We start from the raw sequence: 122,069 nt of genomic DNA on the forward strand, positions 1-122,069 counted from the left end.
GGACACGCTCACAAAAGACTCCAGAAAGCCGTAAGCTCTCACCTCTGGCAGCTCTGTAGCAGACTCTGTGCAAGCAAGAATTAAGGGCTGAAGCAGAGCTGTGGTCTGCCCAGCTGAATGCTGAAGGCATGTTGTGAGACACGCAGCCCATCTGCAGACTGGGTTCTTTTCCCTCTCTCCTTCCCTCCCTTTCACCCTTCCTCTTTTTTTTTTTTTCCCCCTTTTCTTTTCTCTTTTGTTTTCAGGCTTAAGGAAGCCTGGGATGACCCCATTCAGTTGACTGAACAGAGATTGTCAGTTACCATACACAACAAAGAATACAGGCTTTACAAAAATTAGTTCAGGAAAGCCACCAGACAGCTACAAGCAGCAATAAACCCTGGGGAAGGAAGAGAGTCTGGTTTCCAGACTTCCCACATTATAATATTCAAAATGCCCAGATTTCAACAACAACAACAATTCTGAGGCATGTAAACAAACAGGGCTGGGCCCACACATAGGAAAAAAAATTGATAGAAACCCTCTTTGAGGAAGGGCAGATATTAGATTTACTGATGACTTTAAATCAATGATTTTTAAATATGCCCAAAGAGCCTTTAAAGGAAACCAGGAGAAAGATGGCTCACCAAATAGAGAATATCAATAAAAAATAATAAAAACGAACCAAACAGGATTTGGGGAAGACCATAGAGTGGGACACAGCAGGAGTCTGTCTCCTAGACAATTTCTGGGATAAGATTTGATGGTTTTGGAACTCCGATGTCTATCAAAGGTTTGCAACCTCCACAGGGAGTCTTGAACAATAAATGGTTAATTTTAGCTAAACTGAGCTCTTAGTACAGCTGCAGATACCTGCCCCTCCCCACACTCCCAGACTCGGGGCAGGCAGCTGTACCCATATTCCTGGAGCCACCCGCCCAGCTTGTGGGTGCTAGGCTGGGCAAAAAGGTCCCTGTCCTCCAAACAGTGGAGGTCTGTGCTCTGATAGCTGATGGCTGCTTCCAATCACAGAGATACAAGGGGCCTGGCAGCCACTAGGGTTGAACTTCCTTCCCTTGTCCCAAGCCCTCCCCCTCCAACCGCTGAGAATTCTGGGAGATTTAAAGGCTGGTCTCCTTACTCCCTCCCCACACCCCCAATTTTCTCATTTTCCCCCTTTTGGAAGCCAGACTTTAGGACATTCAGAAGCAACTGTATATACAGGGAAAATTAGAAACTTACCCAGATGTGCAGGCCCAGAACTTATCCCTTAGGTTCAGCCTTGGCACAGAGACAGTCTACAACTACTACTACAACTGCTACTGCTACTATTACTACTACTACTACCACTACTACAATGACTATAATAAATACTGGGAAAGGGAGAGCAACTGATTTCCAGGATTCCAGGATTACCACAATTCAAAGGGGAAAAATCAATAGAAATGGTTTCTGAAAAAGACCTGATGGTAGATCTACTAGACAGACCTTTTTTTTTTTTTTTAAGATTTTATTTATTTGGGGCGCCTGGGTGGCTCAGTGGGTTAAAGCCTCTGCCTTCGGCTCAGGTCATGGTCCCAGGGTCCTGGGATCGAGGCCCGCATCGGGCTCTCCGCTCAGCGGGGAGCCTGCTTCCTCCTCTCTCCCTGCCTGCCTCTCTGACTACTTGTGGTCTCTGTCAAATAAATAAAATCTTGAAAATATATATATTTAACTAACTTATTTATGTATTTATTTATTTGAGAGAAAGAGAGGGAGAGCACAAGCAGGCAGAGCAGCAGGAAAAGAGAGGAGAAAAGGCTCCCCAACAGGCAGGGAGCCCAGCATGGGGCTCGATCCCAGGACCCCGAGATCACGACCTGAGCCGAAGGCAGAGGCTTTAACCCACTGAGGCACCCAGGCACCCCAAGATTATCAGATTTCTTCTGGAAACTTTGGAGTTCAGAAAGCGGTGGGCTGAAGAATTCAAAGTGCTAAAACAAAAAATGTCAACCAAGAATCTTACATCTGACAAAACTGTCCCTCAAAAGTGAGGGAGAGGGGCGCCTGGGTGGCTCAGTGGGTTAAAGCCTCTGCCTTCGGCTTGGGTCATGGTCCCTGCGTCCTGGGATCGAGCCCCGCATCGGGCTCTCTGCTCTGCGGAAAGCCTGCTTCCTCCTCTCTCTGCCTGCCTGCCTCCCTGCCTGCTTGTGATCTCTCTGTCGATTAAATGAATAAATGAATAAAATCTAAAAAAAAAAAAAGTGAGGGAGAAACGGAAACAATTCTGGGTAAACAAACACGGACACAGTTCATTATCACTAGACCTGCTCTGCAAGAAATAATCAGAGGCTCCTCCATGGTGAAACAAAGGAACACCAGATAGCAACTCGGAGCTGCATGAAAAACTAAAGATCTCAATAAAGGCAAATACACAAGTAATATAAAAGTTACTTTTATTGAAGCAATGGCTTCTAACTCCTTTCTACATAATATAAGAAATATATTTAAAAATTATTAGTCTAAAAGCTAGTATTATTATAACATTGGTGTATAACCTTGTTTTATGTTTTTCAACATAAGAGGCTAATACATTTAAACGTTTATGTTTTGTAGAACAAAATAAAGATTTAGTTTTCTGATAACAACTGAAAAGGGGCATAAACAAATTTGTCAAGCAGAATTTTTGCATGTTATTGAAGTTAAGCTGGTATAAATTGAAATTAGTTTGTCATAACCTTAGGATATTAAATATAATCCCAATGGTAACCATGAAGAAAATAGTCATTGAATATGTATCAAATGAAATTGGAAATGAATTTTACTGTTTTACTACAAAAAATAAGCACAAAAGAAGGAAATGAGGCAACAGAAAAGCTAAAAGGCAAATGGAAAATCAGTACCAAAATGACAGAAGTCCTTCCTTAACATTTACTATTTTAAATGTAAATGAATTAAATAATCAAGTAAAAGGGATTGGCAGACAAAACAAAAAGAGGGATTGGCAGAATAGATAAAAAGAACACAATACAACTATATGCTGTCTGCAAAAGACTCACTTTAGATCCAAAGACACGAATAGATTGGAAGTGAAAGGACAGAAAAATATATTCCATGCAAATAGCAACCAAAAAAGAAAACGTGTAGCGTAAGTAATATAGGACAAAATGGACTAAGACAAAAATTACTACAAAAGACAATGAAGGACAGTATATATTAGTACAAGGTTCAGTACAGCAAGAAGACATAATAATGATAAATACTTACATGCCTAATAACAGACTATCAAAATAAATGAAGCAAAAATGTACACAATTAAAAGAAGTAGTTTTACAATAATAATTAGATACTTCCATTCTCCACTTGTGGATATTAACCAACACACTCTTAAACAGCCAATTAATCAAAGAAGAAATCACAAGGGGAGTTAGAAAATACTTAAAGATGAATAGAAATGAAAACATAACATACCAAATGTTAGGGATACAGTAAAATCAGTGTTAATGGGGAAATTTATAGCTATCAACTCTTACATGGAAAGGGAGGGGAGGAGGGAGGAAGGGGGAAAGATCTCAAATCAATAATCTCACTTTACAACTTCAGGTACCAGAAAAAGGACAAACTAAACCCAAAGCTAGCAGAAGGATAGACATAATAAAGATTAGAGGAGAGATCAGCAAAACAGAAAATAGAAAATTATAGGGAAAAATCAATAAAACAAAAGCTGGTTATTTGAAAAGATAAAAATTGACAAACCTTTAATAGACTAAGAAAAAAGAGAGAAGCCTCAAATTATTAAAAGCAGAAAAGAAAGTGGGGACATTATTACTGATTTGAAGTAAATAGAAAGGATTATGAGTGTACTATGAGGAATTGTACACAATCAAATTGGATGATTTAGATGAAATTGACAAATTCCTAGAAACACAAAACCTACTAAGACTAAATCACAAAGAAATACAAAATCGGAATAGATTTATAACTAATAGAATTATATCAGTTATTTAAAAAAAAACAAACTCCCAACAGAGAAGAGTCCAGGATCTGATGGTTTCACTGGTGAATTCTCCCCAACATTCAAAGAAGTAAGCCCGTTTGAGGCACCTGGCTGGCTCAGTCAGCGGAGCACGCAACTCTTAATCTTGGAGTTGTAAGTTCGAGCCCCATGTTGGGTGCAGAGATTACTCAAAAAATAATAAAAAATGGTAACACCACTATTTTTCCAACTTTCCAAAAAAAACGTAAGAGGAAAGAATAATTTCTAACTCATTCTATGAGGTGGACTTACGCTGATAACAAAGCCAAAGACACTATAAGAAAACTATAAATCAGGGCGCCTGGGTGGCTCAGTTGGTTAAGCCTCTGCCTTCGGCTCAGATCATGATCTCAGGGTCCTGGGATGGAGCCCTGCATCAGGCCCTCTGCTCAACGGAGAGCCTGCTTCCCCCTCTCTCTGACTGCCTCTCTGCCTACTTGTAATCTCTCTCTGTCAAGTAAAGTCTTTTAAAAAAACTATAAATCAATATCCCTTATGAATATTGATACTAAAACATCAACAAAATACTAGAAAACTATTGGGGCGCCTGGGTGGCTCAGTGGGTTAAGCCGCTGCCTTCGGCTCAGGTCATGATCTCAGGGTCCTGGGATCGAGCCCCGCATCGGGCTCTCTGCTCGGCGGGGAGCCTGCTTCCCTCTCTCTCTCTCTCTCTGCCTGCCTCTCTGTCTACTTGTGTTCTCTCTCTGTCAAATAAATAAAATCTTAAAAAAAAAAAAAAAAGAAAACTATTTTCAGGAACATATTAAAAAGATTATAGGCTTTAACCAAGTAAGATTTATTTCTGGAATGCAAGACGATTAGACATATGAAAACTGGTCAGTGTAATACACCATGTTAACAGAATGAAGAGGAATAACTACATGACCGTCTCATCGCAGAAAATGTGTTTCAAGAAATGGTAACTTTTTATGATAAAAACACTCAGAAAATTAGGAATACTAGAAAGAAAGTACCATAACATAATTGAAAGCCATGGATGAAGAATCCACAGTGACCATCATACTCAACAGTGAAAGAGAGAAAGCTTTTTTCCTGAGATTAATGACAAGGCAAGGATGCTTCCGTTCTTGACTTCTATTCAATGTAGTGCTGCAAGGTCTAACCAGAGCAAGAAAATGAATGAATGAATGAAGAATGAATGAATGAATGACTTCCAAACTGGAAAGGAAGAAATAAAATTATCTGTTTGCAGTTGATGTGATCTTATATTTAGAAAAACCCCGAAGGTTACACACACACACACACACACACACACACACACACCATCTGTTAGAACTAAGAAATGAATTTAGGAAAACAGCAGGATACAAAGTCAACATGGAATCATCAGTTGCATTTCGAAGCACTAACAATGGACAACCTGAAGGGGAAATGGAAAACATGATCCCATTTACAATAGCATCAAAAAGAATAAAATACTTAGGAATTAACTTAACCAAGGAGATGAAAGACTTTATCACTGATCCAAGTCCACTTTCAAATAAAAGTGCACTGTCACAAATAGTGTTGATTACCTTTTAATAAAATAATCACACTTCTTTCCTGTCCTCCTATCATTGCTTAATTATTCATTTCATTTATACACAAGCATACACATACCAAATACGTTGTTGCTATTATTATTTTGAACACATTGTTACCAGATCAGTTAAAAACTAAGTTTTTGTTTTACTTTCATTTATTTCTTTTTTGATCCTCTGGCTGTTCATCTGTATCCTTTACAACAATCTGTATCACATACTGATACTGATCAGTTTCCCTGAGCTCTGGGAGCCATCTGGCAAATTATGAAATCTGAGAAGGGGATCATGGCAACTTCCAGCACCTGTAGATGGTCAGTCCAAAGTACAAGGAGGCCTAAGATTGCACCGCTCTGTAAAGGGGGGCAGTTTGGTCAGACTAAGTGTTTAAACTGTGGGATCTGTGCTAACTCAGGTCGTTAGTGACAGAATTGAGTCAGATGGGAGGACACCCAGTTGGCCTCTAGAGAGATGGAGAGTTCATTGGTGTGGGGGGGAGAAACCCCACACATTTGGCATCAGCAGTGGTGTTGGGAAACACGACATGGGGGGCTCCCTCTTGGGATAGATGCAGCTTGTGGGGTGTGGTTTGGCTGGCTTCCTGGCTGGGCAGGTCCTGTCATTCCTGTCCTGGGTGAGCTGGGCCATCAGAGTTTGATCCGAGTGTGGTCCTGTTGGATAGCAGAGGGTGGGAATATGGAAAGTGATTGGGCTTAAGTGTGGATTTCTCACACCCTTCACTGCCACCCTCTCCCTGTCCCACCTGCCCACTCCTCGTGACTTCTTTTCCCCAGAATTTGTATCAGAAGTCGGGGTGGGGGCGTTTATCCCTAATGGTTTGTTTTCTTCTGAGATGTGAGGGGACCAAATACTGTTTTTCAACCACTTTATCCCTAGGAGACTGGATTAATAAATTCAGATCGTCTCCAGCTGGGTCCTTCCGACTTGTATTAAATGATTTTTTAAAGATTTATTATTTATTAGATGGAGAGAGACCACAAGTAGGCAAAGAGGCAGGCAGAGGGAGAGGGGAGAAGCAGGCTCTCTGCTGAGCAGGGAGCCCGACGCGGGGCTCGATCCCAGGATCCTGGATCTTGACCTGAGCCGAAGGCAGCTGCTCAACCGACAGAGCCACCCAGGCGCCCCTCAAATGATCTTTTGTTTCACGACATGCTTCTAGCAATGGCTTGGAAAGTGAGCACCTTCAGAGAGGCTAGTTGGCCGGAGATGAGTGTAGTCTGGGAGGGGGCGGTCTGAGCCTGCCTGAATTGACTAGAAACTGACTTAATTGTTCTTCTCTGTCTCGTTTTGCATGTAATCTTTAAACAGCCTACCTCGGGTTACCGGGTAACAGGCACAGTTGGCTTTTGCGGGTCAGTGTGTTCCCAGTGGTGGCTGCTCATTCATTAACACCTTCTGGAAAAGCGGCGTGACCCGGTTAAACTCCAAACGCTGTGCAAAGCCACAGGCCACGTCGGAGACCTCCACCAGGCTGTGCAGAATGGTTTCCTTAGTGAGGAAGCATCTAAGACCCTCTGGCTTCCAGTGGAACCAGGGCCATCACTGTCACCAATGGGGAGCATCCGGGGTCAGAACTGGCTCTGAATTCCAGTTCTGCCCCTCCCATGGCCAGACAACAGACGGCTCAGCCTCCCGGCCTCCATTCCTTGGCTGTGATACGCTACCACCCACCCTGAGGGAGCCCCAAATGGGACAGCGGGCAGAAAGCCTAAGCATCGTCCTCGGCTCCTGGCAGGCACCTGCTAGACTTGTCCCTCTGCGGACGTCCTGAGGAGACCACGGGGACCTGAACAGAGGGTCAAATGAGGGGGTTGGGGTAGTTTCAGCTGGGCTAGAAAAAGGAAGCAGAGGGGCGCCTGGGTGGCTCAGTGGGTTAAAGCCTCTGCCTTTGGCTCGGGTCATGATCCCAGGATCCTGGGATTGAGCCCCGCATCGGGCTCTCTGCTGGGCAGGGAGGCTGCTTCCTCCTCTCTCTCTGCCTGCCTCTCTGCCTTCTTGTGATCTCTCTCTGTCAAATAAATAAATAAAATCTTAAAAAAAAAAAAAAAAAAAGAAAAGAAAAAGGAAGCAGAACATTTGGCAACATGCCTTTATGGTCCGACACTGGGATGTTCTGGGGCTGGACTGTCATGGTGGGAAGTAAGCCACATGATTCAAGAGTCACCATTCCAAGTCCCCCTCGGTCCTCTCATGGCCCAGTGGCCACAGGATATGGTTGCCCGCCACCATGGTGTCCCCAGAGGTGAGGCATCTGTCCCCAACACTTCGTGTTTTTTATACAAGTGAAATATGGGGCAAGCCACACATCAGGTAACAGTGCTTTCTGGGACTGATCTGGTTGCCTGTGGATGCACTGATCTCCCTTTATTTATGATTATTTATTTATTTATTTATTTAAGCAGACTCTGCCCCCAAGGTGGGGATCAAGCTCGCGACCCTGAGATCAGGAGTTGCATGCTTCAGCGACTGAACCCAGCCAGGCACCCCCTAAACTCCCTTTACTTTTCCCAAACCTCCTCTGAGTTCGGGGAGGCTGTCCTCCTCCAAGCCCCTTCCAGCTCTGCCCCTGCACTCATGGTCGGGGTTGGCTTCCCACTTGCAGGGGGCGGGGGTCACCCACACTGCACTTGGAAAGCCGTTTCCTGGCACGTGGTCATCTTGTGGGCTGGAGACGCCACCATCGCGCTTGGTTTAATGATCAATTAATTGCCTGCCAGGAAGCCCTTTCTGACCTGGCTCGGCCCTCAGTTCCTCCTGCTCAGAGCCGGTGCTTGCTGCAGGATGGTGGCGGACAACTCCACCGGCGACCCCCACGCTCCCGGGCCGCAGCTGAGCGTGACTGACATCATCATCATCACCCTGTATTTCGCCCTGAACGTGGCCGTGGGCATATGGGTGAGAGGCCCGGGGTGGGTGGCCAGCTAGGATGGCACTGGGGTGTGGGAGCTGGGCTGAGTTGAGGCACACCTGGAGTCCGCTGGGGTCCTCCTCCCAGCCCTGCGGTGGATTTGTCCAAGACCTTGACCAAGCCACTTTGCCTTTGAGCAGCGGCTGCTCAAGCTACAAGGGGAGGAAGAGGAAGGCCTCTCTAATGCGCAGGCCTAGGGAAAAGCTCCCTGGGCTTTCGTGCGGCCGACAAACTGGGGGCCCAGCGCAGCATGTCCTCTTCCTGGCCTCCATCCCTCCTCCGTGTCAGACGGGCTCGAGGGGCGAACGTCTGTCCAGCTGTTCCCCGCACCTGCTGGGTCAGGCTCCGGAGAAGGGGAGGGGCACACAGAGCCTGAGGATCTTTATTTTGAAAATCTCATGTCCGCCCTCCTCGCCTAGTTCCTAAGCCAGTTTCTCTCACTTTCAATGAGAAAGAGACATGATTTAGGCCCTCACAGACATGATTTAGGCCCTCACAGACTGCAGCGGCAGTGAGGCCCCTCCTAGGCGGCTCCTCTGCTCATCACCCGGCCCCCACAGCCGCAGGGTGAAGGCCAGCCCCATTTATGAATGAACCCCCCTGCTTTGGGATCTGGGACTTACCCAGTGACCCCCATGTCCCTGCACATAGGGGAGGCATTCCTCCCGTCTACTCACAATGCAGACCTTGGAGGCCTTCCTGGTGGGGGAGGTGAGCACCAAAGCCAGCTTTGGCTTTGCAGAGGTCAGACTTCGCAGAGGTCAGACCTCCTCCTTGTCCCCAGAGGTCCCGGCCAGCATCCCTGAGCCGTGATACACAGTGGCCTCCATCTGCTGGGGGAGAACGAGAATCCCTTCTTATCTTCCTTGGCCCTGGTTTAAGCCCAGGGCCAGAGGCAGAAGACTGGTCACATTCCCAGCTCTGGCCTCCTAGGAAGTCGCTCAGCATTCTGGGCCTTGGGGGTCTCGATCTAAAAGACAGACACACCACCTACTTCATCCCAAGCCCCGAGTACCTGAGTCAGAGGCGTTCTCCCACCTGAGGTGCCCACAGGGGCATGGAGCCTGCCGCCGCTCTTGGTTGGATAGTAGGAAGGGTGTGAGTGGTCCTGGTGTTGCAGGGGTGCTGGGGGTGCTGGGGTTGCTGATGCTGGTCGGGGGGTGCTAGGGGTGCTGGGTGGGGCAGCAGGCAGTAATTGCAATTGATTCTTCGGTGGTGGAATTGTAGACCACAAGCCGCTCAGGGCTGGCCCCCCCTGCGTCCTCGGAGTCAGTCCCTTGCCCGCTCTGGGCACGCCTCCTCAAACACACCATGCGGTGCAGGCCGCCCACTGCTCCTGGCAGTTCCAAGGAGCACAGGAGGCCCGTGGGTGTAGAACTGTGCTGTCAGCCATCCTGTTTCTGGGAGAGTTGCTGGCTGGGAGTTCAGGGGAGGGGGCGCCCGCAATGGAGGCTTTCGGGATGAGCCAGGGGCTGGAGGTCAGCAGGATCTGAAGAGGGAAGAGGAGTGGGGTGGGGAATTTAGCTGGAAGCTGCATCTAAGGGACCATTTGGGGCCCCTGATGCCCTTTGCCATCTGGTGACTGGGGCCCATCTGCCTCACTGTCTGGAAACTCACCTCCTCCCAGCTTCGCCTTCGCTTTCAGGCCGGTGCCGCGGGCCGTGGGGCTGTGGGAGTTCTGGCCTGGCCCTCAAGCAGGCCATGCGGGCCCAGCCCGGTGCTGCTGGCCGGACAGCCATGAGCGTCGGCAGCAAAGAACAGAGCCAGACAAGGAGTGAGTGTGCTGGAGCTGGATCGCACAGCAATCAGATGCACACGCTCATCACCCAAATGCAGACAGGACAAGCTGGGCTGGACAGGTGCAACTGCAGAGGTGCTCTGACGGTGGGGTTAGGGGAGCCCGGGGAGGGCCTTTAAAGAAATGTTCCTGGACAAAGGACCTTGTGCTGAGCCTTTGCACCTATTAGGGTATCTGTTAACCAGTGACAGAAAACCTAGATCAGAAGAGCTTGAACAATGAAGGAAATGTAAGGATATCCATCCTGGAAAATCCAACAATAGATAAGGCTTCAGGCATGGTTGAATCCAGGGGTTCACAGTATCAACAAGGCTATGGTGCATTTCAGGTTGACTTTCTCAGCTTCCACCCATGTGTGGCATTGTCCTGAGCCCAGTGTCCCACATGGAGGAGAGGTGCCAGCCTCTCTGCTTAGCCTGGGTTCAAATCACTTACTAGCCACTTTTAGCTGTGGAAGTCTTGGTTTCCTCATTGGTAATATGGGGATGATCATAGTTCCTACTTCATGGGACTAAACACTTCATACAGGTTAAGCACTGGGAACCAACTCGACGGCCGTGGGGCCCTTGGTGAATATTAACTAGTACACATCTGCCAGTGTCCCCAGAGCTCCGGCTCCCTCCTCCACCTCCTGGGAGGCCAGGAGCAATCCCAGCTTAAGTCCACAGCTGCCCTGAATCAGGTGTGACAGCTAAAGAATGTGACAGGGTCTGTGGCTTAGGTGAGTCAGGAGTAGGAGTCTCCTGGAGTAGGAGACTGGGTTGGGACCACTCAAGCCAATTGCTTAGAAAAATGAGACCCCTTAAGGAACGAGAAGGCCAAGAAGGAGGCAACTGACAATGCCCACCATGTCCTTGAAAGATGAGAAAACATGTTAGGAAAAATCACAGGGCAAGAACAGAGCTGCTCTGGAAGTTGCAACAGTGCACAGCCTACACAGCTGGATGTGGCCATCCTGGCCAAAGCCATGAGAAACCTTTAGATAGTACTGCATTCAATGGGGCTGGGTCACAGCTCACAGAAAGTAATGGGAGCTCAGGCAGGAGAGGCAAGCAGGACCCATATCAAAAACTTTGGGTGACAGATCCAGACAATTCAGACAAATCATCTTGAATATGACGGTGTGTATGTTTGTGTGTGTGTGTATGAGGGTAAAGTCAGGTAGAAGGAGGCCTATGTATTGATTGAGATCATGTGATCCAGCCTTCCTCTAGGATATGTATGTTGTGAAAAAGGAATGCAAAGTAACAGATCTAAATACACCGTCTGGGTCCTTCTTTTCACACTTCTCCTTTTCTCGAGTTCACATCTTTTCATTTTCTCCTGTCCAGACAGCACTAAGTGAGGCCTTGAAAAATCCATAAAACCACTGACCCTCATCAGATACTTACTAGGTACCAGGTACCATTGTCAGAATGTTACTGCTATTAACTCATTAAACCCCACAGAAGCCCGTGAGGGAAGAACTTTTATTAGGGCCCACAATGTGGTGAGGGAAAACAAGGCCCATTGGTGAAGTAACTAGCCCAAGGTCACACGGCCAGGAAGCAGAGGAGCCAGGATTCGCTCCCAAGCATTCTGATTTCAGATTTTTTTTTTTTTTTTAAGATTTTATTTATTTATCTGACAGAGAGACACAGCGAGAGAGGGAACACAAGCAGGGGGAGTGGGAGAGGGAGAAGCAGGCTTCCTGCCTAGCAGGGAGCCTGATGCAGGGCTTGATCCAGGACCCTGCAATCATGGCCTGAGCGAAGGCAGACGTTAATGACTGAGCCACCAGCTGCCCTGATTTCAGATATTTAAAATTATATTACAGAGCACAAAATTCCATGCTCCCCCCAAACAAAAGGTATGCAGCAATCCTTGACTGATAATTCTTGGAAATGTATCAGAGATGAAAATACTAGAAGTAAGAGGGGCGCTTGGGTGGCTCAGTTGGTTGAGCGCCTGACTCTTGATTTTGGCTCGGGTCATGATCTCGGATCGTGGGATCGAACCCGAGTTCAGGCTGCATGCTCAGCAGGGAGTCTGCTTAGGATTCTCTCTCTCCCTCTGCCTCTGCCCCTCTCCCCACACCATCCTCTCAAATAAAAAATAAAATCTTGGGGCGCCTGGGTGGCTCAGGGGGTAAGCCTCTGCCTTCGGCTCAGGTCATGATCTCAGGGTCCTGGGATTGAGCCCCGCATCGGGCTCTCTGCTCAGAGGGGAGCCTGCTTCCCCCCCTCTCTCTGCCTGCCTCTCTGCTACTGGTGATCCCTCTTTGTCAAATAAATAAATAAAATCTTAAAACAATCTTTAAAATATTAGAAGAAATCAAGGGCCAAAGGGTTCTCAGAATCCTCGGCTCAAAGTCTTCACCAAGATGCAAAAATCTCCACTTAGGGGCGCCCGGCTGGCTCAGTCAGTAGAACATGCTACTCTCGATCTCAGGGTCGTGAGTTTCAAGCCCCATGTTGAATATGGAGGCGACGTAAACCATGTTAAAATATAATTCGCTGGCATTTTGTACAATCACAGTGCTGTGTAACCATTACCTTTATGTGGTTCCAAGACTTTTTCATCACCCCAAAAGAAACCCCATACCTATTAGTATCATTCCCCAGCCCTGGAAACCCCTGCTGTGCCCTCTGCCTTTAAGGATTCACCTGTTTCTGGACATTTCCTACCCGTGGAATCCTACCAAGTGTGGCCTTTTGTGTCTGACTCCTTTCACTTAGCAGAAGTTCCCGAGGGCCTTCCATGTCATAGCAGGTGTCAGAAGCTCATTCCACCTGTGGCTAGGGAATATTTCATCGTGCGGCTAGACCCCATTTTGTGGGGGCATCTGGGCTCTATCCCCCTTTGGGCTGTTGGTTGCTCTGAACATCCAGAGACCAGTTTTTTGTGAACCCAGTTTCCAGTTCTCTCGGATGTCCGAGTGCAATGCCGGGTCATCGCGTTAAGGAGGTGAATGTTGAACGTGAATGTGGAAGTCTTTGGGAGGGCCCACAGGCTGTTTCTGCCACGAGGGCCCCATTTTACATTCCCTCCAGTGTGTGCCAGGTTCCAATGTCCGCCCTCTGTTCGTACAGTCCTCATGCCGGGCCAGCAGGAACACGGTGAGAGGCTACTTCCTGGCGGGCGGGACATGACCTGGTGGCCGGTGAGTGCACCTCCGACGTCCCCAGCCCCTCCTTCCAGGGTGTGGGGGATGAGGGATGCCCCAGGCAGGCAGTGAGGGGACAGGTTGAGGCTGGCAGGAAGCCCCCAAGCTGGGAGTGTCGGGATGCGGTGCTGGGAATTGTGCAAAGTGTGGGGGCTTTGGAGGCTGGTAGGAAGCTGATTCCTTTTCCTCTCTGTCCTCCAGATTGGAGCCTCTCTCTTCGCCAGCAGCGAGGGCTCAGGCCTCTTTATCGGACTGGCGGGCGCCGGGGCGGCCGGGGGCCTGGCTGTGGCGGGCTTCGAGTGGAATGTGAGCTGCTGATGGGCAGGGGTGGGGGGGTGGGGAGAGGGATTGGCACCCTAAAACGTGGTGGATAGGCCTCCACTGGAGTTTGCCCTTGGCCCAAGGGGCAACTCCCAGCAACTCCGGGCGGCCAAGGTCTGGACGGGTGGAGTTCCAGGGAAAGGTTGGTCTTCAGAATGCCAACTGGATAGGCCCGCAGGAGGGGAGCTGTTAGTCTTGGCCTGGGGCCATCAGTGTACAGGCACACAGAGGGGAATGAGGCTATATCAGGTTCTCCTGGCAAGCCAGGCCTCCAGACCGCTAGTCCTGGCTATGTCTCTAGAGCGGGAATTGGGGTTAGAGTTGCACCTGCTGTCCTCACCCGCCTCTGACCCCTCAGGCCACATATGTGCTGCTGGCTCTGGCGTGGGTGTTCGTGCCCATCTACATCCCTCGGAGGTGAGTCCACTCGCCACTCTCAGGGCTGGGCTGTAGTCCAAGTGATGTGCCTACATGCAGGACATGTCCCTGAGGACCTCAGCCTGGGGGCTTTGTCTGCCGGTTTCTACTCCCCAGCTTGCTGTATCTGGGCAAGGAAGCTCTGTCTACTTGAGTGCATGGGTGACACTGCTGGGCAGCACAGCTGGGCGACACTGCTGGGCGACACCGTCGACTGCCCACTCCCGCAGCCCCAGCTGGGCGGGGTCACTGCCTCCATGGCTCCCAGCTGGCTGACTCTCTCTCCGTCCGTCACGGCCCCTACCTTCCCCACCCGGCTGTGCCAAAGTTCATTCAGAGCATCGCCACAACCCCTCCAAGCTTGTCTCTCTGGTCCCTAGTCCCAGTACCAGGTGCTGGGGCGGTAATGAGTGGGCCTGGCTTATCCGTGAGCAGCTCTGGGTGGAATCTTGGAGGAGTGCCTAGCCACTGCCCCGTGTCTCCGCCAGATTGTCACCATGCCGGAATACATTCAGAAGCGCTATGGAGGCCAGCGGATTCGTATGTACCTGTCTGTCCTGTCCCTGACTGCTCTCCGTCTTACCAAGATATCGGTGAGCTGCGTCCCCTGCTCCCAGCGTCCAGCCAGCACAGCCTGGAATCATCCCTGCTCCGGGGGCCCCTCAAACAGACCTGACATCCTCTCATCTGTCTCTTGTTCAACAGCTGGGGAAACTGAGGCCCAGGAGGACAAGGACTTGCCCACAGAGTAAGCCTGGAATAGCTGGACTAGGGCTTCAGAATGTTGGTTTGGGGGAGCTGGCACTGTTGGGGGCAAAGAGGCCTCCTGATTCCTGCTTTGCTCCGGGCAGAGATATGAGGGGCGGTCACTGGTCGGGGCGGGCGTCCAGCAAGGAGATGAGCCAGGACTGACCACTAGGGGCGCAGAGAGCCCGTGCGGTCTCTGGTTCAGAGCTGCAGGGACCCTCCTGCGGCCGGTCAGCTACCCAGGTTGTGGAGTTGCCCTTGTGGGCACTCCTGGCCGCTTTCCCTTGGGGGCCTGGACTTGGTCCCCCTGGTAGGGTAAGAGCAGAACGCACCCTCGAATGTCCGTCCAGGCTCACTAGGGTCCCCTTCTCTGAGCCCCTGATTTCACAGAAAGGGAACTGAGGCCTAAGGCGAGGAACTAACTTGTCCCAAGCTTCTGGTGACTTCATGGTAATGCCATGTCTTCTGGCTCTCACTCCTGAGTCCAGGGGCACTCTGCCCTTGACCCCCGAGGCCATCCAGCCTCCCTTCAGCCCGTTTCTGGAAGAACTGGGGAAGTGGGGACCAGGGCCCAAGTCCTACATTGGTCTGCTTCTGCTGAAGTCACCCAGACAAGACACGAGCCTCCGTTGCTTGTTCGTAAAGAGGGCTGGCTGTGCCCTGCCTCTCATGGCGTCTGTGAGGGGGGTGAGGCTGGCCGGTGGGGTAGCGGGGAAGTGGTCAGGGAGGCCCCCCAACTCTTGCTTCCGTCCCAGCCGCCACCCTGGAAGCCAGAGACCACAGAAATCCGGCAGACCTGGCTGGGCCTCCAGGCTCTGGGTACGGCGGGAGGCAGGTGAATACACAGGGAATCACACACACACCCAAGCAGGGGCCGTTAGGTTGGGTTCTAATGGGGAAAGGGACATGATGGGGGTAGGGAACAGAGGCAAGGAGAGAGATGGGTGGGCGGTGGAGGATGTGTCCGGGAGACAGTCAGGGTCCGGAGGCCTGCGTTCTAGGTGTCTCTCAGTCAGATGCTTTGGGACCAGAGAGAGACAGTGTGAAGACCTGGGGAGCGGTGGGGACTGGCCAAACCAGAGACGTGGCATGCTCCTGGATTCACACAGAGCAGAGCTGGTGCCGCGTTTGGCTCTTGGGCTGCTAGCTTCCCAGTCCCGACCTCAAGGGCTGCAGTTGGAGATTGCCAGGGGCCGAAGGACCCAAGGACCCTGGGGCTCAAAGCAGGGGACCGACAGAGGTCAGCTTTGCACTGCTGGCTCTGACGCCTACCAGTGGGTGGACTGGAGGGGGAGGAGCAAGAAGGGGAGTGCCTAGTGGGGCCCCGTGTGGGCCAACCTGTGCACACAGGGTGGTCTCTTACCGCACCCCCCACCCCCACCCATCCAGCTTCTTGCTGTTACAGATTGGCAGTGAGGTCACATATTGCTCAGGGCAAGCTTCAAGGGGGTGGCCCGGGTGGGACTCCAGAAGGGCTGAGTGTTAGGACGGGGACGTCCTAACAGAGATCTCACCCTGCAAGCCCAGTTTACAGATGAGACGATTGAGACCTAGAGAGTGACCTTGACTTGCTCAAGGTCGTGGTGAATCAGGCGGAGAGCGGGGTTAGAACCCAGCCTCTCCCTCCCAAACCCGGAGCCCCCAGCATCTGCTTTACAGTGCTGAAGTGGCCAGGACTGGACGCGTGATGGGGGTCAACTGACCCTCCTATAAAATGGAAGCAGCCCACCAACGTCAAGGCCAGGGCCCTAGCGCCAAGACCAGGTGGCCCAGATGAAGCCGAGAGGGGAAGCAGGAGGAATGCTAACTGCCTTGGCTTGGTTTGGGCAGGACGGGCCACCCTGGCTGATGACTTTGGGCTGAAACTGTTTGATGTGCATGTGCCCAGGTGGCTTCTGGAGGCCCTTACTGCCACCGGGCCGAGCTCTGGAATGCCCCAGTTGTCTGCACGTTTCAGCACCTACCCCGGCTGCAGTCTGTCTGGACAGAGACCACAGGGCTCACTGGCTCCCCATCCCTCAGACCACCACCCTGACTCTCAGATGGGTCAGGGGCCACAGAAACCCCATCACTGTGTGGCTCTGGACTAGTCATTCAACCTCTGGCCAATAGAGAAACATGGCACAATACCCTGCGCCAACTAGAGTGAAGGCCGAAAGTGGCCTCCAAGATCCCCCCAAGATAGGGCCCCCTGCTGCCTCACCCACCTGTCCTGTCCCTCTCTCCTGTCACACTACATCATACCAACACCCTGGCCTCCTTGCACATCCATGAACACACCAGGTGCGATCCTGCCCCAGGGCCTTTGCACTTGCTGTGTTCTCTGCCTGGAAACTTCTTCCCCTGGATATCTACATGGCTCGCGTCTTCATCTCTGTCGACCCTTTACATTTCACCTTCTCAGTGAGTCCTGCCTGCCCCTACCTGCTTTCCCTCTTTTTCATACTTGGACTGTCTTCTGGTATGCTGAATAATTTACTTAGAATGTCTACTCTCTGTCTCCCCTGTTTCTTCTCTCTGCTCATTCCTGATTCTCTGGCGCTTCTAGGTGCCTGGCCTACCTCATGGGACTGAAGGAAGGGAGTGCCAGGGGCCAGCTAATTCTTTCCATGAAGGTCCAGAAAGTGAATCCTTTGGGCTTTGCAGGACACATACCTGTCCCTCAACTTTGCTGCTGGAGTGAGAAACACAGTGAGAAACACAGACTGGATGTGGTCTGGGGACTCTGCTGTGCCCCCCGCCGGTGCGCATATGTAAACGTAGCTATTTGAGCCCCATACTGTGTGCCAGGCCCTGCACGAGCCCTGGGCGATGAACACATTCCTTACCACAGGGGGCTTCATGTTCTCCACAGATCAGTACACAGGCCAATATACTCTTAACAGTGAAGTGTGGTAAAAGACGCAAAGGCGGGGCCGAATTCTAGAACGATGAGAGCAGGAGCAGAGGTCAGGCTCCCTTTGGAGAGAGTGGTCTGCATTGAAAATGCCAGGTCTGCAGCAGCAGAAGGAAGGGGTGAGGCTGGAGTGCAGGGAGCTGCTGAGCCTGGGGAGGGGTGAGTGAGGAAGGGGACTGGACGGGGCTGCCTGACGGGTGGCACAGGGCCTCTGGGGCTGGCTGGCTGGACTTTTGGTACTATGTGCTGTGGAAATGCAGAGAACTTGATTTGTCTCTGGGCAAGCCGAGTGCGGGAGGGGCCCGTGAGGGGCTTCCAGAGGGAGGGGGCAGAGGGTGGGGACAGCGCACGCAGGAGTAATTTGGAGAGAGAACTGGCCAGTGGGTCCGGTGCAGGGAATGTGGCAAAGGTGAGAACTTTCTGGAGCCCTGAAGGGACAATGATAGCCTAGAGGGAGATGGGCAAGGTTTGGGGGCAGGGCAAGCTCCCTTGGAGGTCCTGCCCACCCTTCCCCTAATCTCCCTGAGGGCTCCGCTCTGCGGAGGGATGGAGGAAGCTGGGCCTGCAGCCGTGCCCTGTCTCCTGCTTCCCCATTTTCCAGATACGGGCCACCGAGGCTCTGGAGGCTACATGACCTGCTCAAAGCCACGTGGCCAGGACCGAGACAAAAAGGGACACGGACCCAGTCCATGAGGCTCTGGGTTTAGGGCTCTTAGCTTGTACCCGGGTGTGGCTCTCTTGGGCCCACAGAAGACGGAGCTCGGGCTGCAGGTCAGACTGGGTTGGGTGCCACGGAAAGTTCCTCGCTGCGACTCCCCGAGAGCCTACAGACAATCTGATAGGCACGACAGCAGCAAATCTTGACTTCTCGCTCTGCGGGGTCCTGGAGGGAGGACAGCAGCCCAAGTCCCAGGTCCACACCTCTGCCTGTTGCCGCTTCTGACACCGGTCCAAGTCCTCATTCCTCCTTGGGGCCTACTGCCATGGAAGCAAGTCCCTGAGGAGAGGTTAGGGGAGCAGTACCCGGGAAGACAGTTCTGGACCTGGGCACGCAGGATGGGGCGGCCCAGGGCAAAGGGACCTGGCCAGCCAAGGCCCGGGGGTAGCAAAGTGTGCGGTATGACAGCCAGGCCGGGGTGACCAGAGTCACCTGGGCTGAGACAGATGGATGCTTGGGGCCTGAAGGCCAGCCACGCAGATCGGGGCTCTGCTCTGAGGACAGCCTGGGTCCAGAGAGGGGTCCTGAGTGCTGGCTGGAGGACTGAGCAGGCACGAGGAGGGGCTGCTGCTTTCTAGCGATTTCCTGTCCCTCTTCTCCTGACGACTCCAATCTCGGATACCTGTCAGGGCCTGGCCTCAGGGAAGTCCCTCCCTCCCCCAGGCCTCAGTTTCTCCTCTGGTCTGATGGGGCAAGGGGCTTGAAGAGTCCTTCCTGCTCTGACGTTCACAACCCTGGGCTTCTCTGCTTGGGCTGGAGGTAGACACGCTCTGCCCAACACACAACGCACGCACACACGCACACACTCATATACTTTCACACCAATGCCAGCAGCCAGAGTGGGGTCCACTGTTCTCCTGAAAGCACCGTGTCAGAGTCTGCACTAGCTGATCTCTCCAAGAGAGAGTAGAAGTGCAGGGAACCCAGGCTTTGAAGTAAGACCCAGCTTCTGTGGGCTCTGTGTCCTTAGGGCTCGGGGCCTGAGGGAATAAGAGGGTCCACAAGCCAACTGACTGGGCAGTGCTGGTTGCCCCTATGGTGGGCCAGGCACTGCGGTAGTTCAAAGGGGCCTATGCCCCCTGGGCCTCATGCTGAGTGGTCCCCCACACATGCAGGCTCTGCTGACCCACTGCCTTGCCCAGCCTTAGTCAGGAGCCCGTTGGCCCCAAAGACTGTATTTCAGGTCATGTGCTCTCTACTGATTAGGCCCAGAATGGCAGTCAGGAAATTCAGCAGGGTGGAGCCCCTTGTCTGGCCCCTAGGTCCCACAGGACAGGTGGGGCTGGGGGTGGAATGAGGGTTGTAAGGCTCACCCCGGGAAGAGGACTCTGGCCCCCCATGCCACCTGGGGTCCTGGACGACAGCAGATGGGTCCAGTCCAGCCCCTGGGGACCAGCCTCGGCCTGACACATGGCCCTGGCTTCGGGTCCAACCCCACTGCCTGCCTGTTCCCCAGCCTGCCCCCCAGAATACACCCGGTCCTTTTCCAGGGCCCCCTGGCTAATGGGGAGCAGAGACTAGGGGCCACACACAGATGGATACTGAAGACCCATTTCCTGAGGCCCATTCGTCTTCTTGCGCCTCCCTCAGGAAGCCCTCCTGGACTCCTCCTCTGCATCCCATGGCAGGGGGCCAGACTCAATGACAACACTGCTCCTCAGTGGACAGGGGCCACTTAGGACTTTATTAACATTAGCAACATTCCCTGCAGACCGCTGGTCCACACCCAGGACCTCCCCCCACCTCACGAGGGTGCAGGAGTGGGGGTGGGGTGTCTCTCCCACCTTGTTCATGGGGCACCGAGGCCACACGTCGTGCAAGCAGTGCCCAGGCTCCCGCAGTCCCCTCGAGCGTCTGCACAGTTCCTTTCCTGTTCCCCAGATTGACCTGTACGCAGGGGCGCTCTTTGTGCACATCTGCCTGGGCTGGAACTTCTACCTCTCCACCATCCTCATGCTTGCCATCACGGCCCTGTACACCATCGCAGGTACGGCGCCCCAGCTGGGAGTGGGGGCGTGGGGAGGGCCTGGAGACAGGGGACTCAACCACCAGCCAGACCACCAGCCAGCCGGGGCATGAGCAGGAGGCAGGGCCCCCCTTCCTGCCAAGAGCTGGCTTTGCGGCCCGGCTGATCAGCCCCACAGCTCTCCTACCTGTGAAGGGTGGGGGACACGTATCGTGGAGCAGCCATCCCTCCTCCCTTGAGCTCCCCGTTTCTACCCACAGGAGGTCTGGCTGCTGTGATCTACACAGACGCCCTGCAAACACTCATCATGGTGGTGGGGGCTATCATCCTGACCGTCAAAGGTGAGAGGCTGTGGGCTGGGGGCTGAGTGGGGCAGGCTGTGGCAGCAGCCGGTGCTCTGGGGTCCAGGGGCTGGCGTGCTGGGACCCAGGTGCCAGCGCTGGGTGGGGGGGGCGGGCTCATCAGCTCAAGGCCCCCGGGGCAGTTGGCACCCTTCCCCCAACCTCCGCCCCTGCAACGGCCTCCCCTGGGTGACCCTGGCTGCCCGCTCCCTTCTCACCTCCACTGCCTACCTCAGAGTGTCACCCACCCCGGGCTGGCTTGGGGCTTGATGGTGAGCTGGGGGCCGAGGGCAGCGGTGCACACCATCAGGAAACCGCAGAGCTGCCTGGGCCTCTGCTCCAAATGTCCATAATCACGTGCGTAATTCCGAGAAGCGCAGCTACCGCCGCTGGCCGGGTCAGGGGAGGAGGGAAGAGGGTGCAGACAGGTCAGGGATACTGTCTGAGAACGTGGACGAAACTTGCAGGTCTGCCCTGTTAGGTAGTGACCTCCCTGTACCTCTGCAATCCAAGCCAGAAGGATTACCCACAGGGGCAAACAGAGGTCTTTCAAGCCTCGTCCAGACTCGGACTGGAGGATCCCGTGGCCCGGCAATTTCCGACCTTAGGATAGCGCTTGTGCGTCTGCTCTGAGGACCTGCCCGTGCCCGGGCTCCAGGTGGCAGTGAGCCGGGGGCCAAGGTCCAGGCAGCAGGCTTCCAGCTTGGGAAAGGCAGGGGGAGAGGGGCATAGAGCAGGTGGATGAGACAGTCTTGTGTTCAGACTTCTGTGTGTCTGCCTCCTTCCAGACCAGGGGCCCACGTCCCTGGAACCCCTGCGGGAGGGAGAGGGAGCCTGGCAGCCAGGCCCAGGCTGGAAGTGGGGGGAGTGACTGCGGACACAGCAGAAGCCACAGATGGGCCGGGGAGTGGCCACACAGGGCCCTTGACCCTGAGGTAGACGGGAACAGTGGGGGAGTGCAAGTGGTCTGGTCTCCAGGAAATGACTTGTGGCCCGAGCCCCAGCTGGCTGGCCACAAGGCCCTGGTCAGTCCCCTGTCCCCTCTGGGACTCGTTCTGTTCTCAGTGCTACATGACTGCCGGGCCTCCTCAGCTCTGCAAAATCACATCCTTCAGAAGCCCCAGGTCAGGACTTTAACACTTCAGACTCCTTGGGAAGGTCCTCGAATGCCAAGAAAAAATACAAGTCTGAGCTTGGCAGAGAACCCCTCGCCCGAGGCCAACGGCATCCAGGGGCCAAGAGGACACTGGGGGTGTCCACGTGCAAAATGCTTATTTAATATCTTATATTAAATACAAATAAAACAGTCATTTGAATTCCCCTGTTTTTTGTTTTTGGTTTTTTAAACCCTCTACCCTCCTCCATACCTTTCCAAACACCGGGAAAGGTGAATGGGAAAAAGTCAAGTTTGATGCCTTGGGAAGTGGGGGCCTGGAGTCAGGGCCACCAGCCACCAACCTGTCCCTGTCCTGCCCTGATCCCTCTAGCTTTTGACCAGATTGGCGGGTATGAGCAAGCTGGAGGCAGCCTACGCCCAGGCCATCCCATCCCGGACCATCGCCAACACCACCTGCCACCTGCCGCGGGCAGACGCCATGCACATGTTCCGAGACCCCTACACGGGGGACCTCCCGTGGACGGGGATGACCTTTGGTTTGACCATCATGGCCACCTGGTACTGGTGCACAGATCAGGTGCGTGTCAATCCAGCCCACCCCTCCTGCCTTCTGGCTGGGCTCTGGAGGGTCCGCCCGGCCCTGGCAAAGCCCCATGGATACCTGCTTGGTGAGTCTGGGCTGGGGCAGAGGCCGCGGACCGCATGGCTCCAGGCCCAGGGACCGGGTGCTAGGGGTCCTTGCGGTCCCGTGGGGCCTGAGCCCTCCGTTTGGAATCAGAGGAGCCCCACTGGCCACTGCCCGTCCTGGCCTTCAGGTGCTTGGACTGGGAGAGTTTGGAGTACGAGATTCCAAAAGGGCTTGGCTGCTCCTCAGGGACCCTGCCATCGGTGTGGGAGCTGGCATTTCGGGCCGGCCTCGGGGTCCCGGGATCGGCCAGGGTGCGGGGCATGGGGCCCCCCTTGATCTGCCAGGAGTATGGGCTTGTTGTGGCTGGGCCCGCTTTCCTGGTAGAGCTCTGGGGGCCATCAGCAGCAGGGCGGTACCGCAGGGGTCCCGAGGTCCTCATCGGCCGCAGGAAGCCATCTTTCTCCCTGGTCCCTGAGGCAGGGACCCTATAGTGGGGGATGGGCTGGCCCTAGGAAAGAAAGAGCAGAGACAGTGAGGAGGTCCCTAGGGCTGGGGGCACGACGCAGATGGCACACCTGGGTTTGCCTCCTGGCCTTGCCACTCACCCGCTGTGGCCCGAGACAAGTCTGTTTCACTACTTTGGGCCTCAGTTTCCCCATATCCTATGGGAATATTCCCACCTTTTGCAGTTATGATAAGGCAAGTTCCTGCTGTGCCCGCCCCAGCTTCCTCCATCCACAAAGGGGGCTGGATGGGTTTGTTGAAGGGAGCACCTCGATCCAGGCCGGGAAAGTTCTGGTGGGCGCAGGGGGGCTGGGTCTTCTTGAGTCTGACTCTTGCTTTCTCTGGGCTGTGAACACATCAGGGGCCCATGGGCAGTTCCAGGCAGCCCCTGGTGGCGAAATTCTTGTGGAGCAAGAGACAACCATCTCACCTCTAGACTTGGAGTCCCAAGGGCCCCACCATGGGACGGAGGCCAGCCGGCTACTACAGATGAGTGAAGGGAGGCTTCCCTGAAGGGAGGCCTGGCCAACCCCATCCCCAGGCCGCAACCCCAAGGCCGAGATGGCAGACCTGGATCTGGACTCACAGTAGAGTGACCTCCCCCGTGGCCATGGCTCCCATGGCCATGGCTCCCGCCCAGCATGGGGAGTATTCAAGCCGGCTCAGCCCTGGCTCTCCCTCTCCGAGGAGAGGTCGCTAAAGGACCGTCTCTGGGCTGTGTCGTGGGAAGTAATCCAGGACAGGAAGCGTCAGGAACCTTGGGAGGCTGGGCCTCAGTTTCCCCAGCTGTAACATATTCCTGTCTCACATGTGGGTCACCAGCACACACACTGACCCGACAGCAGGTGTCTGCCCAGCATCTCAGGAGAGCGGAGGGCCCGCCTGTGCCCCTTTCCCCAGGACACCTGTCATCTCCCCACTCAGCATGGGCCTGGCAGGACACTGCCATTTCTGGGCAGGACATCAGTCAGATTTTGCCTTCCCCTGCCTGGCCTCAAGGTCAGAGCTGGGTGAGCCTTACTGCCTGGATAACAAGGTCACAAGGGGGGTTGAGGCAGTACACTGCTGACCCCAAGGCTGGTCCCGAGTACCACTGACACTGGGCCTCACGGCCTGGCCTTACTTCCCTGTCATCCTCCCACTCAGGCTGGATCTGCTTGGGGGACGGCCAGACCTTGGTCCAGAACCCTCACAATGTAGGTACCTTTGCCCTGGAGCCCCTGTGCCTGGTCCTACTCTGCCATGACCCTCAGCAGCAAGCAAGGGCTTTGCAGGACGCCAACCCACCACTGGGCCAGGACAGCCCTGCAGTCTGGTCGGCACCAGGAGGTGGCTCTGTGTGCTGGGACCCCAGGGCTTTTCACTGGCTTTAGACTTTTTGCTACCTCCTTGTTCGTCCACAGTGCGTAGCTGACGCTCTCAAACTCAGGAACAAGCAAACCCAGGCCCGGGAGGCAAAAAGCCCCATAGGCAGCGAGCTCGGCCGCACTCCTCCCTGACCTCGGTAGCCCTGTCTGAGCACCCTTTGTCAACAACCAGGCTGGCTTAAGACCTTCCCAGAGAGCGGTGCCAGGGTCCCAATGCTCCTGGGCCAGCCCTGTGCTGCGGCTGACCTTGAAGTTGCCCCCCAAGGAGTCTGAACTCAAGGAACCTGTGGGCAGCCAGGCACAGGCTCATCCATCACTCAGTCCTGGCAGCAGCCCTGTGGGTCAGCGGTGGTGTCCCATCCTACAAACAAAGTCCCAGGGGCTCGGGGACTTTAGTGGCTGAGCGGGGGAAGTGAGAGCCAGCTTTGGGCCAAGCCTGTGCTGAAATGTACTCGGGAGGCAGCAGCCGGCTGACCCCCCAGGAAGGGTCCTGGCCTGCTGCTCAATGCTCGCTCTGCCCGGGCAGTGAGCCTCAGCTTTTCCAGCTGCAGAATGGGGTTATGGCAACTGCCCTCCCTGCCTCCCAGGGCTGGCCACCATGAGCACAGAATGAAATGATGGGATTTGATGTGCGGGGGTTTTAGGGAAATGCCTTCTCCCACGAGGAGTGCAGCCATAAGACATCAAAGAGGAAGGGTCTACAGAGAGCTGCGTCTAACCCCCTCCTTGTCCAGACAGGGAAACTGAGGCCCAAAGTGAGACAAGAACTTGACCCAAGTCAGAGGCAACTGTTGGAGAAGCAGGATTGAAGTCAGCCTGACACACTCAGGGTCACCACTCCAGCGCCCCATAATGACTGTCCTACCAAGAACCGTGTCTTAGAAGGAAATGCGGGCAGCTCTGCATTCAGCCAGCATGTTTGGAAAATAAGTTCAAAATCACAGACCCTTACTTCTGAACTGCGGGTGGTGACTTCAGCTGCAAAACACACACACTTACAAGCTGCAGACTGTCCAACCCTGTGAACGTACTAAAAACCACTGAATTATACCGTTTATGTGGCTGAACTATATGTAAATTCTAGTTCTGTGAAGCGGTTTAAAGTTACACTTAAAAAAAAAAATACAAAAGAAAATTACGTCAGAGCTAGGAGGGATCTCAGCTGCCAGGGGTTCCGATGACCTGTCCCTCCTCCCATTTGCAGATCTGGAAACTGAGGCCCAGTTAGGCTATGTCTAGGGCTCCCCAAGGAGCCGCACTGAGGCGGCGTCTAGCATCCCTCCGCTGCCTGACCACAGGCTTCCCCAAAGCCCAGGGTTCGAAGCTCCAGCTCCTGGGCCAGTGGCGTCAAACTGTCATTGTCAGCATCTGCTCCCAGCACGTGCAAGACTGCGGCCGCTCTCGTGAGGGCGTGGGAGATGGGGTTGTGGGGAGGCGTCCCCCAGATACCATCCCACCCAGGGTGTCCTCCAGACCTGACAGCTGCCAGTGTGGCTGGCCAGGTGGGATTCAACCCTTCCCTACTTGATAGACGAGTGAGGAGACCAAGCAGGAGTCCCGGGAATAGGACGGACTTGCTTCCGGTGGGAATGCCATCGGGGGTCAGGCTCAGCTGTCTCAGGAAGCTCTAGGGCTAGAGGGACAGCATCCTATCTCCTGCCGCTCCCTCAGGCACAGCAAGAGGAAAGCCCCCCCCCGCCAGGCTCCCCCGAGGGGAGCTGGACTCACCCCCTCCTCGTGCCCCCAGGTCATCGTGCAGCGGTCGCTGTCCGCCCGGGATCTGAACCATGCCAAGGCCGGCTCCATCCTGGCCAGCTACCTCAAGTTGCTGCCCATGGGCCTGATCATCATGCCGGGCATGATCAGCCGCGCTCTGTTCCCAGGTAGGACAGGCACGGGGGGCTGGGCCGGGGCTGCACGGGGCCCGGGCTTCTGGGTCCTGGACCTGCAGTGGTCACCAGGAGGGGAGGCAATGGACGAATGTGAGCTGTTTCCTGGCCTAGGGGAGAGCGGAGGGGAGCAGTCCCTGGGGACATCACCAAAGGGACTGACATGGAGGTGGCTTGACATGAGCTTTAGACAGGAACCGCTTACTGCTGTGTGACCTTGGGGATGTAAAGGATGTCTCTGTGCTGTCACCAAGGAAAGGAGTGGACCACCCACACGGCTGGGCAGAGTCAACTCCCTATAATTCGTGTCTGAAATCTCTGGGTATTTTAAGTGCGTTTCCTTCTGGCTCCCAGTAGCTGGCTTCGGTTGTCTTGATGGAGCACGGGGGCTGTGGGTCCCCAATGTCGGAAAGACCAGCCACATGTGTAGTCCTGGGTTGTTGCTACCTACCCCCACCCCTTCACCAGTTTCCCCACTGTAGCAGGCAAAGCCATCTGATCTGGGGATCTGGTATCCCGGCAGACGACCACTCTGGCTGCTCAGACCTGGGGGAGGGATCCCTCCTGGGCAGGAACCCTGACTCACCTGTATCTCCTTGTCCATGGAATGCGGGCCTGTGTCCTCCTTGGAGTACCCGCCTCTTCTCTCTCCTGACCTGGGACCCACGGCGAGCCACCCAGGGGTCCACCAAAGGTCCCGTGGGTCACATGGGGGGCACTCAGCTGCCGGCGGGGGTGCTGGGCCGGCCCATTGGCTACCTGCTCTGAGTGGCGCCTCTGGAGAGGGGCCGAGCGCCCCCTCACCTCAAAATACTCGTCTGACACAGAAGAGGAGGCCACGGAGGACCGGCGGGGGCCAGGGCCGTGGCCAGAGCTGCCTGAGAGGCTATCCTGGTCACTGAGGGTCACGTAGTCATCGTCATCTTCCTCGTCCTCCCCATCTAGCCCATTGGGGATCACCGCTCCCTGCCCGTCAGGGTCGTCCTGGGTCACAGATAGCTGCCGCTGCAGTGGGGCATGGCCAGGGCCCAGGGTCCTGGGTGGTGTGCCGTCTGTCCCATTCTGCGGAGTCTCCTCTTCTGGGGTCCCCAGGGTCCAGTCAACACCGCCGCTGTCCTGGGCAATCACCTCTGCCACAGGGACTGTCCGGGGCTTGGGCACGGGGGGCTGTGGCTCGGGGTCCCCCTGGGGAAGGCCGTTCTCCACTGGGCCCCCGTCCTGGGGGTCACTGGGCCCGGGGGCAGGGCTGCAGTCCTGGCTTTGCCTCCATAGCTGGGTGCCGGCTTGGGAGGTGTCTCGGATCTTGATGCGGTTCATCTGGCTGGGTTGGGGGTTCCAGATGTTGGGGTCGATGATGTTGATGTAGCCCAGGATGTCGCTGCCGGGTTCGGGGTCCGGCTCCACCCACGTGGGCAGGTACTCGAACATGTTGGCCCGCTCCAGGTTGAGCAGGCCAGGGTGGACGGGCGGGGGCGCCTCCAGGACGTCTCCGGGCCGCTCTGCCAGGGTGGCGCCCCGCAGCCCAGGGGGCTTCTTGACCTCCTGCTTCTCTGAGGAGGTCTTGGCGATCTCGTCAGCGCTCTTGGCCTTGACCAGTGCATACTTGGGGTTGACGAGCTTCTTGGCTACAGTGCCCGAGGGCACCAGTGGCACCACGGAGGGCAGCACGATGGGCTCAGGCTCGGGCTCCTTCTCCATGGTGATGCCCTTGAGGCTAACACCGTGGGACATGAGGTACAGCTCCTGGAACTGCCGGTCAAACATCTCCACCACCTGTCCCGACAGCACGGAGATCACATTCCGGTCCGTCCTTGCGGCCGACCACGTGAAGCTGCAGTACAGGGAGATAAAGCGGCCGGGTCAGGCACTGGGGGCCGGCCTCCTCCCTCCAGCCACGGGTCCCCAGTCTAGGGAGTTCTCCCCAGCCCCTGCAGTGGGCGTCTGAGCAAGCCCTCATGCACCCAGAGGCCGACGCTCCTCAGACTGGCCACGGGGGCCTGGATGGAACCGAGAAGTGAGCACAAGCCTCAGGGTCAGACCTGAGTCTGGGACAGGTCATGTGCACCAGGCTGTTCCCACCTGTGTAAAACAGCACAGTGGGGCGCTCCTTGGAGTATTAGAGCGCCCCCGTGAGACTGCTCATGGGATGCACAGTACAGCCCTGGCGTGGTCCAGCACACGGGGGTACGTGCTATCCTCGGGGGCTTGGCTGCGTGGATGACGTGGCTGGGGACCCACCCCCCGCTGTCCCCTGCACGGCAGGGTTTGCAGAGCTGCGCCATGGCCATCCTCGCCCTGGCCCATCCTAAGGCGGCTCTCCAAGGGACCTCCCTGTGTGCTTGGCCCACACCCACCTCTAGGCGGGTGACAGCTCTGGCCGGCACAACAGTCTTGAGGACAGGAGTCCTCCCTTGCCTGTTTCCAGAGACTGGTGGGCGGCGTGCGGGCGTGCCCCAGCCCCGCTCACACCTCAGCAGTTTTGGGACCCATGAACCGGAATAACCAGGGTGTCATAAGGCAGGATTAAGGGCAGAAACCAGCTGGGAACAGGAGCCACCTCTGTCCCCAGCCCCCAGAAAGCTGGAGAGTCACCTGTAGGAGCCACAGATGGCCCGGTCTCCATCCACGAACATGAACTTCTGGGCCAGGGCACCCTTGAACTTGGTGGCTGACCGTGTGAAGAACTCTGTTCCCCCGCTGCTCCGCACCCTGAGATTCTGCGTTGGGGGACAGGAGGCAGAATTACATGACCACGGCACTGACCACGCTGGTGGGGGCGGGGACGGGCGACAACCTCTGCCCAGTGCTCAGGACGGTGGTAGGGGGTAGACTTTGTGCAGGGGGTGGGTGGTGTATGTGAGGACCACAGGGTCGGGAGTCCAAGGCAGGAAGTGATGGGAAGACAGAAAGGAGGGTGGGGCTAATGAAAAGGGGCGTGGCACAGGATGGTCTGGGTGTGGCCAGAAGGGTGTCCACAGTGCAGACGTGGGCAGGATGAGACCTGCGGGGCCAGGCCAGCATGGGACAAGCCGCTGCAGGGGTGGGAGGCTGTTGCAGGGTCTTGAGCAGGAGGGGCGTGCAGACGCAGTTTAGAAAAGTAACATGGGGGCTGTGCAGCTGGGGAGGAGGGAGGACTGCCTTCAGGGATGGGCGTATTGCTGTCGGGCAAACCTGTGGCCTTTCCCAGGCGAGTGACTGGCCAGGTCCCTCTCCCCGTCTTCCCCACTCGGCTGTCTCAGTGTCCCTGCTGAGCCCCGCTCACTGAGGATGGGGCTCGAAGCAGACTCTCCTACCTCCTCATGGGCCAGCTCACGGCCTGCCACCCAGCAGCCGATCAGTAAATGGCTGAACCCACAGGGCAAGCTGGAAAGCCCCTGGGAGCTAAGACCCAGAGGGAGGACACGGGGTTTCCTTGGTGTCACGAGCAGACACTATTGCCTGTGTCTGAGCCAGGTCGCTCCTGCCTTTCTCTGGACTCTGGCCAAGGAAGGGCCCTTCCTCCCTCCCTGATGTGCCGTCTATGGGGCGCTGTGGGGCTCAGACTGCTGGCTGCCCTTCCCCCAGCAGGAGGTTCTTCCTCTGAGACAGGGACGGGTTCGAAAAGCTGGGGGGAGGGGACGGACACGGGAAGCGCCAGGAAGGGCAGAGAGCCTTGGCTGAGACCCAGGAGTGGAGGGGACCCCAAAGTAAAGCCTCAGGATAGGAAAGACCCTTGGGCTTACTGGTGTGAGTGTGGCCCCGGCAGGGTGTTGGAAACCCAGGCTCCCGGAGTGGGGGGGCCTGGAGAGGTGCCCCTGGACGGGTCAGGCTGGGAGTTTCAGGTTTAACGTAAGCCCCGCGGAATCTGACCCCTGCCCAGGGCAAGAACTCCTTGGCAGCATTCTGACACGTCTGTCTGCTGGTCCCCAGACGGGAGTCACTCCCTCTAGAGGGATCTGTGCCGACTTCCCTCACTCCCCAACCCCTGCCCGGGCCCCCAGCTGCAGACCAAGGGGAAGGTGACGAGGCTCCCACACGGGAGGTGGGGGTGGAGGCAGAGGAGTCAGAACCCCAGCTCTGGTTTGGGGGGGGCTGATGCTGGGGCGGGCTCCCCGGAGGTTGACATCCGGAAGTCGGGGATGAGTGGATCAGGTGGGAAGAGGGTGCAGCATTCCAAACGTGGGAACACAAAGACCAGGCAACGGGAGCAGGACTTTGCGGGAGGAGGGTGGGCGATGGAGCCTGCATGGCGGGCTCAGCCACATGCCGATGGAAGACCCTACCCCGGCTCCAGGGCCGGCTCTGCCCTGGGGGCAGTAGGGAGCCGCGAAGGATTCAGAGCAGGGAGTGACAGGGTTGGAACTGCCCCTCCAAACAGTCCCGGCATCCAGTGGGAGGGTGCACGCAGTGAACGGGGCCGGGGGCAGGGGAGAGGGGGGAGGAGAGGGCTTCTGCTGGGCAGGGGGTACACGTCCTGTTAAGGCGGGGGTGATGGGGAGAAAGGAACGGGTCTAAGAGAGCCGGAATCTGTCCTTCCTTAGGACCCCCAGCCCAAGGGTGCTCCTGCGTCTGTTCCTTCTGTGATGGGAACCAGACCCCTCTCTGCTGGGCAGTCCTAGGACAGTCCCAGGGCAGTCCCCAGACGGCAACCATATGGCATGGATGCCCATCTTTGTTGTTGGGCCCAGCCCCGTAGGCAGATAAGCCTCTCCTCCCAGGGCCAGCTCCCCTGGCCCCCAGGCTGCGTGTCTGTACACAGCCAGCTCAGCAGGAAGCTGGCCATAACCCAGGACAATTAGAGCTCGTGACTTTGTACCCAACACAGAGCATGCTTGGGGACCAGAAGCTGGAACAAAGATCCTAGAGGCGGTGTGAGGCCTTTCCCTGCCACCTGTGCCCAACCACAGCCCAGTGCTGTGGCTTCTGTGGGCTCCCGGGCCAGAGCTCTGCCTGCTGGGGCCACAGGCCGCTCCTTGGCCTGGAAGAACAGACACCAGCCTCAGTCCCCCTCTCAGCAGTATCTGCCCCCGCCCACCCCAAAGCCTGTCCCCATGAAGGGCTCAGAAGGTCACCACCTACATCTCAGAGTGACTCAACTCCAAGTGAGAGGCAGCCTTGGCTCCGCCGGATGTGCTGTGTGACTCTAAGCAGGGTCCTGGCCCTCTCTGGGCCTCACTTTCCCTGTCCGCACGCTGCACAGATGGCCTCAGGCTCTAAGGCCCATCCAACCCTGTGGCCAACAGCAGCGGGTGGGGGATTGCGGCAGCCCCCTGGCAGCACCCCCTTCCCATCATGGCAGCTCCCCTGTTTGTTCCTGGGGCGGGGGGGGGCCCACCCCATGGGGCCTGGCCCGGATGAGGTAACGTCTCAGGGCTTAGGTGCACAAGGTAGAGGATTCCACAAAGCCGCATTGTCTCTAAGCCCCAGGGCACCCCCAGCAGAGCACGTCGCAGGCAGGGTGGAAGACACCCAGACGGGCTCCTCAGGATTCTCAGCTTCCTTGGACACAGAAGGGGGCAGCGATCGGTCCCTGAGACAACCTCAGGGGAGGACTGGGCAGCGCTCCGTCCGCTCCAAGAGCAGCTGTGGCCCCAAGCATGTGTGGGGCATGGTGGGGTGGGCACTAGGCCGGGGCAGACCTGCAGGTGCCCTGCCCGCACCCCCCTACTAGGCCTCCTATGCTCACAAAGATGCAACCTGACCCCGTACCAAGCTGCTCGGGGCCCCACATGGGCCGGTGGCAGGCCAAGGGGACAAGCCCAGTCCCCCGCCGGAGCAGGTGGGTCACTCGGGCTCTGGCCAAGCATGGCTCCAGTCCCAGCTGGGCCTCCCTAGGCCCCAGTTTGCTCACCTGTGAAGGGGGCTCCCCAGCCTTCTGCTTCGGGGCTACTATGAAAGCCTGAGGAAATGCAGGGGTGGTGGGTGAGGGCCAGTGAGGTGCCTAGCACTCGACGGATGCTCCACATCCGTGAGAGTGTGACAGCACATGCAGTGTGGCAGGGACGTGACCCCTTCTGCTCGTGTGGGGCAAGAGGGGACCAACATGGAGGACCAGAACATACCTAGAATGTCGTGGGTCAGCCCGGGGAGGCCAGGACCAGCAGCCAGTTTGTGATGGTGGGAAGGGAGCTCAGCGAGGGGTGTGACCGGCCCATGGTCTCTGGTTGGTGGGGTCCAGCCCCCAGTTGTCCCGTGGTAGCCTCTGCGGGGGTCTGCTGGCATTGCCCAAGGAGGAGCCCAGAGATGCACCCTGACCAGGCCTGGCTGGTGACAGTGAGATTAGCCTGCTGTGCCAACTGCAGGGGACAGAAAGCCCATGTCCTCATGTACTGGGCAGCCAGCCAGCCTCTACTCTCCTCTAAAGGGTCTGTTTCACTCTGTCACGGGGGTCTGATAGCCATGCTCACCATGGCCTCCCGGGGCCATCACCAAGCTGGGATGAGGGGATGAGGCAGTGCTGAGCCAGCCCAGCTCAAAGACCTTGACTCGGTTGGGCTCCTGGCCCCTCCCACAGGCCGGGTGGATCGGGCCTGACACTGCTGACATTCTGGGCCAGGTGATGTCCAGTTGCAGGGGCTGTGCACTGCACACGGCACATTTAATGGCGGCCCTGGCTTCTACCCATCCAATGCCAATAGTCCCCTCCAAGTCACAACCACTACAAAAGCCCCCAAACATCGACAAATGGGCCAAGCCAGGGCAAACCCTGCGTGGTTGGGAAGTACTGCCCCACCCCCCGAGCCCATTACAGAGACAGGCCAGGATCAGAGACAGCAGGACAGCAGTGGGGGGAAACCCCAGGTGCCAGAATGGGGCCGAGGCTGGCCTGGCTGGCGTGGAACTTGAGCCACAGACTGAATTCCTGCATCCTCATCAGGGTGGCTGCTGGTTTTTCCAGTCTGGCGGCACAAAGCCGACTACCTTTTCCGATCAGCCAGGCATCTCGCTGCTCTGGTCCTGTCTCAGCTGCGAGGCTTGAGGCCCAGCCCAGCCTGACTAGCTCCCCCTGCCTCTGGGGCATCCATCAGCCCTCAGTCTCACCCCAAATGTGACTGGGTTACCTGTTGAGGCGCTGTGCCCTGTGGGGACCAGAGGGCTGGGTCCTCTTTTCCGGCCCTGTTCTCTGTAATATGAGATGCTCATTCCACACTCCCTGCCTAAAGGAGTTAGGGGCCAGCCGAGCCAGCAGGCTGGAGAGCTTGGGGACAGCTGGGACCCTCACACCTGGGAAGGTGCTAGTGCTTGGCCTTCCAACTCCACTAGAAAGCACGAGTGGGCTTAGCCCAAACAATGCCACAGCTGTTTGCAGAATATGCTGTGGGAGCTCAGAGCTCAGGAGGCACGACTCATGACTGAGCGCCCTGCCCCCACATGGCTTCCTTTACTCTTCAGAGAAGCCCTGCCAAATAAATGGGGGAGAGTCCCATTTTTCAGACAAGGAAAGTGAGGCTGAAAAAGATTTCATATCTTTGTCCAGGGTCACGGCGCAGGTGGCAGAGCCAGGGCTCAGTCCTGGCTCCCGGCCCTGCCCAGACCGGTGCCCAATACGCCCACGGTCACAAGGATGACCCCAATAGGCACAACCGATCCCGGGCCCAAAGGAGCTGAGGGCAGGTCACTGCAGAGCTGGGCAGGAGTGGCCGGCGGCTGAGGCGGGCCCAGGGATTACTGGCAAAGGAAGTGCTCCTGAGACAGGTCCGGACCCAGCTGGCCCGCGGGCAGGGAGGTAGGCCAAGCAGGCAGGCCCTCGACAAGGTGACACCTGGCCAGGGCCGGGTGCACAGAAGCCCCTGGCCAACTGCCCAGGCTGTGGAGGGGCGGGCTCAACAGCAAGAACGAGAGGGTCAGGGTCATCCGTTCTTTCCCATGAAGGGCCCGCCCCTCCGTGGCGGCATCCGGCTCCTGGGTACGCACGTCACTGCAGACCGTCCCTGCAGACGGTCTGGACCGTGCTCTGTTCCCCAGAGCAGGGACCCCTGGTTTGAACTGCCCTGCCCATGCTTCTGGCTCTGGCCTCATTTCAAGCTAAAGTGTGGGGGGAGGCCGCACACCGCACCCTCCCCTGCCCCGGGCCTGGGATTTATAACTTCTTGTTATTGCCAGCAGCTGCATAACTCCCCTTAGCACATGGAGTGCTTTTATAACCAGTCTCCTCTAATTTCATCCTCAAACAAGCCTATGAGGCATCATCACGGCCACGAGGCACTGGCGGCTCAGACAGGGGGAGCCACGTGCCCGAGTCTCACAGTGGGTCTGCACGGTGAGCCCCCGTGGGCAGTTCTGGGACTGCCCCAATGGCAGGTGCGGCCTCAGCCGGGGAGGTCAGGCGCCGAGGCTCTCTCCCTCCTGGTCTGTGCCAACTTCTCATTACTGGTGGTCAGATTCAGCCGCTAACTTGGCAGAATGCCTCTGGGCAAGTCACAACTTCCCTGCAGCCTCAGTTTCCCCATCTGCCCCACAGGGAGCCTAGTCTGGGTGGCCCTCGAGGCCCAGCTTGGGCATTTCAGGCCCCTATGAAGCTGTGGGGCTGCAACAGATTCTGAGCTCCCCCCACCCCTGATTACACCGGGGAGCAGAGGCAGGGTGGTGGGCGGGCAGCGAGGGCAGGAGCCAACCTCCCAGGAGCGAGCTGAGCAGCCCCGGGGCCGCGTTCTCAGCCCAGTCCTGCCGGCCTCTCACTTCCCGGGAGCTCCGAGCGCTCTGAGCAGACTTACACTTGAGACTTCCCTACGGAGAAGACACACAGGACAGGGGCGAGGCCAGTCCCGGGTTCAGATCCTGCTCGGCATGGACAAGCCCACTCCTTGCGTCTTCATCCCACACCAGGCACACGTGCGGGGGTGGAGCCACGCGAGTGTGTAAACCGTCCACTGGGCTCGTGGCAAGGGTGCAGGGGATGGGCCCAGAGGTTCTCTGATCTGCTGCCCACAGGGCAGAGGCTTCTGCAAGTCGCCTTTCCAAAGACGCCTTTTCTACACCCTGGACCTCTCCAGCGTGAGCTGTCTGCCCCGGGAGTTGATTCTCGGTGCTAATTACACGGCGGGCAGCATGCTGGGTGAGTGTGGCGCTTGGGGTCAACCCACCAGGGAGACCACATAAAAATGTCCCAACAGCCACAGACTCACCGCCCGGAGAGCTCATACCCACTTGAAAGGGCTCGGCTGGGATGGGTGGGCATACCTGATGAACACCGACAAATTATAGGCACAGGAACCCAGCCTCTTGTTAACTAGTCTGGCGTCCCCCCTTCTCTGGGGATTGTGTTTAGATCACAGGCCGGAAGCCCGAGGAAACGTGACCCATCAAAAACTGGGACTCGGCCAGGGAGCTCTAGTGCTGGCCCCCAATCCCCTTATGCTTAACTTACTGGCCGCGAGTGACACTAGCACAAGTGCCTCAATTTCCTCATCTGTAAAATGGGAACAACTGCCCTATACCACTGGGTCGTCATGCGGAGTCAATAAATCAACTGTGTCAGGTGCCTAGGATGGGACCGACCCATGTGAAATTCTGTGAAAGCATTCGCTGTTGTCATGCACACTCATCCGTACTCTTCTCGGGACAATGCTGCATACAGTAGGTGCCAAGCAATAGCTCAGTGGAGGGAGGGCTCCTCCTGCCCCCAAACATGGGATCAAATGCAGGGTGTCGGAGTGGAAGAGCCCAGCCACAGTGGCCCATCTGGCCCTCTTCAGGACCATTGCGATCCCGGAGCCCAGAAACAGGAGGTGATGAACCCAAGGACACACAGCAAAGCAGTGCTGAACCTGGGTTCATGCTGATCCCTCCACCTCTGCTCCATGCTGTCCTTCCCTAGGAAGCCCTTTCTATGCTGCTCTTCCTCCTCCAATTTATTTGAACTCTGCAGCCATCAAGGAAGCCTTCCCTGACCTCAGCCCAAGGAAACTTCTGCTGGAGCCAGATCCTAAAACCGGGGGGTAGACATCATACAGACACAGATTCTGGCTTAAGCCCAAGAATCAGAGTCAGAGCTCTCCAGATCAGATGTGAACTGTGGAAGCCTGGGTGGTGAGCACCCTGTCACTGGAGGCATGCAAGCAAAGACATGTAATCAATGTAGCCTGGGCTGCTCAGAGATCACACGTGATACAGCACCTTGCATCAGCACCGGCCCTTAACTACCGTTTATCTTATCTCTGTCGGAGGAGGTAGAGAGCGTCCTGTCCCCCTGGGCAGCCAGCCAGAGGTCAGGTGACCACATGGCAGGAGGCTCCAGGATGCCTGCACTCTCTGTGCCCGGCATGGGGCTCCATCCCTAGGAGGCAGGTGCTGCAAGTGTTTGCTGACCCACTAAGTGACCGCTCGGTCATTCTGGACCGGCCAGCTCACCTTGAGGTGCCCCGGGTGCATGCGGGCCCGCTCACACATGTGCAGGAAGTACTTGACGTTACTCTCGTCCACAATGATATACACGGCCACCTTCCTCTTGAAGCCGGCGTCCAGCAGGTCCTTGAAGATGTCCACGTCGGTGAACATGTCCATGACCACAGCTATCACCTGCGAGTGGGAAGAGACCAGGGCTGTTGGGCAGCGCAGGAGCGGGGACAGGTGCCCCGGCAGGACGCACAGCCCTCCCACCCTTACCCCGCTCTCTGGGCACCCCTGCTAGCCCTGCCCCTCCCCCACCCCCCCAGCCTCAGCACTGGGACTGGCAGCGATGGGCTGGGGGTCTCTCTGGTCCCAAAGTTATAGGGTTCAATGCTTAGGGTACGAGATTCTCAATCTGTAGCCCAGACTGGACTTTCTGGAGCCGCAGGACTGGAGAAGCATGTCTTCTATGTCCGGAATACAAAACGACAGAAAACAAAGCCCTGTATCCTAGTCAGTGAGGCCCTTGGAGGGAGGAGAGAATGCCTGGGAGCCAGGCAGAGTCTGCATCCTGAGGTTGGGGACGTGCTGGGGCCAGCCCCCAGGGCAGCCGGCCCTCCTCATCGGGATCAGAGATCAGGGCTCAGCGCGGGGGCACCCCATTCTGGTCCCTTCCTGGCCTGCATTCCTGATCCAGAGCAGCCCACACCATCACCTGCCACCTCCCACCCTGGGATGCTGAGGTAGACCAGATGTGTCAACAGCCAGGAAGGCAGCAGCTGGCACAGGCGTTCTTGAGGTCACCTGCGCGTCCCCGGGCTGGCGTGGGCTTGGGCAGGCTTTCCACTACCGCCTCTCCTGTCTGTCTGAACAGAGCCCAAAACCAGCACGTGCGCTCTATTATGTGACAACATCTGTCCCCGCAACAGCGGACCTCCAGCCTCCAGGCCCTGGCTCAGGGTGGGGCCCCAGAGGTCAGAGTGCATCTGGCCCAGGCCCTAGCCCCACGTGGGCAGTGACAGGCAAAGGGGAAGAACAGGGTTGTTGGGATGAGCTCATCTGGCTTGAGGGGTAGTCAGCAGATGCTTGGGACAGCTGGGGCTTGGTGACCATCTCTGGCCCTCCTTCTCATCCCTCCTTCCCCGTGCTACTGGGCAGGCAAGCAGGGCACAGGGGACCGGGGCCTGAGGCCGACAACCAGCACAGATATCCGACCCCTCCAACCCTTCGAGACCAGCACCACTGCCCTGTCCAGGGCCCGAGAACCTTCTAGAAAAGACTTAAGAGGCCAGGGACTCGGCCTCATAATTAGCTGGGAGTGGTCAGTCTAGAACCTACCTAGGCCCACTAGGGAGCCAAGTTCACCCCCACCGTGAGGGTGGCCTGACAGACTCCCCTACACTGATCTGTAGGTGCAGGGTGAGGGACAGGCAGCCTGGGGCCTGCCAGGGATGAGTCCACACGCTCGGGTGAGCTCACCCAGCTAGCCCTTGCAGGCCCGTGTGGGCTCCTCCCTGCCCTGCCCTGTCCCGGACATGATTTGTGTGACCCAGAGCAGACACCTAGCTTCTCCAGGCCCAGCTTTCTCTGTGATCCAACAGGGGCAGGGAGCTGCAGGAGAAGCTGGGCTCCTCATGGCTGAGGCCCAGGATTCACTCCGTTCTCTGGGGAACATCCGCTCGCCGGCTTTGGGTCTCTGAAGGGCTATTTCCAGTGGGGCAGAGGGTGTGGGTACAGTCCAGGCAGGGGCTAGGACAAGCAGGGGGAAGCCAACAGAGACAGATGTTGGGGTCAGTACAGGAGGCGCCTTCTGACTCAAAGTGAGGCAAGGGTCTTGACAGGGAGTGAGCTCCCCATCCCAGGACGTATTTAAGGAAAGGCCAGAGATTGCTTGGCAAGGAGATGGTTGAGGGGCAGGTGAGACACAAGGGCAGCTGGGTGGGCTCAGGACAGCTTTGGACTTCACCAGTTGAGCTTGAGAGACCTTGAGGTGGATGGGATGGTAGTAGGGACTTCCTCGCCTGGGACTCCACAGCCCCAGAGTCAGCCCTGGGAATCCGCTGGATAAGGTGCTCCTGGAGGCAAAGAGCATCTCGTGCCACCCTGGGAAGGGCGCAGCTGACACGTGTCTCCTTGGAGGCAGACAACACATCAACCCTTGCTCCCTTGTCACTGCCATCCCCGACCAGATTGGTCAGGCCTGCTTCCAGGCCCCACCTGCTATGGCAGATGGGGACTTGCCCTGGGCCTGGGCTGGGGGACATGCCCCAGCAGGACCCACTCCTCTTGTATCCTTCCCCACGTCACCCTCCGGCAGGTAGGGTACTGGATGCAGTGGGCCTGAATCTGTTGGGGCCTGCCCCCTCATGGTGGGTCCCTCCCATGGGGTCCCGGGGCCGAGTGCCGGCTCTTCTGAGACACTGGTTTCTGTGCCAAGACACAGTCAAAGGAGGGCCTGTAACAGGTGCCAGCTGATGCCAGGAGCAGGGAGGGGTGCTTGGCATTCCTGAAGCACTGGGATGATGCTGGGGGAGGGGGCCTGTTGCTCCTCAAGGAGGCCCCCCAGTCCCGCATACTGTTCCCCATTCTAGACCTGGGAGAGCTGGAGCCAGACACTCGAGGCTAGAACCCGGGTCTCACGCTGCGGGATGGTGTAACGTTCAGTCCTCAAACAGGCGGTGAGGCAGTAGTCACTGTTCCCATTTTACAGATGAGGAAACTGAGTCACGGAGTGGTTCACTCCCTTGCCTAATTATCTGTTTTGGTGGCCCAGCTGGCCCACGAAGCTGTGACTTCATCCAGGGGAGAGCCCCCATTCGGAGACAGCATGCGGCCTGGTCTAAGGCAAGCCTTGGGGAGCTGCTGTCCACTAAGAATGTGACCCAGTGGTCTGGGTCACAGGAACGAGGGAAGCCCAGGACAAGCCATGGCCCCTCTCGGGCCCTCGGTTTCAGTATCTGCAAAATGCGGTGTCAGCCTCGCTCACTGCTATGGTCCTCCAATCCACGCATCGTGGCTGGAGCCCAAAGCTGCTGGCCCAGCATTGAGGGCACAGCAGCTGCCCACCGCTGCAGCCCAGCTCACACAGAAGCCAGAAGGGTCCCAGGCAAGGCCAGGGCCAAAGCCACAAAGACACTGGAGAGGCTGGAACCTGGAGACCACCCTTGTGCTGCCGTATGTTAAGTGACTGCACTGGGAAAAGGCAGGTGGGCTGGGTCCCCGCTTTGAACCCTGTGCCTCAGGACCACAGGAACTGGTGTGTCCACGTAAGCAGCGGGACCAAGTGCCCAGATGCCAGGGGGTCCCCCGGCAGGTATGCACGCATCCCGCATCCCAGTCCTGGCGTCGCTGGGGAGCCGACAGGGCAGCGGCAGCCCCACAACACAGAACCTACCCAGAAGACACAGACCAGCTCCCAAGGCAAGGAAGGTCTCCAGGGGTCCCTGTATCTCACGGATCAGAAAGTCCTTTTTTGAAGAAAGGCACAGAACCAGGAGGGACCAGATACCCGTGACCACCATCCCCGTTCTCAGCCCCAAAGGGCAGCACACTGGGGTCTGGATGATACCCAGGGGGAGCAGGAGGACGGCCATGCCCCAGAGGGGGGCCAGCCACGCAGTGGGTGAGGCTGGAGCAGAGGGGAACATGGCAGGGATCGGTATAGGCATGGGGCTTGAGCATGCTTTAGACCCACATAACCCGTATATGCAAGCTCCCAAGATGCGTTCCTCCAGGGGCCCCAGAGCCCGTGTTCAGCACCTCCTCATCGCACGGACTGGAGTCCTAGCCCACCTGACCTATGACATCCTCTGGGGTGCACCAGCCAGGAATCATCGCTCACCATCTCCACTCTTCTGTGCCGGCTAGAAGGCTGGCACCGCCTGGTCACTCACAGAGACAACACAGAGAACGCTGTGGGCTGTTCTAAGGTTTCAAATGATGGCCATCAGCATCCTGGATTCGACTTCCACTTCCAGCCACCACAGAATAACAGAGCCTACACTAACCTTCCAGCCTTAACCAGCAAACAAAACAAAACAAAAAACCCACAAAAACCAGGCCAAATCTATGAAACCCTAGACAACGGGACTGCAGCAAGCACAGTGCTCCTGGAGAGAAGGGGAACAATGAGATCAGCCCCGAGATTGCCTCAGCTACCACCCAAGCTACAGCATGGGGGAGGGGCCCTGATGGAGTCTAGCAGTCACCCTGAATCAAGGAAGCAGAGTGTGCTCAGAGCATGGTCGCCAGAATGTTCCGGATGGAATACTGGAGAAGAGAGAGAGCTGTAGAGAGCAAACACCAGACCCCTATACAGGGTGTCCCCTTACCCTTCAGCTGGTGACTGAGCATCACATGCACAAAGGAGACCACCCAAGCTGGGACCAGACTGCCAGAAAGAGGCAGCTGGAATGGTCACCGGTGTTCACGCAGGATGCAGGAGTCATTTACATTCCCCACGGCTAGAGTGCAGAGTTCTCTAGAACTCAGGGCCTGTGTGAAGAGTCCTCAGGAGGGTTTTAACTGAGTAGTGGGCAAATAAGCCCTAGACCAGAGCCCAACAAACTTGTCTGTAAAGGCCACATGGGAAATACTTCAGGCTTTGCAAGCCAGCATGTGATCCATGGTCCAGCTCTTACCCTGGGCTAAATCAGCTCTGGTCCCACTAATAAAGCCTAAAAACACCAAAGTGAACCTCAAGATGTGAAACTAGTAACAATTTAGGTGAAAAATACACTGGATGGGATGAATACCAAATTAGACACCATAGAAGAAAAAATGAGTGAACCTGAAGACACATCAGTAGAAACGATCCCAAATGACCCATAGAAAGGGAATGACAAACCAGGATCAGCTCAGAGCATCAGTGCATGGGGGCGGGGCCCACTGAGAGGGTCTAGGATACACAAAATTGGGAGTCTTAAAAGGTACAAAGGTGTGGAGAAGACAAAAGAATGTTTGAAAAAAAAATAATGCCCGTAATTTTTCCACATTTGAAGAAAATTATCCATCCATAGTCGGGGAAGCTCAGTGAGTTGCAAGCAGAAGAGACAGGAAGAAAACCTCACTGAGGCACATCAAAATCCCATCATTTACCACCCAAGTGAGAAAGAGAAAATCTGAAAAGCAGCCAGAGGGAGAAAGATCATTCATTACATAATGAGGGCGGAGATAAGCAGACTTCTTCGCAGAATAATCACAAACCGGGGAATAGGGGAGCAACAAACATCTTTAAGGCACTAAAGGCAAAAACAATTGCCCTAGAATTCTCTACCCAGGGAAAATAGCTTCCCAAACCGAAAACGAAATAAGGACTTTTACAGACCTAATGGTTTAAGGAGGATTAAGGAGACTGAAAGGCCTAGAAGGTTCTCCAGGCACTGGGAAGGACTCCTGGGAGCCCCTGGCCCCACCATGGTGGTGAGGGGCGGGGGGCGGGGGGGAGGCATTCCTCCTCACTCTGGCACTCTCCAAACCAGTTTGCCCATCCTCTGGGTCCCAAAGACCTGTCCCCAAGGGAGCAGCCTGGTGGTCCTGCCTCCCAGGGACAGAGTCTGTGTAGGTCATTAACACCTGCTGCCCCAAGCCAAGGGCAGGATAACCAGGCCAGCTTTCTGGCACTCTCTAAGGTGTCCCTTTTCCAAGGACTTAGCAGAGGCAGCAGTGACCACTCCCACTGTCCAGAGAGGGAGTCCCTGTCCCAGAGCCACACGGTCATGGTCAGCTGGTGGCAGAGGCCTCCTGCTTGGAGCTCTTCCCCTGGCGGGGGATCCTGTGTACGTTCTAGCTAACTCCACCCGCCGCCCCACAGAGCCCTCTCTGGCTCCTGAAACAAACTCCTGACCATCAGCTCTGCCCGAAGGTAAATGCCCCAGGACCTTCTGGCTCTGCCACTCCTTCCCGGGGTGGCCCAGGGCACGGCCTCAGCTTCTTTTCTCAGTTGCATGGTGGGGTGCGATGGATAACCCGAGTCTCGCCCCTCTGACAGGCATCAACCTGGCGCCTTCCCCACCCTCTGCACTAACAGAAGCCTCATTAAGGCCAATTAAAGGAGGCTCGCGCCTCCTGAGCGCCAAACGGCTACAGCAGGATGGGGTCAAGAGGCACATACTGGTCACGCCCAGAGCCCTTTGTCCGGGGGCCCAGCCCAGTCCAGCAGCGTGGGCCCTGCCCTGCGTCTCCAGCCTTCCCCAGATGCACATCGGCCTCCTGACCAAGGCTCAGGAATGCTGCAGGGGAAAGAGGCCCGGCAAAGGGTGGGGGAGGGCTGGGTGGTGACCCGGGCTGTGCCTGTGGATGAGCGGGAGAGCACAGGCCCCGTCCCCTTCCCGTCGGCCCCCAAGGGGCCTCCGAGTCCTGCGAACTTCCAGGCCTGCAGGCATAACGTCTGGCCAACCAGACCCCCGCGTGGGCATCCGTGAACGGCACCAGCTGAGGATTTTCAAATGGGAAAATCTCAGACTCATTAATTGGAAAGCCTGTAAAACCTCGGGTTTCCCAGGGTCCGGGAGTGACAGATGCTGTGGTGTCACTGAGCTTGCCAACCCCCCCAGGACTGGCCTAGAAAGGACTTGCCCAAGGTCCCACTGCAAGCCAGAGAAAACCCGAGGCCTTGGGCCACCTGTTGCCCACTGGTCTCTACCGTGTGCCGGCAAGCCCCTGCTTGAACTCCTCCAGGACGGGGAGCTCACTACTTTGCAACCCAGACTATTCCCAGAGTGAGGCTGTCAGGAGAGAGGGGAAGATGAAGGAAGAGAGGAGAGAACTCGCACTGATGAAACACCACACTCTCTCCACCACTCTGACGCGGCTGTTGGCATCACCGTGGCAACGAGGAGGCAGGAAGAGAGGGCCAGAGGGGCAAAGTGACCATCCTGGGGCAGCACAGCTAAGTGGGATAGAGGCTTGGCCATGGGTCTGTGTGGTCTGCAAGTCTCTCCTCCCACCGCCCTGTACTGCATTTAGCCTGGGAGGACACCTGGAGAGCCCTCGGAAGCCACAAAGGAGGCAGGCCGGAGCCTGGCAGGACAGAGGGCAGAGTCCTGGAGCGGAGGTGAGACCCTGCCCTGCACTCCGAGTCCTCGGATCGCTCAGGAGCTCGTGGGTGCTCACCACTGTTACTGTTGCAAGACAAGTGTCCAATCCCTGTTTTGTAGATGAAGAAACTGAGGCCCAAGGCCATGCAGCAAAGGGGGTGGCAGCGCCGCACAGGAGAACCAGGGGACTGTGAGAGGACTGGCCCCTTTCTGCTGGCCTGGGGGAAGGTCCCTTGGCCTCAGGATGAGTTTGGCGAACCCGGGAGACCAGGAGTGCCGTGCAGGCCCGCCAGACCAGAGACCCTCAGGTGAAGGCCAGCAGGCTCTGCCCCCACTCTCAGTGCCCTAACCTCAGTATCCTCATCTGGGACATGAATACGACAACAGGGTCGTGGGAGGGAGGACCGTGACAGCAGCGGGGAGGCTGCCTGTCCCAGCACCAGCTTCAAGAGGAGGGCAGCAGGCACCCGGCCCCGAGCTGCGGGGCCCTCCTTCCTGGCAGAGCTGCTCCTGGCTCTTCTCAAAGTCTCAATTAGGATGCAAACGCCGTTGGGTAGGAAGCCTTGGAGAGGATGGAGCTGACACCTGGGATTATGTTATCAGATGGTTCCCCACCTGGCAGGTGAGGGCCCTGGGCCTGGGCTGGAAACTGCAGGAGCAGGCACGAGCCCCTCCCTGGCTCTGTGGCGTGAGCCTGGCCCGGCTGCTGCTCCCCTGGGTTCCAGCAAGCACCGCATACGCCCTGGAAAAAGCTCAATGGGCCTTCCCACGGCCTCTAGGGGACAGCCTCGGTGCCAGCGAGCTCAGGGGAAATGAGAGCCCTCCCTCCTGCTCCTGGGGAACCCGCAGGGGTCTCAGCTTCAGGTGGCCTGTTCTCCCCAGTCCCGATGTGCTCAGACTTCTACCGGCCCCCTTGGGGGAGCCAGGTGGCTGGGAGCCTGATGGGGACAAGGAGCCTGATGGGGACAAGGAGCCTCATGAAAGGGCTTTTACTGTCCTGAGTCAAGCTGGGGGCAGCAGCAAGGCGCCAATGCTCCCACTGGGGGCAGGGCCCAGAGAGGACACCAAGATGCCACTCCCGTCGGGGGACAAGGGGCTCGGAGCCCTCAGACCAAGGTTCTGGGCCCGGCTCTTCCAAGGCGCCTGCTCTCTCTGGGCTCCACCAAGCCTCGGGTCCCTCATCGGCCCCAAGGAGGCAACACCTCCTCGGTGCAGGTAAAGTGCCCGCTCAGCACCTGGCATACAGCTGGCATTTAACGAGTGCCTCATTAAGCTGCTTTTATTCTCTGGGAGCTGAGCCGTGAGCCAGGACGTCAGCATGTGAAGGCAGGGGCTGACCGAAAACACTGTGGGGTTACCTGCTTCCAGTCTCCTCCTGCCTGAGGCAAGACACTGGACCTCTCTGGCTCTCTCTGTTCCCAAGCCCGGGCCTGGCAGGCCCGAGAATTGGGTTCTAGTCCAGCCGTGCTCACTCACTCGCCCTCGTGCTCCCTCGGTGTCCTCGCCTGTCCATGATTTACCCCCAGCTCTGGGACCTTCCCCGGACTGTCTGGGGTTGGCGCAGGGGTCCCGCTAGGGGCCTTTCCCCAAGGTCGTGGATGGGGGGGTGGGGGGCACTCCCTCCCCAGCCCCCTCCAGGACCCAGCCCAGCCTCACCCCTCTCTCTCCTGGAGGCGGCAGGGGAGTGAGGCTGGGGCTTATCCCTCCTAGGCATGACACTACAGGCCCGGCCTCTGGTATGCAGCTGCAATCCTGAAGGAGGTTTTTCCCCAGGTAGATCATGGGTCTTGGGGAGCGTGGGGGGTTCCATCTCAGAGCCCTGTGGGGCTGGAAGACGGGTCCGAGAGCACAAGCTCCCTACCCAGCACCATACAGCCAGTACGGTTAGACCCAGAACCCACTGGTCTCCCCCAGAAGAGTCCAGAATCGCAGGGCAACAGGGTGTCAGAGCTGAAGGGACCCTTACCAATCGTCAATGCCTGTACCCATTTTACAGATGAGATGACTGGGGCTCTTAAAACAGCTGGGGCTTATCCTAGGTCCCCCAGTGGTGGAGGCAGAGCTGGGACCCTGGGCTCCCAGTGCTGGGGCCCACTAGTTTCGTTCTCATGTTTTGGCAAAGGGGGGGAATTCAGCAGCCTTGATGGGAACATAGCCGCTCCCTGGCAGCCACGCTGGGGCGGGCTGAGTGTGTGCTGCGTCACTTCCCGGCCCCAGGGTCTGCCTGCCATGCTGACAGGCCAGGGGGAGGAGGAGGTGGCGGGCTGGGCTGCCCTGAGTCAGCACCAGCAGCCCCAGCCCAGGTGCCCAGTTGGCAGGGGGTCAGTGTTCGCGTCAGGCAACCGAACAGCGGGCTCCCTGTCCCAGGCCTGGGGAGGGGGGAGTGTTCTCCCCGCACTACTGCTGGTGGGGCACAGAAGAGGATGCAGGGCGAAGAGAAAGATGTGATTCACAGGGAGAGATAAAGCAGGAAGAGCTCCCGGTGCCAGCGGGCGGGCAGGCCAGGAAAGCACCTTGTCAGCATGGGCCGTCAGCATCCGTCAGCAGCACGGCCCGGTGCTGGAGCCTGGGAAGCAGCAGGCGCAGGGCAGATGGGAGACTTGATGGCAGAGTGGCTGGGCTGCCCCTCCCTGCCCTGCCTGTCACTGTGTTCTGTCCAGGCCAGGATGGGCAGGGGACCCATCTTGGAGTCTAAGGATGACAGCAGGTCTGGTCCCCACCCCTCCACCCAACAACTTGCTAGATGACATCAGCAGAGATGAACCAGTCGGGCCTCAGTTTCTACATCTGGAAAATGGGCAGATCTCACTATCTGAAATTACCAAGTGCCTCGCGCTCAAAAACCAGTAGCTGTTGTCATTACTGCCTACCCACGCGCACACACTATGCTGGCCTTGGGTCCCTGGATGGATGTGACAAGCAAGTACAAAGGATGGGAAGCAGGGGCAAGGCTTACCATGGCGCCGTGGGGTTCAAACAAGTCCCTGTTCTCTCTGTGCTCTCAAATGGAAGACCCTAAACCCTCCTGCTGGGTCTGGGAGGCTCCCTGCCATCCAAGGGGGCAGGCTCAGAAGTAAGCTGCCTTTCTCAGAGGGGTCAGGGAGCCGCGCTGACTGGGGTACCACACAGACCAGGGTTCCAACCCGAGATGGACCTCTCCCCAGCCATGTAACCTCGGACAGGCAACGCCAACAACCTGGTGGGGCTTTTGTCGGGAGCAAATGAAGTTACAAGAGGCCCAGGGGACTGCATGGAATGGCTGGGTCTCAGACCGGGCTGCAAACATGTGGGGAGGATGCCTTGTGCCCAGCCTGGCCCCGGGTGCCCCTATCTAGTCCCATCGCTGGGCCAGGCCATCAGTCTTCCTGTCTGGGGCAGATTAGACGTGCTGGACTTTCCCATGCCAAGCAGGGATCTGGTGTCGGTCTCCTTCCTACTCCTGGTGGGGAGGAGAGGGAACCCTGGTACAGCAGGTCAAGCCCCGCACCGGGCCTCAGTTTCCCCATTTTTAAAAAAGGGGTCAAAGGACCCCAACAGACCCTCCCAGAGGACTAGGCTGCACAACCTCATCAGACACGACGTCAGCCACACCTGCCTACCCCCTGGCAGGTGTGGGGTAGGATACCTGCCCAAGAGCCACGAAGGCCCTTCCTCCTCCCACTTTCCCTCCTCTTCCTGAAACTCTTCCTCACTCCGGTCACCCGATTCCATCTCCTCAACAGCCAAAGACGCAGCCCCAGGCTCCCCTCCACTTTATACATCAGAAACCTGAACCCCAAAGCTGCCTGGGAACAGGATGCGGGCCAAGCTCCGAGACACAGGCTCCCCGACTCTGCCAGGGTCAGAGTGCCTATCCGCGGGGGACAGGCACTCCACCTTTCTAGAAACCTAACCCATGGGCACCTTGTCAGCTCCTGACCCACTTCTGGTTTCTCTGCCTATGAGTCTCCCCAGGCTCTGTCAGCCAGGATGCTCGCCAAGGCCAGCGTTCTGGGCTCGTGCGATCTGCTGCCCCACTCGGGGCCTGGCGAAGGGTTAGAGTCTGCTAGAAACACCTGCACCAGCACAGATATTGCTAACCACTCACCACCCTCTACTGAGCTCAGGCCTGGCCTCAGGTCGGCTGAGAATGACTATCCAAACCAGGGATACCGCCCCTCGCGGCTGGGATCAAGAAGAAGCAACGCTGGAGGTGTCCCTTCACCATCTCAGCCTGGGAAGATTCTGCCCTCACAAAGCTCACAAAGAGGCTCAGAGAGGGCGAGCAAGTCACTCTCCGTTGCCCAGCACGGCCGGGAAATAGACTCATTTGAACTGGGACCTCCACGCCAGCCTCAAAGGGACCCAGGCTCGTGTTTGGTCTTCGTGCCTCCTGCACCACTCCAGACTCTGTCCATCACCCAAGAAAAGCCACACCAGTGTCTCATGGTGTGCGTGGGAGCGTCCTGCTTCCCAGGTGTGAATCAGAGCCATCTCGAGGGACAGTAAGTAAGAGAAAACCCCGAGATTCCTCCCCACCCCACCCCATCACAACACTTTCTTCTGGGGAAGCTGCTTGCAGGCTTTGGGGCAAATCAGAACACGCCCCCCCCCCCAGCAATGCACAAAGGCCCCTTGAGATGGGCACCCATGGTCACCTGCCACAGGACCCAGGTACCCTAATCCTGCGCAAAGACACTGAGGAGCCCTAGGAGGCCAGGGGAAGAGGCAGCCTGGGAGCAGCAAAGAGACCACAGGGGATGGTGTCATGGTCTCTGTATTGGTGCTGTGAGTTCACGCACACCGAAATGGCAGAGATGCTGGGGGCTGGCTCTGGCGCACGAGGCCAGCTTCCCCTCAGGGGACCCCCACCCAGTAGCTGGCTCACCTTCTGGGCCTGACTGATCATCTTCCGCACTACCTCTTTGATGTGGGCCTGCCCATCGATGGGGGGCTGCATGTAGACGCTGGCCCGGGTCACACCACGGTAGGCAATGGTGTCGGGCCAGCCCAGGTCCAGCTGCGGGATGGATCGGTCAGACTTCTGGGGCCAGTACTCCAGGGAGGGCAGTGGCTCGGCCTCGGTGGGGTCCCCACCTGCCCTGCTGGCCTCCTCACTGTCACCAACGCCATCGTCCTCAGGTCCCCGGGGCCTGCCGACAACCCTTGGGTCCTCAGAGCCTGGGTCATACACCTCAATGGTCTCCAGGATGCGCTTGAGCTCCAGCTCCGACAGGAAGTCCCGAATGTTCTCCCGCTTTAGCACCTCGTAGAAAGCCTCCCTGCCACGGGCCACCAGGGCCTCCAGGGCCAGCCGCTGCTCCTCGCTGTAGAAGAACTCGGGCTTGGACTCACTGGAGCGCCAGTTGACGTGGCTGTCGTCCAGACACTGCACCTGGGAGAAGGCCATGTTGCCACTGCCCCGACGACGCTTATGCCGGGTGGGCGGGCGACAGAGAACTCCGCAAGATCAGGCTCGTGAATTCCGGTGCGCTCTGGAGCTCCACCAGTGCCTCAGCGACTCTGCCCATAGGGAGCCTGCGGGAGAGCCCAAGTGAACGCAGAGGTCAGGTCAGGGTGCAGGCGGGACCGGGGAGGGGCGACTGCGCGACAGGGCGGGGGTGGGGCGGCAGTGGGTGAGACGGCGGGGCGGGACCCACGCCTGGGTGCGGTGTGCCTCTATCAGTAGGGGCCGGGGGACCCACATCCCGGAGGAACTGTGGAGCTGCCTAAAGTCCTAGGCAACTTCTGGGAGGAACCAGGGCAGGCAGGGAACTTCCCAGAAGTTTCCAAGAGTGGGAGGCAGGGCACAACCCGGGTGGCCTCTGGCCCAGCTCGGCGGCGCCCTGCATTCCGACGGCTTCCGGGAAGGGCACGGGGTCTTAAAATCTGCGGACCCGCAACCCGAGAGGCCTGCCCGGAGGAGGCTCGAGGAAGCGCCGCTGCTGGGCCCAGGATCCGGGGCGGCGGGCCAGGACTCGCTTACCGGGCGGGCGCGGACCAGAGCCGGCAAGGAGAGGCGCGCAGGCGGAGCGGAGCGCACCGGCGGCGTTGGGCTGGTGACTAATGCAGCCCCGCCCACCCCGCCACCGCCACCTGCGGTCACGTGCCGCCCTAGGGGCGGGGCCGGAAGCTGATTCAGACACCCCCCCCTCCCCCCCCCCCCCCCCCCCCCCCCCCCGCCACCAACCCCCAAGGGATACCGGCGTGGGGTGGCTGTGCGCCGCTCCTCCCCCTCGGCTCCCTGCGCCGGGTGGCGGAATTCTGGAAAGCCCAGGGACTAAAGTCCAACAACGACTGGAACATTGGAGCCCAGAGAGGGACAGTATTCTTACTGAGAACACACAGGAACTCAACAGTCTTTGCGCTCCTCCCCCTGACTCCCAGGGTTGGTAACCTTGGTCCAACCCTATCAGTGTCCAGTTTCCCAGGTGGGACGGGAAGTCTGTGCAGATACCCAGCTGTCCAGTTGTGGAAGTAGAGTTAAGGAACTGGACTGGGAGACCCCATGGCAAGGATAGGGCACTGTCTTACCCAAACTCAGGAAGGAGCCTTTACGGAACCTGGTGTGCATAGAGCAGGTAGATACCCAGTTCTTAGTCCGTAGCCCTGCTCCTTACTGGGAGGGGTTGCCCCCCGGGACTGGTCCCACATGATGAGCAGTGCCCACCTGAACCCTGGGATGGGGAGAGCCAGAGAGGGCTGCTGAGGGCTGGAGTCAGACCCAACTCTTGTGCGTATACCTTGTGTTCCCCACCCCACTCAGCCACAGAGGAGAAGCAGCAGTCCCCAGGGGCAAGCACTGGCTTGGGAACCCTGAAGGCTGATTTATATAGCCTCACTGCCACCTGAGACCCAGAACAAGAGTTTCCTTTGGCCCTTAAGACTAACCCTGGGGCTCATGAAGGGAGTCCTGGCTCTCTGGGCTGAAAAGGAAGCCCTCCAACCTTGCAGTTACCTGTCCATATTTACAGATGCACAGGAAGTTGTTAGAAATAAAAGAACAACAACACACCAACAGAGAGGTCACAGGCAGCCTTCTCCCAGTGGCATCGTCTTGTAGAACTCCAGTACAGTAACACAATAGCCAGAAAATTGACATTGGTGCAATCCAGAACCTGTTCGGATTTCACCAGTTTACAAGTGTTCCTGGGTGTGTGTGTGTGCATGCAATCTTACCTCGTGTGTAGATTTGTGTGGTCACCACCACTGCCATTAGGATGCAGAACTGTTCCACCGTCACCAAAACCTCCCTCTCTACCACCATACCCACATCTCCATCCCTGACCCCTGTCAACCCCGAAATCTGTTCTCCATCTCTGTAATGTTGTTATTTCAGGAACGCTATATAAATGGAAAGTGTAGCATAGAACCTTTAGAGATTAGCTTTTTCTCCCACTCAGCATAATTCTCTGGCAAGTTGTTCAGATTGATGTGCATGTCCATAGCTTAACGATCTGTATCGTTTCTGTTGCTGGCTAGTATTCATGGCATGGGTGGACCAGAGTTTGTTCAACCATCTCTCCTGCTGAAGGACAATTGGTTGTTTCCAGTTTGGGGGCTATTATGAACGTAGCTGCTACGAACCTTCATATGGATGTTTACATATTCATTCATACACATGTTGTATCATGTATATTTTACATTTCTACCAATTACATACGAGTGATCCAGTTTCTTCACATCCTTGCCAACATTTTATGTTGTCACAATTTTTTTTATCTTAGCCACGCTGATACGTGTGTAATAATCTCTTCCTATGGTGTTAATTTCTATTTTCCTAATGACTAATGACATAGAACATATTTTCATGCGCTTATTTGCCAGCTGTTGGTCCTCTTCAGTGAAATGCCTGTTCATGTGTTTTGCCCATTTTCTAAGTGGATTGTTTGGTGTTTCCCACTGAGTTTGAGAGATTTTTTCTCCTTTTTTTTTTTTTTTTTTTTTTTAAAGAGAGAATGAGAGTAACAGTGTGAGCAGCGGTGGGGAGGGGCAGAGGGAGAGAGACAGAATCTCAAAGCAGGCTTCATGCCCAGTACAGAGCCTGACATGGGGCTCTATCCCACAACCCCGACCAAGATCCAGACCCAAGCCAAAACCCAGAGTCGAACGCTTAACCAACTGAGCTACCCAGGCCTGGGCTCCCTGCTCTTATATATTCTAAATACAAGGTCTTTGTCAGGTCTGTGGCCTGCACAGTATTTTCTCCTGGTCTGTACCTTTTTAAAAAAATATAAAATACAGGGGCGCCTGGGTGGCTCAGTTGGTTAAGCAACTGCCTTCACCTCAGGTCATGATCCCAGGGTCCTGGGATCAAGCCCCGCATCAGCCTCCCTGCTTGGCATGAAGCCTGCTTCTCCCTCTCCCACTCCCCTGCTTATGTTCCCTCTCTCGCTGTGTCTCTCTCTGTAAAATAAATAAATAAAATCTTAAAATATATAGATATATAAAATACAATATTATTAATTATAATCACTATGCTGTACATTAGATCTCCAGGATTTATTCATCTTATAATTGGAAGTTTGTACCCTTTGACTAAGATCACTTCTTTTCCTCCATCCCACAGCCCCATCATTCTACTCTCTTTTTCTGACTTCAACTTTCTTGGATTCCATTTATAAGTGAGATCATATAGTATTTGTCTTTCTCTCACTGACTTACTTCATCTAGTATAATGCCCATAATGGTCCACCAATGTTGTCACAAATGGTAGGATTTTCTTCTTTCTCAGGGCTGAATAATATTTGTGTGTGTGTGTGTGTGTGTGTGTGTGTGTGTATACATCATATCTTTATCCACTCATCTGTTGATGGACCCTTGAGGTTATTTCCATGTCTCAGCTATTGTGACGAATGCTTCAATGAACATGGAGTACAGACATTTCTTCAAAGTAGTGATTTCATTTCCTTAAGATATATACTCAGATGTGACTTGCTGGATCAAATGGTAGTTCTATTTTTAGTTCTTTGAGAAAACTCTGTACTGTTTTTCATAGTAGCTGCACTGATCTAGGTTCTTACCAGTAGCACACCTACATGCACAAAAGGAATTCCCTTTTCTCTACATCCTGGCCAATACATGTGATCTCTTTCTCTCTCTCTCTCTCTCTCTTTCTTTTTATGATAGCCATTCTAACATGTGTGGGGCGATATTTCATTGTGGTTTTGGTTTGCATAGCCCTGATGACTAGTGATTTTGAGCACATTTTTCATGTACCCATTGGCCATTAGTATGTTTCCTTTGGAAAAAATGTTTATTCAGATCTTCTGCCCACTTTTTAATTGGATTTTGTTTTGAGGTTCTTTTTTTGGGGGGGTTGCTATTGAGTTGTATGAGTTCTTTATATATTTTGACTATTAATCTCTTATCAATTTTTTGGCTTGCAAATATTTCTTCCCAATCTGTAGGTTGCCTTCTCATTTTGTTGATGATTTCCTTTGCGGTGCAGAAGCTTTTTAATCTGTTGTAGCCCTGCCCCTTTTTTTTTCTTTTGGTGTCAAATAAAAAAAAATCATTGCCAAGATCAATGTCAAGGAGCTTACCACCCCTCCCATGTTTTTTTCTAGGAGTTTTACATTCAAATCTCTAGTGCATTTTGTGTTGGTTTTTAAGAATGGTTTGTGATGGTAGCCCAGTTTCATTCTTTTGCATGTAGCTGTCCTGTTTCCCAACACCATTTATTGAAGAGACCATCTTTTACCCATTGTATATTCTTAAATCCTTTGTCCTAAATTAATTGACAATATATAGTTGTGGGTTTATTTCTGTGGTCTCTATTGTGTTCTATTGATCTATGTGTCTGTTTTTGTGCCAATACTGTATGGTTTATGGTTTTGATTACTATAGCTTTATAACATAGTTTAAAATCAGGGGGTGTGATGTCTCCAGTTTTTCTCTTCTTTCTTAAGAGTGCTTTGGCTATTTGGGTTGTTTTGTGGTTCTATACAAATTTTTAGGATATTTTTTCTATTTGTGTGAAAAATGCTATTGGAATTTTGATAGGGACTGCATTGAATCTGCAGATGACTTTCAGTGGTATGGACATTTAACAAGATGAATTTTTCTAATCCATGAACATGGTATATCTTTCTTTTTATTTGTGTCATCTTTAACTTCTTTAATCAGTGTCTTATAATTTTCATTGTACTGGTCTTTCACCTCCTTGGTTAAATTTATTCCTAGGTATTTTATTATTTTTGATGCCATCACGAATGGTATTGTTTTCTTAATTATTCTTCCTGATGGTTCATTCTTAGTCTATAGAAACACAACTGATCTTTGTATAGTGATCGTGTATCCTGCAACTTTACTGATTTTGTCCTGTAGCTTTTCTTTTCATCCTTTTCACGGGTGTCTCGCACTGAACATTTAATGTTGTTGAGGTTTACTTAATCCATTTTTTTTCTCTTATGCATAGTGCTTTTGCTGTCAAGTCTTTGAACTCTTTGCCTAGCCCTAGGTCCTGAAGATTTTCTCTATTTCCCCACCCAAATGTTTGATAGTTTGTACATCTTACATTTAAATCTGTGATCTATTGTGAATTAATTTTGTGTCAGGTGGAACATTTAGGTTGAGGTTGAGTTTTGGTCTCTGGATGTCCCCCAGAAGGATTTTATGGGGGAAGAAACAGCCTCAGAGAACTTAAATAATCACCCAAGATCACACAGTATGGTGTTGGGATAGTGGGACTTAAACCCAGGTCTGTGTGTTTTTCTCCTACTCCTTACTACAACATCTACATCTGGACTTTCTCCCTGAGATGGGCTGGGGCTGGTTAGGGAGTGGGGAGCAACTTGATTAGTCCTCACGATCTTATGTCCAGTGGCCGCCTTGGGAAAGGGTCATTCAGTCTATCAACAGACACTGGCAGAGGCTGTCAAAGGTCACAGAGTTAATGGTGCCCTGAGGATATTGCCTAAAGCCTGCACAAACATCCACAGGTTGAGAGTCTGAATGCCTATGAATTCCCTGAGTGTATGAAGGAGGGAAGGGTATTCCCGAGAGAGGGAACAGCAAACACGGATGCCCAGAGGTGTGGCTAAAACTGGCTAAGTGGGTAGGGGGCCATGAATGGCACATTTAGAGGCTTGTGATCCTTCTCACAGGGGATGGAGAGCCAAGGAAGTGTGTGAGCAGGAAGGAGGGTGAGCAGACGGGTGGTTTTAGAAAGTCCCTCTGCTGTGTGCAAGAAGGGTGGGTTAGAGGGGGCAAGGCGATGCAGTAAGGAGGTGATGCAATTCACCTGGTCCCCAAGCCCAGTGGCTGGACTTGGTATTGGCCACAGGGAGGGAGGACATCGGGGACGAAGAGAGGGCCAGCACCCAGGCTTCTGGTGTGGCCCTGGCTGGACAGAGGTGCCAATGCAAAAGTCGAGCCCAGCTGGGGGGAGCCCCCAGGCCCACAGAAGCTTGATCCTTGCCCAGCTCAGAAGCATACCCGCCCCCTCCAGGCCTTCACTGTCCTGAGGCTGCTCACTGCTGAAGGTGGCACATTCAGGGGACTTTAATGGCGACACCTCTGCTGCTGTCATAAAGGAGAGGTTGTTCTTTCTTGCTGTTCAGCACAAACTCAGGCAAGCGAGCCAGCAGTGCCCAGAGGCAGAGGCCCATGCCCAGAGCCTAGAATGGGCTGAAAAAACTGGGCCAGAATCTCCTGACTCGGGCTTTCTGAGCCATTATGTGGCTGTGACTCCTCACCCGTCTCTCCCAGGAGGGCTGGGTCCGGGCATCAGAGCCGGCCGGTCCAGGCCCAGAACCTGTCAGGAGTGGCCCGTCACCTGCCCTCTGTATACTGGACCCCAGTGCCCACCCTACCCCCCACCCCAAAGTCCCACATGGGGCCTGGGGCTTGACCTGGGTCCCACTGTGTGTCCCAGGCAAGTTATGCCCTTTTGGTCCCAAGGGTTCTAGCCCACTGCTGGGCTGCCGCTGGATCAAGCAGTGCCTGGACCTTTTCATGACTGTTTTCTGGCATCCTTTCTCCTCCTCCTCCTCCTGCTCTCCTCCAGTGCCTGCCTCCTTCTCTACCACCATTCACTTCATTACTCACTCATTCATTCACAAATGTTCCCAGCCCTGAACTGAGTGATACCTGGGACCTGGAGATGATTCAAACCCAGTGTCTGCCCTGGGGAAGCTCCCAGTCTGGTGGGGAGAGGTGAAATCCACAGACAGACTATCATGATTCAATCCTCCACCATAGGAGCCTTTGAGAGGAAGCTGCTTTGCCTGCTTGGGGGGCGGGGAGGTGCAGAGGGAGTTAGAGAAAGCCTCAGAGGACCAGCCCTTTGCAATGGGCCAGGAAGCAGGAGGTAAACAAGGGTAGGACGGAGTCCTGGGAGGAGGGGACCTCGTCTGCAAAGGCCTGGAGGCGGCCAAATGCTGGGTGTGTATGAGAAAACAGCAGCCGGTTGAGGTGGCTGACGCACGCACGCACCTGGGACCAGTTGACAAGGACCTGAAAGACCGCGGAAAGGGGCTCTGGGAATGTGGGGGAGGGGGGCTTCTGAGAAGGAAGTAGTGTGAGCAGAGGTGTAATTTTGCAAGGATGGGGAGCATGGAAGGAGGCGGGGAGGGGCTGGCTCCCAGGAGCAGGGCAGGAGCCAAGTGAAGCAGGCAGGGGTTTGGCAGGAGAAGCCAAGGGGCTGGGGGGCTAGGGGGCTGGGTAATGGGAGGGGAGGAGAAAGGACAGTGAGCCATTACCAGGCAAATGACTGGCAGCAGATGCCGCAGGTGCCTGGATGCAAGAGACCGGGGTGCCAGGTCCTTGAGGATGGGGGGTGCTTCCCCAGCCTTGCTAGCCTGGAGGAAGGGGATCTGAGACTGCCATGGGTTGGACATCCATGGAAGGAATTTTCAGTAGAGTCATTTGGAGGGGACCGTGGTGAACTTGGGAGTGCCTGGTCTGCGGCGGGAATGCCACTGCCCGCTGCCTGATGGAAATATAAGCCCCCACACTGGCCTCCCTTCCCCCTGGAGCGCTGGTCCAGCTGTGTCTCTTTCCGATCTTCCCCTGCTGTCCCCCTCCTCTCTTTTGCTCCGCATCTGTGGGCCCCCTGCTGAAAACCCGAGGGACAGGGGCCACAGGGCGATGAGGAGTATTTGGTGGGAGGAGCACGTGAACGGGGGCTGCCCACCCTTCCAGCACCATGCTGGGGAGGCCAGCTGCTGTGGGCAAGCTCTGGGAGTGGGGCCCCCGCTTCCTGCCCCCCAACAGGGCTCTGCGGGAGGGGGCTTACTAGGGAGGCCTGGATGTAGGGCTTAGTCCAGGCACTCACCCACAGATGAACGGTGTGTGCCCCTCCTGCCTTTGGGGAGATGGCCACGGTGAGACTGTCCCCTTCTTACCAGCTCACCACCCACGCCCACCGAGAATAGGAAGAAACAAATCAGCAGGCCCCAGTGGTCCCGAGCAAAGAGACGAGGAAAAATGCGGAGGGGCGGGGGTTCAGGGGATGGACCCAAGAGTCACTTCTGAGCCAGTCCCCCCTGGAAGGCCTGGGCAGAGGGGCTTGTGCGGAAGACCTCAGGGGATAGGGAGGCCCGTGTGGCTGGAGGAAGGTGCAGGGGGTGGGGGGCAAGGAAGGGGACAAGTCTGGAGGAGCCCAGCCTCTGTCTCGACGACGGGAGGGTCTTGCGGACGGCAGAACTATTGGAGAGTTCTGACTAGGGTGTGATCGGGCTCCCCTGTGTTTTTCGGGTCCTGTAGGAGCTGCTGGAGATGGCTTTGTGGGGGCGGTGTTAGGGGGACAGGCCCCAGCCTAAATCTCTGAGCCCAGGGGTTGGGGAAGGTGCCCCTCTAGACTGCCTTTGCCCCTCCGGGGAGGAGGGCTGGGGGCCGGAGGGGGCGTGAGGGAGACCAGCACCCCAGATGGCTTCTAACAGCAGACTGCTCACATGGGCAATGCCACACCACAGGTGAGCCCCCTGGCCTGGTCTGGGACAGGGAGAAGACGTTATGACGGAGGACACCGGGCAGGAAAAGAGTCAAGGGTTTAGGGGCCTGAACGGCTCTGAGGCCAACCCCCTCCTCATGACCCAAACTGGGAAATGGACCCAGGACCACGTAGCTCCTGGTCAGAGATGGTGACAGCGCAGGGCCCCGCCGGGCTGGCGTCTTGCCGGCCCCAGGTGCTCGCGGCTGTGGGAAGGGCGGGATGGCCCTGCTGGGATATACTGGGCATCCCTCTGATGCAGATGACGTGGGCTGCGTGGTGCCGTCCGAGTGCCTGCGGGCCTGCGGGGCCGAGATCGGCTGCTCCAACATCGCCTACCCCAAGCTGGTCATGGAGCTGATGCCCATAGGTGAGACTCTGGGAGGGGTCAGGGCAGGGTGTGGGGTGGAAGTGGGAGGTGGGGGGGAGACCGGCAAGGCTAAGGGGCCGGGTGGGCTGAAGGGGCGCTGTGGAGGCCATTCTGGATCCAGTGTGACATCCAAGTGGGATGTCACTCATCAGGGAGGAGAGGAATGTAATAATGTGGGAAAATATTCCCTTGGGCCCCCGCCATGGGCCGCATAGGATCCTAAGACTTTTAAGCTTCTATCGCCTCGAGAACCCTAAGGGCTGCTATCATCATCCCCATGTTGGAGATGGGGAACTGAGACCCAGAGAAGTTGCCGGGGCCTGCCCAAGGTCACGCGGCCAGTGAGCCCCAGAGCTGTGTTCTTAGCCCAGATAATCTGCCTCCAGGGCTTGTCCTCTTCCCCTCTGCTATCCTACCCCCTGAGTGAGGTCAACCTGCTTCCCACTGCCGGCTGTGAGGTAGTCAGCTCCATTTTACAGACAGGGAAACTGAGGCACAGAGTGGGGAAAGCGACTCCTCCATGATGACAGAGTGGCTGAGACACGAACCCCAGTCTGTCTGGCCCACTGCCGACTCTGCTAGGATCAGGAGCTCGGGCTCCCATAAGCCCCACACCTCCTGCCTCCACCTATAGGTAGAACTAGGGGGCAGGTTTTGGACTTTCCCACATTCCTTGTCCAGCAGAGTGAAAAGAGGAGATAGCCTTCTGAGACCTGGTTTCCCCTCCAGATTCCCAGACCCTGAGTCTCCTTCCCTCCCCGTGGCTTCCCCTCCAGGAGCTTCGTGGCCCTGCCCTGCTTTCCTTCCCTCCTGGGACGTGGAGGCCCAGGGGATGTGAGTTCACAGAGCTGGGATCGAATCACAGCTCGCTGGCTGAGATATTTGGGGCGTGTCACTTCTGCTTGAAGCTTCATTGTCCTCATTTGTAAATTTGAGATAATGACGCCTACCCACCCCTCAGCGTGTTGTTGCTGGGATTAAACGTAATAAAGCCAGGACACCGCCTGGCACAAGGCTTGGCCTCGCTGTGGGTTCCCACCTCTGGGCCTCACCTTCCTTTTCTGTTCTGGGGGTGGGGGGAGTTTGCTAAGCCCCCAAGTGCTGACACCCAGCCATTGCTGGGCCATAACCTCTCTCTAGGCCTTGAGCTCCCTGTCTGAAATGTGGGTGGAGAATAAACCCCAAGTTAATCCACCTCCCTGAGCAAGAGAAACAGGATGGAGAAACGTTTTGGGGGAAAACCATGATCTAACTCACTTTTCTTTGGCCCCGGCCCAATCAGCACGATAAGTGAACAGAGAGGGCCACGGGAGGCCTGGAAGTCACACAGCCGGTCAGACACAGAACCAAGGCCAGGCAAAAATAGCACCAGGGCAGCTGAGCCCTCAGGGGAGGGGACCCTCAGTCAGGTTTAAACTAGGGCAGGGGGTGGAGGACAGACAGAGAGAATCTGCAGGGATGGAGGGGAGGTGCTTAGACACTTGAAGAAAAAGCACAAGAGGCCTTGGAGATACAATCAGACTGAGGCTCAGAGAGGGGAGCTGACCAGCCTGATGCCACACAGCACTCAGTTGGAAATTGAGCCTCCTTCTGTCTCTCAGGGCTCCCGACCCTCAGCCCCTCTCAAGCCCACGACTCCCAGAAGACTTTGCAAAGCAGACCCTCCTCCACCCCGATGGGGACCCCTCCTTCATTTTCAGCCAATCCCTGCGTGGATTTTTCTCTCTCTCCTGGGTTGTGACCTCTCAGCAGAGGGTCCCGCCCCAGGCCTTCCTGTCCCCACCCCACCGCAGAGTTTTGCCTCTGGCCACTGTGAGTCCCTGGATACCTCTCCTCCCGCTAGGAGCTTCCACTTCCTTGTCTGTCAACAGGTTAATAAAACTTCCATCAAGTAAAGGCCTGGGTGTGAAAGTGCTTTGTCACCTGCAAAGCTCCGCAGAGACGGGGAGCTCCGAGTGCACCCAGAATGGCAGAAGCCATCCCCCTTGTGACAATAGGGCCTGTAAGCCGCGGGCTCCAGCCGCAAATCCAGAAGTACCCCACCTCCGCCGTCCCCCCACCTCTCCACCCCTGCCCCGCACCTCCCCACCCCTGCCCCACAATTGCTCTTGGCCTCGGGCCTCTCGTGTCTGGCCCTTTCTCCCGTGAACACCTCCAGCCTCCTTCCTCCCGGGCCTCTGCTCTTGAGGACCTGAGAATGCTCACTGCTGACCGTGGGGCCTCAGACAGGAGGACACAGGCAGGAGGGGCTCCCGGGCAGGGTCACAGCAGCCCCGTCCCTGCCCCCAGGTCTGCGGGGGCTGATGATCGCAGTGATGATGGCCGCGCTCATGTCGTCGCTGACATCCATCTTCAACAGCAGCAGCACACTCTTCACCATGGACATCTGGAGGCGGCTGAGGCCCCGCGCTAGCGAGCGGGAACTGCTGCTGGTGGGCAGGTATGGTGGCTGGGGTGGGAGTGGGGGAGGGGTGCCAGGCCCCAGGGACAGGCTGGGACATGGGCTTCCCCAGCCACATGAGGGATGGCCCAGGAGGCCCTCCCAGAGGGGGTCTTTGAGGGGTGAGTTGGGGTTTGCAGGTTGGAGAAAAGTCCATCCCCCTCCCACGTGGCTCTGGTCACCCCTTCATGGTCACAGCCCTCATCTTTGATGTATCTCTTTCTTTAAGCTTCATCTGAGGGCATCTCTGCTGGGGAGAGGCCCCCTTCCCCAGCCATCCCAGAGATCTCTCTGTCTTCCCCCAATCTGAGCCCTTAGCCCTCCTGACAGAGGGGGCCCAGAGCCGGTTCTCAGGTTCTCTTAGGCCACAGCTGTCCCTGGCCCCCCTGAGCTTCTGCCGTTTCCTCCTAGTCCTGCTTGTCCCCTCCTTATCACCTCAGTGACTCACCCCACGATCTTTCTAGACCGCCCTCGTAGCCCTCCCTGATAGCCCCCGAACAAGGAATGGGCCCCACTCCCCTCTAAGCCTCCCACAGGGGATCATCATCAGAATCCTCCCACAGCACACATGTCTCCTTGATGCCTCCCTTCCCACCCCCCACTCCCACAAGGATGGGCTGGGGCTGTGTCGGCAGAGTACCGGGGAGCCCTTTGGGGTGAACTCTGCAGTGGGTGACGGGAGGTTGGCATCTCAGTGTGCGCATGTGCGTGTCTGCTTGGGTCCTCTCCTAGGTCCCACTCACCCGTCTCCCTCCAGGCCCATGCAGCCCCCCTCTCCGCAGGTCAAGGGGCCCAGCCTCCCGTGCCTAGCTCGACCAACAGGGCAGCCTCGGGCTCCCGGCCCTAGGCACCCATCCTCAGGGCGGGGTCTCTCCCGGAGCTCCAGGCACTGGTCCCAGGGATGCAAAACAGCCGAGCCTCTTCCAGAAGGGCCCTGTCGGGACATGCCACGGGCCACGCCACTCAGCAAGCGAGTGTGAGCTCATCTGCGGGCTCACTGCCTCCTCCAAAACAAGGAGCCTCTCCCTCTTGCCTGGCGGGAGGCTTCTGTGTCAGCAGGTCCTGGCCCCTTGACCTCTTCTCCCCGCCGTGTGGTTTCCCCCGCCCCTCCTCCGTGGCTGTGTGGCCCTGGAAGCCCGCCCTTGTCGGATAGACTCCTTCACAGTCCTTCCAGGCTCACATCCTGGAACCTGACCCCCGAGAGTCCCCTACCTCCCGGACTCCTTGGAAGCAGGCTTCTCTCCTGCTCCCACCTGAGACCAAAGTCCTAAACTGGACTCCCCTCTACTCCCAGCCACAGGGCCCTTGACCGTCCTTTCCACCTCTCCGACCAAGTCAAGCCCCACCCAACCCAGGCCCTGCCAGCCTGGCTGTGGGCACGCGGCTGTGTGATGTGGGGCAGCTTTCTCACCCTCTCTGGGTCCCGGATCTCTCAGCTGCCAGTTTGGTGCAGATGGAAAGGATCCAAGGCTAGGTGCTGGCCCGGTTCAGCTCTAATGTGTCTCCCTCTCAAAAAACCGGGACACCCCCCCACCCAACACCTCCAGGCTCCTCTTGTCTACAACAACACTATTTAAGCTGTGTTTCCTGGATTGTGTGGGGTCCTGTGTCTCTGGAGTCTTGATCCAAGGGGATATGGGACTTATAGAGAAAGGGGCCACAGAGCGTGTCCAGAGGCTTGGGGAGAAGGTCAGCACGGGGCAGGGACAGGCAGGGGCATGCCAATGACCCTGACAGGCTCATTAGGTTGGGGTGAGGCGAGAGGAGCTGTCGCAGGCCTGGGGGAGGTGACAGTCCCACATCTGGGGCCCTGATCTTTGCCAGGCCCCTCTTCCTGGCCCTTCTGCTCCTTTATGTCCCTCCCTTGCTACCCTCTTCTGTCTACTTTCTGTCTATTATTCGGTCCACAAATAGTGCCTGATGCCTGCTTGGTGTCCTGCATTGAACTGAACAATATAGGGAGCCCAGGAGATCTCAAAGCCCCCACCTGGAGCCCTTGAGTGGCTCGCCTGCAACCACAGCTGTCGCCCAGGGATGGTGGTCTGATGGCAATGTGCGTGCATAGGAAGGGATGTGTTGGAAGGCTTCCTGGAGGAGGAGGGCCTTGAGCTGAGTCTTGGAGGAAGAGGGGGTCAGCCAGGGGAGGAGTTGGAGAAGGGTATTCTAGGCAGAAGGAACAGCCTCTGGGCTTGGGTCCCTCTGGAAGTGGGAAGCCCTAGAGGGCAGCGGGAAGGCAAGGGCCCCAGTCTGGGCCACTCTGGAGAGACCAGGCCCTGCACAGAGATGCTGAGTCCAGTGTTGGACGCAGGAGCCCGCGTGGGGAGGGCGGGGTGGGCCTGGTGTTAATGGAGCCCGCCTAGGCCTTTGAAGAGGGCAGTGCCCGCCTGCCTGCCAGGCTAAGGGTTAATTAAGCCTTAATCAAGGAGACACCTCCTCCCCTCCCGCCCTCGCCCTCAGGCTTGGAAGGGAAGAAAGGGAGGCGGGAGGGTAAGCAGACAGGAAGGACCCACCCCAGCAGCACACTTGGCCTCTCTCGCCCTTGCTTCCTATCCAGGGTCCAGGGGGCCTTGCCCACCTCCCATCTTGGGGTGAGCAGTGTCCAGGTGAGCCAGGACACAGGGGTGAGGGGTACTCAGCTGAGGAGGAACAGATGGGACACCTCACTCCAGCTCTGTCTCCTTAGCTGGAGGAGGTCTGGGGCACCTGAGTGGCTCAGTCATTAGGCATCTGCGTTTGGCTCAGGTCATAGTCCCAGGGTCCTGGGATCGAGCCCCTCATCGGGCTCCCCACTTGGCGGGAAGCCTGATTCTCCCTCTCCCTCTGCTTGTTCTCTGTCTCAAATAAATAAATAAAATCTTTAAAAAAAAAAAAAAGACTGGAGGAGGTCCTTCTCTGTCTAGAAGCCCTCCTGGGTTAATGCTTCCTCTGGGTCCCCCTCAGCCCTGTTCTTACCACAGGGTAATGGGCTCATCTGCTTTCTTTGCTCCACTCTCAGTGCTGGGAAGGGACCAGGGCCCACTCGTCACTGAGTCTGAGCTTCTGGCCCAGTGCTCTGCACTCGGGGCCAGGGCGGGGGGCTCCCAATGGGTGGCTGCTGACTGTGGGCAGCGTGTCCCTGTGGCGGAGGGCTCCCACCTAGAGGGGAGGCCAGCAAGAGCCAGAAGGAGTCCCCACAGGGTCGGGAGGCAAAGGAGCTCCTCTGGTCAGAGGTCTCAGGCTTCAGGGCAGAGGAGTCCACATCCCAACCAAACCCAGACCCAGATGCCTGGCCCCAGCCCTTGCCCTCTTAGGACAGAGGTCACCCTGCAATGGGCACAGGTCAGCAGGCCCGGGCTACTGGCATGATGAGGCGTGTGCCCCCCACAGGCCCCACTCCTGCCAGATCCCACCAGTGTTAGAGAAACTGCCAAGGGGAGGGTTTCGCTGGTATATGGGGGCTGCAGGTCATTCTTGAAACTGACAAATGTTTACTGAGCACCTACTGTGTGCGAGGAGCTGGTGCGTCCAGCCCAGAAGGGGAGACAGATGGTAAGCAAGTGGGACGAGAGCTTGAGGACAAAGGGGAGAGCCTGGTAGGGACCTGGGGGGCCCTCCCTAGGGACAAGAAGGAGCAGAGAGGCTGCATCGGGGGCTGTACCTGCGGGCGGCAGGAAGACACAGAGGGTTTGGGTAAGGGTGGGGCTGGCCACCTCCCCAGAGGAGCCAGGCGGCGGGGGTGTGTGTGGTGGTGGCTGGAGCAGGGGTGGCAGGGGGCAGCTGGAGAGGAAGTCTTAGTGATCCCGGGAGATGGGGGAGAATTGAGGAAGGGGCTTGAGGGTCAAGCGCACACGCTGCTTGCCCACAGGTTGGTTATCGTGGTGCTCATCGGCGTGAGTGTGGCCTGGATCCCCGTCCTGCAGGATTCCAACAGTGGGCAGCTGTTCATCTACATGCAGTCGGTGACCAGCTCCCTGGCCCCCCCGGTGACTGCTGTCTTTGTTCTGGGCATCTTCTGGCCACGCGCCAACGAGCAGGTGGGTGGGGAATGGGGAGAGCTAGGGCTGCAGATGGGACGTTGGGGGGCAGGCTCCATTCTCTTCCCATGGACAAGCTGTGCTTGCTTCCTGTCTCCCCCAACACCCTCCCCCAGCTTGTGTGTGTGCCGGGGGAACCCTGGCCTCCCTGTCACCATGCACCTGCCTGCCTCCTCTTTCCCAGGGGGCCTTCTGGGGCCTCATGGTGGGGCTGGCAGTGGGCGCCACAAGGCTGGTCCTGGAATTCCTGCACCCTGCCCCCCCCTGCGGAGACCCGGACACGCGGCCGGCCATCCTTGGCAGTATCCACTACCTGCACTTTGCCGTCGCACTCTTTTTGCTCAGTGGAGTCGTGGTGGTGGCCGGGAGCCTGCTGACGCCACCCCCCCACAGGGCTCAGGTGAGCCTAACCCCAGCCCCTGACCGTGACCCCTGACCTTTAAAAAACTTTGACTCCGGTTCCCCTTCTGACCCCTGACCCTCTGCGACTCTGGAATTTTCTAGCTCTTGACCCCTGTCCCTTTTAGAACTCAGCTGCTCACTTTCCATCCCTGACCCCTGCCCCTGTCTGGGCCCAGCCCTGTCCTGCCACACCCCCATCCCGATCATTCTCTCCAGATTGAGAACCTTACCTGGTGGACCCTGGCTCAGGATGTACTCATGGGACCCAAAGCAGGTGCGTGTGTGACCCTAGGCTCTGACCCTGACCCCCAACCCAAAGAGTCCGGGAGGTGGGGGACACTAGGTGTGGCCCTGGGGCCTTCATCTGTCTCTCTCCTCCACGCCCCTCCTCCAGGCGATGGCCGGATACCCCAGAAGCACGCCTTCTGGGCCCGAGTATGTGGCTTCAATGCCATCCTGCTCATCTGTGTCAATATCTTCTTCTACGCCTACTTTGCCTGACACTCGCCCTGGGGGCAGGAAGCCCAAACCCTTGGAGTCCTCAGGTCCCCCTCGCTTTCACTAACGAGGACACCGAGGCCCAGAGAGGTGTGGACTCCCTTCACGACTCCATGGCCGGTCAGCATGCAGGGACTGGCTGAGCCAGCAAAGCAGGAGCCCCGGAAAAGTAGGGGTGCAACGAACAGAAAGAACGTGATATTTCAAGAATCGCGCCAAGTAGTCCTCCTAATGGCAACGAAAATTAGATCTGTGATGAATAGCCTGATACTCATTTTACTGTTTTTATTTTGAAAACACGGGCCCGGATCAGGAGCAGCTCCGGACTTGATCGACTTGGTCGCTGGCCAGCCCAGGGCAGAGGATGAGCCTACGGCCCCCTCCCTGGGCTCTTGCCCCCATCCCCCCTGCTCCCTGCTGCCATGAGATCTACTTCTCCCTCCCTCCCCTCTCACTGCCCCTTCCACCACCAGCCTGGCATCCAAAGCGCTTTCTGAGTCCCAAAGGTGCCGAGACCCCAGGCAGGTGGCCTTCGCTCCTGCTGCTGGTTGCACGTTCTGTGTGGACGGGACATCCTGCCTTTCCTCAAGCCAGGGAACCACTCCAGATGTGAGAACTCCCAGTCCAGCCTCGGCCCTGACATCCCACCTGTGGTTTCCCACCTGTGGCCTGTGGTTTCCCTAAGTTCCAGGGCCCCAGTCTGTGCAGAACTTGGACCCAGGTGAACAAGAGCCAGGGCGGCAGGTCCTCCGAGGGTCCGCGCCCCAGGCCTGCCCCGTGAAGCTTGTCCGTCGTGTCGGGGCTGCAGGAGAGGAGCAGCTCCCTCCGTGTCCATCACTGCACACTTCCTGTGGGCCTGCAGTGCCTCTACCAAGTGTCCACAGTGGGGCAGGGGTGTGGGACACCCAAGTGGAGCCCCAAGTTTCATGGGGCTGCCGAGAAGTCAGTCTCCACCTGTTGTCATTCCATCAGTCCAGATTAACAGGTGTGCAGCCCCTGTCCTATCCCTCCTCACTAAGCCAGTTTCCCAGTAGCCAGCACCCCTCAAGGGCCATTTTGGGGGGGCAGGCAGGCCCAGCAGATGGTCAACCCAATTTGAACCCATCCAGCATATGCATGGTTCCTTGGGCAGAGCCCCCAAATTCCTGCAACATAGGAGTCCTCAAGTCTCCCTGAGTTTGGGGCCATTGATGGTGGGAGGTTGGGGGGCTTCTGTGCCCCTGCCCCAGGGCACCCTGCAGCTGGTGGCCAATGGGAAGAGGCCAGTGGGAAGCCCTGGGAGCTCGCCTTGTCTGGTGGGCACCGAATTTCACAGTGGCTCTTGGGCCCTGGGGCCTGTCCCAGTTTGTGCAAAGCAGCAGGCGCCCGGGCCCGGCAGTGACGAGGCCCACGTTCTGGTCCAAGACCCTCGGCTGAGCCCCGTGGGACCCAGGGACGGGGCGTCCACGTCTTCTCTCCAGAGCTCAGTGTCTCGTGGATGGATGGACTGCAGGCTCAGCTCCCGTCCCCGGGCCGCAACCTGGTCACAGCTGCACCGGCTGGACGTAGCTCCGAGGGAAGAACCCAATGCGTCCGCACAACCGGCCCCGCCACCAGTGGGGGTCAAGGTGCTCCAGGACCTCGATGATGTCCCCACGGTGGAAGCTGAGCTGTGAGGAGTCCTGGGCCGAGAAGTCAAACTGGGCCTGGGCAAAGCAGGCCTGGGGGGCCTGTGTGGGGAGGAGGTGGTTAGTGGGGAATTTTCAGGAGGCCCCAATAAGAGAAGTGATTGGCTTCAGGTGGGGGAGGGCAGAATTGAACTTGAATTCGCTTCTCACTCCAGATCCAGATAGATGGCCCCCCAACCCCATGAGCCCCCAGCTGCCTGTCCCTGAATGTCTGCAGCGCAGAGACTGTGTCTGCATGGAGCCCCAGGACTGTCTGGTCCCAGGAGCAGGCCCTACAAACTCTAAAGTGCCGGCAGCTGAGAACGGAGTTGACTGCTGTTGCCCTTCACCGGGCTTTGGGAGAGCATGTCGCCCACAGCTGCTCCCAGCTCTCAGGCCTGGGTTCTTGCCCTATCTACACCCCAAGGCGACCTGGGATAAGACTCTGCCCTTGTAGGACTCAGTTTCCCCAAACTGCAAATAGCAGCGGGACAAAGCTCTCTGCAGGCACGTCGGCCTGGCGCCATGACGATTACACCCAGTCAGTGTCCCCGCCCTGCCTGTCCCACCAGGATCTCTGTCCTGAGCCTGTGGAATCTTATCCAGGATGGGTGATAGGATCAGCAGACGGGCTCTAATGAGCGGTTCTCTGCCCAGGAAGGAGGAGGCGGTAGCATGGGTCCTAGGGGACTGAGCCAGTTCTGGAGTGATCCCACAGGGTGGGTGACCCCAGAGCCTAGGCTGGAGGAAAGCAGTGGGCGTGGGGAGCCCTCAGGCAGAGCCGCCTCCCCCACCCCCACGCCGGCCCCCTGCCCCTGGCCAGGTCTATCGGACTCTGTCACATTCTCCAGGGGCAGATCTGGCCCAGGCAGTGGAGGGGAGAAGATGGAGATCGGGGACAGAGACCTAGCAGGGGAACAGTTTGCTAAGACCGCGAGCTCACAGCTAACCCAGCCCCCATGGGCTGAGGAGGCCAAACATGCTGGGGGCACAGAGAGGGCATTAATGGGGGGGTCTCCCAAGGCATGCTTTGACTCTCCTGGCACATGAGATCCTAGGGCTCATTATATTGGACAGTGGGGAAACTGAGGCCCAGTTGAGGACTGAACTGACCCCGAGGCCACACGTGCTGGGGGTCTAGGAACAGGCAGGACTAGAGCCTCTCTGGGGCAGCCCTGCATCCCCTCCCCAGGATTTGCACTCTGGACCCTCTGCAGAGCCCAAGCTCATGTGGGCAGTCCTAGGGTCCTGACCTCTAGCCCCAGGCCTTGCCGACATCCCCCTCCCGAAGAAAACAGCACTTGTCGGGGCTAATAACCCCGTTGGCTGCTGTCATCATTCTAATCACACCTTGAGCCCGGCCAGCACGTCGCCCACGAACTCTCCTCACACTGCCCCCAACCCCACCCAAGCCCGGCTCCTGGGGGCAGAAACTGGGACGGAGCCAACCCCACAGGTGGTCCTGGGTGAGCCTCAGTTTCTTCAATCGTACAATGGCGACGATGAGACCCCCAGCGGACTCAGGAGGGTCGGCAGGGTGTCAGTACCCCCGTGCATTCAGAAGGCACGAAGGACCTGTGACCACGCACGGCGCCGGTACCTGAGCACAAGCCAGACACGGGGTGCCCCCTGCAATGTCCATTCTGCTCCTTCCCTTTCACTCTGCGTTTCCACCCTTGCTTGTCCTCCCGCGGCGCCCCCAGGATAGGACTTCAGAGTCTGGGCTGGCCCCCTCTCCCGACACGGGGCTGCAGGGAAGGAAGGGAGGCCACGCCCACGCCCCGCCCCAGCAGGTGTCTCCGCTCCCGCGGAGCCTCCCGCCCGCCTACCTTGAGCGGGGTCTCCTCGTCCCGCAGGAAGACCTGGCGCTGCTTGGCGATGGTGGTGGTGCGGTAGAAATCCACCAGCTCGTTCAGGGAGTTGAACTTCTCTTCCCACAGGAAGTACTTCCCAGAGGCCTCGCGTAGCACCTTGAAATGCTGCACCTGGTCGCCGTAGCTGGGGGAGAGGCGCCGCCTGAGCCGGGTCGCCGGGAGGGTGGGGGGCTGTCCCTGCTCGCACAGCACTCCCCGCCCCCCGCCCCCCGCTCCGGGCCTCCCTCCTCACCCTCACCGGGAAGCTGGCCGCTCTGGCTCCCGGTGCCACCTGCGGGTGGGAGAAGGGACAGGGCCCGGGCCCGCTGACCTGGCCTGGATGGGAGACCTGGTGACTCCCCCTCGGCGGTGGGGTGTGGAATTACGGGTGTGGGCGCTGGAACAGACCCCTTGGCCGCTGTGCGACCTTGGGCAAATCACTGAACTTCTCTAAACCTCAGCTTCTTCATAATGGTAGTGACTCCCTTCCAGATAAGTGTTCAGAAAATGCTGCTTATGGTTGATTGACGGCTCTAAATGGGTTCCTCTGAGAAGGAGGTGGTCAGACAGTTCCTCCTCTCCCCCAGCCATGACATTCTCCCCATCCCTCTCCCGGGCCTCCCAGTCGCCCCTGAGGAATGAGTCCTAAGGCCATCCTGACTCAGACAAAGCCTGCCCGTGTATTGGGTGCTTCATGTCTCTTCCTGCCCCCTACCTCAAGAACCAGCTATGGCTCCCCATTGCTCTCCGGATAAAATCTTAACACCTCGGACTCAAGATCTGGCTCCGGTTACATGCCCAGCCTCATTTCCTTCATACACTTCATACACTCTCTTCCCACATGCCTCATGTCCCATGCCAGGACAGGCCACGATGGATTGGGACCGGAGGTGGTGCCGGCATGGGTTCTGACAAAGGGCAGCACAAACCACTATGATTCCCCTCACTGCTCCGGAAGTAGCCGGGGCCCACAGCATGGCCCAGGAGGTGCAAATCGGGGCCTTTGTACAGTGGGGAAACTGACATTCCAAGTGCAAACCATGACCTTCCCAGGGTCACATGGCAGCAAAGCCAGAACTGGGGCCTCATGTCAAGTATCATTCTAGCACACTCCCCTGTTCTCACCGTATAACAATAGGAAGAATAATTATTCCAATTGTGGTATTGATAATGTGCCAGACCTTGTCATCCCAAGTCCAGGACTACTCCCTGGGCTGTGGTCCCCAGGAGCCCTTCCCTCTCTCAGCCTCTGTGCCTGGTCAAATCACAACCATTCTTCCTGTCTCTGGTCAGCTCACCTGGGCCTCAGTGTCCTCACCTGCCCAAGGAGGGAGTGAGGGGGAGCTGCGGGCAGCTGCAGGGAGAACACCCAGCTCCCAGTAGGAAGAAGCTGGTTTAGGGAGCTGAGAGCCCAGGAAGCCTGGGGCTAGTGGGCGTGGCAACGCATGTGTGCTGGGGTCACAGGCGGGCCACTGGGCATGCGCTGGCCCCTTGGCCACCTGAGCCACAGGCTGTGCTCTCATTCTGTGAAAGACTAAGTGAGAACCAAACAGTGGTGTGGAGACTTGATAGTAAAAAGGCAAAAGCACCTCCTGGGTTCTAAGTTTAAATCTTGTTTTATAAGCTAGGGTTTGCTCTCAGCCCGGGTTCCCATGTTAAGGGGTCCAAACCACATAGAACCCCTCTCTCTGCACTTAAACATATCCCTTATCCAGGCCTTTGCATACATGATTCTCTCTAAATTCTTCTCCAGTTAAACTCCTACTCATACTTCAAAGCCCAGGTAAAATGGCCCAACTCAGAGGCAGAGGTCTTCTTGGGTTTCTCAGACCCTCATACAGCCTTCTCCTTCCAACCCACTTCTCTTAATGGCTTGCACGGAAAAGGTAGGGAGGCAGGACTAGGCCCTGAGGGTCTAGCCCAGGTGGGAAAGGCTGGACTTAGGGAATGCAGAGTCATGGCCCAAGGCTTTAAGTGCTCATCAGGGTGGTTTGTTCCTGAAAACCCTCTCCTGTTTGCTCTGAGCTGTGATCCAGCCCTCCAGGGGTTCTGAAATAGATCTGACCCTCTAAGACAGATCCAGATCTCAGGGCAGCTTAGCTCCAAAGGGAGCCAGTTCCCCGACCCCAGGAGGCTCTGGGACCAAGTGGAGAAAAGATCCCAAACCTGAGACAAAGCCACTCAAGTGCTGTCAGCAAGCATTGTTCCCAGGTGACTAAGCGGCTGCTGCTGTGAGCCAGGGGACACGCAGGTCTGTGTTCCTGGGACGGAACTAGGGCAGGCAGGCGGAGGGTGCTTCCTGCCCTGTCTGGCCTGCCACAGCCTCCCAGAGGTCACTCACTTTCCTTGAGGCACCTCTGAGCCCAATGGCTCCTGGGTGCCCTGTCCCAGCAAGATCAGGGCGGCCCCAGCCCCTAGACTTTGGCGCGGGTGCACAGGGAGGAGTGTCTCTCAACTAAAGGCTGTGCAAGTGAGAAGCCAGGAAACCAGGGACCCCAAGGACTCCGCGTCTCAGCCATCCAGTGCAGAGGCAGAAGGCTCTGACTCCAGGCAGTCCCCAGGGAGGAGCCTGGGGCATGGGCAGCCCCTCCCCTTCGGGTAAAGGGGCAGAGAGATGCGTTGTAGGTTTGTGAAGGAGATCTCAACCCCCAAGTTACCACCTGGAAAGTGAGCCAGAATGAAGTATTCCCTCGCACAGGAGAATCAGCGAGTAGAGAACCGGAGATGAGGCAGGGAAGGAGCAAGGGACCCAGGACTTCTAGAACCTTCCAATTTGAGAATTGGAGAATTCTCACATTGGAGAAGCTTGCATGGTCCAGGCCCCTTGCCTGTGTGTGGTAAATATCAGTGCTCTAAACGGCAGGTCTTGTCCCTTCTCCCACCTGGTCCCATCATCCTGTCCTACAGTGAGGAGAGCGGGGCCCAGAGAGGAGAGAGGCCTGCCCACAGCCAGGATCGGCCATGCTGGGGATGCTGCTCTGCGTGGAACCTGGGCGGGGCCCCTTCTGATCAGTGACCGCACCTGTCTGAGGCCAAGCAGGGCCATCTCCATGGACGACCCTAAGGACTCAGCATCTGGGGCAGCCACCCACCTCCAGCCAGCTGATGTGCGGCCTCATGGGGACCGTACTTGTGATTTTCCCAGGAGCGCTGTCCCTTCACTCTGCCTGGTCTTGGCCTTAGCCATCCTTCAAGGCAGGTGGTCTGAGAGCCCCTTAGACCCTCTGTGGGCTCTCCAGACCTCAAACCCTCACCCCCAGGCCCTGGGGAGCTACAGGGCACAGAGTGGGACCCATATCTGTGTCCAGATGACCCTTGACACCCTGCTGGGTGAGCCCTCCTGAGCTGGAGAAGGAAAGGGCAGCCAGGATAGGGGTCGAAGCCTGGGCAAGGCCAGGAGAGGGGAGCTAGTCCCTGACAGCGGGCCAGTGCCTGGGAGGTTCATGTGTGTGTCCTGGCCTGTGTGCATGTGTCTGAGTGTGTGTGTGTGTGTGTGTGTTGGGGGGTCCTTCTCTCTCTGCTCTGCCACAATGACAACATCTGTGGGTCCCTTTCTTCACAGCCATGGGTGTGTTTGTCTCTGTGTGTGACCCCCACAGCCACCTACCCAGGGGCAGAGGGGATGGGCCTGGCCTCTGGGCTGTCCCTCAAGGACCAATTGAGGCCCAATGCTAGCAGCAGCCTGTCCTGCCCAGCAGGTTTTTCTGGCCTGGTGGCGACGGCCACAGCAGCTAAGGGGACAGTGACAGGGCAGGGAGGATAAAGAAGGCTGGGGTAAGGTCAGGAGGCCCAGGACTGCCCCAGCTAGGGCCTATGGTGGGCCCTCCTGGGCGGAGGCCTGTGTGCTAACTGTCCACGGGGTGATCTCCACGAGGCATGGCCCTTTTAACCTTTGCTTTCCCAACTGTGACAACGGCTGGAGTGGGGGGGAAGGGATACTTAGGAGTACAGCAGGTGTGAATAGGATCACAGTGACCTTGGCAGGGACCCATGGGTCGTCAGGACTCAGGAAACGAGGATGGAAGGTAGAAGAGGTCTGCCCAGGCACAGAAGGTCATGGGCCCTTGCTCTGTTCTTCCTTGCTGTGTGACCTTGGGTAAGTTACTGCACCTCTCTGAGCTATAGCTTCCTGCCACCCAGGCTTCTGGGGATGGCTTCCTCTCCCTCTCGGCGTCTGCCTGCCTAATGGAACGCCCTCCACCTTCTGTCACTTTCTCTGTCCTGCTTCATTTCCCCAAGAGCCTTTATCATCTCCCAAGATTTCCTATAATCTGCTAATTGTTTCTTGTCTGTCACCCCAGTGGAAACGAGTGTTTAAAGGACAGGGAGCTTGGTCTTATTTTGTTCATGGCTGTATCTACAGCACCTGGGACAAGGTCTGGTGCGCGGTAGGTACTCTGTGGCCAAAGCAAACACACATGCATTGACTTCAGGGCACCTCTGGCCTGAAAGGCACTGGGGAACCAGCCGCCATTCACAGCAGAAGAATCTGGATGGAAGCATGGGGCAAAAGTCACACAGCCCAGGCACTGTGCCCCAGCCTTGGTCCCCGGTCTGCTGGCTGTGCGCTCAGATGTGCCCCTGCAGCTGGAGAGGATAGAGCCCTCTGTAACCACGTAAAAGGCAGCCAGCGTGGCCACTATCTTCCATGAGGCAGTCCGAGGCCCCTAAACCCCACCTCTGACAGCCTTATGGGGCTTGGCATGAGCATGCAGGAGATGCCATGTGTTGTGGGGTCAGAGTCCCCAAAAGCCAAGTCAGTGAGGGCGGAAATCTTCTCACACATGAATCTGCACAGCTGTCACTTTTCTGGATGGCCACTGGGTCCCTGGACTTTGTGACACCTGGGGTAACTGTCTCCACATTGTGGATGAAAACATTACTGCCAAAAGAAAGCCAGGATCTGCCTTGCAGCAAGTTCTGAGTAAAGTCAGGACAAGAACTGGGTCCCCTGCCACTCTGTGTCACTGCCCGTTTCAGAAGAGCCCTGGATTTGTGGGACAGGGGGCTGGGAGGCACTGTGTGGCCCTTACAGGGAAATATAATGATAACTACTATCACTTGGCATTTTCAGAGCACTTACCATGTGCTAGGCGGCATGCTAAGCACTTGACACGGATGTCCATTTTGTAGATGAGGAAACTGAGGCTCAGAAGGTAAATTTGCCCAGGGTTAGGCAGGTAGGAGGTATCAGAGCTGAGATTCTTGCTCAAAAGCCTACACTCATAGCCATATACGCCCTCTGGGTCTGTTTCCTACTCTAATCCCTGCCCAGTGATCTTCCAAGGGCCACTGAAACACCCTCGTGAGAGACAATGGACCAAGAATGGGAGCAGGACCTAGGTAGGAGCCCTGGCTCCACTGGGACGAAACCAACGGTGGAGGCTGCCACCTGGTGGCGCTGTGCACAAACTACAGCTAGCTGAGGCCAGGAAGCTCTTGCCGGTTCTGACCTTGGCTGGGGGCTTGGCCAGGCAGGATACCTTGGGGGAGGCACCAAGGGGCATGAACCAGTATTTCTCTGAAGGACATGAGCAGACCTCTTCCCAGGACATTGGTGCTGGCTCCCCTGCTCCCCAACGCTCACTGCATCCTATGAAGGCCTGTCGCCCCTCCTGGTCAAACTTGTTGCTATCCAAACCACCCCCCACTGTCCCAACTCCAGACCTTTGCCCATGTTGGTCCCTGTGCCTGCATTCCGTCTCCAATCTTTGTGCACCAAACTCCTACTCAGGCTTCAGGGCCCAGCTCAGATGTCGCCTCCTTCGCCAGGTGTCGGTGTCCCCTGTCACTGAATTCCCCTTATTTATTCATTCATTGTGGAGACCCTGGGCCAGGCCATGTCTACTCTTCCACCACACTTGGTTTGACTCCTTTCCCGGTTCTGTTCTGTGGCGCTCACTCACACACACACACACACACACACACACACACACACACACAGTAGGTTGAGATGTTTGGGTCGGAAGCTGTGCGTGTGCACGGGCGGGGCTGCAGGCACAGGGCCTTAATGCTGGAAGTTCAGGCATCGGGACCTGTTAGCAGAGGAGGGAGGGGAATGGGGGGCTGTTGGGGGCTGGTTGGGAGGGCCACCACCTCCCCTCAGCTAGGGCTGCAGAAGCTATCCCAGTGACTCCCCTGTGCCCCTCTTTGCTGGGTGATCTTGGACTTTGGATTCCTGGAAGAACCCAGAGCTGGCCCAGCCCACCTGGTGGGCTCCATTCCCAGACCACCAGGCGCTTGGACAGCCAGCACATGTAAAATTGCCATTTCCTGCTTTTGCAGGGACCCAAGAGGGAAGTGGGGGCTGGGCTGTGGAGGTGGGAAGGTGACGGGGAGGGGGAAGAGGGGAAGGAAGTTACTCCAGGTGTCCACAACCATGGGCGGGGTGGGGTCAGGACCAAGAACTCACAGCATCTCCCACACTCGTGCACACTGACGATACTCCCATTTTTAAGATGGGAAAATACAGGCTAAAGTAGGGCCAGAGCCATTCCCATCCCCTAGGGTAACCAGCCTGTTCCCCGAAGTGGGCGTTGGGGGAGGGAAGAGAAAAGAGCCCACAGCTGTATGCAGAGTTTGGAGAGCATCAGGTAGGTGCGGTGACCTCTCATGATGTTGGATCATTTTTACAACCTCCCCCCCGCCCACCACCAGCTTTCCTGACCACAGCAGTCTGCTCTACATGGGTGCCCCAGGCCCAGACAGGGAGCTCACCACTACAGGACCCTCTGGTATGCAGATCGCACTCTACCATCAGAAATAGAAAAGGACCAGCGCACATCACACCCGTCACAGAGCTCACCCCAGGGTCCGGAAGAGCCTGGAAGGCACTGACCTACCTCCTCACCCCCAGCCCCTGCATTAACCATCAAAGGGGTCTTGTGTTCATTTATCCTCTGGACAATCAAGCCATCGGCTGTGGACCAACTCCATCCTAGGAAATGGACTCTGAGCGGCCACACCGTCAAGCTCCAGAGTCAAGCACCTGTGCCTCCTTCCAGCTGCAAGCCTGCCACCCCAAGACTGCTGTCTGTGACAGTGAGTGCCTCCTTTGTGCAGGCTCTGTGCCCACTGCCCAGGGAAACCCTAACTGTTGGTATGGACGTCGGCCCTGACATCAGAGATCCACGGCACTCCCTGATCTGGCTACTTTTCATGCCTTCAGCCCCCACCAGAGTCCGAGATATCATCACCTCCTGCCTGGCTCCTCACTGGCCAACCATCCCTCCTCCTCACAGCAGCCAGAGGGATCTGCTGAGAAATGGAAGCCAGTCACATCTCCCCCTGCTCCAGACCCTCCGTGGATCCCTATTGCTTGGAAGAAAAACTCCACCTCCTTGTCAGGATCCCCTACCTCTCTCCACACAACTTCTCTGCTCCAATTACGCTACCTCCTGTGGATGCCAACGCACCCCCAGTGCATCCTGCAGACCCCAGGGCCTTTGCATTTGCTGTTCCGTCTGCCTAGAAGTCTCTCCTTCCAGATCCTCATTCCCAGAGACCTGGGCAGCCTCTGCTTCCAGGTTCAGATCTTTGTTCAAAGGCCATCTCCTCAGAGCGACCATCTCTGACCACCTTGACTCCTGCTGGATGCCTTGTTCACTGTCTGTCTCCCCCACTAGGGCAGAAATTCATAAGGGCAATTGTCACTGCATTTCCCCAGCCTCTAGAATAGGCTGGCCCATGACATGAAGCTTAGTAAATAATCCGTGAATTTCTGTCCCTACACCCTACTATTCCAGGCACTGAGAACAGGAAAGACAGAGACCAAACCCCTTCCCCTCTGACTCCCAATTCCTGTTTTCTACTTTCCAGCCTGGGTTCCTCCATTTCCCTAAAGGCCTTTAGGTTTGGTTCCGCACCGCCCAGAGGCTGCCACATCATGCTCGAGGGGCTGCCCATCACAAAGCCACACCCTTCCAGCACGGCCACCCCGCTTCAAAACCGGGCATTATTCTCATCACTCTACATCTATTGACTTAAAAAATATATACATTGACTCATGTATTCCTTGTCATGACTCATTTCACATCAGAGGAAACAGGCCCAGAGAGGTTAAGTGACTTGCCCAAGGTCACACAGCCAGGAAGTGGCAGAACGAGAATACAGGCCCAAGCAGCCTGGGTGCCTAAGTCCATTTATGGCACCATGCGGCGGGACCCTGACCCCGACTGCAGCACATCCTGGACCCCTGCCCTGCGGGTCTGGTACTCTCCTGCCCTCAGTTGCTCCTGTCACCTCAAACCCCGGCATCCTTCTTCCTCTCCTCAGGATGAGTACTCGATGGCTCCTCACTGTTCATAGAATACCAGCCAGACCCTTCATGCTGGCACCTGAGACCTCGAAGTGGACCCAAGCCTGCTTTCCACCCCCCTGGGGTGCATGTCATTCCCCGACCTGCTTCTAGGCTCCGGCTGCCCCTCCTCCAAGGATGCCACTCCCTGCACCACTGTCTGGGAGCCCACGTCCTGTGCTTCCATGCTGAGCTCCAATGCCGCCTCCCTGCCCACCCTCCTCTGCACTCCCCCAGGGATCAGAACTCACTTCACAGAGACCGAGAACTCCCCTGGGGAGCTCTCACTCTCCCGGATCAGAAAGGCTCCCAGGTGGTTCCGCTTCATCAGAATCTCTTCAGCCAGCTGCCGGGAAATCCTGCCCGAGTACCACCTGCAGAGAGAGGGGACGGGTGAGGGCAGTGGGAAGGCCAGGCTGCCCACTTCTCCGTGTGCCAGGTAACCGACGGGGCTGATCTTCACAGCAGTGCCGAGACACAAGAGGGATGATTGCACCCATTTCACAGATGAGGAAGCTGAGGCAAAGACATGCAAAGCAACAGGCCCAAGGTTACACGCTGCCGCAGGCAGGACCTGGGACCCAATCCCAGCATTTTGGCTCCCAAGCCCAAGCCTTTCCCACCACGCCAGGCAAACATCCCCTTAGGAAAAGAGAGAAATCAAACCTTAGTGAACCTCCACCCAGCCAGCCCCAGCTGAGCTCTTCTGTTTTAGATGATACATTCTTAAAAGTGGAAAGACAAACAAACAAACAAACATAAAAATGGATGACAAAAGCAATAGCAGCTTTGGTCTGATGAGGAAGGATCTCACCCTGCACCCATTTCACGGATGCACAAACGGAGGCCACCTGGATTTTTTTTCTCCCAGGTACAAGTCCCTTATCTGGATGACCACACAGAACTGGGAATGCAGAAGTGCCTGGCATATGCTTAGAGTCTTGTAAGACCCCACACTGTCCACCCCCTGCCCCGTGACCGGGGACGAAAGGCCGGGACTCCGCTTCTCTGCCAGTCCTGCCCATCTTGCTGTGTGGCCCAGGCAACCCCCCAGCCTCTGTGGGTCTTGCCGCCCCTCACAGAGTCCAGGTGGTCTCTGACTGGACCCTTTATTGTGCAGATGGGGAAACTGAGGCCCAGAGCAGTCAGTGTCACATGGGGGCACCATGGCCAAGCAGGGGCGGGGTCTAGAGACTCTGTTCCTTGTAAGGTTTCCTTTCCCTCGTTCAGCAAATGTTTCCTGCGTCTGAGCTTGGCACCGGGGGCGGATGTGAGGTGGGACTTTTTTCCTGTTGTCTCAGGATGTTGCTGAGCCCTTGAAGCCCAGGGCAGGGGCGGCAGGTGCAGGGAACACCCCGTGGTGTCTTGCCCTGTCCCCACTCCCCACCATGTCACCTGCCAAAGGAGGATGCTGGGATTCTGTCCTGGGGCTTTTTTCTGGCAACTAACAAAGGCCTGTGCTCAGGGGGGGCTGAGCCCCCAGAACACTGTCAAGTGATGACCGAGGGGGGAGGGGAGGAAGGGCGCAGGTGGGTAAACATTCAGCTCCCCTGTCCAGGATGGAACATTCTGGGGAGACTGCGCTCTCTCCCCGCCATCCCCGGTGCCTGTCGCCGCCAGCAGCAGGCGTCCTGTTAACACACCCCTAATGGCCAGCTCCTTCCCAGGTCACTTCCCACTCCAAAATGAAGTCCTTGTCCTCACACTGTGTCTCAAGGCCTGGTTCTGGGGAGCTGACACCCAGATGTGGGGACCCCGGAGCCCGTTTCATGATGGATTTCCTGGGAGGAGTGGTGGTAAAAGACGGTTGCTGAGAGTGGGGGCTCGAGGCCACCATCTGGAAAGTTCAGTCCAGGTCCCTAGAGTTCGGGAGGCTGGGATGGAGGCTTCTAGGACAGAGGCTGAGCTGGGGGCCGGGGGAAGGGAGCTCCTCCACCCGGGAGCCCCCAGCAGGACACAGGAGCAGGGCCCCAGTGGGGCCCCAAGTGGGCGTTTCCTGAGGGCCTGGGTGTCTCCAAAGAACCCACAAAACCCCACAGGAGGCGTCAGTGTGTGGGCGCCCGTCACCCTCAAAGGCTTCTGCAACCACACCCTCTGAGGCGGCCAGCCCTGCCCCCATCGGAACAAGGCAGGGCTGGTCCTCAGGTGGCTTGAAGGACAGAGAGCAGGAGCAACATGTCCAGAAGCCCCCTGAACCCTGGCTCTCTCCGACATGCCAGTGCCAACTCTTCTTAGGGCCACCTCGTATCCTCCCCCATTTCCCTGATGTGGAAACTGAGGCCCGGAGAAGGGCAGGGATCCCCCAAAAGGTTGCCCAGCCGGTCCCTAGCCTCAGGCCCTCCCCCAGGGCTACCCCCTCCCCATGTCTGGTGGGCACAACCTGGGGGGGCGGTGGGGACCCACAGCACAGGGCTGCAAATCCCATGCAGACTCTTGCCAGCTGTGTGTGCCTGGAAGAGCTATTCAACCTCTCTGTGCCTGTCTCCTTGTCCATGAGATAGTGATGGTGGCACCCAGCTTGCAAGGGCCCCTGGGAAACTGGGGACCCTCATGAACTATCTCACACCCCTTCTCCCACAGCACTCCCTCAGGCCCTCCCTGGCAAACTTCTACTCTAACGCCCAGGCCCAGTGAACCATGCCCTTCTTCTGGGAAGCCCTCCCTGCCGCCCACTGGCGCACAGTTGGGTGGGTGTCTCTGGGGCACCTGGTTCCCTGGCCAGACAGGGGAGACAGTGAGTCCTCAGGGAAGGAGCGGGGCTGATGTAGGCCAAGTAAGGCCTTCTGGGACCCCGGCTCTCCCCCCACAACCCCACACCCTGGGGCCTGATGGGCTGAGTCAGATGCTAAGCTGGATATCCCCCTCGCTATTTCCGGGCCCCGACAGGAGCTGAGGTTAGCGGACAAGGCACCCAGGCATGGCCTCTGATGGGTGGGTCCGGGGCCTGAGCTCTGTCCCTGCTCTGTCCCAGACACCAGTGACCAGAACATATCCCAGGGACCCCCAAGAGATCGGACACTGGGACCCTCCACGGCTTCCTATGGGTGGAGTCTCGACTCAACCCCCAGCAGCGCCCAAGTCCTGGCCTTGTGCTGACATCTGCTCAAGGCTTCCCAGCAGCTTTGGGACTTCTGGGCTTCCGGCTTTGGCCGGGACACTTCCTGCCCCTGGAAATATCAGGTCTTCCTGACACCGCCCCCCCCCACCCCGCGGGACTGCGAGGGGTCACTCCGCCTGTGGTTGTTCCCAGGGGCTCCTGGCATCTCTCCGTGTCCCTCCGATCGCGCCCTCCCTTTATTGACAGAAAGGCTGTAAAAGGCCAAAGGGGCAGACCCCTGACCCTGTCACTTGGCGTAGCGGGCCTCCTAGATCTGGGAGCTGCAGCCCAGCGCACCGGCTAGGGGCGGCGGCCTCTGTGTGCGAGGCCCGAAATGCCTGGAGCCCCAGCGGGGGCGTAGCGGGGACCCGGGTGGGATGGGGTTTCCCCAGTACAGGAAGCTGGAGGCGGGGGCGGCTTTGGAAATAACTCGAAGACAGATGAAGAGGAAACACCCCCCAGGCCCGCCCAGGCACTGCGCCTCTTGTCTCCACCCCCCCACCCCCCCACTGAGAGTGGGGGCTCGAGGCCACCATCTGGAAAGTTCAGTCCAGGTCCCCCCCACCCCCCCACCCCCCCACCCCCCAGCACACATCTCGTGGTCTCTGGCCGGTCCGCTCCAGCCGCGTGGCGGGGTCATGGTCCACATTCAACTGAGTCCCTCCCCCGCTCAGCCATCTCTGCACTCCCCACCACCCCAGGCCTGCCATTTGAGTCCTTCCTGGTGGTCCCACTGCCATGGGTTTGCCCTCACCGTCCTCCCTGTCTCCTCTCCTAGGAATGCCTTTCTCCTTTTCTACCTAGCTAACTCCTACGCACCCTTCAAAACCTCATTCGGTGCTACCTCTTCTGAGAACCCTTCCCCAGTGACCTCAGGGTTGACTGTGTTCCCGTCTTGTACTTTCTTTATATCCCGTCTTTCCCCCGGGATAGGGCTGTTCCAACTCCAGCCGCTTCTCCTGTGTCTCCAGCATCACCCGGGCAACCCCCCCACCCAGGGCGGTGGCTAGTGTTTGATGAATGACTGAGTAAGAGACTACCTCCGTCAGCATCTCAAGAAGATCTAGTTGGTTTTTCCATAGGTTCTTGGCCACTGGGGCCTGTTCTGGGACTGGGCTCTGCCTCAGCCATTCCCAGAGAGGCGGGCTGGGATGCCACCTGCTGTGATCCTGATGGGGGCTTCCCTAGGCCCCACACATGACTCCCACTCTGCCTCAGTCCCAGGGCATTGGTCTGCTCAGCTAGTGTTCAGCTCCCCTCCAAACCCCAAAGGCAGGACCTACAGGATCTGCTTCCCTCCCTTGCCCGACCCCTGTCGCTCCTCCCTTGTCCCCCTCACTCATCCTCACACAGGCTGAGCCAGCCTCTTAGAGCTCTAGAATCCTCTGCAGATTGAAGCCTCGGCCCTCCTTGTGTTACACATAGGGAAACTGAGGCCCAGAGTGACCACACTGCAGCCAGCGGCCCAGCCAGCCCAGAGCCAGGGGCCCTGTCCCTCCAGGACCCTCTTGGATGTTCTCCGGTGTCGCAGATCCTCAGGGTTGTGGCCTGGACCGGCCCTGACTCTGCCACCATCTGGTACTCCCATCTTTGTCCTCTGCCCCTGCTCAGGGTAAAGACAGGGAGCTCCAGGCAGATGAGTGGAAGAGGGGCGAGGAGTCCCCATGCCTAAGGGGTGCACCAGGACCGAGCTTTTCAGGCAGCTTGGCTCAGCCTGGGCCAGGCCAGGTGGGGACACTGGTTGCAGGGGTTGGAGTGGGGGAGCCCTTAGGATAGAGATATAGCCACTCACGGGTGAGGCTTGACGCGGATGTAATTCTTGGGAATAAAGCCCTCAGCGCCTCGGAGCTCAGCCTTATACCAGTTCTGGTCATCTTCCATGTTCAGGATCTGCGGGCAGTAGAGACACTGTCACTCGGGCAGCTGCCACCTGCTGAGGTCCTGTTGTTCAGAGACCCCAGGTAGGGGGTCCCAGGACCCATTTCACAGAGGAGGGCTGGGGACCTGCCCAGGCTCACAAGGGCCGAGTCTGATGTCACAGGCCTGTCCCCAGGAGGATCACAGACTCCCCAGGCTGGACAGTTGGGGACCCAGAGTGTGGGTCAGTGGGTTGAACTTTGGGGGGGCTGGAGCTGGACTCTCAGGATCTGTCCCCCCAGAGCCCTGGCAGACCATGCAGTGTTGGGGGCAGGCACCCCACAGTGCCTCAGTTCCTGAGCTGTCCCCCTGAGCATGGGGACGCCACAGCCTCTGTATGCCACGCACTGAGCGTGGTCTGAGGTCCCCCGGGAGGTTGGGGAGTCCCAGCCTGAGCTCGGCTCCTCCTGATGGTTCACCAGGGGTCACTTGCCCTTAAACAGCCCCTATAATCTGAGTTCACGGGCGTCATTTCGGGTCGGTGGGGCTTCAGGCACCAGTGAGCAGACAAGGGAGGCCTCTGGGCTATGATGAGGCTGCAGCCCGGCCTGCTCAAGTCACATGGGCCCCTTGTCCATGGCGTGAGGCCTCTGCAGCCCCACAGGTGGGCAAGAGGAACTGAAACAGCCCAGTGGGGGTGAGTGTTGCCGTGGCTGAGCGACCAAGCGGCCACAGGGAGGAACGGGCCGGGCCTGAGGAGTGGGTACAGCATGAACCCTGGGGCTCCTTCCTCCTTCCCCTGGGCCAGCCTCCCACATGGGACAGTTCATCACCAAGGCTGCAGATGAGGCTCGTGAGGCCCAGAGGAGGCAGAGTCTGTACAGCAAGCCAGAAGCCTGGGGTCTGGGTTTCTTGACTCAGCTGCTCTAGGGGAGACCATGGCCCATGGAATTTTAACCCCACTCCACTCCCCACTTGTGTCCAGACCCGAGGCCAGGGGAGCATCTGTCCTGTCGGTCTTAGAGCAGGTGCCAACACTGGCACAATCCTAGTGGGTATTTGTTGAGGGAAAGAAAAAAAAAATCAGATATACAACAGCATCCCAAGGAGAGGGCATTGGAGGAGCAAAGGCCCAGGGGCAGGCTGATGCAAAGCCATCAACTTAGTTCGATTTTGCCGGGAAGAGCTGAGAGTTGTTGCCTTGGGCCCAGGCCTTGCAGACAGGCACCCCCTTGTCTGTCTGCCAGGCCCCGTTGAGCTCCTTCCTTCCTGACTGTGCAGCCTGGGCAAGGTCAACAGCCCTGAGGGGGTGGACGGAAACAGGTGGCTTACTCAGGACAACTTTTGCTGAAAACAAAACAAAACAATTCTCCGACTTAATAGGACGCTTAAAACCTGTCAGCTGCCTTCCATGGACACAAGTTCAAGGATGATGCCTGGGACCCTGGGGCTACCCTACTCTGTTGCCTTCTGACTCTTTCCACAGTCCTGCCCTCTGTTTCTTCATCTGTGAAATGGGCACATTCATGGCCTATGCTGAATGCAGCAGTGTCTTGGAACTACAAAGTCCGGTGGCCGTGTGAATGTCCTATCTCAAATAGAATCTTTGTTTTGTTTTATTTTGTTTTGTTTTCCTGCCATCCCGATCCGAGGACCCAGAAATGTTCTCATTGGTCACATGAACGGAATTCTTTTTCTTTTTTTTAAAGATAATATAGGGCGCCTGGGTGGCTCAGTGGGTTAAGCCGCTGCCTTCGGCTCAGGTCATGATCTCGGAGTCCTGGGATCGAGCTCCGCATCGGGCTCTCTGCTCAGCAGGGAGCCTGCTTCCTCCTCTCTATCTGCCTGCCTCTCTGCCTGCTTGTGATCTCTCTGTCAAATAAAGAAATAAAATCTTTTAAAAAAAAAAGATGATATTTATTTGACAGAGAGAAAGAGAGAACAAGCGGAGGGAGTGGCAGGAAGAGGGAGAGGGAGAAGCAGACCACCTGTGGAGCAAAGCCCAAGGTGGGGCTCGATCCCTGAACTCTAGGATCGTGACCTGAGCTGAAGGGAGATGCTTAACCAACTGAGCCACCCAGGTGCCCCAGGAGCTGAATTGTTAATGTTCACAAGGTTCAAAAGCTATAAAACCCTCTGAGACATGAGAATCTGCACAAAGGAAAGGGACCAGCTCCTCCCCGGGCGAAATCCACACCTTGGGCTGCCCCCAAGCCTTTTTTCCCACCACGCCCTCCACCAGGGAGGCTGTCCTACCCCCTGCCAATACTCCCCTTCCCTGCCCAAGGCATTCACTTCTCAGCTATGCCCTGAGCACCTACGGTGTGTCAGACACTGTGCAAAGTCCTAGGGACACAGCAGGGAACAAGGAGCTTCCATGGTGGTGGGCAAAGGAAGACAATAAAGAAGGAAGGAAACCAGTTCACAGGTAATTCAATGTAGTGGTAAGTGCTCTGAAATTGATTGAGGGCTGGGCACTGTCAACAGGGGGTAGATGGGGTGGTCAAGAAAGTCCTCTCTGAGGAGCTGATGTGTGACCTGAGGCCCAATTTATAGGACAGAACCGGATGTGAGAAGATATGGGGAACAGTATCCAAGGCCAGGCAACAATCAGTACAAAGGTCCTGAGGTGGGAGCTGTTCTCAGAACAGAGAGGAGGCCAGTGTGCCTGGAGTTGAGGCGGGAGGGCAGCACTGTAAGGTTAAGTGAGGAAGGCGGGCAGGGTGAGAGGATGTAGGTCTTGTGGGCCTCGGGAAGCAGGTGAGAGAGATCTTACTTCAAAAGCCAAGTTCAAGGATGATGCCTGGGACCCTGGGGCTACCCTACTCTGTTGCCTTCTGACTCTTTCCACAGTCCTGCCCTCTGTTTCTTCATCTGTGAAATGGGCACATTCATGGCCTATGCTGAATGCAGCAGTGTCTTGGAATGGAGGGGTATCAGGAGAGGCTCGGGCTCTGAGTCATGGCTGTTGTGGGGGAATGGGGACAGCTGGGAGTGGGGGCGGTGGGGAGCTTCTGCCCTGGCCTGGCTGGGAGCTGGGGAGACCCCAAGGGGCAGGCAGTGCGGGTGGGGGTGTGGAGAAGTGGTCAGGGTCGGGAGAGGTGTCAGCAGAGTCGCTGACAGGGCTCAACGACGGGCTGTGCATGAGACGGGTAGGGCGTGGCCAGGACAAGTCCAGGGGTTGGCACCTGCAATGGTGGCCATCAACCACTGTGGGAAGGGCTCCGGGGAGCAGGTTAGGGGGCTCAGGGTCTACTGCCCTGGGTCAGAGGTGCCATTGGCCTTCCCTCTGGAGATGCCAAGGAGGCTGTGGGCTCCCGGGGTCTGGGTCTGGGAGGCCAGGTCATCCACCGAGAGATGGAGGGGAAGCCACCAGCCACATCCCTCCTCCAGCTGGGAGCAATGGGGTACTGTGTCCCCAGAGATCCCTGGTCTGACAGGGAGGACGCTTTGTTCCAGAGCCATATGTCCATTGGGGGCCATTTGTCCAGAGTGGGGGCACCTGCCACCTAGACTTCCTCCAATATCAGAGCTCGGATTTATTGATCCACAGGGGCTCCGGTGGGCTGGGATCTGCCTGCAGGCCCTGCTGTGACAGGGTCTGGCCTACAGGGGGTGCATGAGAAACACTCGCCGGAAGAGTGAGTGGGATGGCTCTAGGAGGAACCCCTCACCGGACCCCAGCCCAGCCCAGCCCAGCCAGGTAAAGGGGGGCCAGCAGACCCACACGCTGAAGCCTGGCCAGGGAGAAGAGGGGACACAGCATGACATCCCAGTCATGTTTTTACTGTTATACAGAAAGAGGGCTTCACAGGAGTGGGGTGGCTAAAGCATCTCGGGGACAAAATTTAAAGGGGCGTCAAGAAACTCAGGCATCAAGATAAAGAATATTTTAAGACAAGATGTTAAAAAAAAATCAAATCAGGAGCACCTGAGAGGCTCAGTGAGTTAGGCCTCTGCCTTCAGCTCAGGTCATGATCTCAGGGTCCTGAGATCAAGCCCCACAACCGGCTCTCTGCTCAGCGGGGAGCCTGCTTCCCCCTCTCTCTGCCTGCCTCCCTGCTATCAAATAAATCAATAAAATCTTTTTAATAAATCAAATCAATGCAAAAGCCGATTACATTCATAAGTTAACAATAATCTATCAAGATCAATCCATTAACGAAACAACGGTAGGTAGGGTGCTCATCGTGTAAGATGTTACCCACTGGGACGGATGGGTCCAAATCCCCTTGTACTGTATCTCCTTAATTTTTCTTCAAATCTAAAACTGTTCTGAAAACTAAAGTCTATTTAAAAGTTAATGCAAGGGGTGCCTGGGTGGCTCAGTAGGTTAAGCCTCTGCCTTTGGCTCAGGTCATGATCCCTGGGTCCTGGGATCGAGCTCAGCATCAGGCTCCCTGCTCAGCAAGGAGCCTGCTTTTCCCTCTCCTCCCCACTCGTGCCCTCTCTCTGTCCAATAAATAAAATCTTAAAAAAAAAAAAAAAAAAAGAAAAGAAAAGAAAATGGGACTAGCTCATGGCTCACGTCCCAAAACCAACCACTGCTAGTTTTTCAGATCATTTCTTTCTAGAAAGTTCTCTTTTGGGGGTGGGGGTACAAATCCAGTGCATGATGGGCAATTTTCCTTCCACAAAACTCATCCCTCCACAAAATGAATACCTATTGATTATCTGTGTAGAGTTGACCCTCCTTCTGCTTTTTGCCATTGCATCATGAGATTTTTTATGCCATTAAATGCCCTCCCCAAATAGCATTTCCAGGGCTGTACGATATTTGATACCATCCCTAGGTGGGCAGTCTAGGTTGATTTCACACTGCAAACTTGCACCCAATTCCCCACCCCTCGCCTGCTTCATTCTTCCCCGTGCACTGTCTCTGTCTGACAAATTCTGTATGTTACTTATTAATCTGGTTTGTGGCCCTCGTCTGCCACCAAAATCTCAGCTTCCTGAGCAGTAACCGTGCCCGTTTTCTCCTTGCTGAGTCGCCACTCCCTAGCAGAGGTCCACGGACACACTGAGTTCTCCCTGAGTCCCCGTGAGAGAACACACATACATCTCTGACCATATCTCAGTTTCCCAGAGGCAGAATTTCTGGGTCATAGGGCATGGAGAGTCTTAGCTTTTTATATGTTCCCCAAGTTCCCTGCAGAATGACTGTGTCACTTTACGTGTCCACCACTCCCCTGTAAAAGTGCACATTTTCCCACACCGTCAATAACCTGGGAGATTCTTTTTAAAATAAAATTTTGCTGATCTGGCAAATGGAAAACAATTACTTGCTTTAAGTCGCATGGTTTTTGTTATTGGTGAAATTGGGCACTTACTTGCTTACATTGCTTCTTTGGCAATTTCCCCGTTCATATCTTTGCCCACTTTTATAGTACACTGTTTGTGATTTTCTTATTGATTTATAAGAGCTCTTTACATATTAAGGACATTAATATTTTGTCATGACTTTTTTTCTTAGTTTAGCCATCTTCATTTCTTACCTAGTAGACTGCAAGTGTCCCTCTCTGCTTCCATTCCTGTCAATCTGTTATCTTTTGGAAATGTAAATCTGATCACATTTTTTCCTCCAGTAAAAACTTTCAGTGAGTATACTTCAAATTTGGAATGAAATACAAATCTTTCACAGGCCCTGATGCCTGCCTGCCTCCCAACATCATCCTTACCCTCTCGTTCTCACTCACTGCTCTTTAGCCACAGAACTTTCAACTCTTCAAACACACTAATATGGTCCTACCACAGGGCCTTTGCACCAGCTGTTTTCCACCCCGCACCTGGTGTTCTCTTCCCCCGGCTCTTTGCATGGCTGATTCCTGCTCATCCTTCAGGGCTCGGCTAAGGTGTTATCTCTCTCTCTCTCTCTTTTTAAAGTAAGCTCTATGCCTAGTGTAGGGCTCGAATTCATGACCCTGAGATCAAGAGTCTCATGCTCCATTGACTGAGCCAGCCAGGGGCTCCTACGTCTTAACTCTTTCAAAAGACTGTCCTGACCACCCCATCTGAACCTGTCCCCCTGCCCCCTCCCACTCACCGTCACTCTCATCCCATCTCCCTGTGTGATTTCTTCAGTCCATTCATCACTGCCCTACATCACTTACTCTCTGGAATGTCAGCTCCCAGAGGGCAGAGACTTTACTTGGTTCCTTGTTATAGCCTCAGTGCTTAGAACAACGCCTGGCACAGGGTACGTGCTCAACAGCTTGACAAATGTTTATGGAGGGAAGGAAGAAAAAGGCAGGTCTGGGGGCGCCTGGGTGGCTCAGTGGGTTAAGCCTCTGCCTTTGGCTTGGGTCATGATCTCAGGGTCCTGGGATCGAGCCCTGCATCGGGCTGTCTGCTCAGCGGGGAGCCTGCTTCCCTTCCTCTCTCTCTGCCTGCCTCTCTGTCTACTTGTGATCTCTGTCAAGTGAATAAATAAAATCTAAAAAAAAAAAAAAAAGGCAGGTCTTCCCACCACCTGGCATTCCTCCAACATTCTTTGAGCCTAAAGGGTCCCCTCCCCAGCCCTCCCCAGTCTCTGTGGACATGAGATGCAAATCCCACTGCGAGGGATGCTCCCATTTCAGCTAACACATTAATGATTCCGCCCTTTCTTCTCTTCTGCAACATTCCCCACATTTGTTTGCTTTATTTAAGATTTTATTTATTTATTTGTCAGAGAAAGAGATTGGGGGGGAGGGGCAGGTAGAGAGGGGGAAGCAGTCTTCCTGCTGAGCAAGGAGCCCAGTGCGGGGCTCGATCCCAGGACCCTGGGATCATTACCTGAGCCAAAGGCAGATGTTCAACCAACTGAGCCACCCAGGCATCCCCATTTCCCATGTTTTATTAGAAGCCTACTGTGGGGGGCACCTGGGTGGCTCAGTGGGTTAAGCCTCTGCCTTCGGCCCAGGTCATGATCTCAGGGTCCTGGGATCGAGCCCCGCATCGGGCTCTCTGCTCGGCGGGGAGCCTGCTTCCTCCTCTCTCTCTGCCTGCGTCTCTGCCTACTTGTGATCTCTTTCTCTAAAAAAAAAAAAAAAAAAAGAAAAAAAAAAAAAAAAAAAAAAAAAAGAAGCCTACTGTGGGCCAGGCCCTGCTTTACATCCAGGTGTTGTGGTGTGCTCCAGGCCTCGTGAGCTCACTCCTTCCTTAACGAGCTCCTCTGTTAGAAGCAAACATGCTGGGAGTTGCCTAATGCTTTACCAAAAGTTAGTGGGAAACATGACTCATCTTGGGGGGGGGGCATGGGTGCAGGAATCTGGGAGGGAAGTGGAGATGTCATATTCTTTACACAGTTGCCTTGGGGGACCCCTACTGATCCCCCCAAGCCTCCCACTGAGCGGTCACCCTGAGCCCCAGCTGGAGCTCGACCCCTACCCCTTTCCTATTTCTTCATTGTCCCACTCCCCACCGAGCCCCAAATCTGAGTCTGAAAACTGCTCTCAGAGTAGTCAGTGAGGTCTCTGAACTAGACCCAGCTCTCACAGGATGTCTCCTGTCCTGACCAAGGTAGTGCTGGTGCTAAGGCTACCCATGTCCCCCGCAGACCACATGTCCCCAGGAGGCCCAGCCAGCCACTCACATGGACATAGGTGCTGGCATCCTGGCAGAGAGAGGAAGGGGATTCCATAAGTGGACATGGTTCCCCCTGTGGAGCATCACATTCCTGAACCCCTACCCAGGCTGTTCAGTCTCACGGGGACAGAACAAAGGTTCCAGAATCAACTGGTGGTATGACTTTCTTTGCCCTTTCCTTCACGCTGCTGGGAAGCTCCTTCTCTACCTTTTTATCTCCCCCCGACCCCCTAGAGTGCGTACACTTCATCCTGAAAGCTTTTTTTTTTTTTTTTAAAGATTTCATTTATTTACTTGACAGACAGAGGTCACAAGTAGGGAGAGAGGCAGGCAGAGAGAGAGAGGGGAAGCAGGCTCCCCGCGGAGCAGAGAGCCCGATGTGGGGCTCGATCCCAGGACTCTGGGATTGTGACCTGAGCTGAAGGCAGAGGCTTTAACCCACTGAGCCACCCAGACGCCCCCATCCTGAAAGCTTTTCTATCCCTCCCTCCCTCCCTCTTTGCAACTGTCTTTTCAAACTCTTCCCAGGAAAACCGGGAGGCCTGGGGTTGAACAGACTCCTGCCAGGCACCATGCTAATGTCTCCTTGAATCCTCACAACATGCCCCCGCCCGTGAAGGACGGGTCATAGTTATCTCCCCATTTCTGAGATGGGGCCACTGAGGCTCAGTGGGAGGAGGTAGCTTGTCCAGAATCACACAGCCAGTACCTGGAGAAGCTGGACTCTGTCTGGGGTGTCTGGGGTGGGAGGGTGTCCCGGGCCCCTGATTCTTAACACCCTCCCAGCTCAGCCCAGCCCAGCCCAGTCTCCCTACCTTGAGCGTGTCCCCTTTGTTGAAGGCGAGCTCATCACTCTCCGTGGCCTGGAAACTGTACAGGGCCACGGACTCCATCCCGCTGTCCCCAGGCCCCAGCAGCTGGGCTCTGAGCGGGGTGGGCTCTTCCTGCTTCCTCTGCAGTCGAGGACCCAAGGACCCGTCTTCCTTTGTTTTGAGAGCGTGCTGGGCTTTTGAAGCTGCCCCTGAGGGAGGGGAAACAGGAAGCTGACATGTCACGGAGCATGGCGAGCCTGTGAGCGGCTAGGCCTCTACCTCGGACCCCCAAAGGCCAGGTATGACTCTTGGGGAGTCCCCAGGGAGCCCCGGGAGTGGGTCCCCTCTTCCACCCATGTCACAGATGAGATACGGAGGTTTGCAGAGAACGAGAGCCTTCCTGGCAGCTCAGGCAATAAGTCTCATGGGCCCAGCCACCCCCACCGGCTTGCCCTCCACGTTTTCTGAACTCTGATGCCTCTCAGGACTCCCCAGGGCCTACCTCCCCGACCCCAGCTCCTTGCCTGACATTCAAGGCTCTCCCAAGCCACTACCCCCACCCACCAGCCCTCCTCTCCAGATCCAACCTCTGTTATCCCCTCGCCTTGTGAACACACACTGGGCTCCACCCTGCTCTTTCATACCCCTTCCCTCTGCACATATGTGACCTTCCCCTTTCTCTTCCCAGGAGACTCCTATGCATCCCTCAAAGCCCAATTCAAAAGGAGCCTCTTCTGGTTTAAACACTGGATGTCCTCCGTGTGATTGAGATCCTAAGGTCAAAAAGAACTGCCAATAAATCTTGACCTCTCGTTAGTAGGTTTGTCATGGGACGTGGTATCAGGGTAACAATTCTGCAATGACTGTGTATTACGGGAAAGAGCATCAGTGGATAAATGCGGTGGCCTTGCTCCAAACCCTGGTTCTTTCTGGGAAAGAAAGGAGACACAAACCGGGAAAGGCAAAGCAAGGAAGAGCCCCGTGGCGTTGGATGGGAACTGGATGGCTCAATGTGAAAGAAAGCATGCTGTTTTTTGTTTTTTTGTTTTTTTTTTCTGTAAAGGAGTTTTTCCTCCTTTGTTTATATCAATGTGGTTACATTTGGCCTTCCTGTTTTCGTCAATGGGTTCGAATCCATTACTACGATGATTGATGTGGGATGCTCAAACCGTCCTGGATTTGGCCCATGGGACCCCTTTCAAGCTGCCTCCTTGTCCTTCTGCCAAGTGCCCGTCATTCTCTGAGCACTTCCCTTCGACCAGTATGTTCCAGGCCTGTCGAAGCCTTCTGCGTCAGCCTGGAATCAGCCGCCTCGGAGAGGATCCTAACACCAGGATCGAGCTGGTGTTAGCTGAGAGTGTTAGTGCTTCTAGACACACTAGAGGGAAATGCAGAGCTAGGGAGGAGAAACACACACGCACACATGCACACACATACACACACACACACATACACATTCATGTATAAATACACTCCTATATGAACTCATTACATACATTGATATGAAAGAGAGAGCTCATTCTAGATGAGTCTCAAGAAATATATTTCCTTGTGGACAGAGTACGTCCATATTTCTACGTTCATGTTTCTGTGTGTCTGTCTAGTTCCAGATAATAGATTAAAAACCGTGAACTCAAGCAGATATGAACTGGTGAGCGCGGGGGTGGGTCGAAGCCTGTCCTTTGCCCTCCCTACAGCTTTGCGGAAGGCTGGAAATTTTCTATGTAGAAAGTGGATAGGCTCTATGTGAACTATGTGAGCGAACTATAGTTAGCTCAAAATAAAAGGTTTATGTAAAACAAAACAAAAACAAAAACAAAAATCAAGGGGCATCTGGGTGGCTCAGTCGTTAAGGGTCCGCCTTTGGCTCAGATCGAGCCCCGCATGGGGCTCCCTGATTGGTGGGAAGCCTGCTTCTCCCTCTCCCACTCCCTCTCCCACTCCCCCTGCTTGTGTTCCCTCTCTCGCTGTGTCTCTAGCTGTCAAATAAATAAATAAAATCTTTAAAAACGAAACAAAACAAAACAAACAAAAGTCATGGGGCAAAAAGAGGAACACGGCAAACGCCGTGACCCGCCCCAGAGCCCCTAGGGCTTGGCCAGCTCCCCACAGCCCCATGCCAGTCTCCACTCCAGGCCCCTCCCTGTCTTCCGCCCAGACCCCAGCGTGACAGGATGTTACAAGGCTCTTTCCGGCTCAGTTTCAGCTGAGGTTTCAAAGCCTCAGAATGGGGCAGCCGGGGGTTAGGGGGCACCCCCCCCCAAGCCTGAGATGCCTAGAGGCAGGTGTGGGCAGCGTTCTTCTTAGGAAGTGGAGCATGTGTCCCCTGGGGCTTGGGGGGCCAGCTGGCTGGCTTATTTGGTATTTTTCAAAGTCTTTATTCTGTGCCAAGTCACACACACAAAAAGGTGAGTGGCTCTCCAAAGGGTCCACGGATAGTATGTGGCCGGGCTGAGGGCGGGGAGTCAAGCCTGAGCAGACCTGAGCCAGGCCGGGCCGTGACCCCAGTGCTGCCCATGACCTTGGCCTGGAGCCTGAGCAGCACACAGAGTGAGCAAAGAGAGCCAGGCTGGGGGTGAGGCACAGATTCAGGAGTTCAAATGGACCCAGTTCCCAGAGACCACACAGGACCCCCAAATGGGACTTGACTGAGAGGACCCTTGGGGACATCAGGCACCCCAGCTGACGGTAGCTAGTGGGGCCTAGAATGAGGGTGGGGTATCAGATCCGGCAGCTGAAACAGCATCAAGCCTCTGGTGGGAATTATAGCTGAGGTCCCCAGGGAAATCCCTCAAAGGCCACCCACAGGAGGAGAAAAATCAGCACTGGTCACTAGCCACGCCCAGCCACAACAGAACCAGCCACATGTGACTCTCTGTCCTAAGAGAGGCCCTAATTCCCTGTGGCCGGCCGATTCGTGGTACCAGGACATCCAGGGCCTTATCCCTGGACACTGTGAAGGTTCCCTCATCTGGCAAAGGGACCTCGCAGATGTGGCTAAGGTAAGGACCTTGAGATGGGGAGAGGACCCTGGATTGTCCAGGGGGTCCCCTCAGTGTGACCTCGAGTGTCCTCTGAGAGGGAGACAGACGGAGATCCGACGCAGAAGCAACAGGCATGTGACCGAAGCCCGATGCTTGGACTCCTGCCTTCGAAGAGGGAGGAAGGCTCCGTGAGCCAAGGGATGTGAGGGGAGCAGCTCTGGAAGCCGAGAGAGGCCACCACGGATTCTCCCTGGGAGGTTCCAGAAGGAGTCAGGGTGCCCACGCCTTGACAGTGAGACTGATTTGGGACTTCTGGCTTCCACAACTGCAGAGAATAATCTCACATTGTCAAAGCCACTGAATTGTAATGACATGGTACAGAAGCCACAGGAGACAGATAGACCCACCTCCCTTGGGGCTGGTCCTACGGGGAGGACAGTCAGAAATTGCAGCTTGAGACCGGGATCGGAGGACAGAGAATTAATCACTCCAGGTCCGGAGCCGGGGTCGGGGCTCAGGGAACTGCAGTTTTCAATGCAAGCTGGAGTTCTGTCGTCATTAGACGGGACCATACCCTTGACACTGCAAGGAGGCAGGACGGAGGCATGAGAGACATCTGAGGGACCTCTCCGAGTTTTGGTTCTGGGCAGGGAGGGAAGCATCTGTCAGGGAAAGTTTAACAAGAGAGGGGAGAGAAAGGATCAAATTGTTTTCTGAAGCCCGTTCACTCAAGAACTCTTTCTTCGTGGAGTGCCTCACTAGTACAGTCAGTAAAGTGTCCGGATCTTAGTTTCCGCTTACATCCTGATCTCAGGGTCCTGAGATCGAGTCCCGTCTCAGGTTCTCTGCTCAGCACGGAGCCTGCTTCCCCCGCCCCTCTCGCTCTGCCTGCCTCTCTGCCTCTGTGATCCCCCTCTCTCTGTCAAATAAATAAACAAAAAAAAAAACCTTAAAAAAAAGAGAACACTTATGAAACTTTTGTTTAAAAAAAATAATAAATAAGGTGAGAGTCTGTGGTAGTTGAACCAAGATCACTCCCTCCCTTTACCCTCCTTCTGGTTCACTGAGGTAAAGACTCCGCTCCAGACCACCGTGGCCCAGGACAGAGGGCCTTTGCTCTCCGGACCAACAATAGAGGGCCCCCCTCTCCCCCAAGACCGACAACAAAGGGCATCCCTTCCCCCAGACCAACAACACAGAGCCCAGGCAGAACAGAAGGGAGAGGCTGTCCACAAGGAGGCCGTTGTGAGGGAGGGCTGGAGTTAAGGGGGAAGGTGAGGAGGTATAGAAACATATGGAATTTTCCTTTTTTGGTACCTGTGTCCAGGTGTAAGGAGCCCATTGGTCAGCCTGGGCTTATGGCTGTTTTGAGGCTGGTCCCCTAACAGACCTGCTCGCATCCAGCCTGGTGGTCATTATGGGCCCTCCCACCTCACTCAGGTTCCCAGTGCTCAAGCCTGTGGCCTAAAAGTGGTCTCTGCATTCCCCCCAGACAGATCGACAAGGACAGGTCTTTGGCATTTGGGTGGCCGTCTGCAGTAGCTGCTTCCTGCTGAACAGTGGGGGGCAGGGGCGCGGCATCCCTCCCTAAACTTGCAGGCCGGTCAGGGGTTCTGTGCAATCATGGACTAGTGCATGGTAGCAGCTTAACGCACCGATAGGCGATTTGAGTGACATCCCTTGGCTGCCAGGGCCATGAGATTTAGGGGGAGGGGCCCCTCTGATGGGATGGGATGGGCTGGAATCCTTGTCACACCAATATCTGTACATGGAACTGTTGGATTCTAGAAGAGACGAATTTAACCAAGAGATTAAAGACAGGGGAACCAATAATCAAGAATATGAATATGGAGGCCAAGGCTCCTAAGAAAGGAAGGAGTCAGGCGAGCCAGGATTCCTTCCAGGAAAACTATCCTTGTGTTGCACGGTCCTGGAGGGAGTCCTGTTGAATCCAAGTATGGACATTTTCTTGAATTTGCCCTCATTGATCCAAAACAATGTTGCTCCTTTTGATGAAGGATAGTTGGAAGGCAGGCAGGGAAAAGGGGTCCCCACCCAAAGAAGAAGCCATCCTTAAAGGGATTAAGGGATTAATCCACTGTAGAAAGAGCCCTCCACCCTTTCCCAAAGGATAGAGAGGTGACAAAAATCTGATTGGATGGCAGGCAGGGGGGGGAGAGGGGGGCTAATCAGATTAGAACAGCCCACCAACAAGCTCATAAAAATCCCTAGACTTAGAAATTCCAGTAGTGACTCCTTCAGGTCCCTTCCCTCCTTGCTAGCTTTGGACTATCACTTTGCTATCTATAAACCTTGCTTTGCAGCCCATCAGCAGAACATCTGTCTGGTCTACCAAGAACCACAGGCACCAATGGAGAAAATTCTTGAAACACTTTAGCACGGCACAGATACCCCCTGGGTCTACAGCTAGGAGACCTAAGCCATGTCAGCTTGGTTCAGGGGTGGCTAATTTGTATAGTTAGGACAGACTTAGCTATTATTTCTAGGCCTTTGCAACCTCTAGAGAGAGATTATGATAGACCCTAGATGAGTTTACAACACCTCCCACCCCAGGGCTGATTCCTGCAGTTACCTCTAGGCCACTGAGAAAGGGGACTATGTGAATAGCATACTTCATTTGGGGTGAGGTGTGTCCAATTAAGGGAAGGGGGCCATTAGAATGGCCCTTGGGGCTATAAGAATATCTGGGAGGAAAAACAAATAATAAAAATATTAAAAAATAAAAATATCCTGGAGGGACACCTGGGAGGCACAGTCAGTTAAGCTTGTTGATTTCAGCTCAGGTCATGATCTCGGGGTCATGAGACTGAACCCCTGCATCAGGCTCTGCACTGGGTATGGAATCTGCTGAGGATTCTCTTTCCTCTCCTCTGCCAGGCCACACCCCCACTACTGCTCTCTTTCACTCAAAAAAAAAAAAAAAATCTGGAGAGAGCTTTACAATAGTGCAAGTTCCAGTCCAATCAGCAGGGAGACAGATACGGACAGCATTTCTACAGAGGAAGAAGTATCCTGAAGGTGGAGAAGCAGGCCCACCTGTGGGGAAGGGAAGGGAAAAGGCTGCCAAGTCGGGGCCAAAGAAAGACCAATACCATCCTAGTGTCCCAGCTATTTGATAGTGGGCAGCTGGCATGGCTGTCAGTAGAGGAGCGACACAAGGGAATGAGGTTTGCATGACTCCTGCAGAACAATTTGCTGGAAAAACACATGTCCGGTGACATCTAGGAGTTCTGAATTTGAGGGAAATTGGGGAAAGGACTGGAAGGGGCCCCATTTTGTGGGTTGTAACCAAAGTGAAGGAGTTGGGCAGTTTTGAGGTCTGCCTTAGCGGAACTGTGATGTTTCCTGCATCCAAAAGGATTGAGGGGGAATGATTTAAATTAGGTGCACTAGAGATTTTAACTTGTCCCTGCGACCCTGGAGTAGAGGTAGCGTATTGAGAATCTGTGATAGTGAGGGCGAGATGGCATTTTTTGGGTGGTCACCTTCCTACCGGTATTCCCTGTGGTCCTGGGGTCAATGCAAATGGGTGCAAATAAGGGTAACTGAATGGCTGAAAAAGAGGGCTCCAAGATGGATGGGGTTGGTGCCATGTAAGGCCTGAGACTGTTGTACATCATCTAAGGGTGCCTGGGGCAGATCAACTTTGGGAAATATGGTTACAGTGTAGGCTAAGGAGACCTTCATTGCTGTCCACTATCTAAGGGTGGCCAGGTAAAGGGATCCAAGTCCCCCATTGGAGGCATCTATGCATAGCCAACAATTGGAGGAATAGGTTGCCTTAGCTGTTTGGAGGAGGCATTGAGACTCCTTGAGGACCGGGAAATGGGGAACAGAAAGCAACAGGCAATGACGTAAGAACAGAAGAGGGGCCATGTCTAATGGTGGGAAAGTCTTTTTGCTCTTTGGACTTAGAGCTAATTATGTGAGCATGGAAATCTATGTTTAGGATCAGATATGCACCAAAAGAATGTTACGATAACAATGATTTTTTTTAAAAAGAATTTATTTATTTGACAGAGAGAGAGAGAGAGAGACCGCAAGAGAGGGAACACAAGTAGGGGGAGTGGGAGAGGGAGAAGCAGACTCACCCATAAGCAGGGAGCCCAATGCAGAGCTCAATCCCAGAACCCTGGGATCATGACCTGAGCCGAAGGCAGACGCTTAACCCACTGAGCCCCCCAGGTGCCCCAACAAAGACTAATCCAACCAGGGGTATTGACTGTGTTGTGAGAGCAGGACTTCAAGGGGGGCAGCTCCAGGTAACTTACGATTTCTGACCAAGTAAATTTGGAGAGGTCACACCAAAGGAAAAGGTCAAGAATGAAGTCTTGAATTTAGGAAGGGGAAATCGTGAGAGTTTTGGGAGGAAAGTATTCTTTCTAATACTAAGATTTTTCTAATACTATATAATTCTAATTCTAATACTATATATATAATTCTATATATAATGTATATAATACAATATATATAATTCTAATACTATATATTCTAATACTAAGAATTTTCTAAGATAAATTCATAGAATGATTGAATGTGTGAGAATGGGGATTGGTAATGGACCAGGTTCATGGGTCTCTGGGCCTCTGGGTGTGTATCACCTTTGTCTCATTTGAACAAAGCCTTCCAATGGGCTTGCAGCCACACTCGGCAGAGGGTTCCTCAACTAAGGCCAGTTTGGTCTTGACTCTGGAAAGACAGATACATAGGAAGAAGGCATGAAGTCTTACCACTGTTGGGGTGGTCAAGAGAACTTGATAGGGCCCTGTCCAGACAGGCTCAAGAGTTTTTTGTTGTTGTTGCTTTCCTGTGGAAGAGACTTAAGGTATACCTAATCCCCGGATGTAAGTTTTGGGTATATGTTCCCTGAGAAAGAGGGGTCGGGTTTCGGACTGTACTGGTTTTGATGGTCGTAAATGGCAGAGACAGTTTGCCCAGGGGATGTAACATACTGTGCGAGGTAGTGGCTTTCAGGGTCTAATAAAAGATCTGTCTAGAGGAAGGGTTTCCCAGAAAGAACCTCGAAGGGACTAAGATGGGTTGTAGATTTTGGAGTATTACAGTGACTTTCATCTTGGCCAAAGGAACCAAGTTTTGTTTCTATCTGAGACAGATCAGATATCAGAAAGGAACCATGGACCCCCATGGTCCCTGTATCCCCATTCACAGCCTCACCAAGGGCAGGACATTTTGTGAAGAAACAGAAGTCAGGTCCTTGGGCTCATAGTTAGTGCCAGACCAGGTATGGGAAGTGGAGAGGGGACCTTGTGGTGGCAATGGCAGGGGACCCTAGGGTGTTAGTAGGAACCGGGAGAGCCTCTGGGTCTTCAAGGGGAGGAAAAAGACAACAAGATGGAATAAAAGAGGGTCATCTAGAATGTCCATGGGTCAGATGGGCCATAAAACTGAGCAAGACACATTCTAGTTCTTGCAGAGGTCAGAGTTTTGGGACAATGCCATGAGACCTCTGGCCATTTGGAGGAGTTCCAGCAACAGAGGTCAATCTGGAAAACAGCGTAAGACAGAGTTCCATGGAGGGGTCATACCCCTTGATCTGGGAGTTTGTCCCGAGGCCACAAACATTATATGAAAAGATGAGATATTTTTTCCCTCAGGCCTTGGGGGTCAAATGTGTTACAGTTTTTAAGAATACAGCCCAAGGGAGAGTCCAAAGGAATAGAGAGGGTTTGTTCCGTAGTGGGAAGGACCAGCTGCCGGCTCCCAAAGGGGAGTCCCTCCAAGGAGAATGGAGCCCCAGCTTGTGGTCACGATCTCAGTCAGGGTGTCCCACTGACCTGAAAAAGGACCAGACATTATGAGGGGTGACTGATTCTACCTGAACGTTCCACCAAGGAGAGGGTTCTGGCAAATGGCAGCAGCAAACCCGGCTCGTCTCCATGGGCCCTTCTAGCTTAGGTTTCCAGTGCTCTAGGCCCTGGCCTAAAGTGGCCTCTGTACCCTCCCAGCTCAGACCAACAACACAGGGCCCCTCCCCCCAGAACAACAACACGGCCTCCCTTCCCCTAGACCAACAACACAGGAATCCTCTCTCCCTAGCTCCCAGTAAGAAGGCTTTCTTCCTGGAGGAGCAGAAGGTCAGCATTTCTCCCCACCTAAAGCAGGAGTATTATTCAGAGAGAAGCTTGCCCTTGTCCTCATCCCTGGTTCCAGAACCCCAGCTCAGAGATTTGCCTGGGGGATAGAAACTGGCCATAAAACAGCAACTCCTCTCTTCCCGAGGGAACTGACCTCATCTACACCAGAGAGTGAAGAAATCCAAGCCTAAAGGTGCTCCCAAGGATAGTGGAGGTTCTGGGAGAAGACAATTGGGAGGAGACTCAAGACACAGGCTGAGCTGCTGGTTTGCAGCAGAGAAGAAGGGACCAATACGGGTAGGAGGAACCCTTCTGGGGTCAGAACAAATCATCAGTTATGGACCTTACACTATTTCTTCAAAGGGGCCAGGGATCACTGGATTTTTTTTGGTAGAGCAATGTATGCCCCAGGGTACTGAAAACAACAGAAAAATCAGTTGTAAATTAGTGGAGTTTAATGGCAGGGTGTGGTCAGAGAAAGAAAGAATGAGAGACTTGCCAAAACCACTGTCATCCCAGGGTGACTATGAACATTCGAAAGCAATGACTCCATGAAGAAAACATCAGAGGCTGAATACTGTGGGAGGTAGAGCCTTCCCCCCAAATTATCCAGCTGTCACTAACAAATAAGAAAATAACAATAACAAGCCCCAGAGTAGGGAAACCCATACCCAGAGTTGCTACAATATATTATTTAAAAAAATTTTTTTTAAAAATATATAGGGACGCCTGGGTGGCTCAGTGGGTTAGGCCTCTGCCTTTGGCTCTCGTGATCTCAGGGCCCTGGGATTGAGTCCCGCATCAGGCTCTCTGCTCAGCAGGGAGCCTGCTTCCCTCTCTCTCTCTGTCTGACTCTCTGACTGCTTGTGATCTCTGTCTGTCAAATAAATAAACAAAATCTTTATATATATATATGTGTATATATATACACATATATATATACCACACACACACACACACACACGTGTGTGTGTGTGTACATATTATGTATGGAAAAACAAAACAAAACAAGGAAGCATGACCATACAGAGGGGAAAAAAATCAGGCGACATAAACTGCCTGTGAGGGAGACCGGCTATCAGATTGACCAGAAAAACACTTTAATGTCATCATTTTAAACATGTTTACAGAACTAAAGGAAACCATGATTAAAGAAATAAAAGAAGGCATGATGACATGTCTCCTCACATAGAGAATATCAATGAAAAGACAGAAATTATGAAAAGAACCAAGGGGAAATTACAGAGTTGGAAAGTACGGTAATTAAAATGAAAAATTCACTAGAAGGTCTTGACAGTAGATTTGAACTGGCAGAAGAAAAAAAATAAGTGAACTTGAATATGGATTGATAGAGATTATATAGACTGAAGAAGAGAGAGAAAAAAAGAATGAACAAAAATTAAGAGCACCTCAGAGAAATTTGGGACACCATTGAACACATCACATTCACATAACAGGATTATCAAAAGGAAACAAAAGAGGGAAATGTGCAGAAAAAAATATTCAAAGAGATAATGGCAGAAATCTTCCCAAATTTATGGAAAATTAGTAGCCTGTGCATCCAGGAAGCTCAACAAACTCCAAGTTAATACAGAGAGAACTGGGTGCCTGGGTGGCTCAGTGGGTTAAGCCACTGCCTTCAGCTCAGGTCATGATCTCAGGGTCCTGGGATCGAGTCCCGCATCGGGCTCTTTGCTCAGCAGGGAGCCTGCTTCCCTCTCTCCCTCTCCGCCTGCCTCTTTGTCTACTTGTGATCTCTCTCTGTCAAATAAATAAATAAAATCTTTAAAAAAAATACAGAGAGAACCGCAAATAAACATTACATAGCAAAAATGTTAAAAGTCAAAGACAAGGAGAAAAGTCTTGAAAGTGGCAAGGAACATCCCAAGTTCTTACATACAAGAGAACCTGAAAAAGACTAACATCTGACTTCTTAGCAAAAACCACAGAGTTGAGAAGAAGAGCTGTTAACCAAGAATCCTATACCCAGCAAAGCTGTCTTTCAAAAGTGAAGGTGAAATATAGATTTTCCTAGATATACAAAACATGAGAAAATTTGGGTGCCTGGGCTCAGTCAGTTAAGCATCTGCATTTGGCTCAGGTCATGATCTCAGGGTTCTCGGATCGAGCCCCACATCAGGCTCCCTGCTCAGCTCCCTGCGCTGCTCCCCTTGCTTGTGTGATCTCTCTCTGTGTCAAATAAATAAATAAAATCTTCAATTAAAAAAAAAAAAAACTAGGGAGGCCTGGGTGGCTCAGTTGGTTAAGCATCTACCTTCCGCTCAGGTCATGATCCTTACTCTAAAAGCTATAAAACATTGCTGAAAAAAATTAAAGTAGATCAAAATAACTAGAAAAACATCCTCAGGAATCATGTATTAGAGGATTTAACACTGTTAAGATGACAATAATGCCAGCTGACTTTGTATAGAAATTATCGCGCTTATCCTAAAATTCATATGGAGAATAAAGCGAAAATCCTATGGAATTGCAAGTGGCCTGGAACAGTCAAAACAATCTAGAAAAAGAAGAATAGTTTAGAAGAAATATAAGGGAAGATGGTGGAGTAGGAGAACACTAAGCACACATCATCCAATGGATGCAACTAGATGATACTTGTGTCAGTGTCACAGAAAATGACCCAAAGACTGGCATAGCAAACTCCACAGCTAAAAGTAGAGAAGAGGGCGCCTGGGTAGCTCAGTGGCTAAAGCCTCTGCCTTCGCTCGGGTCGTGATCCCAGGGTCCTGGGATGGAGCCTCACATCGGGCTCTCTGCTCAGTAGAGAGCCTGCCTCCTCCTCTCTCTCTCTCTCTGCCTGCCTCTCTGCCTACTTGTGATCTGTCAAATAAATAAAAAATCTTAAAAAAAAATAAAGGTAGAGAAGAGGCCATATCGAAGAGAGTAGGAAGGAAGGAGACATGATGGGGAGCTAAATGGACCTGCGGGATCATCTGCAGGTGGAGAGGAAAGAAACAGACTGTCACACTGGGGAACCCACACAGGGTAGATAAATCCCCATAACATTTGACTTTGAAAACCAGAGGGGCCAAATTTCTTGAGTTCTTTACAACAAGCAGGACATAAAACCGGAATTTTATTTTTATCTATTTATTAATTTTTGAGACAGAGAGAGCATGCGCAAAGGGGAGGGGCTGATAGGGAGAATCTTTTTTTTTTTTTTTTAAAGATTTTATTTATTTATTTGTCATAGAGAGAGAAGCGAGAGTGAGCACAGGCAGACAGAGTGGCAGGCAGAGGCAGAGGGAGAAGCAGGCTCCCTGCCAAGCAAGGAGCCCGATGTGGGACTCGATCCCAGGACGCTGGGATCATGACCTGAGCCGAAGGCAGCTGCTTAACCAACTGAGCCACCCAGGCGTCCCTGATAGGGAGAATCTTAAATAGGTTTCATGCCCAGTGTGGAGCCCAACACTGGGCTTGATCTCACTACCCTAGGATCATGACCTGAACCGAAATCAAGAGTTGGATGCTTAACCGACTGAGCCACTCAGGTGCCCCTCCCTTATTTATTTATTTATTTATTTAGAGAGGGAAAAAAAAAAAAAAACCTGGAATTTTAATATGCAGTGAACAGGGCACCTGAGGGGCTTAGTCCGTTAAGTATATACCTACAGCTCAAGCCGAAGGATCGAGCCCCACTCTGGGATCTCTTCTCAGAGGGCATCTGCTTCTCCCTCTTACCCCCTCCACCCCTTGTGCTTTCTCTCTCTCTCTCTCTCTCTCTCTCTCTCTCAAAATAAATAAATAAATAAATAAAATCTTTAAAACAGAACAACAATTCAGTGGGCTCAACTCTGGGAGAGCCCAGAGCATGGAGGGTAAGAGAAACTGAGTACCAGACCTTAAAGAGACAGCACAACAAAGAGGTCATGCAGATACAGCATGGACACAGCACCTGGGATGTACAGAAGGGAGAGCTGCTAATCACAGAGCTGTCTGGAGCGACAGAGATCCCTGGGAGACTCTTCCAGGAATAAAGGAGCTGGCAGAAGCCATTTCCCTCCCCTATATGCCTGCATAAACACACAGACACATGTGGGAACCAGTGTAGTGCCAACATTCCTACCTGAGTTGCTAACATCATGCCCTGCCCGCCCCCCCCCCCGGCCCCGCCCTGTTCAGTGATTCTGCCCTCTCCAGCTAGGCTTGCCCCAGCCCCAGTGTTGCAGGTTGCAGGTTGCAGTTCCCCTCCAACACAGGACTGGCATAAACCTTGCTGGCACCATATATTCTGACCCAGGCATTTTGTGGGTCCACCCCCTCTGGCCTGGTTGCCTTTGGTTCCAACAGTGGTGGTGGGTCCCCTCTCTTGGAAAACCAGCACACAAAACTTGCAAACACGTCTTTGACCCAAGCGCTTTGCAGATCTGCCCCCTCCGATACACTCTTGGCCAGAGCCCATCCAAAGTGGTTTCACAAGCTTTGCAGTGTGCAAGCAACCCTGAAAAGGACAAGCACTGCCACAGAGTGACTCTTGCCCAGGAAAGGGGAAGATAAACACACACACCAGTCACACTGTGGCCCCAGTGGGAGGCTGAGGGCAGATATCTGGTTTATTTGCAGACCTCACCCACCAAGGAAAGCTGCTCAGGGGACAACACAGGGAAAGCAGCCTGTAAGTTGAGGGCTACCACACCCCTGTAAAATGCTTGGTCTGACTCAACTCAACCCCTGATTAGAACACAATACCGCAGGGAGAAAACGCTGTCCACAACAGGCATAGAGCCAATGCAGACAACTAGGCAGGAGGAAAAAGAGTTTCAGTCACAACAGCAGTGTGTGCACAACACACATAGGAGACAACCCTGAAATGCTAGGTTGTGGTGAACAGGGGACACCGAAGAGCAGTGTCATAAAGCCACTACTTCCAAGGGCAGGAGATACAGCTGACTTTCCTAGCACATAGAAACAGACAGAAAGTTAGGCAAAATGAGGGGACAGAGGAGTATGTCCCAAATGAAAGACAAGTTAAAAAAAAAAAACTACAGCAAAAGACCAAAGTGAAATGGAGATAAGTAATATGCCTGATAGGGAATTTAAAGTAATGACCGAAAAGATACTCACTAAACTTGAGAAAAGAGTGGAGGACATCAGTGAGACCCTTAACAAAGAGATAAAAAAGAACCAATCAGAGATGAAGAACACAACAAATGAAATTTAAAATATACTAGATGGAATAACAGAAGACTAGAGGAAGCAGAAGAACGGATCAGTGACCTCGAGGACAGAGTAACAAGTTTCAACTTGAAAGTCATCAAGCTGAACAGGTGAGAGAAAAAAAAATATGCAAAATGAGAATAGACTTGGGGAACTTAGTGACACCATAATAACATTTGCAATATAGGGGATCTCAGAAGGAGAAGAGAGAGTGGGCAGAAAATTTATTTGAAGAAATAATAGCTGAAAATTTCCTGAATCTGGGGAAGGAAACAGATATCCAGATGAAGGAGGCAAAGAGATCCCCCAACAAAATCAACCCAAGGAAGTCCACACCAAGAAACATAGTAATTAAATGGAAAAGAATAGTGATAGAAAATTTTTAAAGCAGCAAGAGAAAAGAACAGTTACATACAAGGGGAACCCCAGAAGGCTATCAGTGGATTTCTCATCAGAAACTTTGATATATTCAAAGTGCTGCAAGGAAAAATTCTGCAGTCAAGAGTACTCTAGCCAACAAGAATCTCATTCAGAATAGAAGGAGAGATATAAAGAGTTTCTGAGATGAACAAAAAATAAAGGAATTCATGGCCATTAAATCAGCCCTATAAGAAACGTTAAAGGGAACTCTTTGAATGGGAAGGAAAGACCATAAGTAAGAGTAAGAAAACCTGGAAGCACAAAAGCAGTAAAAATAAGTATATGAGGAAAAGATCAGTCAAGGAACTCGCAAAATAAAAGGTTGTATAAAGTATGACACCATATGCCAAAAACGTGGTGCGGGGGCAACTTAGTATAGACTGTTAAATTCAGAAGATGTTGTATATAAACCTAATGATAACCACAATCAATAATCAATAATAGATACACAAAAAAAGCAGAGAAGGGAATCCAAGTACGTCTCTAAAGAAAGCCAACTTATTGTGAGAGAAGAGAGCAAGGGAAGAAAGGAATAGAGGAGAACTACAAATACAACCACAAAACAAGTAACAAAATGGAAATAAATACATACCTACTGACAATTAGTTTGAATGTCAATGGACTAAATGCTCCAATCAAAAGACACAAGGTGATAGAATGGATAAAAAAACAAGATCCATCTATATGCTGCCTACAAGAGACTCATTTCAGACTTAAAGATAACATGCAGATTGAAAGTGAAGAGATGGAGAAACATTTATCATGCAAATGAATATGAAAAGAAAGCCAGGGTACCAGTACTTATATTGAACAAAATAGACTTTAAAACAAAAGACCCTTGGACTCAGGTCATGATCTTCAGGCCTGGGATTGAGCCCCATGTCTGGCTCCCAGCTCAGCAGGGAGTCTGCTTCTCCCTCTCCCTCTGCCTTTCCCCCTGCTTGTGTTCTCTCTCTCTCTCTCTCTCTTAAATGAATGACTAAAATCTTAAAAAAAAATTGTCTCTCTCTGATCCCCTGACTCATGCTCTCTCTCTTTTTCTCTCTTAAGAAAAAAAAAGTGGGCAGAAAACATGAAGAGACATTTCTCCAAAGAAGACATCCAGATGGCCAACAGACACATGAAAAGATGCTCAACATCCCTATCATCAGGGAAATGTAAATCAAAACCACAATGAGATCCCACCTCACACTTGTCAGAGGAGCTAAAATAAAAAACACAAGAAAAAAAAAGTGTTGGTGAGCATGTGGTGAAAAAGGAAATCTGTGCACTATTGGTGGGAATGCAAACGGTATAGCCCCATGGAAGACGGTATGGAGGTTTCTCAAAAATTAAAAAATAGAACTACCCTAGGATCCCTTAATCACACTACTGAGTATTTACCCAAAATATATGAGAACACTAATTTGAATGGATGCATTCACCCTTATGTTTATAGCAGCATTATTAATAATAGCCAAATTATGGAAGCAGCCCAAGTGTAAGTGGGACTTACTGCTGCCCTTCTCAGGGCTCAAGAAAGACCTCTCCCTACCTCACAGTGCAGGGAGAGGCGATGTGGCAGGAAGCCCCAGGGCAGATCAGATGGAAAGTTTTTAAAGAGATGCCCAAGTCACCTACAGAAAGATGAAATGAAATCATGTAGCCACACACCCAGGGAGCCTATGTACACTTAGGGCCCAATCCACAAATTGAAACAATAGAAACAAACACAACCTATTTGGTCTGAAAGAAAACATTACATGATGAAAAGCAGACTCTACACGAGTGCCTTGACTAAGAAAGAACTTTACATGAATATGGACAAGGGAGGTTCCTGGGTGGTTCAGTTAAGTGTTTGCCTTTGGCTCAGGTCATGATCCTGGGGTCCTGGGATCAAGCCCCACCCTGGCTCCGTGCTTAGTGGAGAGTCTGCTGCTCCCTCTTCCTCTGCTCCTCTCCCCCATTCTCTCTCTCTCAAATAAATAAATAAATAAAATCGTCAAAAAAAAAAAAGACGTGATCACATGACAGAAGGGACAGAAAGAGAGATGGAAGACAAGGAAATCAGTCTAGAGGACTCCACCACAGACATAACAAATGAATTACAAACAGAAAATGAAATAAACTTGGAATAAAAACAAGATCAGGGACGTGGAAGAAGGGTTGCGAAAGTCACAGTAAATTCAGAGGCAACAGATAAAGAGATTAATGCAATAAGCATGAAGTGATAAGTACGGCGGAACGTAGGGATGATCCAAAATAAGGATAATTGGCATCGCTGAAAAAGAGACACCAAATGGGTGTAAAAACCTACTTGGACATGCATAGCAGGAAAAAATTCCTAAAATAAAGAAAAAAAAAACCCTGTATTATTGATAGTAAAGGCATACCGCATACAAAAAAATTAATACAGAAAATTTGTACATAACAATAGGAACATACCTCAGTAAGAACGCAAGAATTTAAAAAAATTCTTTGCCTATCCAAACTTAAAATTGAAGTCATGCAAACGGGAAAAAAAATAGTCTGCTCTCAGCCTTCTCCCAAGCAACACTTCATGCCAGAAAATCCTACAGCAAAGCCATGAGGTTTGGAGGGCAAGGGTGCTCCAAGAATATCATTGTCAGGAGCTCAGCTGAGCTGGGAGAGAGAGAGAGCTGAGCTGTCAGGTGTCAGAGTGGCCGATTAAAAGCACCAAGCCAAAAATGAAAGTGTTAAGGTTTAATCACTTACTGTGATATAAGCAAGAATCTAAAACCAGAGAAGGTTCTCACTCTTCCTGTTCCATTTTCCCCCCTGGAACGGTGCCCCTGTGGAGGGTCACCTCCAGCCGTGCAACTGTCCAGGGAGCCCCAGTGGAAGGTCTTGGATGTTTTATGGACCTGAGGATGAGGGGTGGGTGTGAGGCAGAGGGCTCAGGGTAGAGAAATACTGGGTACTGAGTTGGGGCAGGGAAAATGCCTTGGAGGCATCCCCTCATCCTTAATGAGGCCTCACAGAGGTGCCTGGAGACGACCACTGCCTCAGGTCTTAGATAAAGAGACCTAGGAATGAAGATAGCAACGCTGGAGATGGAAAGTCACAAAGAGCCTGGCTAGTCAGGGAGCCTGAGTCCCTGATTGCTACTCCCCTGGGAGACTTCAGTGGCCCAAGCCAGGTGTGAAGGGGGAGCTTCTCCTGTGAGATGTGACAGGGAAAGCCTTTGCAATCCCCTGTGGTCAGGCCTGGAAAGTCACCCAAAGGTTTTTAACCTTTAACCTTTAACCTTTAACCTCAATCATAACCAGCCAGAATGTCAAGCCAGCACGCAAGTGGCAGGCAGAGGGGCCCAAACGTGAAGGATCAGTGGGTCAGCTGTCAACTTTTGGCTCACGGCTGCAAAGGCACCTGTAAGATAGGCTCTATGACAAGTGAAGGGATTTCTTCAGACTCTTCTCCTAAAAAGGGAGACACCATGCTCGCCTGTTTCTGGCATAGGGGAGGCAGAGGGTCAGCTCTGCGGGCATGAGGACATTTGATGGAGCCTGGCCCAGCCTCGGACCCAGAATGTGATCCCTACTTGAACCTGTTTCAGCCCCAATCTGGGGATAACCTTTCCGTGGCCTTCTTGAAAATGGAAACCAAAGACCTCTTGCTGTCTACACGTGGCTGCCTATGGCCTGGAGGGTCATGCACCAAGCAATTACTCCCCTTGCAAGCACTAGGAGGACACATGCTGTAAAAAAGAGTCGTGCCCTCCACTTGCAGTTTTCTGAGCCCTTGGTCCCCCACCATTTTCGGAGACTGCCCTCTTTTTAGCCCAGTAGCACCAGTCTGGCTAACCCAGAGAATTTCTCTGTCATCCGCTGGTTGAACCACACCTTCCTTGCAGAGATCTGCACGCCTTCCAAGGTTGTCCATCCTTGGGTACTCTCCTTCAGCACTAGGGTACTGGACAGAGTTCCCCTATAGTTACTCTTTTATCATCGTGACCCCCCAGAGCAAGCTTTCCCTGCTTAGTCTATGGTGTCCAATCTCCTGATTAGACCCTACCTGCTACCTGCAGTAAATACTGCACCCTTTAGACCTTTTAAAAATTACTCAATAATAAGGGGCGCCTGGGTGGCTCAGTGGGTTAAAGTCTCTGCCTTCAGCTCAGGTCATGATCTCATGATCTCAGGATCCTGGGATCGAGCCCCACATCAGGCTCTCTGCTCAGTAGGGAACCTGCTTCCCCCCACCTCTCTCTGCCTGCCTCTCTGCCTACTTGTGATCTCTCTCTGTCAAATAAATAAATACAATCTTTAAAAAAAATTACTCAATAATAAAATCTAGCCAACCCATGGATGAATCAAAAGAAAGAACTCTGAAACAGAAAAGCCATGTTAAAAGGAGTGGAGGTGTGCATTGAATCCACTTCAACACAGAGGTAAAATTCAACTGGGAGATGTGTGATTACAGAACAGACTGTTCACAAAGTTAAAAGCAACTAAAGTTGTGAAGGCTCAGCATAAAAAAAGAAAACAACAAAAAACAGTCACCTTATCTTTCCTTGCCGAGAGTCATTCATATCATCTAAATTTTAAACATACGGTTAAAAAAGAAAAAGACACTAACTTGTTAATGACTTTCATGAACTCTAACTTAACCATAGACGATTTTTTTTTAAAGGAACTCACATTTCTTTCTTTCTTTCTTTCTTTCTTTCTTTCTTTCTTTCTTTCTTTCTTTTTTTCTTTCTTTCTTTCTTTCAAAGATTTTATTTATTTATTTGACAGAGAGACAAGAGAAGGAATACAAGCAGGGGGAGTGGGCTCGATCTCAGGACCCCAGGATCATGACAAGAGCCGAAGCCAGAGGCTTAACAACTGAGCCACCCAGGCGCCGCTTGGAACCCACATTTCTTGTGGTTAAATATATATATAAAGTCCAGGATTTATTCAGTTTCACTTTTTTCTTCATCTTGCAAATTCCAACAAAATTAATTTTAAGGCTTTTATTTTAAGAACAAATAGACTGAGTTCCGGTTTGTGGTTGGACATGTAAGGAGCTCAGGAGTCGTCACTGTCACATCTGATCTCAGAGCAAGAAGAAAGATAAACTCCCAGAACTCTCCCTAGACCTATTGGAGGATTGAGATCACAGATTGGAGATAAAGACAGGCAGATACAGAGAACCACAGCTCACCAAAGCAGAAGCCCAGGAACAAAAACCTCGGTGGATCCACTACCAAGTTCAGGAAGCCAGAACTATAGCTGATGAATTGCTGGAAGCCCACTGGGCAAGTTCAAGAGTCATAATCTCCAGGGGGACCTTGTCCTCAAGTTTTATCACCAGGATCTTTTTTTTTTTTTTTAAAGATTTTATTTATTTATTTGACAGAGAGAGATCACAAGTAGACGGAGAGGAAGGCAGAGAGAGAGAGAGAGAGGGAAGCAGGCTTCTTGCTGAGCAGAGAGCCCGATGTGGGACTCGATCCCAGGACCCTGAGATTATGACCTGAGCCGAAGGCAGTGGCTTAACCAGGATCTTTTTTTTTTTTTAATTAATTTCTTGGGGCCCTTGGGTGGCTCAGTCATTTAAATATTTATTCATTTGTTTATTTGAGAGCAAGAGCAAGAGAGAGCAGGAGCAGATGGGGGACAGAAGGAAAGGGAGAAGCAGACTCTTCTGTTGAGCAGGGAGTCCAATGTGGGGCTCGATCCCAGGACCCTGCAATCATGACCTGAGCTGAAGGCAGATGCTTAGCCAACTGAGCTACCCAGGCACTGCTCCAGGATCTTGAACAGGTTCTCACAGTGAATATTAGAGAAAAAAAATCTGCTCATGTTTCTGGCAGGAGGAGGGCAAAAGTAGCCATTTTGAAATATGCCAGAATGTTCTGCTCTTCCTAACAAGGGCTTATAACTACTTATTTTAACAAGGCCTATCATTTATAAATAGGGCTCCTGTATAATAACAGAGGAATACAACACTTCTCAGACTTTATTTAAGAAGTCTATACTTTGGGGTGCCTGGGTGGCTCATTGGGTTAAAGCCTCTGCCTTCAGCTTGGGTCAGGATCCCAGGTTCTGGGATCAAGCCCCACGTTGGGCTCCTTGCTCAGGGGGAGAGTCTGCTTCTTTTCATCTTACCCTCTCTCTCTCTCTCTCATTCACTCTCTCAAATAAATAAATAAGGTCTTAAAAAAGTTATTACTTCAATAAAAATTTTTAATAAGTTCAATTAACTAATTAGTTAGTTTCTAGGGAACCCCAAATACCACACAGAAGATAAAAGCAAGGACACTAATGGTTATTTTAGCCTCTGACACCTACAACTACAACAAATAGTAATTACAACCTATCCTCTAGCCAGATAAATGTAAAATCTTTCACTGAAAGCCTAATCACCTCAGTTCCTTTTACCCAGCATATTATGTCTCACTTTCAACAAAAAAATTACAAAGTATACTAAAGACAAAAACACTGTTTGAAGAGACCAAATGGGTATAAGAACCACACTCGGATATGACAGGGATGTTGGAATTATCAGACCAGAAATTTATTTGTTTTTATTTTTTTAAAGATTTTATTTATTTATTTGACACAGAGATAGAGAGATCACAAGTAGGCAGACAGGCAGGCGGGGGTTTGGGGGGGAAGCAGGCTCCCCACTGAGCAGAGAGCCTGATGCGTGGCTCGATTCCAGGACCCTGAGATCATGACCTGAGCGGAAGGCAGAGGCTTTAACACACTGAGCCACCCAGGCGACCCTAACCAGAAATTTAAAACAACTATGATTAATATGCTAAGGGCTGTGATGAAAAAAGTATTTAGACAACATGCAAGAACAGATGGGTAAGGCAAGCAGAGATGGATATTCTAAGAAAGAATCAAAAACATGAATAGAAAGGAAGAATGGGCTCATCAATAGACTGGACATGGCTGGGGGAAAAGATCAGTGTAGAAACTTCCAAAACTGAAATGCAAAGAGAAAAATGAAAAAAGACAGAACTGAGTATCCAAGGACTGTAAGAAAATTCCAAAAGGTGTAACATACACATAGCTGGAACTCCAGAAGGAGAAAAAGGAGAGAAAGAGAAGAAAATATTCGAAGCAATAATGATTAAAATTTTCCAAAAATGAATGTCAAATATGAAACTACAGATCCAGAGAGCTCAGAAACACAAAGCAGGATACAAAAAAATCTATATCTAACTGCATCATATTTAAATAGCTTAAAAATCAAAGAAAATGAAAAAAATCCTAAAAGAAGCCAGAGGGATGGGAAGAAACCCATCTTTCCTATAGAGGAGCAAGAAAAATTACATCAGACTTATCTTCGGAAACCATGCAAGCAAGAAGAGAGTGGAGTGAGATATTTCAAGTGTTGATGAAACCCCACCAACCTAGAATTCTCTATCTAGCACAATTATCCTTCGAGAGTGAAGGAGACATAAAGACTTTCCTTGGAGAAACAAAAAAATAGAGGGAACCTGTCACCAGTAAACCATCCCTGCAAGAAATGTTACAATAAATTCTTTTGTTTTTGCTAGACATGTCTCCAAGAGCAAGAGAAACAAAAGCAAAAATGAACCACTGGGACTCATCAAGATAAAAAGCTTTTGCACAGCAAAGGAAACAGTCGACAAAACCAAAAGACAACCAACAGAATGGGAGAAGATATTTGCAAATGTCTTATCAGATAAAGGGCTAGTATCCAAAATCTATAAAGAATGTATCAAACTCAACACCTAAAGGACAAATAATCTAATCAAGAAATGAGGGGAAGACATGAACAGACATTTCTCCAAAGAAGACATCCAAGTGGCCAAAAGATACATGAAAAAGTTTTCAACATCACTCTGGCATCAGGGAAATACAAATCAAACCCACAATGAGATACCACCTCACACCAGTCAGAATGGCTACAATTAACAAGTCAGGAAGCAAAAAATGTTGGTCAGGATGGGGAGAAAGGGGAACCCTCTTAGACTGTTTGTGGGAATGCAAGTTGGTACAGCCACTCTGGAAAACAGTACGGAGGTTCCTCAAAAGGTTGAAAATAGAGCTACCCTACGACCCAGCAATCACACTACTGGGTATTTATCCAAAGGATACAGACAGAGGCTCCTGGGTGGCTCAGTCAGTTAAGTGTCTGCCTTCAGCTCAGGTCATGATCTCCAGGTCCTGGGATCAAGCCTTATGTTGAGCTTTTGCTCAGTGGGGAGTCTGCTTCCCTTTCCCTTTGCCCCCACCCCATTGCTCATTCTCTCTCTTAAATAAAGAAATAAAATCATTTTTTAAAAAAATGATTCAAAGTGATTCAAAGGGGCACATGCAGCCCAGTGTTTATAGTCTCAATGTCCACAATAATTAAAATATGGAAAGAGCCCAGATGCCCATCAACGGATGAATGGAAAAAGAAGTTGTGGTTTATACACACAATAGAATATTACTCAGCCATAAAAAGGAATGAAATCTTGCCATTTGCGATGATTTGAATGGAATTAGAGGATCTTATGCTAAATGAAAAATCGGTCAGAGGAAGAAAAATACCACATGATTTCACTTATATTTGGAATTTAAGAAACCAAACAGATGAACATAAGGGAAGGGAAAGAGAGGAAGATGAACCATAAGAGACTCAACTACAGGAAACAAACTGAGGGTTCCTGGAGGGGAAATGGGGGGATGGGATAAGTGGGTGATAGGCATTAAGGAGGACATGTGAAGTAATGAGCCCTGGGTGTTGTATGCAACTGATGAATCACTAAATTCTACCTCTGGAACTAATAATACACTATATGTTAATTTAAAAAATAAAAATAAAAACCAAAATTCTTCAGAAAAAAGAAAAATTATATAGGTCAGAGACTCAAAGGAATCAATGAAAATAAAATACTTTATTTTCATTATTCTTAATTAACAATTATAGCCATAATATATTTGGTAATTATAGTTTGTGGATAAGTGAAATGAATGGCAGCAGTGTTATAAGAAATGGGAGGGAGGGGATGCCTGGGTGGCTCAGTGGGTTAAGCCTCTGCCTTCGGCTCAGGTCATGATCCTAGGGTCCTGGGATCGAGCCCCACATCAGGCCCTCTGCTCAGCAGGGAGCCTACTTCCCCCTCTCTGCCTGCTGCTCTGCCTACTTGTGATCTCTGTCAAATAAATAAATAAAATCTTAAAAGAAAAGAAGTTTTCAGAGTGAATAAAAAGCAAGACCCAACTATGTGTTGTTTACAAGAAACTCGCTTTTTTCCACTTCACTTGTTTAATTGCCAAATTATTTTACTTTGATTTTCTTTACAAAGTCTTTGCCTCTTAAGAGACTCACTTTAAATATAAAGACACAGAGAGATTAAAAGTAAAGGGATAGAGAAAGATATACCACTTGCTATCAAAAGAAAGCTAGAGTAAATATATATGTATATATATTAAAGCAATCTCTACAACGTGGGGCTCAAATTCACAACTCTGAGATCAAGAGTCACACGCTCTACCATCTGAGCCTCCCAAGCACCCCTGGAGTAGCAGTATTAATGTCAGACAGATCAGACTCCAGAGCATGGAAAATTACTGGGTATAAAGAGGGACATTACATAATGATAAAGGGATCAATTATTCAAGAAGACCTAACGTTCCTTAATGTGTATGCATCTAACAATAGAGCATTAAAATACATGGGGCAAAAACTGATAGAACTTCAAAGAGAAATAGGTAAGTCCATTATCATATGGAAGACTTTGAGAGCCCACTGTAAGCAATTCATGGATCCAACAGACAGAAAACCAGTAAGGACATGGTTGAACTGAATAACACCATCAATCAACTGATCTAATTATGTCTATAAAATATTTCATGCAGCAAAGCAGAATACACACTCATCTCAAGCTCTTACGGAGCACTCACCAAGACAGACAACATTCTAGGATTCTTGACAAATTTTAAAAAATAGAAATCAAACTAAGTTTGCTCTCAGACCACAGTGGAATCAAACTAGAAATCAGTAACAGGAATAATGGCTGGTCGATTCCCCCCAAATTCTTGGAAATTGAACAATACACTTCTAAATAGCACATGGGCCAAAGAAGTCTCAAGAGAAATTTTTTAATACTTTGGACTAAAAGAGGGTGCCTGAGTGGCTCGGTTGGTTAAGCAGCTGCCTTCGGCTCAGGTCATGATCCCAGCATCCTGGGATCGAGTCCTGCATTGGGCTCCTTGCTCATCCGGGAGCCTGCTTCTCCCTCTGCCTCTGCTGCCCCTCTGCCTGCCTGTGCTCTCTCTTTCTTTCTCTCTCTGATAAATAAATAAATAAATAAATAAATAAATAAATAAAATCTTTTTAAAAAATACTTTGGACTAAAGGAAAACGAGAATACAATTCATCAAAACTTGTGGGAAGCAGTGGAAGTTGTATTTGGAGGGAAATACATAGCATGGAAAGCATATATTAGAAAAAAAGAAAGTTCTAAAATCAATAATCTAAGCAAAATAAGAAATCTCAGCAAATGAGAGAAAGAAGAGCAATTTAAATAAGGAAGCCGAAGAAAGGAAATAATAAAAATTAGAGTGGAAATCAATAAAACTTAAAACAGAATCAATAGAGACAACTCATGAAACTAAGAGCTGATTCTTTGAAAGATGGATAAAATTGATAAACCTTTTTCAGGTTAATTAAGGAAAAAAGAGAGAAGACACAAGTTGCTAATATTAGAAACAAAAGAGGGGCCATCACTACTGATCCTATGGATGTTAAAAGGATAATAAAGGAACACTATGAACAACTCTATGTCCACAAATTTGATAGCCTAGATGAAATGGAATAATTCCATGAGAGACACAACTTGCCAAAACACACACAAGAAGACATGGACAATCTGAATAGGTCTATATCTATTAAAGAAATTGCACTAATGGGGCACCTGGGTGGCTCAGTGGGTTAAAGCCTCTGCCTTCGGCTCAGGTCATGATCCCAGGGTCCTGGGATTGAGCCCCACATCGGGCTGTCTGCTCAGCAGGGAGCCTGCTTCCTCCTCTCTGCCTGCTTCTCTGCCTACTTGTGAACTCTGTCTGTCAAATAAATAAATAAAATCTTAAAAAAAAAAGAAATTGCACTAATAATTAATAACCTTCCAAAAAAGAAAGCAGCAGCCCAGGTGTGTCTATTGGTGAATTCTGCCAACATTTAAGGAATAAATTATACCAATTCTCTAGACTGTTTTCTAGAAGAGAGAAGTTGAGGTAATACTTCCCAATTAATTCTATGAGGTCAGCATTACCCTAATCCCAAAACCAGACAAAAGCATTATAAAAAAAGAAAACGTCAGACTGATATCGCTCATGAACTTAGTTATACATCATGACCAAGTGGGATTTATCCCAGGTATGTAAGGCTGGTTCAACATTTGAAAATTAATTAGTGTAACTCATCATCATATCAATAGACTGAAGCAGAAAAAACATATAATCATATCAATAGTTGTAGAAAAAACATACGACAAAATCCAAAACTTTTTTAAAATAATAAAAAAATCTTAGCACACTAGGAATAGAGGAGAACTTCCTCAACTTGATAAAGAACATTTACAAAAAACATATAGTTAACATCATTCTTAAGGGTCAAAAACTAGATGCTTTCCTTCTAAGATCAGGTACAATGCAAGTACAACCTCTTTGACTACTCTTATTCAGCATTGTATTGGAAATTCTAGATAATGCAATAAGACAAGAAAAGGAAATATAAGATATACAGATTGTGAAAGAAAAAATAAAACTCATTGTTCACAGATGGCATGATTTTCTATATAGAAAATCCTAAAGAATGGGTCACCTACATAGCTCAATTGGTTGAGTGACTGACTCTTGATTTTGGTGCAGGTCATGACCTTAGGGTCATGGGATCAAGCCCCACATTGGGCTCTGTGCTTAGCCTGAAGTCTGCTCAAGATTCTCTCCTTCTCCCTCTGCCTCTCCCCTGCTCACATGCTCTTTCTTTCTCTCACTATCTCAAATAAATAAATAAATCTTTTTTTTTTAAAGGGCAAAAATCCAAGAAATTCCCAAAGAATCAACAAGGAAAACTCCTGCAACTAGAAAACAATTAAAGCAAAGATGCAAGATACAAGGTTAATATATAAAAATCAATAGGCTTTTTTTGTTTTTTTAAGATTTTGTTTATTTGACACAGAGAGAGATCACAGGTGCCCCAACAGTTTTTCTTTTAATATACCAACAATAATCAATTGAAATTTGAAATTAGAAACAATATACCTTTTACAGTGGCACCAAAAAAGATACATACTTAGGTATAAATCTAACAAAATATGTATAAAATTTATATGAGGAAATCTATACGACTTTATTGCAAGAAATTATAGAAGATCTAAGTAAATAAAAAGATATTCCCTGATCATAAATATAAGACTCAATAACTTCAAAATGTCAGTTCTTGGGACGCCTGTGTGGCTCAGTTGGTTAAGCGGCTGCCTTCAGCTCAGGTCATGATCCCGGCATCCTGGAATCAAGTCCCACATCAGGCTCCTTGCTCAGCAGGGAGCCTGCTTCTCCCCCTGCCTCTGCCTGCCATTCTGTCTGCCTGTGCTCACACTCTCTCTCTCTCTGACAAATAAATAAAATCTTTAAAAAAAAAAGTCAGTTCTTCCCAACTTTAGCTCTAGATTCAATGTAATCCCAATCAAAATCCCAGCAAGTTCTTTTGTGAATACCAAAGAAACTGCCACTCAAGTTTATATGGAGAGGAAAAAGACCCAGAATAGTCAACACCACACTGAAGGAGAAAAACAAAGTTGGGAAACTGAAATTACTTGACTCCAAGAGTTACTATAAATCTACAGGAATCGAGACAATGAGGGGCACCTGGCTCAGTCAGTGGAGCATGTGACTCCTAATCTTGGCGTTGTGAGTTTTAGCCCCATATTGGCTATAGAGATTACTTAAAAATAAAATCTTCTAAAAAAGAAAAAAAAAAAAAAGAGACAGTGTGTTATTGGTGAAGGATAGACAAACAAATCAATGGAAGGGAATAGAGAGCCCAGAAACAGACCCACACAAACACAGCCTACCGATCTCTGACAAAGGAGCAAAAGTAATTCAATGGAGAAAGGATAGTCTTTTCAACAAGTCGTGCTCAGACTACTAGATATCAACATACAATAAATAAATAAATAAATAAATAAAAGAATCCAGATGCAGACCTCACACTTTTCTGGAAAATAACTCAAAGTGGATCATAGATGTAAATGTAAAACACAAAATTTTAAAACTTTTAGAGGATAGCAGAGAAGAAATGACCAGATGGCCATGTGGCTCCAGATCTAGGACATTCTGGGAGGTTCTAAACTATGACTTCAGTAAAAAAAAAAATCAATGGTTGACAAGGGTTCAGAGGGAAAGAGGGATGAATAAGTAGAACACAGGGGTTTTAGGGCAGTGAGACTATTCTGTATGATACTTTAATGGTATGTAATATCATTATATTTTTTTCACAAATCCACACAATATGTAACATGAAGAGTGAACCCAATGTAAGCTCTAGACTTTAATAATTGTATATTGGGGTGCCTGCCTGGCTTGGTCTGTGGAGCATGGGACTCATGTAACATCGGGGTTGTGAGCTGGAGCCCCACGTTGGGTGTAGAGATTACTTAAAAATAAAATCTTTAGGGTCACCTAGGTGGCCCAGTGGGTTAAAGCCTCTGCCTTCAGCTCAGGTGATGATCCCAAGGTCCTGGAATCGAGCCCCACATCGGGCTCTCTGCTCAGTGGGGAGCCTGCTTCCTCCTCTCTCTCTGCCTGACTCTTTGTCTACTTGTGATCTCTGCCTGTCAAATAAATAAATAAATAAATAAAATCTTTTAAAAAAATAAAATCTTTACATATTAAGGGGCACCAGGTGGCTCAGTCGGTTAAGCATCTGCTCAGGTCATGATCTCAGGGTCCTGGGATCGAGTGCCGCATCGGGCTCCCTGCTCAGTGCGGAGTCTGCTACTCCCTCTCCCTCTGCTCTTCCTCCTTGCCCCCTTCTTATTATCTTTTTCTTTCTCTCTCAAATAAATAATCTTTTAAAAAATTACATATGAATATTGTGTCATCGATTATAATAAATGTATCACAATATAATGCAAGATGTGGATAATAGGAAAATGGGGTGTGCAGGTGTGTGTGAATTCTCTGTACTTTTTTTGAAAGATTTTATTTATTTTTAAATTCTCTGTACTTTTTTTTTAAAGATTTTATTTATTTATTTGAGGAGCTCCATGCGGGGCTCCATCCCAGAATTCCTGGATCATGACCTGAGCCAAAGGCAGGCGCTTAACCAACTGAGCCACCCAGGGACCCCAGGAATTCTCTGTGCTTTCTGCTCAATTTTTTTTTGGAAAACTAAAGCTGGCATCTCAACATCTATCAATTAATTTTAAACTCACACACCCACACACACAAGCAAGCAAGTCACAGGCTGTACATAGGAAAAAATAAATAGCATGGACTATGATCTCATAATCATATCTGTCCATCTAGGCTTTCATCCTGTAGAGACATGATGAGGCTATGTAGGGAGGATTCTATAATGATATTCATAAAATAGAAAACCCCACTTATGGGGGCACCTGGATGGCTCCGTGGGTTAAGCGTGGGTCTCCTGGTTTCAGCTCAGGTGCTGCTCTGAGGGTCCTGAGATGGGCTCTACACTGAGCATGGAGCTTCCTTAAGATTCTCTCTCTTTCCTTCTCCCTCTGCCCCTGCCCCCCACCCCACCACCTAGCCCCACCTTGCACCTGGGCGCTCACTCTCTTTAAAAGAAAAAAAGGAATCCCACTTATGGTGATGATTTATTGCTTACTTTCTTTGTAGTTTCAAAATTGTTTGGATTGTTCTCTGTTGTGAATATATTCTTTTAATAAACCAACTATCACCACTTAGGGGGAGCCTGGCTGGCTCAGTCCCCAGAGCATACGACTCTTGATTTCAGGGTCCTTGGTAGGACCCCATCTTGGGTGTGGACCCTTCTTCAATAAATAAACAAACAAATAAATAAATAACTCCCTTAAAAAAATCACTATTTAAAGTAAAATAAAGGGGCGCCTGGGTGGTTCAGTGGGTTAAGCCTCTGCATTTGGCTGAGATCACGATCTCAGGGTCCTGGGATCCAGCCCAGCATGGGGCTCCCTGCTCAGCAGGGAACCTGCTTCCCCTCCCCCACAACCCGCCTGCCTCTCTGCCTACTTGTGATCTCTGTCTGTTCAATAAATAAATGAATCTTAAACAGAGAGAGAGAGAGATTGCAAATCTTTATACCAGGATGATAGGGTAATAGGTAGCTTTTTTTTTTTAAGTGCATTTTTTTTCTTTCTTTTTTGTTTTCCCCACAATTTTTAATCACACCATTTCTCTGCTCACAAGCTTCCCATATCACACACTGCTAAACAAAAATGCCTTCAGTTCTTCTAGCTTATTAAATGGCCCTCAGGTGTTGCGGGAATTCCACAGTCCCCATCTGGGATGAAGTTAGGGAAAGACAGGTTCGTATACTTGGTACTTTATTTAACCCTAACAGTGACCCATTGTACTGGGGGAGAAATGAAGAGACAGCCCCGGGATTGGAAGGACACGGATTTGAATTCGAGGTTCTTCCCAGGGTCTCCTGATTCATCCTCATCCAGAGGCCCGCGCCCTCAGGCAGCGCCTCAGTCCGTGGCCGCCTCTGCCCCCTTGCGGTAGCTCTCGGAACGACAGGTCCCCTTTCTGTCTAGAAATGAGGGGTCAGAGGTCTGGGCTGAGCTAGGGAAAAGGGACTCCTCAGTGCCCAGGCCACACAGACACAGACCCCGAGAGAAGGACGGTCCCTCCCATTCTCTGCTTCCCACAGATGTAGAGACGGAGGCAGAGGGAAGAAGGGATGTCCTTGGGCGGGGCGGGGCCATTGCAAGCAGAGCCAAACCTGTAACCCGATCTTTGGAACCCTGTCTCACCGCTGAGCCCTGGACCCTGAGCTCCCCGCCACGTGCCTGAGCCAGTCCAGGCCTGCAGCTGTCCCCTCCCTTCCTTCTCCTGACACTCTGCAGGCTTTCACCTCGCCTCCCTGAACTATTGCTATGGTAAAACTTACAATTCTTCTGCAAGGACATCTTTGAAAAGGTCAATAAATGTATTTTTTTAAAGATTTTTATTGACTGATTTGAGAGTGAGACAGCACGAGTAGGGGGAGGGCAGAGGGAGAAGCAGACTCCTGGGGAGTCCAGACACAGGGCTCGATCCCACGACCCTGAGCCAATGACCCCCAGCCAAAGATAGAGGCTTAACCACTGAGGTGCCCCCATCAGTAAATATATTTAAAGGGAGATCTTGCATGTTGCTACTTTTAAGTGGAAATTAGTGCCACTTTATACATAATAACAATGAAAGTAAGATAAAAACAAAACAATGTTGTTGAATGCAACTGGATACTGTTTTTCGCAAAAGCTGTGTGAAGCCTGTTTTTGTTCAACAGGGAGATTAGCCAAGTATCAGAGAAGGGATTTTCAAACACATTTTACATTCCAACCCAGGAGACAAATAAAAAGATAAAATAAAGATTTCACAAAATAATCCTTATTTTTCTGATATTTTCTATTCTCTTTTATTCAGTGTCTTTTATTTTTTAAGCGCTCAAAGGCAGGTAGATAAAGAAATATAAAAAATATGGGTGGGTATTGAAGCTGTTTGATGGTTCATGGGGGCTCATGCCTTCCGGTTTGGGGCGTGATCAAAATTCCAAATTAGGGTATCTGTGGCTCAGTGGGTTAAGCGTCTGCTTTTGGCTCAGGTCCTGATCCCAGGGTCCTGGGATTGAGTCCCACACTGGCCTCCCTGCTCGGTGGGGAGCCTGCTTCTCCCCCTGCCCCTCCCCCCTGCTTATGTACTAGTGCACTCTGTCTCTCAAAGAAATAAATAAAATCTTTTTAAAAATTGCAAGTTAAAAAGATTAAAAATTTAAGA

General features: G+C 53.4%; 3 protein-coding genes and 2 long non-coding RNA genes across 5 annotated transcripts; 2 read left to right on the forward strand and 3 right to left on the reverse strand.

Moving 5' to 3' along the window:
* Positions 1–5,572: 5,572 nt before the first annotated feature.
* LOC125086926 (uncharacterized) lies at positions 5,573–9,950 on the reverse strand. The gene is made up of 3 exons (XR_007123304.1): positions 9,480–9,950; positions 9,142–9,297; positions 5,573–6,206 (listed from the first exon to the last, which is right to left on the reverse strand). It is a non-coding gene; the product is annotated as an uncharacterized LOC125086926 (long non-coding RNA).
* On the forward strand, positions 8,131–65,569 carry SLC5A10 (solute carrier family 5 member 10). Its single transcript, XM_047706592.1, is given in 17 exon segments — positions 8,131–8,451; positions 13,334–13,376; positions 13,379–13,404; positions 13,609–13,713; positions 14,087–14,149; positions 14,634–14,738; positions 20,388–20,493; positions 20,733–20,813; positions 22,301–22,329; positions 22,331–22,507; positions 26,177–26,312; positions 57,841–57,948; positions 60,238–60,388; positions 64,233–64,401; positions 64,586–64,801; positions 65,020–65,077; positions 65,198–65,569. Coding segments are annotated over 17 exon segments (1,794 nt in total). The 5' UTR covers positions 8,131–8,337; the 3' UTR covers positions 65,305–65,569.
* On the reverse strand, positions 20,172–49,719 carry FAM83G (family with sequence similarity 83 member G). The gene is given in 7 exon segments (XM_047706590.1): positions 20,172–23,066; positions 26,905–26,927; positions 26,930–28,149; positions 28,911–29,035; positions 36,648–36,815; positions 48,531–49,180; positions 49,629–49,719. Coding segments are annotated over 6 exon segments (2,466 nt in total). The 5' UTR covers positions 49,053–49,180; positions 49,629–49,719; the 3' UTR covers positions 20,172–22,658.
* Positions 65,570–65,571: 2 nt separating the features above from the next.
* On the reverse strand, positions 65,572–90,647 carry GRAP (GRB2 related adaptor protein). The gene is made up of 5 exons (XM_047706591.1): positions 90,432–90,647; positions 81,986–82,083; positions 77,348–77,470; positions 68,777–68,945; positions 65,572–67,010 (listed from the first exon to the last, which is right to left on the reverse strand). Exons 1-5 carry the CDS (start codon positions 90,507–90,509, stop codon positions 66,825–66,827), a joined length of 654 nt encoding a protein of 217 aa, XP_047562547.1. The 5' UTR covers positions 90,510–90,647; the 3' UTR covers positions 65,572–66,824.
* On the forward strand, positions 90,621–91,472 carry LOC125086925 (uncharacterized). Its single transcript, XR_007123303.1, has 2 exons — positions 90,621–90,727; positions 91,117–91,472. It is a non-coding gene; the product is annotated as an uncharacterized LOC125086925 (long non-coding RNA).
* The last annotated feature ends 30,597 nt before the right edge of the window (positions 91,473–122,069 follow it).

The sequence above is a fragment of the Lutra lutra genome, chromosome 16, assembly GCF_902655055.1.
Source record: "Lutra lutra chromosome 16, mLutLut1.2, whole genome shotgun sequence".
Lineage (NCBI taxonomy): Eukaryota > Metazoa > Chordata > Mammalia > Carnivora > Mustelidae > Lutra > Lutra lutra.

Excerpts from the sequence above, each read along its gene's own strand:
- GRAP (XM_047706591.1), bottom strand. The coding sequence starts at position 90,509 with ATGGAGTCCGTGGCCCTGTACAGTTTCCAGGCCACGGAGAGTGATGAG. Across the intron at positions 82,084-90,431 it reads ACAAAGGGGACACGCTCAAG|ATCCTGAACATGGAAGATGA; the intron begins GTAGGGAGACTG and ends TACTGCCCGCAG. Across the intron at positions 68,946-77,347 it reads GAGTTCTCGGTCTCTGTGAA|CTACGGCGACCAGGTGCAGC; the intron begins GTGAGTTCTGAT and ends CCTCTCCCCCAG.